This window comes from Bombina bombina, chromosome 1 (genome assembly GCF_027579735.1).
Source record: "Bombina bombina isolate aBomBom1 chromosome 1, aBomBom1.pri, whole genome shotgun sequence".
NCBI classification, from domain to species: Eukaryota; Metazoa; Chordata; class Amphibia; order Anura; family Bombinatoridae; genus Bombina; species Bombina bombina.
The window spans coordinates 425,587,104-425,731,282 of NC_069499.1; the positions used below are offsets into that span (position 1 = coordinate 425,587,104).

Here is a 144,179-nt window from a genome sequence, read left to right on the forward strand (position 1 = left end):
TGCTATTCATGTGCCTTCATTTTTTGGTTATAAATAAAAAAAAAAAAAAAAAAAAAGACTTCCTTGACCGGTATGTAGATTATTGTGTAATGTATATTATAGTATATATGATTAAGGGATGACTTATTTTGTGCTACAGGGAGGCATTACAAGAGATATATAAGATAAATTTATATCATATGACATGTTCTGATGAAACAATAGATGATCTAGCCTATATGATTGGGTTTAGAATATGCGACTGATACCTAATAGGTTATGTGTATTGGTATTTTGGGCTCGTCCTTGCGTTGCCAGAACAGACATAAGCTCAATAAGACTGGAATGTGTAAACATGTATCAAAAATGGTTCTTCTGCACAATTTATATAAATTATCAATGTTTATTTTGTAATGGTGCATCCCTAATTCAATCATTCACTGTTGATCTATACTAATGGTGATTTGTTTTTGAATATGTAAGTCCCTAGTTATATGTTAGAATAAGTTTAAATTATAATACATTCTATTATGTTCACATCATGAATTAATTTTATAAGAGTTATAGGGGTTAATAGAATTTCCCGAGCTGTAGTTAGAGCAGTAATTAATTAATAATGATTTTGTCATTTAAAACAGGCGTGGCTTTCTTAACCTTTGGGATTGAGTTGTATTCTTTTTAACTGTTGTGTTAGTTTTTATGAGTAAGGCTATGATTACGGATAATTGCGGAAATGCGTAAGCCATCTTGTGCTAAGCTTTATTATTTGTATGACAAGTTTTGCTGTGTTACTCCTGGATTTTTTACAAGCTTAAGTTTTATGGGACATTCTCTTTATTTTTCTTAATTATTTTTCAGAAGCCAAACTCCACCATTTGACTTATTTGGATCAGCCAATCTGGGCTTTAGTCAGCGGACAACCAGGCTAGCAACGGTCATAATGTAAGTGTAAAATGCATTTATTTGCAGTTGTTTTCAGGTAAAGAGAATTAAAGACAGATATCTAGCAGTCCAGTCTTGAGAAGTAAACTAGATACATGAAAAGGTGCAAAATAGAAAATGAAAATATATTGCAAATTAGTTTCATTATGCATAAACATTTTATATACAAATCTCTATCACCTAGATTATGAGTTTTGCGTTAGAGGCTATGCGGTGCTAACGAGCAGTTTATGATCACCGCTCACTTACAGACAGCACTGGTATTATGGGTTTTTACAACCCAGACAAGAAGTGAGCGTTGAGCAAAATTCTGCTCCTTACCGCACTCCAATACCAGCGCTGCTTACATTAGAGGTGAGCTGGTGTAACATGCTTGTGCACGATTTCCCCATAGGAATCAACAGGGAGAGCCGGCTGAAAAAAAAGTCTAACACCTGCCAAAAAGCAGCGTAAAGCTCAGTAACGCAGCCCCATTGATTCCTATGGGGAAATACATTTTATGTCTACACCTAACACCCTAACATGAACCCCGAGCCTAAACAACCCTAATCATACACTTATTAACCCCTAATCTGCCCCCCCGACATCGGCGCAACCTACATTATATTATTAACCCCTAATCTGCCGCTCCGGACACCGCCGCCACCTACATTATACTTATGAACCCCTAATCTGCTGCCCCCAACATCGCCGACACGTACATTATATTTATTAACCCCTAATCTGCCGCCCCCTATGTCACCGCCACCTATCTACATTTATTAACCCCTAATCTGCTGCCCCCAACGTCGCCGCCACTATATTAAAGTTATTAACCCTAAACCTAACACCCCCTAACTTAAATATAATTAAAAGAAATCGAAATAAAATTACTATCATCAACTAAATTATTCCAATTTAAAACTAAATATTTACCTGTAAAATAAACCCTAAGCTAGCTACAATATAACTAATAGTTACATTGTAGCTAGTTTAGGATTTATTTTTATTTTACAGGCAAGTTTGTATTTATTTTAACTAGGTAGAATAGTTACTAAATAGTTAATAACTATTTACTAACTACCTAGCTAAAATAAATACACATTTACCTGTAAAATAAAACCTAACCTAAGTTACAATTACACCTACCACTACACTATAATTAAATTAATTCCCTAAATTAAATACAATTAAATAAAATTATCTAAAGTACAAAAAAACAAACACTAAATTACAGAAAAATAATAAACAAATTACAAGATTTTTAAACTAATTACACCTAATCTAATCCCCCTAACAAAATAAAAAAGCCCTACCCTACACTAAATTACAAATAGCCCTTAAAAGGGCCTTTTGCAGGGCATTGCCCCAAAGTAATCAGCTCTCTTACCTTCAACATCATTACCTTCAACTGTTTTTTCCTTGATTACCCTTAAGAATATCATAGTGGCATGGCAGAAGTTTTGTTCTGAGATAGGACTCTCCCCTTATGTCTCTAAGTTTCTTCCTATTAGAGGTAATCCTAATTTCACACCAGGACTATCAAATCGGGTATTTAGACAATGGGCCACAAAAAGCCTAAAGTGGAACCAAATTTTAGGATCTGATTGTTGTCCAGTAATCTTTTGTGTCTTGGCCAATAAGTTTGGCCTCTTGAAACAAGATTTCTATGCGTATCTTCAATTAAGACATTTTACCTATGAATTAACACAAAAATTTGGCACAGATTGGTCCCTAGGTGAACTACACAGTAGAATCATTGGATATCAATCTGGTATATACTCTATCTCTCCCTTCTATTCCTTACTAAGTCAACGGTCCTCAGCTGAAAAAATGAATGATATAGTGGCAAAGTGGATTAAAAAATTTCCTGAGATTAACGACCAGACCATAATGGATACTTGGGTTTTGACAGTATGGAGAGAGTCACAGATCAAGATAAGTCTAAGGACTTATCTTATTCCAGATACCTTAGCTAGATGGTATAAATCAGATGTTCTTTGTTCTAGATGTAAGGCAACTCACGCTGATATTTTCCACTGTTTTTGGGAATGCCCAAACATCTTGCAGTTTTGGCATAAAGTGTTATATTGGATGTACTCAGTTTTATTGTTGGATTACTATATTAAACCAGTTGAGGTTTTTTTTCTTGCCAAATTTCAAGGTGCCCCTAAAAATTTTAAACTTATAAATAGAATCATATTAATTGGTCGTAATCTTATCCTAAAACTCTGGAAATCCCATGCTGCGCCTAAATTCTCAGAGCTTAAAAATGCTCTGATTACACAATGTACGATAGAACAGTACAATCTGTTGAACTCTTCGGATGAACAATTGGCTTTTTTTTAAAAAAATGGAAAGTGTTCATATTATCATTACAAGTATCAGTGCAAAGAGTATTAGTTAAATCCCCTTTTGTTCAATTAAATATCTATGCTGGACATTTTCCCAACTTTTAGTTGGAGGCTGGGAGCGAGTGAGAGAGTGGGACTATCCCACTATTCCCTTTTCTTCCCCCCCCTTTTTTTTGTTTGTTGGTGTTATATGTTTTCATGATTTTTTGATTTGTATAGTATAAAACACAATCAATGGAGACAGATGAGCTCTTGATAAGGCATTTAATCCGTTTTCTTTTTTAATGCTTCGGGTCCTGTGTGACGCCATATTTTGCCTTTGTGTATGCTATTCATGTGCCTTCATTTTTTGGTTATAAATAAAAAAAAATTTTTAAAAAAGACTTCCTTGACCGGTATGTAGATTATTGTGTAATGTTATACAATATGGTACTGTTTGCAACTAGCGTATATATGATTAAGGGATGACTTATTTTGAGGTACAGGGAGGCATTACAAGAGATATATAAGATAAATTTATATCATATGACATGTTCTGATGAAACAATAGATGATCTAGCCTATATGATTGGGTTTAGAATATGCGACTGATACCTAATAGGCAGGGCCGCCACTAGAAATTTTGGGGCCCCTGACTTAACCATTGATCAGGGCCCCCCACTCCTTTGACATGTGCAATTTTTGACCAAGTGACTAAAACGTATATGCACTATATTCTTAAGTGTCTATTTAAACTTGGAAATGTTGTAAAGGTAGTAACATACACTGAAACACACACACACACTCACACATAAGGATTCACATATAGACACTCTAGCAAACAAGCAAAGAAACTCAGACACAGACACCCAAACAGACACTTAGCACTTGTTTACATTGACCTGACAAGTAATGAGGTAAGCTACAGTTTTGTAAAAAAAGGAGATTTAGAAAACAAAATATGGAGTTCTGATTATCTTTTTGTAAAGGAAGATGCCAACTAAATGATGACAACAGCATGTAGTGGCTGAAAGGCAGGGCCCTGAACTGCCTAAACAATAATTGAAAGGTTAAATGGTAGATTGGTGACTTCCGGAAAGGTCTCATTAGTCTCAAAGTCTGTAGAAAGATGTGAATAATCAGTAGTAAGGTGAAAATGTCCTAAAAAGGAACAGACAATGGACACACACACACAAACTCAAACTTGCACATACACCCAAGGAAACACTGACAGAGACAGCCTCGGAAAACACACAAAGACATACACACACAGAGACACCCACAGAAAACACAGAAAGACATACATACACACCCTCACTGAGACATCCAGAGAAAACACACAAAGACATACTCACACACACCCTCACAGAGACACCCACAGAAAATACACACCCTCTCAGAGACATCCACAGAAAACACAGACATACATACATACACACACACACACACACCCTCAGAGACATCCACAGAAAACACAGACATACACACACACCCTCACAGAGGCATCCAGAGAAAATACACAAAGACAAACACACGCCCACCCTCACAGGGCCACCCATAGCAAAAGCTCAAAGACATATGCACACACCCTCACAGACATCCACAGAAAATGCACAAAGACATACACACCCACCCTCACAGAGATACCAACAGAAAAAAAATACATACACACTCATAGAGACACAAACCAAAGCACAAAGACTAACACAGACACCCACAGAAACACTCACAGGAGGAAACATTTATGCACCGTGCATCCTCTAAATCAACAGTGTGTGACATGCATGTTAAAAAAAATGCAGAAATTAAGAGATCACTTTTTAAAGAATCATATTTGTAAATGTGCAAACAAAAATAATTTGTGAATTCAAAATTATACATTAATGATCTGGGTAGATGGCTAGATGAAGAAAAGTACTTTTAAAAGGTTGACATATGTTTGTTTGATATTTTCCCCATTTTCCCTAACCAAGAACACCACTTCAAATATAGTGTACAAATGTTCCCATATGTCAGCTGTACTTGTGGATTTTGAAAATGCTGTACTCTATATGGTCTTGGTGGAACCATAAGCTGTGGTACTCATCTAGATCTGGTTAAATGCAGGATTTAAGCTTGCTGGTATGCATTTCAAAATTAAGTCAGCTGTAGAGTAAACTGAACAGTTTTAAGTTAACCTGTCTCATTTCCAACACTGAGCAATCTTAGTCTGAGAGTATAAAATGTTATGCAGATATAAAAATCTTAGATAAAATGCCTCCTTGTATCTGGAAAGTCCTTGCATAAAGGGGCAGTGAACTGGAATGTAATATATATCATTTGTGTATTGAGGAGGAAACATTTCTGCATGGTTTTAAATATAGAATTTCTACAGCATTGTGAAATAATCATAAATACACTGCTGCTAAAAAAATGTGTTTTTATGGACCCCTGGCCCCACCATACAACTACTACCAAACTGAAGTTACAATCTTAAATTGCACAAAGAAATAAAAAACATTTGCTAAGTAAGTCCTACCTCCTCTGCAAATGAAAGTGATCAGCCGCCTGACTCAGGCACACACTCTACAAACAAAGTGCCAAGTCTGTCTCACACTGTGCATAGTGGTTTAGTGCACACTCAGAAATCCTCTCAAATGCTAATACTTTACTCCTTGTAATAAAATTTCCCATGCTCAATTAGCACTCTGCTGTAGTACCCACTAGTGGCTGCCAAAATGAAAAAAATATATATATATTTTTTTTAGTTCTTGCCTCATGGGGCCCCCCTAGCCCATTGGGCCCCTGACAGGAGTCACCCCTGTCACCCCCTGATGGCGGCCCTGCTAATAGGTTATGTGTATTGGTATTTCGGGCTCGTCCTTGCATTGCCAGAACAGACATAAGCTCAATAAGACTGGAATGTGAACATGCACTGGTAAACATGTATCAAAAATGGTGCTTCTGCACAATTTATATAAATTATCAATGTTTATTTTGTAATGGTGCATCCCTAATTCAATCATTCACTGTTGATCTATACTAATGGTGATTTGTTTTTGAATATGTAAGTCCCTAGTTATATGTTAGAATAAGTTTAAATTATAATACATTCTATTATGTTCACATCATGAATTAATTTTATAAGAGTTATAGGGGTTAATAGATTTTCCCGAGCTGTAGTTAGAGCAGTAATTAATTAATAATGATTTTGTCATTTAAAACAGGCGTGGCTTTCTTAACCATTGGGATTGAGTTGTATGCTTTTTAACTGTTGTGTTAGTTTTTATGAGTAAGGCTATGATTACGGATAATTGCGGAAATGCGTAAGCCATCTTGTGCTAAGCTTCGTTATTGTATGACAAGTTTTGCTGTGTTACTCCTGGATTTTTTACAAGCTTAAGTTTTATGGGACATTCTCTTTATTTTTCTTAATTATTTTTCAGAAGCCAAACTCCACCATTTGACTTATTTGGATGAGCCAATCTGGGCTTTAGTCAGCGGACAACCAGGCTAGCAACGGTCATAATGTAAGTGTAAAATGCATTTATTTGCAGTTGTTTTCAGGTAAAGAGAATTAAAGACAGATATCTAGCAGTCCAGTCTTGAGAAGTAAACTAGATACATGAAAAGGTGCAAAATAGAAAATGAAAATATATTGCAAATTAGTTTCATTATGCATAAACATTTTATATACAAATCTCTATCACCTAGATTATGAGTTTTGCGTTAGAGGCTATGCGGTGCTAACGAGCAGTTTATGATCACCGCTCACTTACAGACAGCACTGGTATTATGGGTTTTTACAACCCAGACAAGAAGTGAGCGTTGAGCAAAATTCTGCTCCTTACCGCACTCCAATACCAGCGCTGCTTACATTAGAGGTGAGCTGGTGTAACATGCTTGTGCACGATTTCCCCATAGGAATCAACAGGGAGAGCCGGCTGAAAAAAAAGTCTAACACCTGCCAAAAAGCAGCGTAAAGCTCAGTAACGCAGCCCCATTGATTCCTATGGGGGAATACATTTTATGTCTACACCTAACACCCTAACATGAACCCCGAGCCTAAACACCCCTAATCTTACACTTATTAACCCCTAATCTGCTGCCCCGACATCGGCGCAAGCTACATTATGTTATTAACCCCTAATCTGCCGCTCCGGACACCGCCGCCACCTACATTATACTTATGAACCCCTAATCTGCTGCCCCCAACATCGCCGACACCTACATTATATTTATTAACCCCTAATCTGCCGCCCCCTATGTCGCTGCCACCTATCTACATTTATTAACCCCTAATCTGCTGCCCCCAACGTCGCCGCCACTATATTAAAGTTATTAACTCTAAACTTAACACCCCCTAACTTAAATATAATTAAAAGAAATCTAAATAAAATTACTATCAGCAACTAAATTATTCCAATTTAAAACTAAATATTTACCTGTAAAATAAACCCTAAGCTAGCTACAATATAACTAATAGTTACATTGTAGCTAGTTTAGGATTTATTTTTATTTTACAGGCAAGTTTGTATTTATTTTAACTAGGTAGAATAGTTACTAAATAGTTAATAACTATTTACTAACTACCTAGCTAAAATAAATACACATTTACCTGTAAAATAAAACCTAACCTAAGTTACAATTACACCTACCACTACACTATAATTAAATTAATTCCCTAAATTAAATACAATTAAATAAAATTATCTAAAGTACAAAACCCCCCACTAAATTACAGAAAAATAATAAACAAATTACAAGATTTTTAAACTAATTACACCTAATCTAATCCCCCTAACAAAATAAAAAAAGCCCTACCCTACACTAAATTACAAATAGCCCTTAAAAGGGCCTTTTGCGGGGCATTGACCCAAAGTAATCAGCTCTCTTACCTGTAAAAAAAAATTACAAATCCCCCCCCAACGTTAAAACCCACCACCCACACAACCAACCCTACTCTAAAACCCACCCAATACCCCCTTAAAAAAACCTAACACTAACCCCTTGAAGATTACCTTACCGGGAGAAATCTTCACCCAACCAGGCCGAAGTCCTCAACGAAGCCGGGAGAAGTCTTCAAGATAGGCGAAGTGGTCCTCCAGAGGGGCAGAAGTCTTCATCCAGACGGTATCTTCCATCTTCATCCATCCGGCGTGGGTCCATCTTCAAGACATCCGACGCGGAGCATCCTCTTCAATCGATGGCTTACACAGAATGAAGGTACCTTTAAGTGACGTCATCCAAGATGGCGTCCCTTCAATTCTGATTGGCTGATAGAATTCTATCAGCCAATCGGAATTAAGGTAGAAAAAATCGTATTGGCTGATGCAATCAGCCAATAGGATTGAAGTTAAATCCTATTGGCTGATTGCATCAGCCAATAGGATTATTTCTACCTTAAAGGGACAGGCAACACCAGAATGTTTGTTGTTTAAAAAGATAGATAATCCCTTTATTACCCATTCTCCAGGTGTGCAAAACCAACACTGTTATATTAATGCACTTTTTATTTCTGTGACTAACTTGTTTCTAAGCATCTTCTTACCGCCCCTAATCACATGACTTTTAGTTATTATCTATTGACTTGCATTTTAGCCAATTAGTGCAGTCTGCCACTAGCCACAAGCGTGATCACAATGCTATCTATATCGCCTACATGAGCTTGCTCTCCCCTGCTGTGAAAAGTAAATAAAATAGAGGCGGCCTTCAAGGGCTTAGAAATTATCATATGTGCTTTCCTAGGTTTGCTTTCAACTAGAATACCAAGAGAACAAAGCAAAATTGTTGATAAAAGTAAATTGGAAAGTTGTTTAAAATGACATGCCTTATTTGAAAAATGAAAGGTTTTTTTGGACTTGACTGTCCCTTTAATTCCGATTGGCTGATAGAATTCTATCAGCCAATCAGAATTGGAGGGACGCCATCTTGGATGACGTCACTTTAAGGTAGCTTCATTTTGGGTTAGCCGTCGATTGAAGAGGATGCTCCGCATCGGATGTCTTGAAGATGGACCCGCTCCGCGCCAGATGGATGAAGATAGAAGATGCCGGCTTGGATGAAGACTTCTCCTGGCTTCGTTGAGGACTTCAGCGCGGTTGGGTGAAGACTTCTCCCGGTAAGGTGATCTTCAAGGGGTTAGTGTTATGTTTTTTTTTAAGGGGGTATTGGGTGGGTTTTAGAGTAGGGTTGGTTGTGTGGGTGGTGGGTTTTAATGTAGGGGGGGATTTGTAATTTTTTTTACAAGTAAGAGAGCTGATTACTTGGGGCAATGCCCCGCAAAAGGCCCTTTTAAGGGCTATTTGTAATTGAGTGTAGGGTAGGGCTTTTTTTTTTTTTTGTACTTTAGATAATTTTATATAATTGTATTTAATTTAGGGAATTAATTTAATTATAGTGGTAGGTGTTATTGTAACTTAGGTTAGGTTTTATTTTACAGGTAACTTTGTATTTATTTTAGCTAGGTAGTTATTAAATAGTTATTAACTATTTAGTAACTATTCTACCTAGTTAAAATAAATACAAACTTGCCTGTAAAATAAAAATAAACCCTAAGTTAGCTACAATGTAACTATTAGTTATATTGTAGCTAGCTTAGGGTTTATTTTATAGGTAAGTATTTAGTTTTAAATAGGAATTATTTAGTTAATGATAGTAATTTTATTTAGATTTATTTAAATTATATTTAAGTTAGGGTTAGACTTAGATTTAGGGGTTAATAACTTTAGCATAGTGGTGGCGACGTTGGGGGCGGCAGATTAGGGGTTAATAAATGTAGGTAGGTGTCGGCAATGTTAGGGATGGCAGATTAGGGGTTAATAATATTTAACTAATGTTTGCGAGGCGGGAGTGCCGCGGTTTAGGGGTTAATATATTTATTATATTGGCGGCGATGTCCGGTTCAGCAGATTAGGGGTTAAAAAAATTATTTTAGTGTTTGCGATGTGTGGGGGGCCTCGGTTTAGGGGTTAGTAGCACATGGCAAACACAACAGGGAAAAAACCCTGACAGTACCCTTCCCGTCAACGACCCCTCCCCCGCAGGAGGACAAAAGGCTTATTTGGGAAACGGGCATAGAAGGCACTTAGGAGGGCGGGAGCATGAACATCTGAGTAGGGAACCCAAGAACGCTCTTCCGGACCGTAGCCTCTCCAGTGAACCAAATACTGTACACGGCCCCTGGACATACGAGAGTCAATAATGCTGCTGACCTCATACTCCTCATGGTTGTTAACAAAGATAGGACGGGGACGAGGCAACACAGTGGTAAACCGATTACAAACCAATGGTTTCAAGAGGGAGACATGAAAAACATTGGAGCTGCGCATAGTAGGAGGAAGGTCAAGAGCGTAGGCCACAGGATTAACCCGTCTGAGTATTCGAAAAGGACCAACATAACGGGGAGCCAATTTATTGGAAGGCACACGAAGGTTCAAGTTGCGGGAGGACAGCCAAACTCTCTCACCAACCTGGTAGGAAGGTGCGGGCAGATGCCTACGATCAGCCTGGAACTTTTGGCGCTGCATAGAACGATGAAGGCAATCTTGAATCTGCAACCACGTGGAACGGAGTTGCCGGAGATGCTCCTCCAAAGCCGGAATAACCTGAGACATGAATGAATCGGGCAACAAGGATGGTTGAAACCCATAATTCGCCATGAACAGGGATATCTTGGAGGGAGCATTAATAGCACTATTACGAGCAAACTCTGCCCAAGGTAACATTTCAGACCAATTATTGTGGTGATCTGAGACATAGCAACGGAGGAACTGTTCCAGAGCTTGATTAGACCGTTCCGCAGCCCCATTGGTTTGAGGGTGATATGCTGAGGAGAAGGAAAGCTGGATCCCCATTTGAGCACAAAAGGAACGCCAAAATCTGGAGACAAACTGGCTACCCCGGTCCGACACTATCTCCTTGGGTAACCCATGTAAACGGAAGACCTCTCGGGCAAAAATTGAAGCAAGCTCCTGAGCGGTAGGCAGCTTCATCAAGGGAATGCAATGTGACATTTTAGAAAAACGGTCAACCACCATAAGGATAACAGTATTGCCATTGGAAACAGGGAGCTCGACAATGAAGTCCATGGAAAGATGTGTCCAAGGACGCTCACCATTAGCAATAGGTTGAAGAAGACCCACAGGAAGACGTTGAGGAGTCTTATTCTGTGCACAAACTGAGCAGGAGGCAACATACGCAGCAACATCAGAACAAAGACCTGGCCACCAGAATTGTCGAGTGACAGACAAAATCAAAAAAGGATCTCCTCCCCCAAGGGAGAAGTCAATTTAGTACCTATGGTAGCCAAAATATGGTCAGGAAGTATAACAGGAGTAGGTACAGACTCCTCCTTGGATAGAGGCGAAAATTGTCGAGAGAGGGCATCAGCCCTAACATTCTTACTACCAGGCAGGTAGGAGACCGAGACAAAAATAGCGCCCATCTGGCCTGTTGGGGCGACAAACGTTTTGCTTCAGATAGGTAAGTTAAATTCTTGTGGTCAGTAAGAATGAGCACTGGCACGCTAGTATCCTCGAGAAGATGCCTCCATTCCTTAAGTGCCAAAATTATGGCCAGTAATTCCCTGTCGCCAATTTCATAATTGCACTCCGCTGGAGACAATTTCTTAGAGAAGAAACCACACGGATGCAAGGAACCGTCAGGCGTAGGACATTGAGACAAGAGGGCACCTACTCTAGTCTCAGACGCATCGACCTCAAGAACGAAAGGCAGGACAGGGTTAGGATGAGCCAGAACTGGAGCGGCAGCAAAGGCAGTCTTAAGACTATCAAAGGCCTTAATGGCAGTAGGTGACCAATGGAGTAGATCATTCTCTTTACGGGTCATGTCTGTGATAGGTTTGACCAAGGAAGAAAAGTTTTTAAATAAACTTTCTATAGTAATTGGCGAACCCCAAAAAACGTTGAATAGACCGAAGACCAACTGGGCGAGGCCACTGCAAAACTGCAGATAACTTGTCAGGATCCATGGAGAACCCTGCAACGGAGATAACATAACCTAGGAAGGTTACTTGAGTCTGATGGAACTCACATTTATCAAGTTTACAAAACAGGCCGTTCTCACGTAGTATCTGAAGAACCCGTGTAACATCAGAACGATGAGCCTCAAGTGTGGGTGAGTGTATGAGGATGTCGTCTAAGTACACCACAACACACTGTTGCAACATATCTCGTAGGACATCATTAATAAATTCCTGAAAAACAGCAGGAGCAATACATAGGCCAAATTGCATTACAAGATACTCATAATGCCCGCTCCTGGTGTTAAATGCTGTTTTCCATTCGTGGCCCTCCTTAATCCTAACAAGATTGTACGCTCCTCTCAAATCAAGTTTAGTAAAGACCGTAGCTCCCTTGAGGCGGTTAACCTCTTAAGGACATATGACGGAATTTTTCCGTCATAAAACAATTGAGCAAACAGAAAGCTGTGTCCTTAAAGGGTTAAAGAGTTCCGTAATAAGCGGAATAGGGTAAGCATTCTTAATGGTAAGACGATTAAGACCCCTATAATCGATACATGGTCTTAACTCGCCACCCTTTTTCTTCACAAAGAAGAAGCCAGCCCCTGCAGGAGAGCAGGATTTGCGGATGATCCCCCGCGACAGAGCATCGGCAACATACTCCTTCATAGCACAATTCTCTGCAAAAGACAGAGGGTACACTCGGCCCCGAGGAGGAATGGCTCTGGGTTGCTGCTCTATGGCACAATCGTAAGACCGGTGAGGAGGCAACGTACCGGCACGCACCTTGTCAAACACGTCTAGGAACTCTCGGTACTCCTCTGGCAATTGAGAAACCGAAGAAGTGCACAAGACTTTAATTGGTTTCTGAAGACAAGTGGAAGTACATTGCAGGGACCACGAAAAAAATTTGGACTTGCGCCAGTCGAGACTGGGATTGTTCTTTTGGAGCCAGGGATAACCCAGAACAACCGGAAAATGTGGAGAGTTTATCACCTGGAACTGGAGGGTTTCAAAATGGAAAGCCCCAACAGCCCTGGACAACGGAGCAGTTTCGTGAGTAACGAGTGCGGGCTGAAGGGGCCTGCCATCAATGGCCTCAATAGCAAGCGGAACGGACCGAGGCAAAACAGGAATGGAGTGCTTTGATACAAAAGCACTGTCAATGAAATAGCCCGCAGCACCGGAGTCAACAAGAGCCTGGGTGACTATGGAGGAGTCCGACCAGGAAAGGACAACCGTGACCAAAGGTTTCTCCTTAAGCGGTTCCGGGGACGAGGATAAACCACCCAAGGTCTGCCCCCGACAGGACCTTAGGTGTGAGCGTTTCCCCACCGTGTAGGACAAGACTTCAAAAGGTGGCCCTGTAACCCACAATAGAGGCAGAACCCCTCCCTCCTCCTAAAGGCCCTCTCCGCCACGGAGAGAAGCGTGAATCCCAGCTGCATCGGCTCAGCAGTAACTGGTGACTCGGGACCAGGAGGCATGGGAGGAGAGGGAGGCATGGGTGGGAACGAACACGTAGGAGACAGTGGAACAGGAGGCTTCCGCAAGCGCTCCTTGAAAGAGGGCCTCTCTCTGAGTCTGATGTCAATTATGATCAAAAAAGACACCAATGCCTCGAGATCCTGTGGTAAATCTCTGGCTGCAACTTTGTCTTTAATCGCATCAGAGAGCGATTAAAGGGCTTCATTGTTCCAACCTTCCTCTGCGGCAAGCGTACGGAACTCAATAGCATACTGAGCAACAGATCTTGTACCTTGCTGAATGGACATGAGTCGTTTAGCAGCAGAGGAGGAGCGAGCCGGAACATCAAATACCCTTCAAAAGGAGGCCACAAATTCAGGGTAATTTGAAATCACAGGTTTATTAGTCTCCCACAAGGGATTACCCCAGAGGCAAGAGCTGTGTCAGAGAGTAACGAGATGAAAAATCCCACCTTAGCTCTGTCAGAGGGAAACGCCTGAGGTAACATCTCAAAGTAAATGCCCACCTGGTTCAAAAACCCTCTGCACTGAATAGGATCGCCTCCATATCGCTGAGGTAGAGGTGCAGAACCGGACATGCTCCTGGTAGGCATAGGTGCAGCAGCGGAAACAGGAGCAGCCATAACTTGCGGGACACTTTGGTCCAAATGTGCAGTGCGAGTCAGCAGGGTTTTCAGGGCTAGTGCAAATTGATCCAAGTGGTGATCCTGTACATCCATCCTGGAAATGATGGCAGGTAAAGGTGGATTATTAGCAGCATCAGGATTCATGGCCTTTGCGTAATGTCAGGGTGCCAGGAATCAGACTGAGACGAGAAGTGCAAAAATAATCACACCTTTATTAATAGCAAAAAATAATAAAAAGTCCATAAGTCAAATAACAAGCCAGGAATCAAAGCCAGAGCTGGTAGTCAGACGAGCCGAGTCAGGAGCCAAAGCAAATAGTCAGACGAGCCGGAATCAGGAACAAGGAAAACAGCAGAGTCAGGAACAAGCCAGGGATCAGGAACCAGGAAGGACGTCAGGCAGCAAGGTAATACACAGGAACTCTCACAAACAGGTCTGAGACAACGCAAAGCATACTGAACAGAGGCCCTTTAAATAATAAGTGATGACATCACAATTCTGAGACTGCATCCTGTCTCACATGGATGATACACACTAGTCTGGCCATAAAAGGAAGTGCAGGAATTGAGCAGCATCCCCCACAATGCACCATAGTCAGGAAGAGAGGTGAGTAAAATGGCTGCCAGCAGCACATGACAAACACAACAGAGAAAAAAACGTGACAGTTGCGAATGCGCAAAAATACACTCTACACTACGCAATTAGCTGGGTTTCCCTGTTGAAGTCAATGTGCATGCGTGTCTCATGAACGCGCTTCTATACAGGGAGTAAATTCAATGAGAGATGCATGCGCAATGGGTAGGGGCGTAAATTTAAGATTTTCAGACGCCACTGGGGGACCAATAAAATTGGTATAGCAATATTCGTCATCACTGTTGCGGCTTGAAAGGTAAATAAATGTGATAAAGAGAGCTTTTAAAAAACTGATGAATTAAAGTGAAGGTCAAGTCTGGCTTACTCGCTAACAGGTTTAGACTGTGCATGTAAAATAAGGTTGATGTTCATTCATCAAAATCTTGACAAATAATCAGAACATTTTAATTTTCACCTTCTAAATCACCTGTTTTACTTCTATTGGCCGACCGAAATCTTGCCGCAATTGATTGACATTTTTTCAGGATGTGATAGCCAATCCCTTTTTTACCCCCGGGGCGTTCTGCCCATTTTTACTGACGTCATTACTAACTTCTGCGCATGCATGTAATCCCAGCAAGCGTCATCGACTTCATGCTTGTGCATGAGACGCGCATGCGTATTATGCTCTATGATTCTTTTAGATACATTGAGTCACTCACTCCTATCGATCAAACAGAAGGAAGGAAATTATACTGTCCGTTCTAATACTAATAACGGGTAAATGTTATGGCACGTAACAGAATTCTAATTATCACTTTTGCCAACATATGTTATATGAGACAATCTTTATTTTAACAAACTTATTGTTTTTACGATCAGATTATATACACCTAATGCAAATTTATTTACAGAACACTAGTTATGTATTAGACAATATTTTTTTACGTATGCGCGATTGCGGTTAACATACGCATGCGCATTTTCAATCGGCTGTTGTGCACGAGCTTGAAAGTGACGTAGTGAGCTTGTAGGACCGCTCGCTACATCACTAGTGCCGAAGAAGGAAGTGTGGCAGGGGAGGAGTCAATATATGAAACGGAGGTATAATATATATCTTTTTTATTACAAAATGAATAACTTTTTGGAAAAATAAGGTTAGCGACTTTAATATTTATATGATCATGTTTAAATGGGTGCAGTGCATTTTCTTCAAATTGACCTTCACTTTAAACTCAACATATTTTAAGATGTATTTTCCGGTGCGGCATAGAGGTTGTGGATACTTTACTTTCACTTTAAGGGGAAACCAATTTTAAAGTACCATGTAAATTAGATTTACGTGATCAAGAGATATGAAAATGAATGCACACTATGAAATATTTTTCAAAGAAAGTCTGTGACAACTCTTAAAAAATGAGTGGAATTTATAGGGCTTGAGTGAATGATTTGCCCAGATATTAGGGTTTGTTTGATAAATACGTTACTTGGAGGCATCCCTTATTATCACATACTCTTGAACTAGCAAAGAATATACAATTTTACCAGCTGAACACACACTAGCTATATTATTAACCCTCAAAACACATGTATATCCCTCTTTGCTTTTCTTGTCGCCCCTTATACTTTTGTAATAACGTGTAAATTCGCTTCGCTCATAAATCATACTTTTATATCTTTTCAATAAATGAGACTTGATTCGGTGTTTTTTGCACGACATAAACCTTCCTGAAAGACTCAGTACAAGCACCATTATAGAATGAATAAATCTGTGAAAACAAATCAATGTGAACCCTATTTCCATTTCCACAGTGAACATCGTATCCTAGCAACGGGACGTCTTGTCAATCACGATGAAACGCCTAGTAAATATGGTGAAGTAGCCAGTGGCCAGAAAGATTCACGTGATTAACCGGCAGTCCAATGTAATGGAAGAATCAAAATAGCAACGCTTTAATGGGGTGCGGTCAATGAAGCTGTCAACGTTCGACGTGACGTCATCAGGGAGGGCAAAGCTTTTGGAGGGCGAGGCACGCTGGGAAGCTTTGCAACCAATAGTGTGAGAGAGTTAACGGGAATTCAGTGGTGTTTGGTTCGCTATACTTCCGAGAATTTGAGTTCCCATTTAACAGGTTCAGTGGGTCCTGGGAGCCTCATCGCTCTGTTAAACACAGATATATTGTAGGCAGCCATCAACGTACAGTTTTCGCCTCCTGTTCCGTTAGAAGACGTTCAATTAACAGCTATCACCATGGCGTACCCCGGATACGGAGGAGTGAGTATAATGGGGGGCTTGCTGGGGTCTAGCAGAGGGCACGCAACACAAGCAATCTCACGCATTTGCTTCCTCGTGGGTTAGTGCGGTTTAGACTGGTACTATCCGGATTTGCTATTTGGAGCTAGGCTCTAGTGAAGCGTATTTTCCACACAAATATGAGAGGTTATATGCTCTGGGTATTTCATGGTGCGAGGCCTATAAGTAACTATGGTTATTTATATATAATAGGCTATTGTTGCAGGCAGATTTCAGCTCAGTAGTTCGTACAGCTAGTAACAAAAGTATGCTCGCTGAATGAGTAATACAGTGTTTCTGAATAAATATCTCAATAACCATTATTTGTCAGCTTTTTACAAACAAATTATTCCTTTTTAGTATTTAGCAAAACCCAAAAGTATCCAAAGCCAGTATAAATGATCTGGTTCAATCTCTGGCCCCATCATAATCTGAAGTAAATTCTAAACTGCTTACCTAAAAACAAGCCTGACTTATTTATATTTATATATATATATATATATATATATATATATATATATATGTATATATATATGTGTATATATATGTGTGTGTGTTTTACATGTTAAAAACAAACTATTTTATTTGCAAACTGCTTGCAAAAAAAAAAAAGTTTAAAATGTTCTGTTGTGTTTCAGGTAGGGCTGCCACCTCAGCCATGTTTTCCTGGATACTTATGAGTTACACATGCTGCAGGGTGTGCAGGGAGGAACATGTATTGTGTTTCTGGACAGCACTATTCATATTCCTCCCTGCACATCCTGCAGCATGTGTAATTTATAAGTTTCTGTATTTTAAAGGGACACTGTACCCAAATTTTTTCTTTCATGTTTCAGATAGAGCATGACATTTTAAGCAACTTTCTAATTTACTCCTATTATCAAATTTTCTTCATTCTCTTGGAATCTTTATTTGAAATGAAAGAATGTAAGTTTAGATGCCGGCCCATTTTTGGTGAACAACCTAGGTTGTCCTTGCTGATTGGTGGATAAATTCATCCACCAATCAAAAACTGCTGTCCATAGTCCTGAACCAAGAAAAGCTTAGATGCCTTCTTTTTTATATAAAGATAGCAAGAGAATGAAGAAAAAGTGGTAATATGAGTAAATTAGAAAGTTGCTTAAAATTGCATGCTCTATCTGAATCACAAAAGAAACATTTTTGGTTCAGTGTCCCTTTAAGGGAAGGGTGGCAATCCTAGTTTCAGGGCATACCATTTTAAAAATGTTTCCAATTTACTTCTATGATCAAATGCGTTTCATTCCCCTTATATTCTGTGTTGAAGAGATACGTAGGTAGGCATCTGGAGCACTACATGGCAGGAAACAGTGCTGTAATCTTGTGCTCTTGCAAAATTGCTGCCATATTGTGCTTCCGCAATGGTCCGGCTCCTACGTATATATCTACTTTTCAACTAAAGATACCAAGAGAGTGAATAAGTGATAATAGAGGTGCATTAAAAAGTTGTTTAAAATCGCATGCTTTATCTGAATCAAGAAACATTTTTGCCTTTCATATACCTTTTTTTTAAAGAACATTCTGAAGTTCTAAAATTGAACAATTGTTGAAATATTTAGTGATATTGAAACATTGTTCAGCAAAGAATCAAATGTGTGTATTCCTCCATAAGTATCAAAATGGTATTGTCCTAAATCCAGTGTCTGTTCCCCTTTCCAAAAATCAAACTTTATTATTTAACTTATCTAGAAAAGTCAATAAATGACAATGGAATACAGCAGCACTTGAAAGCTAAAGATTATTGTAAACATCGCTTTAGACCAGTGTTTTTCAACCAGTGTGCCGTGGCACACTAGTGTGCCGTGAGAGATCCTCAGGTGTGCCACGACAGACTGACAACAGTGTGACATATTTTTTAAACTTTGCTTGTTTTTTTATTCCCAGTGCAGGGGTAGTTTGTAGGAGGCATGGCATAACAGCACAATACATACAGTATGTGTGTGTGTGTGTGTGTGTATATATATATATATATATATATATATATATATATATATATATATATATATATATATCACGGCTCAAAATTTCAGGTTATAAGTTACTAGCCAGGCCAAAATATTACTCGCCACTTCTGATCTTACCCACTACCTGCCCACACCACGCTCACTACGCCACCCACTCTTTGCATATGTTTAGCCATCGTGAAACACCTTATTGTGCAGTCATTTTTCATATTTTTTATTTTATACCATAACAAATTAAATAATGCTACATACAGTAAAAAATTAACATAAATAAGTGTATAACAGTTAGCAACATCAACTTGATGGTTCTAGGTAAGACAGCAGCTTGATAGGCAGTTGTTAAAGGGAGAGAGTGGAGAAAGAGAGTGCTTACAGTCATGGAAGGTCATAGCAGACTTGTAGATTTTATTTTACTTATCATCTCTCCCTTCTCTCTCTCAACTATCTTTCTCCCCTACCTCCTCTCTTCAATCTCTCTTTTTACCCTCTCCCTTATCTCTCAGGCCATGGGGTTTATTTATCAAAGGTCCGTAAGACCTCGCTGAATGCGGAGAGCAATACGCTCTCCGTATTCAGCATTGCACCAGCAGCTCACAAGAGCTGCTGGTGCAACGCCGCCCCCCTGCAGACTCGTGGCCAATCAGCCGCCAGCAGGGTGTCAATCAACCCGATCGAGTACGAATTCCGGCGATTCCTGTCTGCCTTCTCAGAGCAGGCAGACAGGGTTATGGAGCAGCGGTCTTTGTGAATGCCAGAAACACGGGCCCACAAGCTCCGTTTGGAGCATGATAAATTGGCCCATATATCTTCTCTTTACACTCTTTGTTTCCTCTCTCTCATATCTTTTTACTTTTTCTTTTCTTCTCCACTGTCTTGTAAAGCTATTTTCTAATACACTTTTACTTTTCCTCTACACTCTCTCTCTTTCTGCCTCTGTTAACCCTCTCAGAAATAAGAGTCTAAGCACTAATGGTGTTCCTACAGCCCTAGTGGAATATTCTAGGATATATAATATTTTTAGCACATAGCCCAAAATGTGTGTTTGTCAATGCTGCAATAGGAGTGTACATTTTGATTCAAAATTCAGTCACTAATTTTCACTCGCCACCATTAAATTTCCACTCGCCAATGGCTAGTAAAGAGTGGAAATTTTGAGCCCTGTATATATATATATATATATATATATATATATATATATATATATATATATATATATATATATATATATATATATATATATTGTATTAGGCTACAATACAGTATGTATATTTTGGGATGGTGGTGTGCCACAGGATTTTTTAATGTAGAAAAGTGTGCCACGGCAAAAAAAAGGTTAAAAATCACTGCTTTAGACAATCGCCAGTTTTGTTTGTAGAAAGTACATGGCTGGCATCTCAATACTCTTCATGAATTGTAAATAAAATATGAAAAATAAAAAATATTAAACATGTAATCTTAGTGATGATAAACTCTCCCCTTTTTATAAAAACATATCTGGAATGTTAGTGATATTTTATATGGCGTTTAATTTATCAGTTGTGCTATAACTTAGTTTCTGTGTTTTTTAATATAGATATGAAATTCAAATACTGCACGCTCTGCATTCCACTTCAAAAGTCAATTTTTCTGTGTGCTAGCGGTCTGAATTGTTATCCAATCAGTGATTTAGCTTCTACAAAAGGGCAGTTTAGGCAAGAGTGCTGATTGGACAACAATTCAAACCTTTAGCTCACAGAAAATTGACTTTTGAAGTGGGTGGCAGAGCTCAGGGAATTTGAATTTCATATCTATATTAAGTTATAGCACATCTTCATTACAATTGATGAATTAAACTCCATCTAAAATATCAGACATTCCGGATCTGTTTTTAAAAAGGGTAGAGTTTACTATCACTTTAAGTTTGGAAACCCAGTTGTAGACTATTGTAGGCTTTCAACTTTGTGCCAATATTTTGGAAAGGCTCTTTCCTGGTTGGACATAAAATTGATCTGTGCTAGCGTTATATTCAAGCCCTGTTTTTAACCTCATCTAATACCTTGTTAGCATGGTTTGGAGTTGTTACGTTGATCCAAATCTATTCACCCAATGTTAGAGCCCTAACACACCAATACTCTTGTTGATTTAAAGCAAATCATTGTAAAAAATGTTTTAATATAGTAGAAAGTGTTCCCAAAAGAGAGGCTGAAGTAGTTCCAGAAGAGATGACCAACCATGCTTATAATTTTAGTAAGTGATGTCTAAAGGGCCATAATACCCAAATGTTTAAACACTTGAAAGTAATGCAGCATAGCTGTAAAAAGCGGACTAGAAAATATCACCTGAACATCTCTATATATAAAAAAGAAAGATATTTTACCTCAAAAGTTTCTCAGTAGCCACATCCCATTGTAAATGATTTCTAAGCTGCGAATCAGTATGTCTGTCCCGGGACAGCGGAAGGGGCAAGCTTACGCGCACTCATCTTATTTCCCTATTCAGTTTAAAGGAAGTTTGCTATGAAATCTCATGAGATCACAGTAAGTGTTCATGACCTCAGCACTGCTGATGCTGATTGGCTGCTGTTAATTTCTTCCATATATTTTTTTTTTTTTTTTTAACCTGCAGCTGAGTAACGTTTTACACAGAACTTACTCTGCTGAGCTGATGATATTGTGAGGTAAAATATCTTCATTTTTTTCCTATAGATGTTCAGGTGATATTTTTCTGTCAGCTTTTTACAGTTATACTGCATCAGTTTCAAGTGATTAGCAGGAGAGTATTATGTCCCTTTAAGTAGGTGTCCACATACTTTTGGCAATGAAGTGTATCATGTTGGTGAATACTCTGTGGCATGAAAAAGGGCACTGTTAGTAATACAAATCATTTGTGTGATACGAAACCTAAAACTATAGGTCTGAGCACACAAATATCTCTCTATACTGACTAAGAATTTTGTAGGCGGTGATGGATTTTAAAACATTGTTTAGCCCCTTAAGGACTATAGCACTTTTCCATTTTCTGACCGTTTGGGACCAAGGCTATTTTTACATTTTTGCAGTGTTTGTATTTAGCTGTAATTTTCCTCTTACTCATTTACTGTACCCACACATATTATATACTGTTTTTCTCGCCATTAAATGGACTTTCTAAAGATACCATTATTTTCATCATATCTTATAATTTATTATAAAGTATGAGGAAAAAACACACTTTTTCTAAATTTGACCCCCAAAATCTGTTACACATCTACAACCACCAAAAAACATCCATGCTAAATAGTTTCTAAATTTTGTACTGAGTTTAGAAATGCCCAATGTTTACATGTTCTTTGCTTTTTTTTGCAAGTTATAGGGCAATAAATACAAGTAACACTTTACTATTTCCAAACCATTTTTTTTTTTTTTCTCAAAATTAGTGATAGTTACATTGGGACACTGATATCTGTCAGGAATCCCTGAATATCCCTTGACGTGTGTGTATATATTTTTTTTTAGAAGACAACCCAAAATATTGATCTAGGCCCATTTTGGTATATTTCATGCCACCATTTCACCGCCAAATGCTATCAAATAAAAATAAAATAAAAAAAAGTTCTCTTTTTTCCCCGCAAACTTTAGGTTTCTCACTGAAATGATTTACAAACAGCTTGTGCAATTATGGCACAAATGGTTGTAAATGCTTCTCTGGGATCCCATTTGTTCAGAAATAGCAGACTTATATGGCTTTGGTGTTGCTTTTTGGTAATTAGAAGGCTGCTAAACGCCGCTGCGCACCACATGTGTATTATGCCAGCAGTGAAGGGGTTAATTAGGGAGCTTGTAGGGTTAATTTTAGCTGTAGTTTAGACCAGTGATTTTTAACCTTTTTTTTGCCGTGGCACACTTTTTTACATTAAATTAAAAAATCCTGTGGCACACCACCATCCCAAAATTTAAAAAAAAATCACACATTGTAGCCTAATACAGTGTGTGTGTGTGTATATATATATATATATATATATATATATATATGTGTATATATATGTGTGTGTGTATGTGTATGTGTATATATATATATATATATATATATATATATATATATATATATATATATATATATATATATATATATATATATATATATATATATATACACACACACACATACTGTATGTATTGTGCTGTTATGCCATGCCTCCTACAAACTACCCCTGCACTGGGAGTAAAAAAAACAAGCAAAGTTTAAAAAATATGTCACACTGTTGTCAGTCTGCCGTGGCACACCTGAGGATCTCTCACGGCACACTAGTGTGCCACGGCACACTGGTTGAAAAACACTGGTTTAGACAACCCAAAGTATTGATCTAGGCCCATTTTGGTATATCTCATGCCACCATTTCACCGCCAAATGCGATCAAATAATAAAAAAAAAGTTCTCTTTTTTTTCACAAACTTTTTCGCAAACTTTAGGTTTCTCACTGAAATTTATTTACAAACAGCTTGTGCAACTATGGCACAAATGGTTGTAAATGCTTCTCTGGGATCCCCTTTATTCAGAAATAGCAGATATATATGGCTTTGGCGTTGCTTTTTGGCAATTAGAAGGCCGCTAAATGCGCACCACACTTGTATTATACCCAGCAGTGAAGAGGTTAATTATGTTGCTTGTATTGAGCTTGCAGGGTTAATTTTAGCTTTAGTGTAGAGATAAGCCTCCCACCTGAAACATCCCACCCATCGATCCCTCCCCCACCCCACAATTGTCCCCACCATCTTAAGTACTGGCGAAGTCTGCCAGTACTAAAATAATTGGTTTTTTTTTTTTTTTTTTTTTATCTATTCTGCTGTGTGGGATCCTCCCACCACCACCCAAACAGCTCTCTAACCCTCCACCTCTACCCTACCTTTATAGTGTGCCATCTTGGGTACTGGCAGCTGTCTGACAGTAACCAGTTTGTCACTAATAATGTTTTAAAAAAAAAAATGTAGATGCCCCCCTCTATCCCACATTACCCATAGCTACAAACACATTGTCCCATAGTGTAGCTTCACACCCGCTCCCGCCCCCATGCACGCGTGTGTCCCCCCGTGCGCGCACCCCTGCACGTGATCCGGCCCCCCCTGCGTTGACTTCTGCGTGTTGATGGCCGCCCGCATCGGCTCCCACCCACCAGCGATCATGGCCATTGATGTCTAATGCAGAGAGGGCCACAGTGGCGCTCTCTGCATCGGATGGCTAAAAAATGTTATTGCAGGATGTCTCAATATCGAGGCATCACTGCAATAACATGAAAGCGGCTGAAAGCGATCAGGATCAAAGATAGACGTACCGGGTACGTCCTTGGTTGTTAAGGATTTTTTTTTTTTTTTTTGTAGGACGTACCTTGTACGTCATTGGTCCTTAAGGGATTAAAGGGACACTGAGCCCTATTTTTTTTTCTTCCGTGATTCAGGTAGAGCATGCAATTTTAAGCAACTTTCTAATTTACTCCTGTTACCAAATTTTATTCATTCTCTTGGTATCTTTATTTGAAAAGCAAGAATGTAAGTTTAGATGCCGGTCCATTTTTGGTGAACAGGCTGGGTTTTTCTTGCTGATTGGTGGATAAATTCAGCCACCAATAAACAAAAAGCTGTCCAGGGTCTGAAACAAAAATTGCCTAGCTCCTTAGCTTATATGCCTTTTTCAAATAAAATCTAAAAGGAACAGAATAGAGGGCGCCACATAGTGCAGATAAAAACAACTTTAAATGGCAAGCGATAAGATCAAAAGAATCCTACTCACACAGTGTAAAGCACAGATGTGCAATACCAGCAGTCCGGAACCACACATCGTCCGGTAGACCAGCGGAAGAAATCGCCAATGGGAGTCCTCGTCTCACCAGGGAGAGTCCAGAGATGCCCAAATTGGAGTGGTCAGAAGAAGCCAATGGAGCAGGAGTCAGCAAGGATCAACCAGCAGGTCCAGAGGCACAATGCAAGATGTTGAAAAAGTCCAAAGAATATTTCTCCAAGGACAAATATGAGTCAGCAGCAGATGGAGAGTTATAAAAGATTAAAAATTATAATAATAAAAACAGCAACGCGTTTCTCAGTGCTACACTCATCAGGCTATCTGATAGGCCTGATGAAAGTGTAGCACTGAGAAACGCGTTGCCGTTTTTATTATTATAATAAATTTTAATCTTTTATAACTCTCCATCTGCTGCTGACTCATATTTGTCCTTGGAGAAATATTCTTTGGACTTTTTCAACATCTTGCATTGTGCCTCTGGACCTGCTGGTTGATCCTTGCTGACTCCTGCTCCATTGGCTTCTTCTGACCACTCCAATTTGGGAATCTCTGGACTCTCCCTGGTGAGACGAGGACTCCCATTGGTGATATCTTCCGCTGGTCTACCGGACGACGTGTGGTTCCAGACTGCTGGTATTGCACATCTGTGCTTTACACTGTGTGAGTAGGATTCTTTTGATCTTATCGCTTGCCATTTAAAGTTGTTTTTATCTGCACTATGTGGCGCCCTCTATTCTGTTCCTTTTGCATTCTCTTTCCTGTGTTGTGGAAAGACACACCGGAGGAGCGGCCTACTTACCCTGGATGTACCCCACTTTACACCCTCTGGATTTGCATATAAAAGGACTCCCTTAACCAATTACTCATTGGACTATAAAGTCTGTATATTCTTGTATATTTTCATATATATCTGCCCTTTGGCCTCCACTTGCCTCTATTGCTGTTTCCTGTTGTAATTTTATATTCTCATACATTGTTATTATATTGTTGGTTCACTGAATCACCTAGTTATTCTAACATATTGCTCGTCACCCACATTTATTTTGTGGTAATTTTATTTACCTCTAGGCGCCTCTTATAAGTAACCTGGTGACGTCTACTATCACCAAGTGTACTAGTTGTTTTTCAAATAAAGATAGCAAGAGAACAAAGACAAATTGATAATAGGAGTAAATTAGAAAGTTGCTTAAAATTGCATGCTCTATCTGAATCACAAAAGAAAAGTTGGGTTCAGGCAGCCGACTGTTTGAGATTGCTATTTATAAATTTAATTGTTTGTTTTTCCAGTTTGGTGGCATTAATCCACAAATGCAGATGATGGGACAGACTATGGCACCAAATGTACATGGAGGCTTCTTTGGCCAACATCAATATCAACAGGCCGATCCAATGTGGGGGTATTTCTCTGCAGTGGCTGGTCAGGTAAGATTGGTTTATACAGTGGTATAGGGATGCACCGAAATTTCGGCCGCAGAAACGTTTTGTCCGAAAATGGCATTTTCAGTTCTGTTTTCTTCTGTTATGTGTGATCAGTCCACGGGTCATCATTACTTCTGGGATATAACTCCTCCCCAACAGGAAATGCAAGAGGATTCACCCAGCAGAGCTGCATATAGCTCCTCCCCTCTACGTCAGTCCCAGTCATTCTCTTGCACCCAACGACTAGATAGGATGTGTGAGAGGACTATGGTGATTATACTTAGTTTTTATGACTTCAATCAAAAGTTTGTTATTTTACAATAGCACCGGAGCGTGTTATTACTTCTCTGGCAGAGTTTGAGGAAGAATCTACCAGAGTTTTTTACTATGATTTTAACCGGAGTAGTTAAGATCATATTGCTGTTCTCGGCCATCTGAGGGAGGTAAAAGCTTCAGATCAGGGGACAGCGGGCAGATGAATCTGCATTGAGGTATGTAGCAGTTTTTATTTTCTGAATGGAATTGATGAGAAAATCCTGCCATACCGTTATAATGACATGTATGTATACACTTCAGTATTCTGGGGATGGTATTTCACCGGAACTACTCTGTTAAAAGTCACTAATCCTTTTAATAAGTATTTATCATGTTAAACGTTTTTGCTGGAATGTAGAATCGTTTACATTTCTGAGGTACTGAGTGAATAAATATTTGGGCATTATTTTCCACTTGGCAGTTGTTTGGTTTTAATTGTGACAGTTTCGTTTCTCTTCACTGCTGTGTGTGAGGGGGAGGGGCCGTTTTTGGCGCTCTTTGCTACGCATCAAAAAATTCCAGTCAGTTACTCTTATATTTCCTGCATGATCCGGTTCATCTCTGACAGATCTCAGGGGTCTTCAAACTTCTTTGGAGGGAGGTAGATTCTCTCAGCAGAGCTGTGAGAATTTTATATTGACTGTGAATAAAAACGTTGCTCTGTAATTTTTATGTCAAATTTAATTATTGTTATTTTTCTAATGGGAACAAACCTTTGCTAAAAGTTGTGTTGTTTTAAAGTTTGATGCTATAACTGTTTTTCAGTTCATTATTTCAACTGTCATTTAATCGTTTAGTACCTCTTTGAGGCACAGTACGTTTTTGCTAAAAAAGATTATAACCAAGTTGCAAGTTTATTGCTAGTGTGTTAAACATGTCTGACTCAGAGGAAGATATCTGTGTCATTTGTTCCAATGCCAAGGTGGAGCCCAATAGAAATTTATGTACTAACTGTATTGATGCTACTTTAAATAAAAGTCAATCTGTACAATTTGAACAAATTTCACCAAACAGCGAGGGGAGAGTTATGCCGACTAACTCGCCTCACGCGGCAGTACCTGCATCTCCCGCCCGGGAGGTGCGTGATATTATGGCGCCTAGTACATCTGGGCGGCCATTACAGATAACATTACAAGATATGGCTACTGTTATGACTGAAGTTTTGTCTAAATTACCAGAACTAAGAGGCAAGCGTGATCACTCTGGGGTGAGAACAGAGTGCGCTGACAATACTAGGGCCATGTCTGATACTGCGTCACAGCTTGCAGAGCATGAGGACGGAGAGCTTCATTCTGTAGGTGACGGTTCTGATCCAAACAGATTGGATTCAGATATTTCAAATTTTAAATTTAAATTGGAGAACCTCCGTGTATTACTAGGGGAGGTCTTAGCAGCTCTCAATGATTGTAACACCGTTGCAATACCAGAGAAACTGTGTAGGTTGGATAAATACTTTGCGGTACCGGCGAGTACTGACGTTTTTCCTATACCTAAGAGACTAACTGAAATTGTTACTAAGGAGTGGGATAGACCCGGTGTGCCGTTCTCACCCCCTCCAATATTTAGAAAGATGTTTCCAATAGACACCACCACTCGGGACTTATGGCAAACGGTCCCTAAGGTGGAGGGAGCAGTTTCTACTTTAGCTAAGCGTACCACTATCCCGGTGGAGGATAGCTGTGCTTTTTCAGATCCAATGGATAAAAAATTAGAGGGTTACCTTAAGAAAATGTTTGTTCAACAAGGTTTTATATTGCAACCCCTTGCATGTATCGCGCCGATTACGGCTGCGGCAGCATTTTGGATTGAGTCGCTGGAAGAGAACCTTAGTTCATCTACGCTAGACGACATTACGGACAGGCTTAGAGTCCTTAAACTAGCTAATTCATTCATTTCGGAGGCCGTAGTACATTTAACCAAACTTACGGCTAAGAACTCAGGATTCGCCATACAGGCACGTAGGGCGCTGTGGCTAAAATCCTGGTCAGCTGATGTTACTTCTAAGTCCAAATTACTTAATATACCTTTCAAGGGGCAGTCTTTATTTGGGCCCGGTTTGAAAGAAATTATCGCTGACATTACAGGAGGTAAGGGCCACGCCCTACCTCAAGACAAAGCCAAAGCTAAGGCTAGACAGTCTAATTTTCGTCCCTTTCGGAATTTCAAAACAGGAGCAGCATCAACCTCCACTGCACCAAAACAGGAGGGAGCTGTTGCTCGTTACAGGCAAGGCTGGAAGCCTAACCAGTCCTGGAACAAGAGCAAGCAGGCCAGGAAACCTGCTGCTGCCCCAAAGACAGCATGAACCGAGAGCCCCCGATCCGGGACCGGATCTAGTGGGGGGCAGACTTTCTCTCTTCGCCCAGGCCTGGGCAAGAGATGTTCAGGATCCCTGGGCGCTAGAGATCATATCTCAGGGATACCTTCTAGACTTCAAATTATCTCCCCCAAGAGGGAGATTTCATCTGTCAAGGTTGTCAACAAACCAGATAAAGAAAGAAGCGTTTCTACGCTGTGTACAAGATCTGTTATTAATGGGAGTGATCCATCCGGTTCCGCGGTCGGAACAAGGACAAGGGTTCTACTCAAACCTGTTTGTGGTTCCCAAAAAAGAGGGAACTTTCAGGCCAATCTTAGATTTAAAGATTCTAAACAAATTCCTAAGAGTTCCATCGTTCAAAATGGAAACTATTCGGACAATCTTACCCATGATCCAAAAGGGTCAGTACATGACCACAGTGGATTTAAAAGATGCTTACCTTCACATACCGATTCACAAAGATCATCACCGGTATCTAAGGTTTGCCTTCTTAGACAGGCACTACCAGTTTGTAGCTCTTCCATTCGGATTGGCTACGGCTCCAAGAATCTTCACAAAGGTTCTGGGTGCCCTTCTGGCGGTACTAAGACCGCGAGGGATTTCGGTAGCTCCGTACCTAGACGACATTCTAATACAAGCTTCAAGCTTTCAAACTGCCAAGTCTCATACAGAGTTAGTTCTGGCATTTCTAAGGTCGCATGGATGGAAAGTGAACGAAAAGAAGAGTTCTCTTTTTCCTCTCACAAGAGTTCCATTCTTGGGGACTCTTATAGATTCTGTAGAAATGAAGATTTACCTGACAGAAGACAGGTTAACAAAGCTTCAAAATGCATGCCGTGTCCTTCATTCCATTCAACACCCGTCAGTAGCTCAATGCATGGAGGTGATCGGCTTAATGGTAGCGGCAATGGACATAGTACCTTTTGCACGCCTACACCTCAGACCGCTGCAATTGTGCATGCTAAGTCAGTGGAATGGGGATTACTCAGATTTGTCCCCTACTCTGAATCTGAATCAAGAGACCAGAAATTCTCTTCTATGGTGGCTTTATCGGCCACACCTGTCCAGGGGGATGCCATTCAGCAGGCCAGACTGGACAATTGTAACAACAGACGCCAGCCTACTAGGTTGGGGCGCTGTCTGGAATTCTCTGAAGGCTCAGGGACTATGGAATCAGGAGGAGAGTCTCCTTCCAATAAACATCCTGGAATTGAGAGCAGTTCTCAATGCCCTTCTGGCTTGGCCCCAATTAACAACTCGGGGGTTCATCAGGTTTCAGTCGGACAACATCACGACTGTAGCTTACATCAACCATCAGGGAGGGACAAGAAGCTCCCTAGCAATGATGGAAGTATCAAAGATAATTCGCTGGGCAGAGTCTCACTCTTGCCACCTGTCAGCAATCCACATCCCGGGAGTGGAGAACTGGGAGGCGGATTTCTTGAGTCGCCAGACTTTTCATCCGGGGGAGTGGGAACTTCATCCGGAGGTCTTTGCCCAAATACTTCGACGTTGGGGCAAACCAGAGATAGATCTCATGGCGTCTCGCCAGAACGCCAAACTTCCTCTCTACGGGTCCAGATCCAGGGATCCGGGAGCGGTTCTGATAGATGCTTTGACAGCACCTTGGAACTTCGGGATGGCTTATGTGTTTCCACCCTTCCCGCTGCTTCCTCGATTGATTGCCAAAATCAAACAGGAGAGAGCATCAGTGATTCTAATAGCGCCTGCATGGCCACGCAGGACTTGGTATGCAGATCTAGTGGACATGTCATCCTGTCCGCCTTGGTCTCTACCTCTAAGACAGGACCTTCTGATACAGGGTCCATTCAAACATCAAAATCTAACTTCTCTGAAGCTGACTGCTTGGAAATTGAACGCTTGATTTTATCAAAACGTGGTTTTTCTGAGTCGGTTATTGATACCCTGATACAGGCTAGGAAGCCTGTTACCAGAAGGATTTACCATAAAATATGGCGTAAATACCTATACTGGTGCGAATCCAAAGGTTACTCCTGGAGTAAGGTTAGGATCGCTAGGATATTGTCCTTTCTACAAGAAGGTTTAGAAAAGGGTTTATCAGCTAGTTCATTAAAGGGACAGATTTCAGCTCTGTCCATCTTGTTACACAGGCGTCTCTCAGAAAATCCAGACGTCCAGGCCTTTTGTCAGGCTTTAGCTAGGATCAAGCCTGTGTTTAAAGCTGTTGCTCCGCCATGGAGTTTAAACTTAGTTCTTAACGTTTTACAGGGTGTTCCGTTTGAACCCCTTCATTCCATTGATATAAAATTGTTATCTTGGAAAGTTCTGTTTTTAATGGCTATTTCCTCGGCTCGAAGAGTCTCTGAGTTATCAGCCTTACATTGTGATTCTCCTTATCTGATTTTTCACTCAGACAAGGTAGTTCTGCGTACTAAACCTGGGTTCTTACCTAAGGTAGTCACTAACAGGAATATCAATCAAGAGATTGTTGTTCCATCCTTGTGTCCAAATCCTTCTTCAAGGAAGGAACGTCTTCTACACAATCTGGATGTAGTTCGTGCCCTCAAGTTCTACTTGCAGGCAACTAAAGATTTTCGCCAAACTTCTTCCCTGTTTGTCGTTTATTCTGGACAGAGGAGAGGTCAAAAAGCTTCTGCTACCTCTCTCTCTTTTTGGCTTCGTAGCATAATACGTTTAGCCTATGAGACTGCTGGACAGCAGCCTCCTGAAAGAATTACAGCTCACTCCACTAGAGCTGTGGCTTCCACTTGGGCCTTTAAGAATGAGGCCTCTGTTGAACAGATTTGCAAGGCTGCAACTTGGTCTTCGCTTCATACTTTTTCCAAATTTTACAAATTTGACACTTTTGCTTCTTCGGAGGCTATTTTTGGGAGAAAGGTTCTTCAGGCAGTGGTTCCTTCTGTATAATGAGCCTGCCTATCCCTCCCGTCATCCGTGTACTTTTGCTTTGGTATTGGTATCCCAGAAGTAATGATGACCCGTGGACTGATCACACATAACAGAAGAAAACATAATTTATGCTTACCTTATAAATTCCTTTCTTCTGTTGTGTGATCAGTCCACGGCCCGCCCTGTTTTAAGGCAGGTAAATATCTTTTAAATTATACTCCAGTCACCACTTCACCCTTGGTTACTCCTTTCTCGTTGATTCTTGGTCGAATGACTGGGACTGACGTAGAGGGGAGGAGCTATATGCAGCTCTGCTGGGTGAATCCTCTTGCATTTCCTGTTGGGGAGGAGTTATATCCCAGAAGTAATGATGACCCGTGGACTGATCACACAACAGAAGAAAGGAATTTATCAGGTAAGCATAAATTATGTTTTTTTTTGTCCGTTATTTTCGGTAAACGGATTGTGTAGCTTATTTAAACATGCTAGCCTAGAGCTGCTGTTTGAGTTTATTACTTGACTTACTGTTTTGCATATAATAATTTTCTAGGACTATACTTTATTTGGATAATTGGGGAAAAAAACAAAAAAAATGTTAAATCTGATTCTGTTACACAGAACTAAATACAGAATAATACAGTATATTGATATTTAATATGGTTTTAAGTACGGATGCAGAAACATTTTGGCCGCAAATGGCTTTTTTTTTAAAAAAAAAAATTTTTTTTTTTTCTTGGTAAAATTATTTTGTAGCATATTGTTTAAGATATATATATTTCTCCTGTTAAGTGTGGTCAGTCCACGGGTCATCATTACTTCTGGGATATTAACTCCTCCCCAACAGGAAGTGCAAGAGGATCACCCAGCAGAGCTGCTATATAGCTCCTCCCCTCTACGTCACACCCAGTCATTCTCTTGCACCCAACTAATAGATAGGATGTGTGAGAGGACTGTGGTGATTATACTTAGTTTTATACCTTCAATCAAAAGTTTGTTATTTTATAACAGCACCGGAGTGTGTTGTTCCTTCTCTGGTAGAATTTGAAGAAGAATCTACCTGAGTTTTTTGTATGATTTTAGCCGGCTTAGTTAAGATCATATTGCTGTTCTCGGCCATCTGAGGAGTGAGGTAAACTTCAGATCAGGGGACAGCGGGCAGGTTAACCTGCAAAGAGGTATGTAGCAGCATATTATTTTCTGACAATGGAATTGACTGAGAAAATTCTGCCATACCGTTATAATGTAAGCTCAGCCTTAAATGCAGTAGTAGCAACTGGTATCAGGCTGTCATGTATGTATATTTACACTTCAGTATTCTGGGGAATGGCACTTCACTGGGATAATACTGTATGCATAAGACTTTAGCCTAATTTGCAGTGACTAGCAACAGGCTTTCTAATGACATTTCATTTATTTGATGTTAAACGTTTTTGCTGGCATGTTAAATCGTTTAATTATCTGAGGTACTGGGTGAAAAATTGTTTTGGGCACTGTTTTTTTCCACTTGGCAGTCGTTTTATTTAATTTAAGACAGTTTACTGATCTCCCTCACTGTTGTGTGTGAGGGGGAGGGGCCTATTTTGGCGCTTTTGCTACGCATCAGAAAATTCAGTCAGAAGTCTCTTGTCTTCCCTGCATGATCCGGTTCGTCTCTACAGAGCTCAGGGGTCTTCAAAAGTTAATTTGAGGGAGGTAATCACTCACAGCAGAGCTGTGAGATTGTGACTGACTGTGATATAAAAAACGTTTTTTTTCTGTACATTTTTTCTGCTATTCAGGGTTAGTTATCCATTGCTAATGGGGGCAATCCTTTGCTAAAATTGTGTTTTTACCAGAAAGAATTTGATGTTATAGTTTCTCAAGTTTACTATTTCTCAACTGTCATAACTTTTTTTTTTTTCTGTGCTTCTTAAAGGCACAGTACGTTTTCTTTTTATTTGTAAATTGCTTTGAAAAGTATTTCCAAGTTGCTAGTTTAATTGCTAGTGTGTTAAACATGTCTGACTCAGAGGAATATCTCTGTGCTATATGTGCTAAAGCCAAAGTGGAGCCCAATAGAAATTTATGTACTAATTGCATTGATGCTACTTTAAATAAAAGTCAATCTGTACAAATTGAACATCATTCACCAAACAACGAGGGGAGAGTTATGCCGACTAACTCGCCTCACGTGTCAGTACCTGCATCTCCCGCTCGGGAGGTGCGTGATATTGTAGCGCCGAGTACATCAGGGCGGCCATTACAAATCACATTACAGGATATGGCTAATGTTATGACTGAAGTTTTGGCTAAATTACCAGAACTTAGAGGTAAGCGTGATCACTCTGGGGTGAGAACAGAGTGCGCTGTTGATAATAGGGCCATGTCTGATACTGCGTCACTGTATGCTGAACATGAGGACGGAGAGCTTCAATCTGCAGGTGACGGTTCTGATCCCAATAGAATGGATTCAGACATTTCTAATTTTAAGTTTAAACTCGAAAACCTCAGTGTACTGTTAGGGGAGGTATTAGCAGCTCTGAACGATTGTAACACCGTTGCAATCCCAGAGAAATTATGTAGGCTAGATAGATACTATGCGGTACCGGCGAGTACTGATGTATTTCCTATACCTAAGAGGCTTACAGAGATAATTACTAAGGAGTGGGATAGGCCCGGTGTACCCTTCCCCCCCCCTCCTGTGTTTAGAAAAATGTTTCCAATAGACGCCACCACACGGGACTTATGGCAGACGGTCCCTAAGGTGGAGGGAGCGGTTTCTACTCTGGCTAAGCGTACCACTATCCCGGTGGAGGATAGCTGTGCCTTTTCAGATCCAGTGGATAAAAAATTAGAGGGTTACCTTAAGAAAATGTTTGTTCAACAAGGTTTTATATTGCAACCCCTTGCATGTATTGCGTCTGTCTCGGCCGCGGCCGCTTTTTGGTCCAAGTCCCTGGAAGAGACTCTTGACTCAATAACTATAGATGAGATTTCAAACAAGCTTAAAACACTTAAGCTAGCTAATTCATTTGTTTCAGATGCCGTAGTACATTTAACAAAACTTACGGCTAAGAATTCCGGATTCGCCATTCAGGCACGCAGAGCACTGTGGCTAAAATCCTGGTCAGCTGACGTTACTTCTAAATCTAAATTACTTAACATACCTTTCAAAGGGCAGACCTTATTCGGGCCCGGTTTGAAAGAAATTATCGCTGACATTACAGGAGGTAAAGGCCATCCCCTGCCTCAAGACAGAGCCAAACCTAAGGCTAGACAGTCTAATTTTCGTTCCTTTCGTAATTTCAAGGCAGGAGCAGCATCAACTTCCTCTGCTCCAAAACAAGAAGGAGCTGTTGCTCGCTACAGACAAGGCTGGAGACCTAACCAGTCCTGGAACAAGGGCAAGCAGGCCAGAAAACCTACTGCTGCCCCTAAGACAGCATGAATCGAGGGCCCCCGATCCGGAAACGGATCTAGTGGGGGGCAGACTTTCTCTCTTCGCCCAGGCTTGGGCAAGAGATGTCCAGGATCCCTGGGCGTTAGAGATCATATCTCAGGGATATCTTCTGGACTTCAAATCCTCTCCCCCAAAAGGGAGATTTCATCTGTCAAGGTTGTCAACAAACCAAATAAAGAAAGAGGCGTTTCTACGCTGTGTACAAGATCTTTTACTAATGGGAGTGATCCATCCGGTTCCGCGGTCGGAACATGGACAGGCGTTTTATTCGAATCTGTTTGTGGTTCCCAAAAAAGAGGGAACCTTCAGGCCAATCTTAGATTTAAAGATCCTAAACAAATTCCTAAGAGTTCCATCGTTCAAAATGGAAACTATTCGGACAATCCTACCCATGATCCAAAAGGGTTAGTACATGACCACAGTGGATTTAAAGGATGCTTACCTTCACATACCGATTCACAAAGATCATTACCGGTATCTAAGGTTTGCCTTCCTAGACAGGCATTACCAGTTTGTAGCTCTTCCATTCGGATTGGCTACGGCTCCAAGAATCTTCACAAAGGTTCTGGGTGCTCTTCTGGCGGTACTAAGACCGCGAGGAATTTCGGTAGCTCCGTACCTAGACGACATTCTGATACAAGCTTTCAAACTGCCAAGTCTCATACAGAGTTAGTACTGGCATTTCTAAGGTCGCATGGATGGAAGCTGAACGAAAAGAAGAGTTCTCTCTTTCCACTCACAAGAGTTCCCTTCTTGGGGACTCTTATAGATTCTGTAGAAATGAAGATTTACCTGACAGAAGACAGGTTAACAAAGCTTCAAAATGCATGCCGTGTCCTTCATTCCATTCAACACCCGTCAGTAGCTCAATGCATGGAGGTGATCGGCTTAATGGTAGCGGCAATGGACATAGTAACCTTTGCACGCCTACATCTCAGACCGCTGCAATTGTGCATGCTAAGTCAGTGGAATGGGGATTACTCAGATTTGTCCCCTACTCTGGATCAAGAGACCAGAAATTCTCTTCTGTGGTGGCTTTCTCGGCCACATCTGTCCAGGGGGATGCCATTCAGCAGGCCGGATTGGACAATTGTCACAACAGACGCCAGCCTACTAGGTTGGGGCGCTGTCTGGAATTCTCTGAAGGCTCAGGGATCATGGACTCGGGAGGAGAGTCTCCTGCCTATAAACATTCTGGAATTGAGCAGTTCTCAATTCTCTTCTGGCTTGGCCCCAGTTAACAACTCGGGGGTTCATCAGGTTTCTGTCGGACAACATCACGACTGTAGCTTACATCAACCATCAAGGAGGGACAAGAAGCTCCCTAGCGATGATGGAAGTATCAAAGATAATTCGCTGGGCAGAGTTTCACTCTTGCCACCTGTCAGCAATCCACATCCCGGGAGTGGAGAACTGGGAGGCGGATTTCCTAAGTCGTCAGACTTTTCATCCGGGGGAGTGGGAACTTCATCCGGAGGTCTTTGCCCAAATACTTCGACGTTGGGGCAAACCAGAGATAGATCTCATGGCGTCTCGACAGAACGCCAAGCTTCCTTGTTACGGGTCCAGATCCAGGGATCCGGGAGCGGTCCTGATAGATGCTTTGACAGCACCTTGGACCTTCGGGATGGCTTATGTGTTTCCACCCTTCCCGATGCTTCCTCGATTGATTGCCAGAATCAAACAGGAGAGAGCTTCGGTGATTCTAATAGCGCCTGCGTGGCCACGCAGGACCTGGTATGCAGATGTAGTGGACATGTCATCCTGTCCTCCTTGGTCTCTGCCTCTGAGACAGGACCTTCTAATTCAGGGTCCCTTCAAACATCAAAACCTAATTTCTCTGAAGCTGACTGCATGGAAATTGAACGCTTGATTTTATCAAAGCGTGGATTTTCTGAATCAGTAATTGATACCTTAATACAGGCTAGGAAGCCTGTTACTAGAAAAATTTACCATAAAATATGGCGTAAATACTTATATTGGTGCGAATCCAAAAGTTACTCATGGAGTAAGGTTAGGATTCCTAGGATATTGTCTTTTCTACAAGAAGGTTTAGAAAAGGGTCTATCCGCTAGTTCCTTAAAGGGACAGATTTCAGCTCTGTCCATTCTTTTACACAAACGTCTGTCAGAAGTTCCGGACGTTCAAGCTTTTTGTCAGGCTTTGGCTAGGATCAAGCCTGTGTTTAAAACTGTTGCTCCACCATGGAGTTTGAACTTAGTTCTTAATGTTTTACAGGGTGTTCCGTTTGAACCCCTTCATTCCATTGATATCAAGCTGTTATCTTGGAAAGTTCTGTTTTTAATGGCTATTTCCTCGGCTCGAAGAGTCTCTGAGTTATCTGCCTTACATTGTGATTCTCCTTATCTGATTTTTCATTCAGACAAGGTAGTTCTGCGTACTAATCCTGGGTTCTTACCTAAGGTGGTCACTAACAGGAATATCAATCAAGAGATTGTTGTTCCATCCTTGTGTCCTAATCCTTCTTCAAAGAAGGAACGTCTTCTACACAATCTAGATGTAGTCCGTGCCCTGAAATTTTATCTTCAGGCAACTAAGGATTTTCGACAAACGTCTTCCCTGTTTGTCGTTTATTCTGGTCAGAGGAGAGGTCAAAAAGCTTCGGCTACCTCTCTCTCTTTTTGGCTTCGTAGCATAATACGTTTAGCTTATGAGACTGCTGGACAGCAGCCTCCTGAAAGAATTACAGCTCATTCTGCTAGAGCTGTGGCTTCCACTTGGGCCTTTAAAAATGAGGCCTCTGTTGAACAGATTTGCAAGGCTGCAACTTGGTCTTCTCTTCATACTTTTTACAAATTTTACATATTTGACACTTTTGCTTCTTCGGAGGCTGTTTTTGGGAGAAAGGTTCTTCAGGCAGTGGTTCCTTCCGTATAAAGAGCCTGCCTGTCCCTCCCGTCATCCGTGTACTTTAGCTTTGGTATTGGTATCCCAGAAGTAATGATGACCCGTGGACTGACCACACTTAACAGGAGAAAACAAAATTTATGCTTACCTGATAAATTCCTTTCTCCTGTAGTGTGGTCAGTCCACGGCCCGCCCTGTTTTTATGGCAGGTCTAAATTTTTAAATTATACTCCAGTCACCACTGCACCCTTTGGCTTCTCCTTTCTCGTTGGTTCTCGGTCGAATGACTGGGTGTGACGTAGAGGGGAGGAGCTATATTGCAGCTCTGCTGGGTGATCCTCTTGCACTTCCTGTTGGGGAGGAGTTAATATCCCAGAAGTAATGATGACCCGTGGACTGACCACACTACAGGAGAGAGGAATTTATCAGGTAAGCATAAATTTTGTTATTTTTGTCCCATTTTAGTTTTACTTTCAATAAGTGGTTTTTTTTTTTTTTTTTTTTTTTTAAATTGTCTAAGTTTTTCAATTCAGATTCATTCATTAAAGGAACAGTAAACCTTAAAATTAATGTTATATAATTCTGCACATAGTGCAGAATTATATAACATTATTTAGGTGCTATAGCTATAAATGCATTTTTTACCTTTTTAATTTGTTAAAAATATGGCGCTTTTACAGACACGCTCTCTGCTGAGCGGGTCTGTTATATTTAGTCAGAGCATCGGGCCAGCTGTATAGTCACAGCCCGGCCCGACCGCGCCATAGCACTAAGTGCAGCTCGCTCCTGTGACAGGAGCGAGCTGCACTTAGTCTTATGGCGCGGTCGGGCCGGGCTGTGACTATACAGCTGGCCCGATGCTCTGACTAAATATAACAGACCCGCTCAGCAGAGAGCGTGTCTGTAAAAGCGCCATATTTTTAACAAATTAAAAAGGTAAAAAATGCATTTATAGCTATAGCACCTAAATAATGTTATATAATTCTGCACTATGTGCAGAATTATATAAAATTATTTTTAAGGTTTACTGTCCCTTTAAATACTCTAATTGTATACTAAAAATTAAATATTTTAAAATAATTAAAAAAATATATATTTCTTCTGTTATGTGTGATCAGTCCACGGGTCATCATTACTTCTGGGATATTATCTGCTCCCCTACAGGAAGTGCAAGAGGATTCACCCAGCAGAGTTGCTATATAGCTCCTCCCCTCTACGTCACCCCCAGTCATTCTCTTGCACCCAAAGACTAGATAGGAGGTGTGAGAGGACTATGGTGATTATACTTAGTTTTTAGAACTTCAATCAAAAGTTTGTTATTTTACAATAGCACCGGAGCGTGTTATTACCTCTCTGGCAGAGTTTGAAGAAGAATCTACCAGAGTTTTTCTTATGATTTTAACCGGAGTAGTTAAGATCATATTGCTGTTTCTCGGCCATCTGAGGGAGGTAAAAACTTCAGATCAGGGGACAGCGGGCAGTTGAATCTGCATTGAGGTATGTAGCAGTTTTTATTTTCTGAATGGAATTGATGAAAAGATCCTGCCATACCGTTATAATGAACATGTATGTATACTCTACACTTTAGTATTCTGGGGATGGTATTTCACCGGAATTACTCTGTAAAAGTACATTAAACCTTTTAATAGGTATTTTTCATGTTAAACGTTTTTGCTGGAATGTAGAATCGTTTGCATTAATGAGGTACTGAGTGAATAAATATTTGGGCATTATTTTTCCACTTGGCAGTTTGCTTGTTTTAATTATGACAGTTTCGTTTCTCTCTCACTGCTGTGTGTGAGAGGGAGGGGCCGTTTTTGGCGCTCTTTGCTACGCATCAAAAATTTCCAGTCAGTTACTCTTGTATTTTCTGCATGATCCGGTTCATCTCTAACAGAACTCAGAGGTCTTCAAACTTCTTTGAAGGGAGGTAGATTCTCTCAGCAGAGCTGTGAGACTTATATAGTGACTGTGATTTAATAACGTTGCTCTGTAATTTTTATGTTTAAAATTTAATTAGTGTTATTTTACTAATGGGAACAAACCTTTGCTAAAAAGTTGTGTTGTTTTTAAAGTGTGATGCTATAACTGTTTTTCAGTTCATTATTTCAACTGTCATTTAATCGTTTAGTGCTTCTTGAGGCACAGTACGTTTTTGTTAAATAAGATTGTAACCGAGTTGCATGTTTATTGCTAGTGTGTTAAACATGTCTGATTCAGAGGAAGATACCTGTGTCATTTGTTCCAATGCCAAGGTGGAGCCCAATAGAAATTTATGTACTAACTGTATTGATGCTACTTTAAATAAAAGCCAATCTGTACAAATTGAACAAATTTCACCAAACAGCGAGGGGAGAGTTATGCCGACTAACTCGCCTCACGTGTCAGTACCTGCATCTCCCGCCCGGGAGGTGCGTGATATTATGGCGCCTAGTACATCTGGGCAGCCATTACAGATAACATTACAAGATATGGCTACTGTTATGACTGAAGTTTTGGCTAAATTACCAGAACTAAGAGGCAAGCGTGATCACTCTGGGGTGAGAACAGAGTGCGCTGATAATTCTAGGGCCATGTCTGATACTGCGTCACAGCTTGCAGAGCATGAGGACGGAGAGCTTCATTCTGTAGGTGACGGTTCTGATCCAAGCAGATTGGATTCAGATATTTCAAATTTTAAATTTAAATTGGAAAACCTCCGTGTATTACTAGGGGAGGTCTTAGCGGCTCTTAACGATTGTAACACTGTTGCAATACCAGAGAAAATGTGTAGGTTGGATAAATACTTTGCGGTACCGGCGAGTACTGACGTTTTTCCTATACCTAAGAGATTAACTGAAATTGTTACTAAGGAGTGGGATAGACCCGGTGTGCCGTTCTCACCCCCTCCAATATTTAGAAAGATGTTTCCAATAGACGCCACCACACGGGACTTATGGCAAACGGTCCCTAAGGTGGAGGGAGCAGTTTCTACTTTAGCTAAGCGCACCACTATCCCGGTGGAGGATAGCTGTGCTTTTTCAGATCCTATGGATAAAAAATTAGAGGGTTACCTTAAGAAAATGTTTGTTCAACAAGGTTTTATATTGCAACCCCTTGCATGCATCGCGCCGATTACGGCTGCGGCAGCTTTTTGGATTGAGTCTCTGGAAGAGAACCTTAGTTCAGCTACGCTGGACGACATTACGGACAGGCTTAGAGTCCTTAAACTAGCTAATTCATTCATTTCGGAGGCCGTAGTACATTTAACCAAACTTACGGCTAAGAATTCAGGATTCGCCATTCAGGCACGTAGGGCGCTGTGGCTAAAATCCTGGTCGGCTGATGTAACTTCTAAGTCCAAATTACTTAATATACCTTTCAAGGGGCAAACTTTATTTGGGCCCGGTTTGAAAGAAATTATTGCTGACATTACAGGGGGTAAGGGCCACGCTCTACCTCAAGACAAAGCCAAAGCTAAGGCTAGACAGTCTATTTTTCGTCCCTTTCGGAATTTCAAAACAGGAACAGCATCAACTTCCACTGCACCAAAACAGGAAGGAGCTGTTGCTCGTTACAGACAAGGCTGGAAACCTAACCAGTCCTGGAATAAGGGCAAGCAGGCCAGGAAACCTGCTGCTGCCCCTAAGACAGCATGAACCGAGGGCCCCCGATCCGGGACCGGATCTAGTGGGGGGCAGACTCTCTCTCTTCGCCCAGGCTTGGGCAAGAGATGTCCAGGATCCCTGGGCGCTAGAGATCATATCTCAGGGATACCTTCTAGACTTCAAATTCTCTCCCCCAAGAGGGAGATTTCATCTGTCAAGGTTGTCAACAAACCAAATAAAGAAAGACGCGTTTCTACGCTGTGTACAAGATCTATTATTAATGGGAGTGATCCATCCGGTTCCGCGGTCGGAACAAGGACAAGGGTTTTACTCAAACCTGTTTGTGGTTCCCAAAAAAGAGGGAACTTTCAGGCCAATCTTGGATTTAAAGATTCTAAACAAATTCCTAAGAGTTCCATCGTTCAAAATGGAAACTATTCGGACAATCTTACCCATGATCCAAAAGGGTCAGTACATGACCACAGTGGATTTAAAGGATGCTTACCTTCACATACCGATTCACAAAGATCATTACCGGTATCTAAGGTTTGCCTTCTTAAACAGGCATTACCAGTTTGTAGCCCTTCCATTCGGATTGGCTACGGCTCCAAGAATCTTCACAAAGGTTCTGGGTGCCCTTCTGGCGGTACTAAGACCGCGAGGAATTTCGGTAGCTCCGTACCTAGACGACATTCTGATACAAGCTTCAAGCTTTCAAACTGCCAAGTCTCATACAGAGTTAGTTCTGGCATTTCTAAGGTCGCATGGATGGAAAGTGAACGAAAAGAAGAGTTCTCTCTTTCCTCTCACAAGAGTTCCATTCTTGGGGACTCTTATAGATTCTGTAGAAATGAAGATTTATCTGACAGAAGACAGATTAACAAAGCTTCTAAATGCATGCCGTGTCCTTCATTCCATTCAACTCCCGTCAGTAGCTCAATGCATGGAGGTGATCGGCTTAATGGTAGCAGCAATGGACATAGTACCCTTTGCACGCCTACATCTCAGACCGCTGCAATTGTGCATGCTGAGTCAGTGGAATGGGGATTACTCAGATTTGTCCCCCACTCTGAATCTGGATCAAGAGACCAGAAACTCTCTTCTATGGTGGCTTTCTCGGCCACATCTGTCCAGGGGGATGCCATTCAGCAGGCCGGACTGGACAATTGTAACAACAGACGCCAGCCTACTAGGTTGGGGCGCTGTCTGGAATTCTCTGAAGGCTCAGGGACAATGGAGTCAGGAGGAAAGTCTCCTGCCAATAAACATTCTGGAATTGAGAGCAGTTCTCAATGCCCTTCTAGCTTGGCCCCAGTTAAAAACTCGGGGGTTCATCAGGTTTCAGTCGGACAACATCACGACTGTAGCTTACATCAACCATCAGGGAGGGACAAGAAGCTCCCTAGCAATGATGGAAGTATCAAAGATATTTCGCTGGGCAGAGTCTCACTCTTGCCACCTGTCAGCAATCCACATCCCGGGAGTGGAGAACTGGGAGGCGGATTTCTTGAGTCGCCAGACGTTTCATCCGGGGGAGTGGGAACTTCATCCGGAGGTCTTTGCCCAAATACTTCGACGTTGGGGCAAACCAGATATAGATCTCATGGCGTCTCGCCAGAACGCCAAACTTCCTCGCTACGGATCCAGATCCAGGGATCCGGGAGCGGTTCTGATAGATGCTTTGACAGCACCTTGGAACTTCAGGATGGCTTATGTGTTTCCACCCTTCCCGCTGCTTCCTCGATTGATTGCCAAAATCAAACAGGAGAGAGCATCAGTGATTCTAATAGCACCTGCATGGCCACGCAGGACTTGGTATGCAGATCTAGTGGACATGTCATCCTGTCCGCCTTGGTCTCTACCTCTAAGACAGGACCTTCTGATACAGGGTCCATTCAAACATCAAAATCTAACTTCTCTGAAGCTGACTGCTTGGAAATTGAACGCTTGATTTTATCAAAACGTGGTTTTTCTGAGTCGGTTATTGGTACCCTGATACAGGCTAGGAAGCCTGTTACCAGAAAGATTTACCATAAAATATGGCGTAAATACCTATACTGGTGTGAATCCAAAGATTACTCCTGGAGTAAGGTTAGGATTCCTAGGATATTGTCCTTTCTACAAGAAGGTTTAGAAAAGGGTTTATCGGCTAGCTCATTTAAGGGACAGATCTCAGCTCTGTCCATCTTGTTACACAAGCGTCTGTCAGAAAATCCAGACGTCCAGGCATTTTGTCAGGCTTTAGCTAGGATCAAGCCTGTGTTTAAAACTGTTGCTCCGCCATGGAGTTTAAACTTAGTTCTTAACGTTTTACAGGGTGTTCCGTTCGAACCCCTTCATTCCATTGATATAAAATTGTTATCTTGGAAAGTTCTATTTTTAATGGCTATTTCCTCGGCTCGAAGAGTCTCTGAATTATCAGCCTTACATTGTGATTCTCCTTATCTGATCTTTCACTCAGACAAGGTAGTTCTGCGTACTAAACCTGGGTTCTTACCTAAGGTAGTCACTAACAGGAATATCAATCAAGAGATTGTTGTTCCATCCTTGTGTCCAAATCCTTCTTCAAAGAAGGAACGTCTTCTACACAATCTGGATGTAGTTCGTGCCCTCAAGTTCTACTTGCAGGCAACTAAGGATTTTCGACAAACGTCTTCCCTGTTTGTCGTGTACTCTGGTCAGAGGAGAGGTCATAAGGCTTCGGCTACCTCTCTCTCCTTCTGGCTTCGTAGCATAATTCGTTTAGCCTATGAGGCTGCTGGACAGCAGCCTCCTGAAAGAATTACAGCTCATTCTACTAGAGCTGTGGCTTCCACTTGGGCCTTTAAGAATGAGGCCTCTGTTGAACAGATTTGCAAGGCTGCAACTTGGTCTTCGCTTCATACTTTTTCCAAATTTTACAAATTTGACACTTTTGCTTCTTCGGAGGCTATTTTTGGGAGAAAGGTTCTTCAGGCAGTGGTTCCTTCTGTATAATGAGCCTGCCTATCCCTCCCGTCATCCGTGTACTTTTGCTTTGGTATTGGTATCCCAGAAGTAATGATGACCCGTGGACTGATCACACATAACAGAAGAAAACATAATTTATGCTTACCTGATAAATTCCTTTCTTCTGTTGTGTGATCAGTCCACGGCCCGCCCTGTTTTTTTAAGGCAGGTAAATATTTTTTAAATTATAATCCAGTCACCACTACACCCTTGGCTTCTCCTTTCTCGTTGGTCTTTGGTCGAATGACTGGAGGTGACGTAGAGGGGAGGAGCTATATAGCAACTCTGCTGGGTGAATCCTCTTGCACTTCCTGTAGGGGAGCAGATAATATCCCAGAAGTAATGATGACCCGTGGACTGATCACACAACAGAAGAAAGGAATTTATCAGGTAAGCATAAATTATGTTTTTCGGCCAAGGGCATCCTGAATTTTCGGGTTCTGTCCAGAATTTCCATTTTTGTGAATCACTACAGTGGTATTTATATAGTATTAAAGGGGACTAGGCCTTTTATTAAAAAGCAGGCTAATTTAAGTATTGACTGTACACATGTCACAATAGGACAACTATTGTTAAACAATTATATTGTAAGTTGAAAAAGGCACCACAAAAAAAAGCACTTATAATATAGGGAATCTTAAACTAGAGAAATAGTATGTGTCGTATTTGTAATTAGACTCTCAAAGTATCTTGGAAGTGTTGCATAAGAAACAATTTTTCATACATTTTATACTCTGCAAGCTGACATAACAAGTCATTGGAAACATATTATTCATTACCAGCACTTGGCTATTTTTCCAAAATCTTTGCGTATTGATCACAGAATAATTTCATTGCCATAGTACAATACCTAAATAAACCATTCATTCAAACTGAAATATAAAGCAACAACAAGGAAAAACCCATTTAAAAAAGGGAAATGTTGGTAACAATATTAAAGGGACATGAAACCCAAATTTTTTCTTTCATGATTTAGACAGAGCATACAATTATAAACAACTTTCTTATTTACTTCTATTATCTATTTTGCTTCATTCTCTTGATATTCTTTGCTGAAAAGCATATCTAGATATGCTTGGTAGCTGCACATAGATGCCTACTCTGATTGGTTCACCGTGTGCATCGCTATTTCTTCATTAAAGAATATCTAAAGAATGAAGCAAATTAGGTAATAGAAGTAAATTGGAATGTTGTTTAAAAATATATATTCTCTACCTTAATCATGAAAGAAAATGTTTGGGTATAGTGTCCCTTTAAGCATTCTATGAAGTCCAGAAAAATATTGCGGTGTAATTATTGATAATGCAGTCATATTAATACATGTGTAGCTACATAGTAGAGAACCGACTAAATATTAATTAGGTATGTCTTTTATAAAGGATGCATTTCACAATAGATCTTACCCTAGATAGTACCTGTGCAAGAAAGATTTATCAACAAGTTCAGCAGATCGAGCACCCAGTAAGAGTAGACATCCCTTGTATGATGGTTACGTCAATAAGACACACTCCTAAATTGTGATGCTGCCGCAATCGCACAGCTCCTGGTTAATGATACATCCTAGTCTCGGGGCACAGTGCAAAAACACGACCTTAATAGCAACAAAGTTCCACACAGATTCAAACTTTGCTACATAGTAAAGACTCCATATATCCGTACATTGGTAGTCATAGTTGTCCGTTATCCATCCCGGTTTCAGGGCATACAGTGTACAGATCTCCATGGTTGCAAAAAATCGAGCAACATACGTTTCACCAGTAAACATTTGGGTCTCTTCCGGCTCAATGTGTCCATGTTTGCAACCACAGAGGAATATGCAGCTGAATACCTCCTATTTTTATTTTTTTTTATTTTCCTAATATGGGATTGTGTTGGATTTTTATAATTTGCATTTGATGTGTTTTATAACTTGCTTTATCAATGTTGCACAATTGCTAGCTTTATATGTGGCTCCTCATTAAACTCTAAGGATGCAGGATTACCAAAGAAGGCGCGTTTGACACCGAGCCTGGATATATGGAGTCCTAGATGTGAAGTATGTTTGAAATGTTACATGATTTTGCTGCTACAATATTGCCATTTATTTATTTGCTAGATGATACAACATTGTATGTTTTACGTATCAACTTTTCTATGCTATAATGGAGTGCTCAGTCGATATCTGGTGGGCGTGTCTATACAATGTATGTCCTTATACCGGATGTATAATGGACACCTATGACTACCAATGCACGGATATATGGAGTCTCTGCTAGATGGCAAAGTTGGAATCTGCGTGGAACTTTGTTGCTACAATTGTTGTGGATGGCGTGTTTTTATTCTGTGTCCTGAGACCGGGATGTATCATCAACCCGGAAGCTGTGTGATTGCGGCGTTACCATAGAGGGGTGTGTCTTATTGACATAACCAACTTACATGGGATGTCTACTCTTGCTGAGTACTCAATCTGCTTAACTTGTTGCTAAATCTTTCTCGGCGCAGGTACTATCTAAGGTAAGTAGAAAAGAGAATATACAATACAGAGACAGAGCAATGTAAAAAAAAAAAAAACAATATGAATAGGAAAGTATTTTCTTATTACTTCTCTTGAATGTGTGTGTGTATATATATATATATATATATATATATATATATATATATATATATATATATATATATATATATATATATATATATATATATATATATATATATATACACACACACATATATACACACACTCTTGGAGCATAAAAATACAAACCACAAAATAGTTAAAATAAAATTTGCTGCCTGTGATGTGATTAAATAGTAGCCACTAGCCAGTTATTAGGTCTTATGACACACAACATTGTCATGTTTTCTTGGACAGTCATTCAGTGGTATGATTAACAAATGAAGCAGTGTTAAGCCACACACATAGCAGAGGGGACTGCAGTTTTAGCCTTTTTGGGAGCCGTGGGGTTAACTGTATCTGCTATGTATTTAAGCGGTTTCTCAGAGAGCAGGAGATTGTGTGGAGGTTCCATAATGTTTACATACCCTAAGTTTCAGACTGCAGACGTCCCTAGGGGGAAATATAAGTAAGTGGCTTTCTCTGTTCTTCATTCCTGCATGGGCTCTGCTTTTAGATTTCTAGATTGATTTCTAGATTGATCGGCTGCTTCTCAGAACAGAAAATGAAAGTAAAAGAGCCATTTTACAAATGTGTGCTAAAAGCAACCACTAGATGGAGCTGGTTTGCAAGAAATCACAAATAAATTAATGCATTACAGCCACTTCTAAAGGAATTTTTAAAGGTTTTAAAATTGCGGCGATTAATCGCAGATTTAAATCGCATATGCGATTAATCGTGCAGCCCTAAAATATACACACACACGTGAAACTCGAAAAATTTGAATATCGTGCAAAAGTTAATTTTTCACTAATGCAACTTAAAAGGTGAAACTAATATATGACTCATTACATGCAAAGCAAGATAGTTCAAACCGTGATTTGTCATAAGTGTGATTATGGCTTACAGCTCATGAAAACCCCAAATCCACAATCTCAGAAAATTAGAATATTGTGAAAAGGTGCAATATTCTAGGCTCCAAGTGTCCCTCTCTAATCGGCTAATTAAGCCATAACACCTGCAAAGGGTTCCTGAGCCTTTAAATGGTCTCTCAGTCTGGTTCAGTAGGAATCACAATCATGGGAAAGACCTGACAGTTGTGCAGAAAAGTCATTGACACCCTCCATAAGGAGGGAAAGCCTCAAAACGTAATTGCAAAAGAAGTTGGATGTTCCCAAAGTGCTGTATCAAAGCACATTAATAGAAAGTTATGTGGAAGGGAAAAGTGTGGAAGAAAAAGGTGCACAAGCAGCAGGGATGACCGCAGCCTGGAGAGGATTGTCAGGAAAAGGCCATTCAAAATTGTTGGGGACTTTCACAAGAGCGACCACAAACAACGTCAGAAGCATCTTACCTGGGCTAAAGAAAAACAGACCTGGTCTGTTGCTCAGTGGTCCAAAGTCCTCTTTTCTGATGAGAGCAAATTTTGCATCTCATTTGGAAACCATGGACCCAGAGTATGGAGGAACAATGGAGAGGCACACACTGCAATATGCTTGAAGTCCAGTGTGAAGTTTCCACAGTCTGTGTTGGTTTGGGGAGCCATGTCATCTGCTAGTGTTGGTCTACTGTGCTTCATTAAGTCCAGGGTCAACACAGCCATCTCCCATGAGATTTTGGAGCACTTCATGCTTCCTTCCGCAGACTAGCTCTATGGGGATGCTGACTTCATTTTCCAGCAGGACTTGGCACTTGCCCACACTGCCAAAAGCACCAAAACCTGGTTCAATGACTGGGATTACTGTGCTTGATTGGCCAGCAAACTCGCCTGACCTGAACCCCATAGAGAATCTATGGGGCATTGCCAAGAGAAAGATGAGACATGAGACCAAACAATACAGAAGAGCTGAAGGCCGCTATTGAACAATCCTGGTCTTCCATAATACCTCGGCAGTGCTACAGCTGATAGCTTCCATGCCATGCCGCAATGAGGCAGTAATTGCTGCAAAAGGGGCCCAAACCAAGCACTGAGTACATACAGTATGCATGCTTATAATTTTCAGAGGTCCGATATTGTTCTATGTACAATCCTTGTTTTATTGATTGCATGTAATATTCAAATTTTCTGAGCTTGTGGATTTGGGGTTTTCATGAGCTGTAAGCCATAATCGTCACAATTATGACAAATCACGGCTTGAACTATCTTGCTTTGCATGTAATGAGTCTAAACTGGGAGTACTGAAGAAATTGTGTAGTGTCTAGCTTTGCAGAAGTGACTTAAATTGAATTTTATATTGGTGTGCAGGTTAAAAGGGATTTATAACATTGTTATGTTTTGGGAAGCAATTTAATAAGTACATTTTCAAGCAGTTTATTTTTCCCAGTTTACTTTTTTTTTTTTTTTTTTTTTTTAATTTTTTTATTTAGGTAAATGATCATGAGAATAACAATAACAGGCAGATGAATAACATCAGTACATAGTATAACAATTTCAATGTATCAAATTTTACAGAGTAGATACATCCTGAGGGGAGTATACCGAGTAGTATACTGTAGTCCATTGTCCATGAGTCTCCAAAACTCCCCCCACCTATCCAGGTGGGAGTATTGCAGACCGATCTCATGAGACAATCTCAGTTCCGTTTGTCTGGATGGATCAGCAGTTTACCTATATTACATAGAACCATGAAAGAGCTGTTCTTACCAACATCATTATCTAACCATTGCTTTAAATATAGGGTGCTAGCCTGACCTTTTAAGGTCTGTGCTGAGTTATAGAAACAAGAGAGAAAAGGAGATAAAAAGAAGCAGGAGTGAGAGAAAGGAAGAAGAGGGGAAAAAAAGAGGGGGGGAGGAAGGACGGTTTCATATTAGGGAGAGGATAGGAATTTGGATAAGTAGGGTTACTCATATAATCGTAGGGTATTACAGTGTGGAAGCGCTATGGGGACATAGTGGGATCCGCAGCTGAAAGTTATTCTGGACCATATGCCCAGATCATAATCTGGAGGTCCCCAGTTAACCTTTTAATGTTTAAAATTTTAATAAGCATGTTCAGTTTATACCAGATTTGTGTCGAAATTGTGTTGATTTTTCAAAACTTTAAATGTACAGAATATATGCCCCTGTTATCATTTATCAGCCTGAAAGGCGGTCTATCGGCATTGGCCTTGAAAGAACTATATCGGTCTATCCCTGATTATCATAAATTGCACCAATAGTTTTCTGGACTATATAGAATGTTTGTTTAATATTGTTACCAACATATATCCCTTATTAGAATGGGGTTTTCTTGATGTTGCTTTCTATTTCAGATTGAATAATTAGTTTATTTAGGTATTGTACTATGTCAATGAAATTATTCTCGAAGGCTTTCTTGATTAATTAGTTTATATGTGCGGAGGAGTATGTATGTCAGAACAAACTAAACTATACATCTTCATATCGGGTGATAATAGCTTATTTAAATTTCTTAATGTGCATAAATCCTTTTTCTTTCATGTAATTGGCAAGAGTCCATGAGCTAGTGACGTATGGGATATACAATCCTACCAGGAGGGGCAAAGTTTCCCAAACCTCAATTGCCTATAAATACACCCCTCACCACACCCACAATTCAGTTTTACAAACTTTGCCTCCTATGGAGGTGGTGAAGTAAGTTTGTGCTAAGATTTCTACGTTGACATGTGCTTTTCAGCATTGTTGAAGCCCGATTCCTCTCAGAGTACAGAGAATGTCAGAGGGATGTGAAGGGAGTATCACCTTTTGAATGCAATGATTTCCCTATCGGGGGTCTATTTCATAGGTTCTCTGTTATCGGTCGTAGAAATTCATCTCCTACCTCCCTTTTCAGATCGACGATATACTCTCATATACCATTACCTCTGATGACTGTTTCAGTACTGGTTTGGCTATCTGCTTTATGTGGATGGGTGTCTTTTTGTTGGTAAGTATGTTTTTCTTCTGTTATGTGTGATCAGTCCACGGGTCATCATTACTTCTGGGATATAACTCCTCCCCAACAGGAAATGCAAGAGGATTCACCCAGCAGAGCTGCATATAGCTCCTCCCCTCTACGTCAGTCCCAGTCATTCTCTTGCACCCAACGACTAGATAGGATGTGTGAGAGGACTATGGTGATTATACTTAGTTTTTATGACTTCAATCAAAAGTTTGTTATTTTACAATAGCACCGGAGCGTGTTATTACTTCTCTGGCAGAGTTTGAGGAAGAATCTGCCAGAGTTTTTTACTATGATTTTAACCGGAGTCGTTAAGATCATATTGCTGTTCTCGGCCATCTGAGGGAGGTAAAAGCTTCAGATCAGGGGACAGCGGGCAGATGAATCTGCATTGAGGTATGTAGCAGTTTTTATTTTCTGAATGGAATTGATGAGAAAATCCTGCCATACCGTTATAATGACATGTATGTATACACTTCAGTATTCTGGGGATGGTATTTCACCGGAACTACTCTGTTAAAAGTCACTAATCCTTTTAATAAGTATTATCATGTTAAACGTTTTTGCTGGAATGTAGAATCGTTTGCATTGCTGAGGTACTGAGTGAATAAATATTTGGGCATTATTTTCCACTTGGCAGTTGTTTGCTTTTAATTGTGACAGTTTCGTTTCTCTTCACTGCTGTGTGTGAGAGGGAGGGGCCGTTTTTGGCGCTCTTTGCTACGCATCAAAAATTTCCAGTCAGCTACTATTATATTTCCTGCATGATCCGGTTCATCTCTGACAGATCTCAGGGGTCTTCAAACTTCTTTGGAGGGAGGTAGATTCTCTCAGCAGAGTTGTGAGAATTTTATATTGACTGTGGATAAAAAACGTTGCTCTGTAATTTTATGTCAAATTATTGTTATTTTACTAATGGGAACAAACCTTTGCTAAAAGTTGTGTTGTTTCAAAGTTTGATGCTATAACTGTTTTTCAGTTCATTATTTCAACTGTCATTTAATCGTTTAGTACCTCTTTGAGGCACAGTACGTTTTTGCTAAAAAAGATTATAACCAAGTTGCAAGTTTATTGCTAGTGTGTTAAACATGTCTGACTCAGAGGAAGATATCTGTGTCATTTGTTCCAATGCCAAGGTGGAGCCCAATAGAAATTTATGTACTAACTGTATTGATGCTACTTTAAATAAAAGTCAATCTGTACAATGTGAACAAATTTCACCAAACAGCGAGGGGAGAGTTATGCCGACTAACTCGCCTCACGCGGCAGTACCTGCATCTCCCGCCCGGGAGGTGCGTGATATTATGGCGCCTAGTACATCTGGGCGGCCATTACAAATAACATTACAAGATATGGCTACTGTTATGACTGAAGTTTTGTCTAAATTACCAGAACTAAGAGGCAAGCGTGATCACTCTGGGGTGAGAACAGAGTGCGCTGACAATACTAGGGCCATGTCTGATACTGCGTCACAGCTTGCAGAGCATGAGGACGGAGAGCTTCATTCTGTGGGTGACGGTTCTGATCCAAACAGATTGGATTCAGATATTTCAAATTTTAAATTTAAATTGGAGAACCTCCGTGTATTATTAGGGGAGGTCTTAGCAGCTCTCAATGATTGTAACACCGTTGCAATACCAGAGAAACTGTGTAGGTTGGATAAATACTTTGCGGTACCGGCGAGTACTGACGTTTTTCCTATACCTAAGAGACTAACTGAAATTGTTACTAAGGAGTGGGATAGACCCGGTGTGCCGTTCTCACCCCCTCCAATATTTAGAAAGATGTTTCCAATAGACGCCACCACTCGGGACTTATGGCAAACGGTCCCTAAGGTGGAGGGAGCAGTTTCTACTTTAGCTAAGCGTACCACTATCCCGGTGGAGGATAGCTGTGCTTTTTCAGATCCAATGGATAAAAAATTAGAGGGTTACCTTAAGAAAATGTTTGTTCAACAAGGTTTTATATTGCAACCCCTTGCATGTATCGCGCCGATTACGGCTGCGGCAGCATTTTGGATTGAGTCTCTGGAAGAGAACCTTAGTTCATCTACGCTAGACGACATTACGGACAGGCTTAGAGTCCTTAAACTAGCTAATTCATTCATTTCGGAGGCCGTAGTACATTTAACCAAACTCACGGCTAAGAACTCAGGATTCGCCATACAGGCACGTAGGGCGCTGTGGCTAAAATCCTGGTCAGCTGATGTTACTTCTAAGTCCAAATTACTTAATATACCTTTCAAGGGGCAGTCTTTATTTGGGCCCGGTTTGAAAGAAATTATCGCTGACATTACAGGAGGTAAGGGCCACGCCCTACCTCAAGACAAAGCCAAAGCTAAGGCTAGACAGTCTAATTTTCGTCCCTTTCGGAATTTCAAAACAGGAGCAGCATCAACCTCCACTGCACCAAAACAGGAAGGAGCTGTTGCTCGTTACAGGCAAGGCTGGAAGCCTAACCAGTCCTGGAACAAGAGCAAGCAGGCCAGGAAACCTGCTGCTGCCCCAAAGACAGCATGAACCGAATGCCCCCGATCCGGGACCGGATCTAGTGGGGGGCAGACTTTCTCTCTTCGCCCAGGCCTGGGCAAGAGATGTTCAGGATCCCTGGGCACTAGAGATCATATCTCAGGGATACCTTCTAGACTTCAAATTATCTCCCCCAAGAGGGAGATTTCATCTGTCAAGGTTATCAACAAACCAGATAAAGAAAGAAGCGTTTCTACGCTGTGTACAAGATCTGTTATTAATGGGAGTGATCCATCCGGTTCCGCGGTCGGAACAAGGACAAGGGTTCTACTCAAACCTGTTTGTGGTTCCCAAAAAAGAGGGAACTTTCAGGCCAATCTTAGATTTAAAGATTCTAAACAAATTCCTAAGAGTTCCATCGTTCAAAATGGAAACTATTCGGACAATCTTACCCATGATCCAAAAGGGTCAGTACATGACCACAGTGGATTTAAAAGATGCTTACCTTCACATACCGATCCACAAAGATCATCACCGGTATCTAAGGTTTGCCTTCTTAGACAGGCACTACCAGTTTGTAGCTCTTCCATTCGGATTGGCTACGGCTCCAAGAATCTTCACAAAGGTTCTGGGTGCCCTTCTGGCGGTACTAAGACCGCGAGGGATTTCGGTAGCTCCGTACCTAGACGACATTCTAATACAAGCTTCAAGCTTTCAAACTGCCAAGTCTCATACAGAGCTAGTTCTGGCATTTCTAAGGTCGCATGGATGGAAAGTGAACGAAAAGAAGAGTTCTCTTTTTCCTCTCACAAGAGTCCCATTCTTAGGGACTCTTATAGATTCTGTAGAAATGAAGATTTACCTGACAGAAGACAGGTTAACAAAGCTTCAAAATGCATGCCGTGTCCTTCATTCCATTCAACACCCGTCAGTAGCTCAATGCATGGAGGTGATCGGCTTAATGGTAGCGGCAATGGACATAGTACCTTTTGCACGCCTACACCTCAGACCGCTGCAATTGTGCATGCTAAGTCAGTGGAATGGGGATTACTCAGATTTGTCCCCTACTCTGAATCTGAATCAAGAGACCAGAAATTCTCTTCTATGGTGGCTTTATCGGCCACACCTGTCCAGGGGGATGCCATTCAGCAGGCCAGACTGGACAATTGTAACAACAGACGCCAGCCTACTAGGTTGGGGCGCTGTCTGGAATTCTCTGAAGGCTCAGGGACTATGGAATCAGGAGGAGAGTCTCCTTCCAATAAACATTCTGGAATTGAGAGCAGTTCTCAATGCCCTTCTGGCTTGGCCCCAATTAACAACTCGGGGGTTCATCAGGTTTCAGTCGGACAACATCACGACTGTAGCTTACATCAACCATCAAGGAGGGACAAGAAGCTCCCTAGCAATGATGGAAGTATCAAAGATAATTCGCTGGGCAGAGTCTCACTCTTGCCACCTGTCAGCAATCCACATCCCGGGAGTGGAGAACTGGGAGGCGGATTTCTTGAGTCGCCAGACTTTTCATCCGGGGGAGTGGGAACTTCATCCGGAGGTCTTTGCCCAAATACTTCGAAGTTGGGGCAAACCAGAGATAGATCTCATGGCGTCTCGCCAGAACGCCAAACTTCCTCGCTACGGGTCCAGATCCAGGGATCCGGGAGCGGTTCTGATAGATGCTTTGACAGCACCTTGGAACTTCGGGATGGCCTATGTGTTTCCACCCTTCCCGCTGCTTCCTCGATTGATTGCCAAAATCAAACAGGAGAGAGCATCAGTGATTCTAATAGCGCCTGCATGGCCACGCAGGACTTGGTATGCAGATCTAGTGGACATGTCATCCTGTCCGCCTTGGTCTCTACCTCTAAGACAGGACCTTCTGATACAGGGTCCGTTCAAACATCAAAATCTAACTTCTCTGAAGCTGACTGCTTGGAAATTGAACGCTTGATTTTATCAAAACGTGGTTTTTCTGAGTCGGTTATTGATTCCCTGATACAGGCTAGGAAGCCTGTTACCAGAAGGATTTACCATAAAATATGGCGTAAATACCTATACTGGTGCGAATCCAAAGGTTACTCTTGGAGTAAGGTTAGGATCGCTAGGATATTGTCTTTTCTACAAGAAGGTTTAGAAAAGGGTTTATCAGCTAGTTCATTAAAGGGACAGATTTCAGCTCTGTCCATCTTGTTACACAGGCGTCTGTCAGAAAATCCAGACGTCCAGGCTTTTTGTCAGGCTTTAGCTAGGATCAAACCTGTGTTTAAAGCTGTTGCTCCGCCATGGAGTTTAAATTTAGTTCTTAACGTTTTACAGGGTGTTCCGTTTGAACCCCTTCATTCCATTGATATAAAATTGTTATCTTGGAAAGTTCTGTTTTTAATGGCTATTTCCTCGGCTCGAAGAGTCTCTGAGTTATCAGCCTTACATTGTGATTCTCCTTATCTGATTTTTCACTCAGACAAGGTAGTTCTGCGTACTAAACCTGGGTTCTTACCTAAGGTAGTCACTAACAGGAACATCAATCAAGAGATCGTTGTTCCATCCTTGTGCCCAAATCCTTCTTCAAAGAAGGAACGTCTTCTACACAATCTGGATGTAGTTCGTGCCCTCAAGTTCTACTTGCAGGCAACTAAAGATTTTCGCCAAACTTCTTCCCTGTTTGTCGTTTATTCTGGACTGAGGAGAGGTCAAAAAGCTTCTGCTACCTCTCTCTCCTTTTGGCTTCGTAGCATAATACGTTTAGCCTATGAGACTGCTGGACAGCAGCCTCCTGAAAGAATTACAGCTCACTCCACTAGAGCTGTGGCTTCCACTTGGGCCTTTAAGAATGAGGCCTCTGTTGAACAGATTTGCAAGGCTGCAACTTGGTCTTCGCTTCATACTTTTTCCAAATTTTACAAATTTGACACTTTTGCTTCTTCGGAGGCTATTTTTGGGAGAAAGGTTCTTCAGGCAGTGGTTCCTTCTGTATAATGAGCCTGCCTATCCCTCCCGTCATCCGTGTACTTTTGCTTTGGTATTGGTATCCCAGAAGTAATGATGACCCGTGGACTGATCACACATAACAGAAGAAAACATAATTTATGCTTACCTGATAAATTCCTTTCTTCTGTTGTGTGATCAGTCCACGGCCCGCCCTGTTTTAAGGCAGGTAAATATCTTTTAAATTATACTCCAGTCACCACTTCACCCTTGGTTACTCCTTTCTCGTTGATTCTTGGTCGAATGACTGGGACTGACGTAGAGGGGAGGAGCTATATGCAGCTCTGCTGGGTGAATCCTCTTGCATTTCCTGTTGGGGAGGAGTTATATCCCAGAAGTAATGATGACCCGTGGACTGATCACACAACAGAAGAAAGGAATTTATCAGGTAAGCATAAATTATGTTTTTATTACTTAAGACACCCCAGCTATGGTCTGCACTTTATGCATTTATATAAAGTTCTAAATATATGTATTGTACTTATATTTGCCATGAGTCAGGTTCATGTATTTCCTTGTGCAGACTGTCAGTTTCATATTTGTGGAAAATTAACATTTTGAGAAATATTTTTCTTACCTGGGGTTTAGTCTTTTTTTCAAAATTGACTACATTTTTCTTGCACTTGCAGTATTAGGCCCGCGGGTGCGCCAAATGCTAGACTTTATTGTGTCATTCTTGGCGCAAGAATTTTTTGGCGCGAAAGTACATCCGTTGGTGCAAGTTCGTCATTTCCAGCAACGTAGTTGATGCCGAGTTCCTTACACAGGGTTGCGTCGTTAGTGACGCGAGTGTGTCATTTAAGGATGTTGTTGGCGCCAAAAAAAATTTCAGTTACGTTGTGCGTCATACTTGGCGCCAAATTTTTTCATTAATTTAATACCCTATTGCTATTTGCCTCCTTGCCTTTTTCTATGTCAGAGGGCTATGCTATTTGCATTTTTTTTCCCATTTCTGAAACTGTCATATAAGGAAATTGACAAATTTTGCTTAATATGTTATGTTTTATTTTGCAAGATGTCTCAATCTGATCCTGCCTCAGAAGTATCTGTTGGAACTTTGCTGCCTGATGTCGGTTATACTAAAGCTAAGTGCATTATATTTCCGAATGTCATTTGTATTGGTTATCATGATAAACTTTTCCATGCAGATATTGTGTCCATCAGTAAATAGTACATTGCCTGTTGTTTCTTCAACTTTTAATGTACATGTTATACCTGTGAAATTTAAAGAATTTATTACTGATTCTATTCAGAAGGCTTTGTCTGCTATTTCTGCCTTCTAATTAATATAGGGTCTTTTAAAACTTCTCATAAGGTTCATGAAATTTTTTATGACCGACAACATAATGAATTATCCTCCTTCCTTAGATATTGACACTAACAAATCTACTTATTTATTTAAAATAAAGTATTTTCGCTCTTTATTAAAGAAGTGTTAACTATTTTGGATATCGTGGAAACTAGTCCTCTTGATATTAGAACTAGTACATTTTGTTTTTTAAACCTCCTGTGGTTACTCCAGAAGTTTTTTTTCCTGTTCCTGATGCTATTTCTGATATGATTTCTAAGGAATGGAATAAGCCGGGTACTTTTATTCCTCCTTCTTCAAGGTTTAAAAATTGTATCTTTTTACCAGCAATTTCTATAGTTTTGGGAAAAGATCCTCAAAGTTGATGGGGCTATTTCTACTCTTGCTGAACGTACCTTTTATTCCTATAGAAGATAGTACTTAAAGTGAAAGTAAATTTTGATGCTAAAGTGCCCGGTTTTTAAAACTTTGATTAAAAACAGGGGCACTTTAATTCATCAAAATTTTCATTTCACTCCTGTTGTAAAAATAAACTTACTTTTTAATCTTCACAGCAGCTCCAGCTTCCTCCACCTTTTCAAAGCCTCTTCCTGGGTCTAAAATGAGGTATCTGGCTTCCTCCAATCACAGCAGTGAATCAGACACTGAATCCCCCGGGGGGGAATCTGTGATTGGAGGATGACCTATCAATCATTTCTGACATCAGAAATGGCTTGTGAGACCGGAGGAAGCAGCAGCTGCTGTGAAGTTTAAAAGGTAAGTTTTTTTTTTTTTTGTCACAACAGGAGTGAAATGTAAATTTTGATGAATTAAAGTGCCCCTGTTTTTAATCAAAGTTTTAAAAACCGGGCACTTAAACATCAAAATTTACATTCACTTTAGTTCCTTTAGATAGGAAACTTGAATCTTATCTAAGGAAGCTTATTTATATTCAGGTCGTCTCAGGCCTGCAATTTCTTTGGCTGATGTTGCAGCGGCATCAACTTTTTTGTTGGGAAATTAGCGCAACAAGAATTGGATTCTGATTTATCTAGCATTGTTCGCTTACTGCAACATACTATTCAGTTCTGATGCCATTTTTTGATATCAAAGATTGATGTTAGAGCTATGTCTTTAGCTATAAGAATTTTGAAGCTTAAATCTTGGAATGCTGATATGACTTGTTAAGTCTAGATTGCTATCTTTCTTTACAAGGTAATAAGAGACCTAAGGGTAAATATAGAGCTTCTAATTGTTTTTGTTCTTTTTGTCAAATAAGGAAAAAAAACCTTCTCCTTCCCTATGGAATCTGTTTCCAATTGGAATAAATCCAACCCATTTAAGAAACCAAAAGCCAGCCCCGAAGTCCGCATGAAGATGCGACTTTCTTTCCAGCTGGTAGGGTTAAGGTTTTTTCAAGGATGTTTGAAACCATTGATTTTGGACAGAATTTATCCAGAGTATTGTCTCAGGGGTATCGAATAGGATTCTGAGTAAATCCTCCTGTGAGAAGATTTTTTTTTTTTTTTTCTTCCCCTTCTCTCACGCATCCCAGCATATCCATTTGAAGCTCAGGCTTTACTGAAGTGTGTTTCAGACCTGGAATTCAGGGATAGTCATGCCAGTTCCTTTTCAGGAACAAGGTCTGTGGTTTTATTCAAATCTATTCATTGTCCCAAAGAAGGAAATTTCATTCAGACCAATTCTGGTTCTGAAAATTTTTAATCATTATGTATGAGTACCAACTTTCAAATGGTGACTTTAAGGACTGTTCTGCCTTTTTATTCAGCAAAGACATTTTAGGTCCACTATGAATTTGCAGAACGTATACCTTCATATTCCGATTCATTCAGATCATTATCAGTTCCTGAGATTCTCTTTTCTAGACAAGCATTACCAATTTGTTGCTCTTCCATTTGGACTAGCAACCGCTCAAAGAATCTTTTTAAAGATTCTAGATGCCCTGCTTTATGGAAACAGAGAGCAGGGTATTGCGGTATTTCCTTATTTGGACGATATCTTGGTACTAGCTCAGTCTTTACGTTCTGCAGAATCTCACATGAATCAACTAGTGTTGTTTCTTCGGAAACAGGGTTGGAGGATCAATTTGCCAAAGAGTTTCTTGATTCCTCAGACAAGGGTCACCTTTTTTAGGTTTCCAGATAGATTCAGTGTCCATGACTCTGTCTTTAACAGAGTCGTTTGAAGTGGTTGCAGCCTGTCTGCACCTTCAGTCTGTCATTCCCTTCAGGGGTTATGTGCATGGAAAATTTAGGTCTCATGGCTGCAGCATCAGACGTGATTCCCTTTGCTCGTTTTCACGAGTCCTCTCCAGCTTTGTTTGCTGAATCCATGGTGCAGGGATTATACAAAGATATCACAATTAATATCCTTAAATCCCAATGTTTGACACACTCTGACGTGGTGTTTAAATCACCAGCGTTAAGTTCAAGGGGCTTCTTATTCGGCTAACCTGGACTATGATCACTACAGATGCAAGTCTTTCAGGTTAGGGCGCTATTTGGGGATCTCTGATAGCACAAGGAGTTTGGAAATCTCAAGAGGCGAGATTACCAATCAATATTTTAGAACTCCGTGCAATTTTCAGAGCTCTTCAGTTTTGGCCTCTGTTGAAGAGAGAACCGTTCATTTTATTTTCAATCAGACAATATCACAAACAGTGGCATTTGTCAATCAGCAGGGTGGGACTCACAGTCCACAAGCTATGAAAGAATTATCTTGGATTCTTGCTTGGGCGGAATCCAGCTCCTGTCTATACCTGGGATATGCACCGCAGAATTTAGACATTGGGAGGCGGATTATCTCAGCCGTCAGACTTTACATCCGGGGGGGTGGTCCCTCCATCCAGATGTGTCTTCTCAGATTGTTCAGATATGGGGTCTTCTAGAGAGAGATCTGATGGCCTATCATCTAAACAAGAGACTTCCCAGATGCCTGTCCGGGTCCAGGGATTTTCAAGCGGAAGCAGTGGGTGTGCTGACACTACTTTGGTGTTATCAACCTGCTTATATTTTCCTGCCTCTAGTTCTTCTTCCAAGAGTGATTTCCAAAATCAACATGGAACTATCGTTTGTGTTGCTGGTGGCTCCAGCATGGCCTCACAGGTTTTGGTATGCGGGTCTTGTTCGGATGTCCAGCTGCCAACTTTGGCCACTTCCGTTAAGGCTGGACCTACTGTTTTAATGTCTGTTTTTTCCATCAGGTTCTCAAATCATTAAATTTGAAGGTATGGAAATTGATCGCTTAGTACTAAGTCATAGAGGTTTCTCTGACTCGGTGATAAATACTATGTTACAGGCTTGTAAATTTGTTTCTAGAAAGATTTATTATCGAGTTTTGACTTACATTTCATGGTGTTCTTCTCATAAATTCTCTTGGCATTCTTTTAGGGTTGCAAGAATTTTACAGTTTCTTCAGGATGGTTTGGATAAGGGTTTGTCTGCAAGTTCTTTGAAGGGGCAAATCTCTGCTCTTTCTGTTTTATTCACAGAAAGATTGCTAAACTTCCTGATATTCACTGTTTTGTTCAGGCTTTAGTTTGTATTAAGCCTGTCATTAAATCAATCTCTCCTCCTTGGAGTCTCAATTTTGGTTTTGAGGGCTTTACAGGCTCCTCCATTTTGAGCCTATGCATTCTTTGGACATTTATCTACTTTCTTGGAAAGTTTTTGTTTCTTTTGGCCATCTCTTCTGCTAGAAGAGTTTCTGAGCTATCTCCTTTTCTGATTTTTCATCAGGATAAGGCGGATTTACGGACATCATTTTAATTTTTTTTCTAAGGTTGTGAATTCTAACAACATTAGAAGAGAAATTGTTGTCCCTTCCTTGTGTCCTAATCCTAAGAATTCTTTGGAAAGATCCTTACATTCTTTGGATGTGGTGAGAGCTTTGAAATATTATTATATTGAAGCTACTAAGATTTCGGGAGGACTTCTAGTCTATTTGTTATCTTTTCTGGTTCTAGGAAAGGTCAGAAGGCTTCTGCCATTTCCTTGGCTTCTTGGTTAAAGCTTTTGATTCTTCAGGCTTATTTGAGTCGGGTCAGGCCCTGCCTCAGAGAATTTCAGCTCATACTACTAGATCGGTCTCCGCTTCGTGGGCTTTTAAGAATGAAGCTTCACTTGATCAAATTTGCAAAGCGACAACTTGGTCTTCTTTTCATACATTTACTAAATTCTACCGTTTTGATGTATTTGCTTCTTCAGAAGCAGTTTTTGGTAGAAAAGTTCTTGAGGCAGCTGTTTCAGTTTGATTCTTCTGCTTTTTTTGATTTAAGTTTTTCTTGTCATTTTAAAGAATAAACTTATTTTGGGTTGTGGATTATTTTTTCAGCGGAAAATGACTTTTTTTTTTTTTTTTTTATCCCTCCCTCTCTAGTGACTCTTGCATGGAGTTCCACATCTTGGGTATTGATATCCCATACGTCACTAGCTCATGGACTCTTGCCAATTACATGAAAGAAAACATAATTTATGTAAGAACTTACCTGATTCATTTCTTTCATATTGGCAAGAGTCCATGAGGCCCACCCTTTTTATGGTGGTTATGATTTTTTTTTTTATAAAGCACAATTATTTCCAAATTCCTTTGTTGATGCTTTTTACTCCTTCCTTAATCACCCCACTACTTGGCTATTCGTTAAACTGAATTGTGGGTGTGGTGAGGGGTGCATTTATAGGCATTTGAGATTTGGGAAACTTTGCCCCACCTGGTAGGATTGTATATCCCATACGTCACTAGCTCATAGACTCTTGCCAATATGAAAGAAATTAATTTATCAGGTAAATTCTTACATAAATTTTTTTCTGTGTCCTGTTTTTCATGAATAATTGTGTTGAGTATTTCTACTGTGAGCAGATTACCTGTTCAGTTTGAGGGTTTTTAGTAAACTAACATGATCATGTATAAAGGTATTATAAATAAGAGGATTTATATAATTATTTTTCTGTAGGATGGTGAAATAGATGCTGAAGAACTACAGAGATGTTTAACACAATCTGGAGTCCATGGTACCTATACTCGTAAGTCTACAATAACATCTCATCTCCTCTCATATTTTTATAGCCTACTCCTAGTGTTTTTTTTTTTTTTTCTAGTTATATATTTTAGTAAATTCCTATCTATCCTTTTGAAAACTAAATTGATGACCTATTTAAAATCATATGAAAGGGATATTTTTACAATTTATTTTGTCTCTGCTTAAAGTTTTAACAGTCATATCAAGATTTTTGGGAAGGCCGCTTTACCTAGTTTCTCTAACCAGTTTTGGCTGCAAGGCTTTTTCTGGAATGCATGGTAACCCTCTTTGGGAGCCTGCCTATCACAATTAATGTATAATCTAGTGTTATTAAATGACATGTAAAGTGATCATTTAGTAGAAATTAGAAGCTGCAAAAAATGACATTACAGCACCATATCTAAGAAACCTACCTACCATCTTTGCTGTTATCTACTATGTCATGACTATAAGAACTGTTGATCCACATCCGCAATCGGTAAGATGGTAGGAGTGATTGTACAGGGCTGAAGGTAAATGCTTTTCCTTGAGAGGATAAATGTGTAAAACACACTGGGAAATATTAAAGTTCAGCTACTGCTTCCTTTCTTGGGCAGAACTAGCTAGTTCCAGGAACTTTTTTTTTTTTTTTGGCATAAAAAATGTAATGTGCATTCATTCACAAGCTTGCTAAAGTAATTTTGTATTTCAATTGACTTATGTCTACAGCTGATCTATTTAAAATAAGATATGTAGCATAGATTTTATATTTTTGTTTTTCATTTTAGCTTTCAGCTTGGAAACGTGTCGAATTATGATAGCCATGTTGGATGTATCCTTTCTGAAAGAATGAGTTGACAATCTTCACTTTCTAACCCAATAACTTCATTGCAAAGATCCACTTTGAAACACAGGGATTAAGGGGCAATTTTAGTTCTGTTTGAAAATCACTACATTGCTTTAAATTTGGAAAGTCTTGTGAACTTGGCTATCAAAAACATTTTAAGTGCTTAATTGTTCCTGTTGTGTGTGTGTGTGCGTGTGCGCGCACGTGTACATTGCTAAAACTAGTGAATTGCTTTTGTGCCTACCTATGTATGCTTTTCAACAATGAATAGCAAGAGTACAAAGCAAATTAGATACAGAAGTAAATTAGAAAATGAATCGCCTGTTCTTTCTGAATCATGAGTTTACTTTTGACTTTGCTATCCCTTCAATGCCATTGCTCCCCTGCAAATCTATGTATACAGAATCAACCCATACTAAGGGCTCCATGTACAAAGCAGCGAAAGCTCCTCTGGAGCCTTTGCGGGGCAGGTTCGCATATGCGAGCCTGCTTCCCTCAATGTAAGAAGCAGCGGTCATTAGACCGCTGCTTCCTACACCCTACGCCACCTCTTAGGTGGCGAAGCAAAATCACTGAGAGCACGCTCGCTCTCGGTGATTGACGGCCCCTTCAGTCGTGTGATTGGTCGCGCGATTGAAGGGGCGGGCATTACACACTCCGATGAGTGTGTAATGATACATACGGGCAAGCGGATCAATAGATCCGCTGCCCGTGTGTAGCGAAGGCGGGTGGACAGCTTCGCGAGTTAAGAAGCTGTCCGCCCGCCATTTAGTACATGGCGCCCTAAGTTTCAAGAAGCTCACTGAATAGAACATTGTTTGGAGTGGAATGGATCTGCACAAGGACCTAAGTGTAAGGAGGGAGGGGCAACCATTAATTAAATAAATGGTATTGTTTTAGTTAAATATAACTATATAAATTTTTATGAAAAAGGGTTATTTTTCTTTAGTTAAATTGCACAGTTGATAAAGAATTATTAACCTATTGAACTGGAGATAGTTCACCTCCCATTAATTTAATTAAATAAATTCAATCTATGCATATCTGAAATATAACCACATCAGTAATGGTCTAACACAACTGGACAAATCAGAAAAGATCTTATTCTAGAAATTAAAACCATGATTTAAATCTGGCTTACTGATTAGTGATTTAAATTGTGATTTAAATCAAATTTAGCCTGGTATTAACTATTACAACTTCCTATTTTACTTTCCTTTATGCTATAAATAATACATTTTATGGTATAAAAAATGGGGAACAAAAGGTTAATAATAAAGTTTAATACATCAGGTAAGGCACAGCACTCACAGCCCAGCAATCAGGTGACTCTGCACAAGCCCCTTAGTCCATTCAGAAAATATAAATAAAGCAACAGCACCTTAGTAATGCTTCAAAGTTATCCTTTTATTTGTGAGACATCACAGCTTCTAATAACTATTATTTGAAGCTGTGATGTCTCACAAATAAAGGATAACTTTGAAGCATTATTAAGGTGCTGCTGCTTTATTTATATTTTCTAATAATAAAGTTTGACATTTTGGGAAGGATTATATGAATAAGAGATGTGACAAGGGTGTGTGAAAGTGTCAAGTGTGAATGTGCACTGTTCTCCACAGGAAAAAAAAATTCCAACCAGGTGTCATTCTTAAAGTAGTCATGTGGGGGGCATAAATTTTTAGATACAAAGTACCGAAAATGGTAAAATAAATAACTAAGGGGTTTTTAAAGAGATTATGTAGTGTTTTTAACTTACTAAATTTGAGGTATAAATACACTATTGAAATGTATATTGTGCTATAATCATATTTGATAATATTATATTATATAATTAAGTAAAATGTTCTGTAATTCATTATCATATGAAAGCTTTGCATCCCTTTGTTCACAATCTTTCACTTGTTATTGGTAAACTACAAATTCTGATATAGTCATTGTGATTTTCCAGTAATCGCAACCTCAAATTTCGTATGCCATTAATATCCTTGTAAACCAACAAAAAACACAGCGCTGAAAAGGCAACCTGGAATCTAACAGAGTGAAATAAATATAATGCTAAATATATGGGAAGAAGCACAAATGGATACTAGTTAATATCACTATAAACCTGAAAGAGTATATTGGAAACAAATTTTGAAGAGCTATAGAAAACCAAAAAATGTGTAGAAAATGTCCATATATTAGAATAGGACAAACTGAGTCATAGTCACCAGTTTGGTATAATACTTAAAGGGCCACTGTAAGTAAATATTTTCTATGCCTGTTACTAACTAACTACCCCAAATACGCTTTTTATCAATAGCATTTCATTAACATATCTCTACCGTATATCAGAAATCTTGTCTGCAAATATTAATTGTTTTCCAAACCCACTCAGTGGGTATCCTTTGCTCTGTACCAATCCGTTTACAATACCTAGGTTTCAAAATGGCGCTTTAAACACAAAGTTATTGGTTTAAGTATTTTGAACATGCAGTGCTGAAAATAGTGGGCAGGATAACGTGACATCATCGGCGAATAAAAGATATAACTTTTAGAACGTTATGAAACTTCGTTTTGGAGAAAATATAGGTCAGTAGGTTTTAATTAATGTTTATTAACTTTAATATGTTAGTTGTTTAGCTTAAAAATTATAACCGAAAGTAATCCTTTAAAGGAGAGCTCCAATTCAGAGAGAACAATATCCACAAGGAACTTGATAGTAGATATGTCTGATCAATTCCAGTTATATCCAATAAACTCTTCCCTGGGTGCTGCTTGAATTAAGAAACAAGTTGTCGCGGTTTTATCAAAAGGAGCAAACTCTGGGGGGGGGGACACAAGCGCAACAAAGATTCAAGGAAGTAACACAAAATGTATTGAAACAGAATGTGCTATATTGCACTTACAAGATTGCAGATTAAAACGGGCACATCATGGGTATCCTGGCAGAGAACAGCTTCACTGACTGCTCTGGATCCACTGCGAGTTCCGTCTTTCAAAGGTTCAATCTTTGCAGGTTTAAACGGCTGATTGCTCCAAAGACCGGTGACACATGCAAATCCTTTTGAAATCTTTAGCTTTAAACTCTAACTCTACGCGTTTCATCTGCCTTCTGAGCAGACTTTGTCAAGAGATTTCCAAACAGAACATACTATATGTTAAGGACACTAGTATACAAAGCACTCCGTTGTGTAAACGCTATCAACAAGCTAGATTTACTATCTCAGCGGGCAGTTTCTTTGTACATGACTGGTAACACTTGTGATTAGCAACTAAAGACATTGTAACAAGATTGTTGTAACAGTGGCTAAATCACAGAATTACAAAAACAATTTACCTTTACAAGCCTGGTTGTCAAACAGGGGTGGCAATCGCTGAGTGGTATTGATCAGTGATAACATTACCAATCATATCTAGTAGCAACTAAAGTCATTGTAACCAATTACTACTTGTTGTAACAGTTGCAAAATCACAGAATTGCTAATACAATTTATCCTTGTAAGCCTGGTTGTAAATAAGGGATTGCAATCGTAGAGTGTTAACACTATATTTGCACAGCCATTTTTCAAGTATTGTTAAAGTATCAAATTATGATCAGAAAAACAGGCCTGGCATATATTTACTATAGAGCTAACTCCATAGCTAATATTTTATCCAAAATGCCAGGTTTTCAAAGAGAGCGCGATTGCTCAGTTTTAAACACTGTAGAGCAGGAGGGCGCTGATGATAATTTATCTGTCATACCCTCACACCAGTCTGAAGTGGCAGTGAGGGAGGGTTTGTCAGATGGAGAAATTTCTGATACAGGAAGAATTTCTCAGCAGGCAGAACCTGATGTTGTGACATTTAAATTAGAGCATCTCCGCGCATTACTTAAGGAGGTGCTATCTACTCTGGATGATTGTGACAATCTGGTCATCCCAGAAAAATTGTGCAAGGTGGACAAGTTCCTAGAGGTCCCGGTGCACCCTGATGCCTTTCCAATACCTAAAAGGGTGGCGGACATAGTGAATGAGTGGGAGAAGCCAGGCATACCTTTTGTCCCTCCTCCTATATTTAAGAAATTGTTCCCCATGGTCGACCCCAGGAAGGACACATGGCAAACAGTCCCTAAGGTCGAGGGGGCGGTTTCTACACTAGCCAAACGCACGACCATTCCCATTGAGGACAATTGTGCTTTCCAAGATCCTATGGATAAAAAATTGGAGGGTAAAGATTTTTGTACAGCAAGGATACCTCCTTCAACCTATTTCGTGAATTATTCTGTCACTACGGCGGCGTGGTTCTGGTTCGAGGAACTGGAAAAGTCGCTCAGTAGGGAGACTCAATATGAGGAGGTCATGGACAGAATTCACGCACTTAAGTTGGCTAATTCCTTTATTTTAGACGCCGCTTTGCAGTTAGCGAGATTAGCGGCGAAAAATTCAGGGTTTGCAATTGTAGAGCACTCTGGCTAAAGTCTTGGTCGGCGGATGTATCTTCCAAGACAAAATTGCTTAATATCCCTTTCAAGGGTAAGACCCTTTTTATGCCAGAATTGAAAGAGATTATTTCAGACATCACTGGGGGAAAGGGCCATGCCCTCCCACAAGATAGGCCTTTCAAGGCTAAGAATAAGTCCAATTTTCGTTCCTTTCGCAATTTCAGGAACGGCTTCCAACTCTGCAGCCTCTAGACAAGAGGGTAACGCTTCCCAGACTAAACCAGCTTGGAAACCAATGCAAGGCTGGAACAAGGGTAAACAGGCCAAGAAGCCTGCTGCTGCTACCAAAACAGCATGAAGGGGTAGCCCCCGATCCGGGACCGGATCTAGTAAGGGGCAGTCTTTCTCTCACTCTCTCTCACTCACTCACACTCTCTCTCTCTCTCTCACTCTCTCACTCTCACTCTCTCTCTTATCCCTGGGCACTAGAAATAGTCTCTCAGGGTTATCTTCTAGAATTCAAGGAACTACCCCCAAGGGGAAGGTTCCACATCTCTCACTTATCTTCAAACCAAATAAAGAGACAGGCATTCTTACGTTGTGTAGAAGACCTGTTAAAGATGGGAGTGATACACCCAGTTCCAACTGTGGAACAAGGTCAGGGGTTTTACTCAAATCTGTTGGTAGTTCCCAAAAAAGAGGGAACTTTCAGACCAATTTTGGATTAAAAAATTCTTAACAAATTTCTCAGAGTTCCATCGTTCAAAATGGAAACCATTCAAACAATTTTACCTACAATCCAGGGTCAATATTTGACTACCGTGGATTTAAAGGATGCGTATCTACATATTCCTATCCACAAAGATCATCAGTTCCTAAGGTTCGCCTTTCTGGACAAACATTATCAGTTCGTGGCTCTCCCTTTCGGACTAGCCACTGCTCCCAGAATTTTCACAAAGGTACTCGGGTCCCTTCTAGCGGTTCTAAGACCAAGGGGCATTGCAGTGGCACCTTATCTGGACGACATTCTAATTCAAGCGTCGTCTCTTTCCAAGGCAAAGGCTCATGCAGACATTGTTCTAGCCTTTCTCAGATCTCACGGGTGGAAGGTGAATGTAGAAAAGAGTTCCCTGTCTCCGTCGACAAGAGTTCCCTTTTTGGGAACAATATTAGATTCTTTAGAAATGAAGATCTTCTTGACAGAAGTCAGAAAGTCCAAAGCTTTTAAATGCTTGTCAAGTTCTTCTCTCTATTCTGCAGCCTTCCATAGCTCAGTGCATGGAAGTAGTAGGGTTGATGGTTGCAGCAATGGACATAGTTCCTTTTGCTCGAATTCATCTAAGACCATTACAACTGTGCATGCTCAAGCAGTGGAATGGGGACTATACAGACTTGTCTCCAAAGATTCAAGTAGACCAGATGACCAGAGACTCACTCCGTTGGTGGTTGTCCCAGGATCACCTGTCTCAGGGAATGAGTTTCCGCAGACCAAAGTGGGTCATTGTCACGACCGACGCCAGTCTATTAGGCTGGGGCGCGGTCTGGGATTCCCTGAAAGCTCAGGGTTTATGGTCTCGGGAAGAGTCTCTTCTCCCGATCAACATCCTGGAACTGAGAGCGTTATTCAATACTCTCCGGGCTTGGCCTCAACTAGCGAAGGCCGGATACATAAGATTCCAGTCAGACAACATGACTGTAGCTTACATCAACCATCAGGGGGGAACAAGGAGTTCCTTGGCGATGAGAGAGGTATCCAAAATCATCAAATGGGCGGAGGATCACTCCTGCCACCTATCTGCAATCCACATCCCAGGAGTAGACAACTGGGAGGCGGATTATCTGAGTCGTCAGACTTTCCATCCGGGAGAGTGGGAACTCCACCCGGAGGTGTTTGCCCAGTTGACTCAATTATGGGGCATTCCAGACATGGATCTGATGGCGTCCCGTCAGAACTTCAAGGTTCCTTGCTACGGGTCCAGATCCAGGGATCCCAAGGCGACTCTAGTGGATGCATTAGTGGCGCCTTGGTTGTTCAACCTAGCTTATGCGTTTCCACCGTTCCCTCTCCTTCCCAGGCTTGTAGCCAGGATCAAACAGGAGAAGGCCTCGGTGATTCTGATAGCTCCTGCGTGGCCGCGCAGGACTTGGTATGCAGACCTGGTGAATATGTCATCGGCTCCACCATGGAAGCTACCTTTGAGACAGGATCTTCTAGTACAAGGTCCATTCGAACATCCAAATCTAATTTCTCTGCAGCTAACTGCTTGGAAATTGAACGTTTGATTTTATCCAAGCGTGGGTTTTCAGATTCAGTGATAGATACTCTGGTCCAAGCCAGAAAACCTGTGACTAGAAAGATTTACCATAAAATATGGAAAAGATATATCTGCTGGTGTGAATCCAAGGGATTCTCCTGGAGTAAGATTAAAATTCCTAAGATCCTCTCCAAAAAGGTTTGGATAAGGGATTGTCGGCGAGTTCTCTAAAAGGACAGATTTCTGCTTTATCTGTCTTGTTACACAAACGACTGGCAGCTGTGCCAGATGTACAAGCTTTGGTCAGAATCAAGCCTGTTTACAGACCCTTGACTCCTCCTTGGAGTCTAAATTTAGTTCTTTCAGTTCTTCAGGGGGTTCCGTTTGAACCCTTACATTCCATAGATATCAAGTTGCTATCTTGGAAAGTTCTGTTTTTGGTTGCTATTTCTTCTGCTAGAAGAGTTTCTGAATTATCTGCTTTGCAGTGTGATCCACCCTATCTGGTGTTCCATTCAGATAAGGTTGTTTTGCATACCAAGCCTGGTTTTCTTCCAAAAGTTGTTTCCAACAAGAATATTAACCAGGAAATAGTTGTTCCTTCTCTGTGTCCGAATCCAGTTTCAAAGAAGGAACGTTTGTTACACAATGTAGATGTAGTCCGTGCTTTAAAGTACTATTTAGAAGCAACAAAGGATTTTAGACAAACCTCATCCTTGTTTGTCGTTTACTCTGGTAAGAGGAGAGGACAAAAAGCTACTGCTACCTCTTTCTTTCTGGCTGAAAAGCATTATCCGATTGGCTTATGAGACTGCCGGACGGCAGCCTCCTGAACGAATCACAGCTCACTCCACTAGGGCTGTGGCTTCCACATGGGCCTTCAAGAACGAGGCTTCTGTTGATCAGATATGTAAGGCAGCGACTTGGTCTTCTCTGCACACTTTTGCCAAATTTTACAAATTTGATACTTTTGCTTCTTCAGAGGCTGTTTTTGGGAGAAAGGTTTTGCAAGCCGTAGTGCCTTCTGTTTAGGTAACCTGATTTGCTCCCTCCCTTCATCCGTGTCCTAAAGCTTTGGTATTGGTTCCCACAAGTAATGGATGACACCGTGGACCGGACACACCAGTGTTGGAGAAAACAAAATTTATGCTTACCTGATAAATTACTTTCTCCAACGGTGTGTCCGGTCCACGGCCCGCCCTGGTTTTTTAATCAGGTTTGAAAGATTTCTTTCTCTATATACTAGTCACCACGGCACCCTATAGTTTCTCCTTTTTTCTCCTAACCGTCGGTCGAATGACTGGGGGGCGGAGCCTGAGGGGCTATATGGACAGCTTTTGCTGTGCTCTTTGCCATTTCCTGTTGGGGAAGAGAATATTCCCACAAGTAATGGATGACGCAGTGGACCGGACACACCGTTGGAGAAAGTAATTTATCAGGTAAGCATAAATTCTGTTTTCTTGGTCCTACATGTGAGTGTTAATTCATGCTATAACTATTATAAAATGGGGAGTTGTTATGCTACATGCTAGTTTTGTGCTCTAGAATCTCTTGTTAAGCGTATTATTTGTGTATATAATAAGAGCAATAGATAACACCTGTGTCTTGTAGCTCCTTTACTGGGGGCACCCATGATTTTTATTTTTTCATATATTTATCAATGTGTGTATTTTGAAGAAGAAAAAAATATAAATTGGAATGTTGTTTACATGGATGCATTTCAGTTTAATAGAATCATTTTTTTAATATGTATGCATTAGCAAAAATGCTTCTAATAAAAACTTATAGCTGTTTTTAAGTATGCACCAGCATTTTTAAACACAGTACTTGCTCACATAGCCTATTGTGCTTGTGCCATCTGGTAATGACAAAATTTAATTGCCGACATGATACGTGTCCACTAGTGCTCTGAGCAGCTGCAGAGAAAATTTTTAACATAAACAGATAACTTAAGCTAGAAGAATTTTTGCCAATACGTGTATATTAAAGTTTCTATACGAAGATGTAATTCATCTATGTGCCTTGTGCATTTACATTTTGAGCAGAATGTCCATTTAAGTTTGACTTTTTCTTTGCTCTTTTGAGAGAGAGATTATATCTATCCTAATTAGGTGGCAGCACTTTTTCCTGCCATGTAGTGCTCCAATCTAGTGCATTGAAAGCATAGGCCACTCCTTGCTGTTTAGTCAATGAAATTTAAAATAGGTTCACACAAAGTGCAGGGTGTCGGAGATGGGAACTGTTGTATGCTCTTCAGCTGAGAGCCATAGTCATAGCCTCTTGCTAATTTATAACTTTGTTGAAAAACTGCTGCCATATAGTGCTTCAGACACGTGCACACTCCTGAGCTTACCTCCCTGCTTTTTTCAACAAAGAATATCAATGTAGAAAATTTGATATTGCAAGTAAAAACAATTTTTTTATGCTGCACATAAATTTAAAGGGACAGTTTACACCAGAATGTTTTAAAAGATAGATAATCCCTTTATTACCCATTCCCCCAGTTTTGCATAACCAACAGTTATATTAATATACTTTTAACCTCTGTGATTATCTTGTATTTAAGCCTCTGCAAACTGCCCCCTTATTTCAGTTCTCTTGGCAGACTTGCAGTTTAGCGAATCAGTGCCTGCTCCCAGATACAGTTTACACCAGAATGTTGTTTTAAAAGATAATCCCTTTATTACCCATTCCCCCAGTTTTGCATAACCAACAGTTATATTAATATACTTTTAACCTCTGTGATTATCTTGTATTTAAGCCTCTGCAAACTGCCCCCTTATTTCAGTTCTCTTGACAGACTTGCAGTTTAGCGAATCAGTGCCTGCTCCCAGATAATTTCACAAGCACAGTGTTATCTATATGAAACACATGAACTAATGCCCTCTAGTGGTGAAAAACTGTTAAAATGCATTCTGAAAAGAGGTGGTCTTCAAGGTCTTAGTTGAAAGCTTAACCTAGGAGGTTCATATGCTAATTTCTAAGAATACCAATAGAACAAAGCAAAATTGGTGATAAAAGTAAATTGGAAAATTGTTTAAAATAACATGTCCTATCTGAATCATGAAAGTTTATTTTGGCCTAGACTGTCCCTTTAACATCTTTGGCTCTGGAAGCCCACCTCAAGGAGCATGTTAAATTGCAGTGTCTTGGTAAATACCCCTTTTGGAGAGGCTTAATATTCTTAGCAAAATACAGTAGTACATACATTCCAATATAGAGCATTTTTGCATTAGAATGTGTAACATTTCCATTTTGAATTGATTAAATGGACATTATACACTTTTTTCTTTGCATAAATGTTTTGCAGATCTATTTAATATAGCCCATAAAGTAGTTTTTTTATGTATAGTTTTGCTTATTTTTAACTAGCATTGCTCTGATTTTCAGACTCCTAACCAAGCCCCAAAGTTTTGAGAATACCATCAGCTACCTTCTCCAGCTTGCTCCTGTTTGTGTAAAGGGTCTTTTCATATGCAAAAGAAGGGGGGGGGGAGTGTCTTATTTCCCAGTTGCAGTGGGCTTTCCAGTTACCTTTTCAACAGAGCTAAACTGAGAGCTTCTTAGTAAGTTTTAAAGTTTTATACTGGATTTTTATATCTGTATCTGCATCTTATTCTTTATAGTAGTGTCTTTTACATGCAGTTATATGAAAATGAGTGTATACTGTCCCTTTAAATCTGTATATGTTTCGGAATGTGAAAGGTTGGGTAATGGTATTCTATCTAAGATTTTGTGCATTTATATTAAAGGGACACTGAACCCACATTTTTTCTTTCGTGATTCGGATAGAACATGCATTTTTAAGCAACTTTCTAATTTTACTCCTATTATCTAATTTCCTTCATTCTCTTTGTATCATTATTTGAAAAGCAAGATTGTAAGTTTAGATGCCAGACCATTTTTGGTGAACAACCTGGGTTGTTCTTGCTGATTGGTAGATAAATTAACCCACCAATAAACCAGTGCTGTCCAGAATACTAAACCAAAAATTGGTTGACTCCTTAGCTTAGATGCCTTCTTTTTCAAAGAAAATTTGATAATAGGAGTAAATTAGGAAATCGCATGCTCTATCTGAATCACGAAAGAGTACATTTAAGTTCAGTGTCCCTTTAAGATAAAGCTAAAGTCTGGTGCAAAAGTGATCGGAAACCTTCTCAATAACTTAATTTCTACAATACAACATTCATAAGTGTCAGGATTGGGAAGAGTATGTTCACTGTCATAATTGGCTTATAATCATATAATTCTTACCCTATCTGCCCGCCTGAAGTGCACACAATATAAAAAATTGGGTTTGTTAAACTGCCTTAACTTTAAGACAAGATTGATCATACTGGCAAAATGGGATTCAATGAATTCAAAGAACTATGGGGTGCTTTGAGTGCTTGGAAACAGAATTTTTGTACCTTTGATCACGACAGAAGCGGAACTGTGGAACCACATGAAATGAGCCAAGCCATAATGGCAATGGGTAAGAATAATTTTGTGCTTAAAGGAATAATAAAGTCATATTTATTTTTTTCTCTTTTTCATCTAAAATAGAGCATATTAAAAGTATTACAGTGTAATTGGAAAAATGGATGTTGCTGTACTGGAAAGAGTTGAAATATCACTTTCATGTGCATGATTTCTCCCCCCCCCCCCCCCCCCACACACACACAAGTAGTCACCAAGTTATTTTTAACCTTAAAGGGACATTAAACACTTTGAGATGGTAATAAAAAATGATACATTTATATATAAATAAAAAAAATTGGCAATATACTTTGACTTTATTTTGCCACATTTTCCTGCAATCCCATGCTGAAATTGTGAGTTTTTCAGTTCCTGTTAGAAATGGAAGTGCAGAACACGGTTATATTCCACACAGCCATTGGCTGCACACTCTAGTGACCTATTTATAACTGTTCCTAATTGGCCACAGCAGAGAAAGTAACCTAAGTTACAACATGTAACATCCCGTTGTTTTACAGAATCTAAAACTTTACACTTATTTTGTCACCTATTTAAACAACTAATGAAACTTTAAAAAAAATAGATCTACATGTTCTCAGACTAATCTTTTCTATCAATGCTTCATTCTATCTACATTTATTTAGTGTTTAATGTCCCTTTTAATGGGTTGAAATTTAGCAATATGAATTGGGAATTATGTTTGTATATAGTGATAAAGCACCAAGAGATATAGATATATATAAAAAAAATTTTTTGGGGGGGTTGTGGTGACTTTTAAATAAGACAGAAAGGGTGCTTCCTTGTGTAGATGTATCAACAACATTCTCCAACATATACACCCTACAGAATGGTACTCAAAATGGTGTTAGCATTCATGTGTGCTATATCCGTATTTCAGCTCGCTGTTAAACGGCTCTCTCACAGATACTAGATCCTGCTGCTTCACATTGTGAGTTGTACCTCCACATCGAGGTCTGTTGTAAGTGGCCAAAACATCAGGCATAGTAAACAATACAACTGGAGGCTAAATTTAATGTGCTAAACACCAATCGGGTGAATATCTGCTACTATCATCCAATCAAAGGATATGTATTTTGATATCATCACTCACGATAACCCCTCCCAATCCATGAAGCAACTAATAATGTCAGAGTCCAACATGTCAACAACAATGATAAAAAGCCTCCTTGATCACCTTATTTCTCCAACATAGGTGTGTCCGGTCCACGGCGTCATCCTTACTTGTGGGATATTCTCTTCCCCAACAGGAAATGGCAAAGAGCCCAGCAAAGCTGGTCACATGATCCCTCCTAGGCTCCGCCTACCCCAGTCATTCTCTTTGCCGTTGTACAGGCAACATCTCCACGGAGATGGCTTAGAGTTTTTTAGTGTTTAACTGTAGTTTTTCATTATTCAATCAAGAGTTTGTTATTTTCAAATAGTGCTGGTACGTACTATTTACTCAGAAACAGAAAAGAGATGAAGAATTCTGTTTGTATGAGGAAAATGATTTTAGCAACCGTAACTAAAATCCATGGCTGTTCCACACAGGACTGTTGAGAGCATTAACTTCAGTTGGGGGAACAGTTTGCAGTCCTTGCTGCTTGAGGTATGACACATTCTAACAAGACGATGTAATGCTGGAAGCTGTCATTTTCCCTATGGGATCCGGTAAGCCATGTTTATTACGATTGTAAATAAGGGCTTCACAAGGGCTTATTTAGACTGTAGACATTTTTTGGGCTAAATCGATTGATATTAACACTTATTTAGCCTTGAGGAATCATTTATTCTGGGTATTTTGATATAATAATATCGGCAGGCACTGTTTTAGACACCTTATTCTTTAGGGGCTTTCCCAAAGCATAGGCAGAGTCTCATTTTCGCGCCGGTGTTGCGCACTTGTTTTTGAGAGGCATGGCATGCAGTCGCATGTGAGAGGAGCTCTGATACTTATAAAAGACTTCTGAAGGCATCATTTGGTATCGTATTCCCCTTGGGTTTGGTTGGGTCTCAGCAAAGCAGATACCAGGGACTGTAAAGGGGTTAAAGCTTAAAACGGCTCCGGTTCCGTTATTTTAAGGGTTAAAGCTTCCAAATTTGGTGTGCAATATTTTCAAGGCTTTAAGACACTGTGGTGAAAGTTTGGTGAATTTTGAACAATTCCTTCATGTTTTTTCGCAATTGCAGTAATAAAGTGTGTTCAGTTTAAAATTTAAAGTGACAGTAACGGTTTTATTTCAAAACGTTTTTTGTACTTTCTTATCAAGTTTATGCCTGTTTAACAGGTCTGAACTACCAGATAGACTGTGTTCTGAATGTGGGGAAGCCAGAATTCCTATTCATTTAAATAAATGTGATTTATGTGATAATGACAATGATGCCCAAGATGATTCCTCAAGTGAGGGGAGTAAGCATGGTACTGCATCATTCCCTCCTTCGTCTACACGAGTCTTGCCCACTCAGGAGGCCCCTAGTACATCTAGCGCGCCAATTCTCCTTACTATGCAACAATTAACGGCTGTAATGGATAATTCTGTCAAAAACATTTTAGCCAAAATGAACCCTTGTCAGCGTAAGCGTGGATGCTCTGTTTTAGTTACTGAAGAGCATGACGACGCTGATAATATCTCTGAAGGGCCCCTAACCCAATCTGAGGGGGCCAGGGAGGTTTTGTCTGAGGGAGAAATTACTGATTCAGGGAATATTTCTCAGCAGGCTGAATCTGATGTGATTACTTTTAAATTTAAATTGGAACATCTCCGCATTTTGCTTAAGGAGGTATTATCCACTCTGGATGATTGTGAAAATTTGGTCATCCCAGAGAAACTATGTAAAATGGACAAGTTCCTAGAGGTGCCGGGGCTCCCAGAAGCTTTTCCTATACCCAAGCGGGTGGCGGACATTGTTAATAAAGAATGGGAAAGGCCCGGTATTCCTTTCGTCCCTCCCCCCATATTTAAAAAATTGTTTCCTATGGTCGACCCCAGAAAGGACTTATGGCAGTCAGTCCCCAAGGTCGAGGGAGCGGTTTCTACTTTAAACAAACGCACCACTATTCCCATAGAGGATAGTTGTGCTTTCAAAGATCCTATGGATAAAAAATTAGAAGGTTTGCTTAAAAAGATGTTTGTTCAGCAGGGTTACCTTCTACAACCCATTTCATGCATTGTCCCTGTCACTACAGCCGCATATTTCTGGTTTGATGAACTGATTAAGGTGCTCGATAGTGACTCGCCTCCTTATGAGGAGATTATGGACAGAGTCAATGCTCTCAAATTGGCTAATTCTTTCACTCTAGACGCCTCTTTGCAATTGGCTAAGTTAGCGGCTAAGAATTCTGGGTTTGCTATTGTGGCGCGCAGAGCGCTTTGGTTGAAATCTTGGTCGGCTGATGCGTCTTCCAAGAACAAGCTACTAAACATTCCTTTCAAGGGGAAAACGCTGTTTGGTCCTGACTTGAAAGAGATTATCTCTGATATCACTGGGGGTAAGGGCCATGCCCTTCCTCAGGATCGGCCTTTCAAGGCAAAAAATAGACCTAATTTTCGTCCCTTTCGTAAAAACGGACCAGCCCAAGGTGCTACGTCCTCTAAGCAAGAAGGTAATACTTCTCAGGCCAAGCCAGCTTGGAGACCAATGCAAGGCTGGAACAAGGGAAAGCAGGCAAAGAAACCTGCCACTGCTACCAAGACAGCATGAAATATCGGCCCCCGATCCGGGACCGGATCTGGTGGGGGGCAGACTCTCTCTCTTCGCTCAGGCTTGGGCAAGAGATGTTCTGGATCCTTGGGCGCTAGAAATAGTCTCCCAGGGTTATCTTCTGGAATTCAAGGGACTTCCCCCAAGGGGAAGGTTCCACAGGTCTCAGTTGTCTTCAGACCACATAAAAAGACAAGCGTTCTTACTTTGTGTAGAAGACCTGTTAAAAATGGGAGTGATTCATCCTGTTCCATTGAGAGAACAAGGGATGGGGTTCTACTCCAATCTGTTTATAGTTCCCAAAAAAGAGGGAACGTTCAGACCAATCCTAGATCTCAAGATCTTAAACAAATTTCTCAAGGTCCCATCTTTCAAGATGGAAACCATTCGAACTATCCTTCCTTCCATCCAGGAAGGTCAATTCATGACCACGGTGGATTTAAAGGATGCGTATCTACATATTCCTATCCACAAGGAACATCATCGGTTCCTAAGGTTTGCATTCCTGGACAAACATTACCAGTTCGTGGCGCTTCCTTTCGGATTAGCCACTGCTCCAAGGATTTTCACAAAGGTACTAGGGTCCCTTCTAGCTGTGCTAAGACCAAGGGGCATTGCAGTAGTACCTTACCTGGACGACATTCTGATTCAAGCGTCGTCCCTCCCTCGAGCAAAGGCTCACACGGACATCGTCCTGGCCTTTCTCAGATCGCACGGCTGGAAAGTGAACGTGGAAAAGAGTTCTCTATCCCCGTCAACAAGGGTTCCCTTCTTGGGAACAATTATAGACTCCTCAGAAATGAGGATTTTTCTAACAGAGGCCAGAAAGACAAAGCTCCTGGACTCTTGTCGAATACTTCATTCCGTTCCTCTTCCTTCCGTAGCTCAGTGCATGGAAGTGATCGGGTTGATGGTAGCGGCAATGGACATAGTTCCTTTTGCGCGCATTCATCTAAGACCGTTACAACTGTGCATGCTCAGTCAGTGGAATGGGGACTATACAGACTTGTCTCCAAAGATACAAGTAAATCAGAGGACCAGAGACTCACTCCGTTGGTGGCTGTCCCTGGACAACCTGTCACGAGGGATGACATTCCACAGACCAGAGTGGGTCATTGTCACGACCGACGCCAGTCTGATGGGCTGGGGCGCGGTCTGGGGATCCCTGAAAGCTCAGGGTCTTTGGTCTCGGGAAGAATCTCTTCTACCGATAAATATTCTGGAACTGAGAGCGATATTCAATGCTCTCAAGGCTTGGCCTCAGCTAGCGAGGACCAAGTTCATACGGTTTCAATCAGACAACATGACGACTGTTGCGTACATCAACCATCAGGGGGGAACAAGGAGTTCCCTAGCGATGGAAGAAGTGACCAAGATCATTCTATGGGCGGAGTCTCACTCCTGCCACCTGTCTGCTATCCACATCCCGGGAGTGGAAAATTGGGAAGCGGATTTTCTGAGTCGTCAGACATTGCATCCGGGGGAGTGGGAACTCCATCCGGAAATCTTTGCCCAAGTCACTCAACTTTGGGGCATTCCAGACATGGATCTGATGGCCTCTCGTCAGAACTTCAAAGTTCCTTGCTACGGGTCCAGATCCAGGGATCCCAAGGCGGCTCTAGTGGATGCACTAGTAGCACCTTGGACCTTCAAACTAGCTTATGTGTTCCCGCCGTTTCCTCTCATCCCCAGGCTGGTAGCCAGGATCAATCAGGAGAGGGCGTCGGTGATTTTGATAGCTCCTGCGTGGCCACGCAGGACTTGGTTGCAGATCTGGTGAATATGTCATCGGCTCCACCTTGGAAGCTACCTTTGAGACGAGACCTTCTTGTTCAGGGTCCGTTCGAACATCCGAATCTGGTTTCACTCCAGCTGACTGCTTGGAGATTGAACGCTTGATTTTATCGAAGCGAGGTTTCTCAGATTCTGTTATCGATACTCTTGTTCAGGCCAGAAAGCCTGTAACTAGAAAGATTTACCACAAAATTTGGAAAAAATATATCTGTTGGTGTGAATCTAAAGGATTCCCTTGGGACAAGGTTAAGATTCCTAGGATTCTATCCTTCCTTCAAGAAGGATTGGAAAAAGGATTATCGGCAAGTTCCCTGAAGGGACAGATTTCTGCCTTGTCGGTGTTACTTCACAAAAAACTGGCAGCTGTGCCAGATGTTCAAGCCTTTGTTCAGGCTCTGGTTAGAATCAAGCCTGTTTACAAACCTTTGACTCCTCCTTGGAGTCTCAATTTAGTTCTTTCAGTTCTTCAGGGGGTTCCGTTTGAACCCTTACATTCCGTTGATATTAAGTTATTATCTTGGAAAGTTTTGTTTTTAGTTGCAATTTCTTCTGCTCGAAGAGTTTCAGAATTATCTGCTCTGCAGTGTTCTCCTCCTTATCTGGTGTTCCATGCAGATAAGGTGGTTTTACGTACTAAACCTGGTTTTCTTCCAAAAGTTGTTTCTAACAAAAACATTAACCAGGAGATTATCGTACCTTCTCTGTGTCCGAAACCAGTTTCAAAGAAGGAACGCTTGTTGCACAATTTGGATGTTGTTCGCGCTCTAAAATTCTATTTAGATGCTACAAAGGATTTTAGACAAACATCTTCCCTGTTTGTTGTTTATTCAGGTAAAAGGAGAGGTCAAAAAGCAACTTCTACCTCTCTCTCTTTTTGGATTAAAAGCATCATCAGATTGGCTTACGAGACTGCCGGACGGCAGCCTCCCGAAAGAATCACGGCTCATTCCACTAGGGCTGTGGCTTCCACATGGGCCTTCAAGAACGAGGCTTCTGTTGATCAGATATGTAGGGCAGCGACTTGGTCTTCACTGCACACTTTTACCAAATTTTACAAGTTTGATACTTTTGCTTCTTCTGAGGCTATTTTTGGGAGAAAGGTTTTGCAAGCCGTGGTGCCTTCCATTTAGGTGACCTGATTTGCTCCCTCCCTTCATCCGTGTCCTAAAGCTTTGGTATTGGTTCCCACAAGTAAGGATGACGCCGTGGACCGGACACACCTATGTTGGAGAAAACAGAATTTATGTTTACCTGATAAATTTCTTTCTCCAACGGTGTGTCCGGTCCACGGCCCGCCCTGGTTTTTTAATCAGGTCTGATAATTTATTTTCTTTAACTACAGTCACCACGGTACCATATGGTTTCTCCTATGCTATTATTCCTCCTTAACGTCGGTCGAATGACTGGGGTAGGCGGAGCCTAGGAGGGATCATGTGACCAGCTTTGCTGGGCTCTTTGCCATTTCCTGTTGGGGAAGAGAATATCCCACAAGTAAGGATGACGCCGTGGACCGGACACACCGTTGGAGAAAGAAATTTATCAGGTAAACATAAATTCTGTTTTTAAAACACAAATTCTGAATTTGTGTATCAAACGGCATTTAGAGCCAAAAACATGTTTCATGTGAGCAAAAATAACATTTTTTTTTTTGTTTTGTTTTAGATGGGTTTAAAAAAAATTAAGTTATTTTAGCCGCATACAACAGTCTGGAGTTGTTAACCTCGATGTGGAGGCACAAGTCACACGGAAGCGGTAGGGCTGGTATCTGGGAGAGAGCTGTTTTTAACAGTGAGCTGAAACTCTGATCTTTTAGCACGCCTGAAATAGCACATGTGAGTGCCAACACCTTTGTGCGTACCACTCTGTAGCGTGTATGGTGTGGAGGTCATTGTTAATACATCTGCACGAGGCGACGCCCTTTCTGTCTTATTTCTTTAGTGATCCCCTTGACGTGAAGATCATTAAAGGAGCTGCTGCCTAATCTTTCTACCAACGAATGAATGTTTTTTGGGAGAGTTTGTAATTTGTGCTTGATGGACTTTCTGCGTATTTATCCACATTAAATGGTATATAGATCTATGATTGTAGATGATACTTTTTGGTACTACAGTGTTGCACTACATAATTTGTAGATCATTCTTTGGCGCCCTCTAGTTATTTCACCTACTTTATGTAATTTTTGTATGTTTTTAAAAATCGTTAATTCACTTCCCCCCTTTTTTTTTTTTTTTTTTTTTTTTTTCCCCGCATACCCCTTACTCTTCCCGTGGGCTTTAGTTCACGTATCGCAAAGGTGGCTCTCGCTCTCGTAAGCATGTTATTTAGAAAAAATGGGATCCTATGGGGATATTAGTCTCTGCAAATTTTTATTTTTTCCTACTCATCAATGAAGTTGAAATAAGGTATCACAGTCGATAGGTTTTTTTTTCTATTAGTGTATTTAGGGTATTGCAGCAAGAAGTGTGCCTTATCTTCTATTACTCCCTGGTCACATTGTTGGCACATTCTGTTTTCTTATTTTCTACTTTTTTTCCACATCATGACAGTTTTCTTTCACTTTTTTTTGCTTATACTTCTTATCTGCTGGTGTGATTGTCAGAATTGTGGGAGATTTTTTTTTTCTTTTTCTTGCTTTGACATGACAAGTTGTTAAACCGCTTCACGCCATTGGGACGTTCCATGCCATCTTAATGGCGCTGGGCTTTAACGCCATTGGCTCCCGGCATGAAAGGGTTTATTGCACAGGGCCTATTTACAAGATTAGCCAACATCAAACTATAGTGGTAGAACTGGGGGTTGCTGTTTAGTAGAGTTGTGCATTCGTTTAGTTTCAATCCAACAAATATCTAAATTTTAATGCTTAAAGAAATAAAATAAAAAAGTAAAATATTGAATGCCGACTTTTTTCGTGTGTGTGTATATATATATATATATATATGTGTATGTGTGTGTATATGTATGTGTGTGTGTGTGTGTGTGTGTGTGTATATATATATATATATATATATATATATATATATATATATATATATATATATATATATATATATATATAAAATGTATATGTATGTATATGTATATATTATTATTATTATTATTATTATTATTATTATTTTTATGGCCACCTGACTCCTCCTCCTTCTCTGACGTCTCTCAAAAGCTTGCACTAGTACAGGATCCTTTTGTCCCTGTGCGCTCCTTTCATTCAGTTCAGTGAGACACTGGCACCCCCCTCACTATCTCCCCTCACTTCCTTTCAACAGAACGTTCTGTCTGCACAAACACACCCACACGCTTACGAGCAGCAGGAGCTGTCTTTCACTGTAATCACTGTGCAGAGTAAAAGTCGTTCTGCATCTAATCCTTACACATTACCTTACATAAGCCGTATAAGCCAATAACACAAGGCTCTCTACTCCCCACACTCACAGCCAGAGTGAAGGCTGCTTTGCACCACACTTTATGCTACCAACAAATAACGGCACATCCTATAAAATAGCCGTTGAGACCCATACACTGTGGGCGGTATTTACCCACCCTTATACAGCGTTGTCGGCTTCAAAGGGAGACATCAAGCTCAAAGGTTGAATCTGTGATAAAAACACATGCAGATGACTCCGAAATAAAGAAGTGTTTTATCACATATTCAACCTTTGAGCTTGATGTCTCCCTTTGAAGCTGACATCTGCCAGGGCCTATGGACTTAGGAGGAAATGCTCCTTCCCGGTCGGATTTTGGATCTTCGGGCAATATACAATGCTCTGAAGGCTTGGCCTCTGCTGGGTTCGTCCCAGTTTATCAGATTCCAATCGGACAATATATTCTCGGTGGATTACATCAACCATCAGGGGGAACGAGAAGCTCCCTAGCTATGAGGGAAGTATCTTGGATTCTGAAATGGACGGAGACCCACATTTGTTCTCTGTCAGCGATGCACATTCCGTGTGTGGACAACTGGGAAGCAGACAATACTTTATTCTGGGGATTGGTCTCTCCATCCCGAGTGTTTGCAGAGATTTGCAAGAGGAAGATCTTATGACGTTTTATTACCAAGTTACCCAAATATGGGTTGTGGTACAGGGATCCTCAGGCGGAGCTAACTGATGCATTAGCTGTGCCTTAAGAGGTTCAATCTAATTTATCGTTTACGGCTGTTACCACTACTTCCTAGTGTAGTGGCTCAAATCAAGCAGGCGTCGGTGATATTAATTGCTCCGTCTTGGTGCCGGAGGATATGGTTCGCGGAATAGTGGGGATGTTATCTCCTCCGTGGAAGTTAACTTGTCGCAGAGATCTGCTGACCAAGGTCTCTTTGTTTATCTATGTCTAGAACTCTGACGCTGACTGCGTGGAGATTAAACGCTTAGTCCTAGCCAAGAGAGTGTTTTCTGAGTGTTATTTTTACTCTCATTCAAGCTCGTAGCTTGTTGCATCTATCATAAGGTGTGGAGGACCTACTTATTCTGTTCTCCAGGATGAACTGGAGAAGGGTTTTTCTGCAAGTCCCCTGAGGGGACAGATTTCTGTGTTTACTGCACAAGAGTTTCACTGAGCTTCCAGATGTGCAGTCAGTACTTAAGGCTCTAAGATCAGACCTGTGTTTAGATCTATTGCTCCTCCTTGGAGTTAAATCTTGTTCTTTAGGTTTTGCATGGGCTCCGTTTGGAGCCTATGCATTAAGTAGACATTTGAATGGTCTTGGAAGGTTCCTTTTCTACGGGCTATTGCTTCTACGTGCAGAGTATCTGTGATTACTGCCTTGCAATGCGTCCCTCCTTATCTGGCTTTCCATGCTGAAAAGGCTGTTCTACGAACCAAGTTAGGTTTTCTTCCTAAGGTTGTGTCAATTCACAACATCAATCAATAGATTGTGGTTCCTTTCAACGTTATTTTGGATTTGGTTTGTTCCTTGTAGTCCTATCTTCAGGCCACGTAGGAATTTAGACAAACTTCTTTCTCTGTTTGTTCTCTTTCCCTCCCATTAAGATGGAAAACATAAATTATGCTTACATGATTTCATTTCCATCTGTGGGAAGAGAGTCCACTGCTCCCGCCCATTTCTCTGGGGGGTGGACCTAAATTTAATATTCTTCTGGCACCATTTATTCCTTGATATTCTCCTAATGTTCCTTGTTCCCTTGGCAGAATGACTGGGGGATGGGGAAGGTATTTAAGCCTTTGGCTGTGGTGTCTTTGCCTCCTCCTGGTGGCAAGGTTCTTAATTCCCACAATTAATGAATGACGCAGTGAACTTGACTCGCACAGATGGAAATAAAATTGTCAGGTAAGCATAATTTGGTTTTTTTTATAATTCCCCTCTGCCCTTTCCTCTCTCCTTGCGCTTTTTTTTTTTTTTTTTTTTTTTTAACTGTTTGCTCTCTGTCTGAATTAGAGGACCAGTAAACACAGTATATTTGCATAATCAACAAATGCAAGATAAGACAATACAATAGCATTTACTCTGAATTTAAAATGAGTAGTAGATTTTTTTTTCTAACATTTCAAAGTTATGTATATTTCCACTCCCCCTGTACCATGTGATAGCAATCAGCCAATCACAAATGCGTAAACGTATAGTCTGTGAATTCTTGCACATGCTCGGAAGAAACTGGTGACTTAAAAAGTGTAAATATAAGACTGTGCACATTTTTTTTTTTTTTTTTTTTTTTTTTTTTAAATGGAAGTAAATTGCAAAGTTTTACATGCTGTATCTGAATCATGAAAATTTAATTTGACCTGAGTGTCACTTAAAGACACATTTTGGGTTTCATGTCCCATTAAGATCACTACACCTGTAACTATGCTTGTGTATTTTATTATTATTATTTTTTATTTTTTCTGTTCCCCTTTTAGGCTACAGACTAAACCCTCAGACAGTGAATACTGTTTTGAAACGTTACAGCAAGAATGGCAGAATCTATTTTGATGATTATGTTGCATGCTGTGTGAAACTGCGAGCATTAACAGGTATTTTAAAACATTAATTGTGCAGTTCTGTTTTCAGCTTGCCATTTAAAGGGACAGTATACTATAAATTATTTTTCCCTTAATGTGTTTCCAAATACTTTTTTTTACCAGCTGCTGAGTATAAAATGTAGGAGATTTGCATTTTTAAAGTTTGTGTATATGAATTAGCTGGTTTTGTGATTTGAAGCCACAACCTAATAAAAGGGGTTGAGCTTGTAGGTATAATCAGATCTCATTACTGTTTCACATTGTGTACATATACTTGCTTATTTGTCTTATCTGTCCATAAACAAATCACCAGTACTTGGAGAGAACAATGGGAAATGTAATACACTCCAGCAGGTAAAGTGGATTATTGGGAACAAATTGAAGGGGAGACATTTTTTGAATAAACTGTCCCTTTTAAGTATAAATCAAAATTTACTCTGGTTCACAACGGTTTTAATAAAAATGTATATTTTAAGGTGTGTGTGTGTAGCAAGTTATTAGTGTTTGTGGTTTTTTTTTAAGTAATGGTATGTTCTATCTTAATGACACATTTTGGGGTTTAAAGTCCCTTTCAAGCCATGGTGATCACAAACCCAATTCAATTGACTAAACAAAATAACTTTTTAAAGCTTTCTGGAACTGACTGGCACCAGAAATGAGAACTAAATAAAAATGTCTTGATTTTATTCTAAACTAACCTATGTAGTAGAGGAAGATTATGTATGCACGTACACACAGTTTACTGTATTTACATGGTGTAAATCATAGATATCATAAACAAAAACCAGAATGCTCTGATATCCTCTAGGAGGCGCTAAGTACAATATACATTTACAATAAACTATTAGATCTTATCTATATTAAGGGGTATATCAGTGAAAAAGTAATATATACGATAAATGGTATAGACAAAATCGTAATAATACAGTGAATAGTTACAATGTCCCAAAAATCCCACAACGTGTGGAGTGAACCCCTAGACCAAGGAGTTACTTGTTATACTTAATGTCCAGGTTTCCAGCAGAAGAAAAGTCCCACAGATGAAGGTGAGGAGTAACAGCGGTTAATAGGCAGCTCTCTGCTTTCTTTTGGAACGAAGTTAATCTGTGAAGGAGATACAAATGGAAAGAGGCGCCAATGGTGCAGATCAATGATGCATCTAAAGGAGATCAGAGCAGGATGAATGCACAGGGTACATATATCACTTGTAGAAGAGGCAATCAATCATTCCCATAGAGACAGGCTGGATTTCTGCAGCAGTCTAGCTAGCTGATAGATACCTAGTAGGCAGCTTCAAAATGCAGGATACTGGCAAACGATAAAAACACACTAGCCAAATAAGTGTGTACACAGGAGACCAGGATAAGGGATTCGTGCCCTATAGGTAGCGTAGCTCCAAGAGATACTGAACACTGAGAGGTTATTTAAAAACAGTTTTATTAAAAACTTGTTTAAAAAACACAACTCTTATTCGTGCCAGTAAAAACTTGAGCAAATGGAGAAACAATGCAACGCGTTTCTCAGTAAGAACGGTTTCATCAGGCATGTTTAACACATTTTTCTGTCCTTAAATAGGACTACGCTACCAACCGGTCTATCACCCCCCTCGTGACACATTTATTAACCAATGGGAACCCTTCGTTTTGACACTCCCACCTTGCGGTGTTAAAGGTTGTTGATAACAACCAAATACCATATTGTCCCGAGTATAGGCCGCACTTTTTTCCCCTAATGCAAGTCTTTAAATTAGGGGTGCGGCCTATACTCGGGATGTTGCCCAAAACAGTATACAAATACCGGCATACTGTAAGTAGGTTAGGCGGAAGCACAGTGTTTGTTGCAGGGAGGGAAGCGGAAGCACAGTGTTTGTTGCAGGGAGGGTTTCCTGGAGACTCCACTGGCCGCCGCCGACATGCTAAGACACCGCCAACTTAAAGCTGCACTCAGGAGCAGCGAGTTTAACATGGAGAGCGCAGCCGGACAGAGACACAGAGCCAGCACACCACTGCTGCCCAGGATGTCAGGAGCACAGGATGGGAGTGGAAGGGTTTAAGATTGCGCGTTATCTGTGACACAGCGTCTGAGATAACAGGTGCCACCTTATGTGTGTGGTGAGGAGAGAGTTATAATTGATGAAGGGTGCTAAGAGGTACCGGTAGTTACAGTAATAGAGTAGTGGGCACTGTGTGAGGGAAGGAAGCTGAGTGGATTAAGAGGAGGCAGTCTGAGGGTTATGAGGGGGCTGTGTGTGTGAGGGGCAGGGTAAGGAGACTTATCTGTCAGGGAGTGAGGCTAAGAGTTAAAAAATGTAATTTCTTTAAAATGGTACCAAACTTTAAGGGTGCGGCTTATAATCAGGAGCGGCCTATACTCGGGACAATACGGGTATTTGGATATACATATAGTTGTTTATACTGCTCGAATAAGGTACTCGGTGTGCATAAAAAGGTAAAGCATGTTAACAGTATTTAGACAATAAGTCTATAGTTGTTTATAACAAAACATTAATGTAATCGGGTAGTACAAAAAGCTTTTCCCTAACTGGTAGATGCCATTATCAATCAAATTCGTCAAACAGCGTAACTACACGAATCCTTTGATTAAAATAAGATAACTAATAGGCCTTCTTATTTTAATCAAAGGATTCGTGTAGTTACGCTGGTTGACGAATTTGATTGATAATGGCATCTACCAGTTAGGGAAAAGCTTTTTTTACTACCCGATTACATTAATGTTTTGTTATAAACAACTATAGACTTATTGTCTAAATACTGTTAACATGCTTTACCTTTTTATGCACACAGAGTACCTTATTCGAGCAGTATAAACAACTATATGTATATCCAAATATTTGGTTGTTAATAACAACCTTTAACACAGCAAGGTGGGAGTGTCAAAACGAAGGGTTCCCATTGGTTAATAGATGTGTAACGAGGGGGGAGGGGGGGTGATAGACCGGTTGGTAGCGTAGTCCTATTTAAGGACAGAAAAATGTGTTAAACATGCCTGATGAAACAGTTCTTACTGAGAAACGCGTTGCATTGTTTCTCCATTTGCTCAAGTTTTTACTGGCACGAATACGAGTTGTGTTTTTTAAACAAGTTTTTAATAAAACTATCTGTTTTTAAATAACCTCTCAGTGTTCAGTATCTCTTGGAGCTACGCTACCTATAGGGCACGAATCCCTTATCCTGGTCTCCTGTGTACACACTCATTTGGCTAGTGTGTTTTTATCGTTTGCCAGTATCCTGCATTTTGAAGCTGCCTACTAGGTATCAGCTAGCTGGACTGCTGCAGAAATCCAGCCTGTCTCTATGGGCATGATTGATTGCCTCTTCTACAAGTGAGTACCTTTGCATTCATCCTGCTTTGATCTCCTTTAGATGCATCATTGATCTGCACCATTGGCGCCTCTTTCCATTTGTATCTCCTTCACAGGTTACTGTATTTACATAGCTTCTATTCTGTGCAAGCGTGTGCAGGGCATGATCTCTATTACTATAATGTTAATACAAATGTATTCATAACTAAATGACTAACCTGTTTCTTTGAAGGCAAATGTAGCAGTCAACTGCTTTTGATCCAGATTAATAACTTACTTTTTTTTTTTCTTACTTAGATGTTTTTAGAAGAAGAGATAGCATGCAGCAAGGAGTTGTGAGTTTTTTATATGATGATGTAAGTATATATCAAGTGTTACCCCCAAAAATAGAATGCAATACCATGTAGATTTGTTTTTAAAGTTTAGCTTTTCATTTCCTGTTTAATTATTGACAACATAAGTGTAACGTTTTAATGCCTATAAACAATGGGAGCTGCCATGTTGCTCTATTTGGTTACCTTCTCTTCTGTGGCCAATTAGACTTTTTAGAGTTTTAAATAGGTGACTAGAGTGCGCATCCAATGGCTGTGTGGAATTAGTGTTCTGCACTTCCATTTCTAACAGGAACTGAAAAGCTCACAAGTTCAGAATGGAATTACAGAAAAATGGGACAAAATAAATAATGAAAGTATATTGCAGAGTTAATCTTTTATTTATATATATAAAAAAATGTTTTATATTACCATCTCAAAGGGGTTTTTTTTTTTTTTTTTTTTTAAACTATATTGTTAGAATTACTCCTTAGTTTCTCTTGTAAGGTGTATCCAGTCCACGGATTCATCCATTACTTGTGGGATATTCTCCTTCCCAACAGGAAGCTGCAAGAGGACACCCACAGCAGAGCTGTCTATATAGCTCCTCCCCTAACTGCCACTACCAGTCATTCTCTTGCAGCTCTCGACAAGAAAGGAAGTATCAAGAGATATGTGGTGACTTAGTGTAGTTTATCTTCAATCAAAAGTTTATTTTTAAATGGTACCGGCGTTGTACTGTTTTTGCCTCAGGCAGAAATTAGAAGAAGAGTTCTGCCTGAGGTTTTTGATGATCTTAGCAGATTGTAACTAAGGTCCACTGCTGTTCTCACACATAACTGAAGAGTCGTTTTAAGGGCAGGTAGGAGCCACAGTAGAGCTGTGGCAGTTTGCTTGTGACTGTTTTTCTGATTAGTTTTTGAGCCTGAGGGGTTAATCATCTATTTGCAAGTGAGTGCAATGCTATTTTAGCCTATTATACACACTGTAAAAATTTCGTTGTTTACTGCTTTTTTTTCACTGTTTTGCAGTTTATGTGATTGTTGTTTTTTTTCTCTTAAAGGCACAGTACCGTTTTTTTTTATATTCTGCTTTTTCACATTTATTAAAGTGTTTTCCAGGTTGTCAAAACTTCTAAATTCCTGCCGTGTTCTTTATTCTACTTCTCGCCCTTCAGTGGCTCAGTGTATGGAAGTAATCGGCTTAAAGGACCAGTCAACACATTAGATTTGCATAATCAACAAATGCAAGATAACAAGACAATGCAATAGCACTTAGTCTGAACTTCAAATGAGTAGTAGATTTTTTTTTTTTTTATAACAAATTTCAAAGTTATGTCTATTTCCACTCCCCTTGTACCATGTTATAGCAATCAGCGAATCACAAATGCATATATGTATATTCTGTGAATTCTTGCACATGCTCAGTAGGATCTGGTGACTCAAAAATTGTAAATATAAAAGACTGTGCACATTTTTTTTTAATGGAAGTAAATTGGAAAGTTGTTTAAAATTACATGCTGTATCTGAATCATGAAAATGTAATTTAACCTGAGTGTCCCTTTAGTGGTAGCGGCAATGGACATAGTGCCGTTTGCCCGCCTACATCTCAGACCGCTGCAACTTTGCATGCTCAGTCAGTGGAATGGGGATTACACAGATTTGTCCCCTCTACTAAATCTGGATCAAGAGACCAGGGATTCTCTTCTCTGGTGGCTATCTCTGGTCCATCTGTCCAAGGGTATGACCTTTCGCAGGCCAGATTGGACAATAGTAACGTCAGATGACAGCCTTCTGGGGTGCAGTCTGGAACTCCCTGAAGGCTCAGGGCTCGTGGACTCAGGAGGAGGCACTCCTTCCGATAAACATTCTGGAACTAAGAGCGATATTCAATGCTCTTCAGGCTTGGCCTCAGCTTGCTGCGGTCAGGTTCTTCAGATTTCAGTCGGACAATATCACGACTGTATCCTACATCAACCATCAAGGCGGAACAAGGAGTTCCCTAGCAATGTTGGAGGTTTCAAAAATAATTCTATGGGCAGAGGTTCACTCTTGCCATCTATCAGCTATCCATATCCCAGGAATAGAGAACTGGGAGGCGGATTTTCTAAATCGGCAGACTTTTCATCCAGGGGAGTGGGAACTCCATCCGGAGGTATTTGCACAGTTGATTCAACTTTGGGGCAAACCAGAACTGGATCTCATGGCGTCTCGCCAGAACGCCAAGCTTCCTTGTTACGGATCCAGGTCCAGGGATCCCAAGGCAGCGCTGATAGATGCTCTAGCAGCACCTTGGTCCTTCAACCTGGCTTATGTGTTTCCTCTGCTCCCTCGTCTGATTGTCAAGATCAAGCAGGAGAGAGCTTCGGTGATTTTGATAGCACCTGCGTGGCCACGCAGGACTTGGTATGCAGATCTGGTTGTCATGTCATCCCTTCCACCATGGACTCTGCCGCTGAGGCAGGACCTTCTACTTCAGGGTCCTTTCAACCATCCAAATCTAATTTCTCTGCGTCTGACTGCTTGGAGATTGAACGCTTGATTTTATCAAAGCGTGATTTCTCTGAGTCAGTCATTGATACCTTAATTCAGGCTCGAAAGCCGGTCACCAGGAAAATCTATCATAAGATATGGTGTAGATATCTTCATTGGTGTGAATCCAAAGGTTACTCATGGAGTAAGGTCAGAATTCCTAGGATATTATCTTTTCTCCAAGAAGGATTGGAGAAGGGATTGTCAGCTAGTTCCTTAAAGGGACAGACTTCTGCTCTGTCTATTCTTTTGCACAAGCGTCTGGCTGATACTCCAGATGTGCAGGCATTTTGTCAGGCTTTAGTTAGGAGTAGAGAACTGGGAGGCGGAGTTTCTAAGTCGGCAGACTTTTCATCCGGGGGAGTGGGCGCTCCATCCGGAGGTATTTGCCCAGCTGATTAAACTATGGGGCAAACCAGAACTGGATCTGATGGCATCTTGTCAGAACGCCAAGCTTCCTTGTTACGGGTCCAGGTCAAGGGATCCCCAGGCAGCGCTGATAGATGCTCTATCAGTGCCCTGGTCCTTCAGCCTGGCTTATGTGTTCCCAACATTTCCTCTCCTCCCTCGTCTGATTGCCAAGATCAAGCAGGAGAGAGCTTCAGTGATTTTGATAGCACCTGAGTGGCCACACAAGACTTGGTATGCAGATCTGGTGGACATGTCATCCTCGCCACCATGGACTCTGCCGCTGAGGCAGGACCTTCTACTCCAAGGTCCATTCAAACATCCAAATTTAATTTCTCTGCGGCTGACTGCTTGGAGATTTAACGCTTGATTTTATCAAAACGTGGTTTCTCAGAGTCGGTTATTGATACCTTAATTCAGGCTTGAAAGCCTGTCACCAGGAAAATCTATCATAAGATATGGTGTAAATATCTTCATTGGTGTGAATCCAAGGGTTACTCATGGAGTAAAGTCAGGATTCCTAGGATATTATCCTTTCTCCAAGAAGGATTGGAGAAGGGATTGTCAGCTAGTTCCTTAAAGGGACAGATTTCTGCTCTGTCTATTTTGCACAAGCGTCTGGCTGATACTCCAGATGTGCAGGCATTTTGTCAGGCTTTAGTTAGAATCAAGCCTGTGTTTAAACCTGTTGCTCCGCCATGGAGTTTAAATTTAGTTAAGGTTCTGCAAGGGGTTCCGTTTGAACCTTTGCATTCCATAGATATTAAACTTTTATCTTGGAATGTTCTGTTTTTAGTAGCTATCTCCTCGGCTCGAAGAGTTTCGGAGTTATCTGCTTTACAATGTGATTCCCCTCATCTCATTTTCCATGCAGATAAGGTAGTGTTATGTACCAAACCTGGTTTTCTTCCTAAGGTGGTATCTAATAAAAATATCAATCAGTAAATTGTTGTTCCTTCACTATGTCCTAATCCTTCAAAGAAGGAACGTCTATTACACAATCTTGATGTGGTTTGTGCTTTAAAATTTTATTTACAAGCTACAAAGGATTTTCGTCAAACATCTGCTTTGTTTGTGATCTACTCTGGACAGAGGAGAGGCCAAAAGGCTTCGGCAACTTCTTTCTTTTTGGCTACGAAGTATAATCCGCTTAGCTTATGAGACTGCTGGCCAGCAGCCTCCTGAAAGAATTACAGCTCATTCCACTAGAGCGGTAGCTTCCACATGGGCTTTTAAGAATGAGGCTTCTGTTGAACAGATTTGTAAGGCGGCGACTTGGTCTTCGCTTCATACTTCTTCTAAATTCTACAAATTTGATACTTTTGCTTCTTCGGAGGCTATTTTTGGGAGAAAGGTCTTACAGGCAGTGGTGCCTTCCGTTTAAGCACCTGCCTTGTTCCTCCCTTCATCCGTGTCCTATAGCTTTGGTATTGGTATCCCACAAGTAATGGATGAATCCATGGACTGGATACACCTTACAAGAGAAAACAAAATTTATGCTTACCTGATAAATTTATTTCTCTTGTGGTGTATCCAGTCCACGGCCCGCCCTGTCATTTTAAGGCAGGTGTTTATTTTTAAACTACATTTACCACTGCACCCTATAGTTTCTCCTTTCTCTTGCTTGTCTTCGGTCGAATGACTGGGAGTGGGTTAGGGGAGGAGCTATATAGACAGCTCTGCTGTGGGTGTCCTCTTGCAGCTTCCTGTTGGGAAGGAGAATATCCCACAAGTAATGGATGAATCCGTGGACTGGATACACCACGAGAAATAAATTTATCAGGTAAGCATAAATTTTGTTTTGTATGTTTGTCATTAGTATCAAAGGTATTTCCTTCTTAAATGGAAAGAGTCCACAGCTGCATTTATTACTTTTGGGAAATTAGAACTTGGCTACCAGGAGGAGGCAAAGACACCCCAGCCAAAGGCTTAAATACTCCTCCCACTCCCCTCATCCCCCAGTCATTCTTTGCCTTTCGTCCCAGGAGGTTGACAGACGTTTCAGAATTAAAAAAAAAAAGTTTTGTCTCTTATGAAGGGTAGTGCTCATCAGCATAGGACAGGAGTTTTAAGTAGTCCTGTTAGTCTCTCAGTGAGGGCTTGGATGAAAAGTTAGTCTGGAGATGCAGGAAGTATCTTTCTGCAAAACCATCCCGACTCATTAACAGCTCCTCAAGCAATCAGTGTTGTCTAACTTCACTCCTCTGCCTGCTTTCTTCTCTCAAGTCCATGGCGGATGCGATACTACTATCAGTCACACTTGAAGGGCTGTGTTCCTGTTCCACGGCGTTGATTCCAGTAAGATTGTTTTATTTTACTTTTTTCAATGTACTGTAACGTGAATGTTTTCCTGTGAGGCTATACTCCTTGCGGGTTTAACTTATAACATAAGTCTCTGTTAGTATCTTGGAATCGAGGTTTAATACCTCCTGAGGGGGGGTTATTGGACAGGTGGGTTTATAATCATGTTTGTTGTGTGATTCAACCTGCTTATGTGTGAGGTTTAGGGCTCGTGGTTTGGAACTTTGAGGCCTTTGTAAGTGACGCGGCCTTTTGGCAGAGTGCGCTTTTTGGACTGTACGGTTCACCTTGTGTCCGGGCATGCATACGTTCTGTTCCCATTTCCGCATTCCGAACATGTGGCAACTGAGATATTCTAGTCCGCGGGGGTCTGGTCATAGGAGGTTGCGAGTGCCCCAGCCATTGGTGGTGTCCGGTGCAGTTTTTTTTTATTTTTTGTAGTCCATATTGCTATATCCTCTTTGCAGCTATGGGGGATTCTGATACTGAGACTGTGCTTATTTCAGATTCAGTTATGGAGGATTCTGATACTGACATGATTATAATATCTGATTCAGTTTCTGTGTCCATTGACAAATCCGGTTTCGCCTGGTTGACTTCTGTCAACCATTTTTGTTCCATATGAGAGCACCCGGTTCCTCGGGCTTGGGGAATCGGGGATCTGCTGAGCCATCCGTCTATAGGGGTCCTGTCTCCCAGGAAGCGAGTTCCCTACCGAATCTTCCTCCTACACATGCGGGTAACCCAGTTTATGGTTCCTTCACGCGGGGTGGCGTGTTTCACCCGGAGCTTTCAGATAATGTTGGCGATTTGCTCGTCTGCAGAGTCGAGACGTTTCTTTGAGAATGTGCTTGTGCCCTATTTCTGGTATTCTGCCTTGGGGTGGGCCTCCGCAGTATCCTGAGGGTTCTGTTCCAGAGTGTTGTGCCTTTTGGTACCGGATTGCACGCCTTTGCGTATTGCTCAGACATCTGAGTCGCTGGATGACCCTATCGTTCAGATACGGGAATTTTCAGTCTGATAGTTCGAATGTTACGACTCGTTAGACATGTGGGGATGAGCTAATCTCCTATTGTCCTTATTTTGAGTTCTTTCCCTGTTTTTGAGAGATGGGGCTCCGTTTGGGTGGTCCTACGGTTAGGCCTGTGTCCTTTTTTGGGCGTTAACCTTAGGGTTGCCTTGATTTTATTTGTATCGGATGGGACGTCCCCTTTTTTTTTTTTTTTATTTTTTTTTTTTTTCCTCCGGGAACTTTCTGGGATCAATACTCCATACTTCCTCGGAAGTTGTTTTGGACATGTTAGTCCTGTGTTAAAACTGCCTGTTTTTCTTTCTTCCCCTTTGAGGGAGGATTTATGCAGCCTGCAGGCTGGTCTTGTTGGGTTCGTTGGGTCTGGCGACTGTTCAGGCACATGGCGCTGTTCTGCTTGCTGGTTTGGTAGAAGGGCAGGGTGCTCGGTTATCGTTTATTACATGTTAACTAAGCATTCGAGAGGACCTGAAGGTCCGTGAGGAAGGTAGGATGTTCTGTCCCGTTAATCTTCGGTCATAGAGGACCGATCAGGGGAGTTTCCGCTGCGTCACTCTGACATCTGATCTCATAAGAACTTAGTTTCCTCCACCATGCGGTGGAGGGCGGGAGTGCTGAGCGGGTTCTGAGGGTATACTCTCCTTCTCGGGAGACCTTGGAGGCTTGTGTTCCCCTTTTTTAGGGGCCTGAGTGTAGGTCCGGCAGGTTAGGTTGCCTGGGACTGTTTTTGTGCAGTCCGTTTTCTTGTGGACTGCTGTTTATTCTTCCTTGCAAGCTCCTTTTGTGTCATCCTGTTGTGGACTCTGTGTTCTTGAACTTGAGGTTATTGCCTGGGTCTATTACACGCTTTCATGGAATACTTTGGTATTCTATGGGTGGGCCCTTCTTCAGTTGCGTCCATGCTTGCAGGATGTTGGGGAGATGGTTTTTCTATCTCAGTGTCCGGATTATCCCGGTTTTTGCTTCATATTGGCGTGGCCTTCTCTGTTTGGGTCCTTTTTAGGTCTCAGTGAGCTGGGCCCAGAAACCCTTGAGGTATTCTTTTCATATTCAGGGAACCTTTTTTGGTTTCCTCGAGTTTTCCTTTCCTTGTCCCCTTGGGGCTTTTGACTGTTTCACCTTCATCTGAGGGTTGATTGGTGGGGGGACCGTCTGTTGGGTGACGGTGTCTCTTGGAGGACTGTTGGCTAAGTCAAGTCCGTTCGCGGTCTCTTGTTTGGCTCTGGGCTAACTGCGAGTCAGTGTCAACTGGGCTTTTTCTTTCAAATTTTTCTTGGCTTCAACGAAGCGGGATTTTTTATTAGGTTGTGGTTCAGGCCTGGTGCCCTTAGTTTGGGCCGCCAGTTGTACCCTTCCGTCTTGGCATTCGGTGTCCTTTTTAGCTTGGGTATTGATTTCCCAAAAGTAATGAATGCAGCTGTGGACTCCTAAGAAGAAAAACAAATTATGCTTACCTGATAATTTCCTTTACTTCTGATGGAAAGAGTCCACAGCTCCCCACACATAATTTTATGTGGGGCGTCCTTATATTCTTCTGGCACCTTTTTCACCCTGATATTTCTTCTACTGACTGGCGGATGAGAGGAGTGGGGGGAGTATTTAAGCCTTTGGCTGGGGTGTCTTTGCCTACTCCTGGTGGCAAGGTTCTTATTTCCCAAAAGTAATGAATGCAGCTGTGCATTAGAAGAAAAGGAAATTATCAGGTAAGCATAATTTGTTTTTAGTGTTTACATCCCTTTTTTTTTTTTTTCTTGTCTCTCTTTATGGTGGGGGGTAATTAGATTTTTCCACACTTTAGGTGCTAATTTATTGTTTTTGTGTTAAGTTTTTGCAGTGCACAATGTCTGTTTAGAGCATTTGACTACAATCAAATCAAGAAGAATGGCATTGAAATATATTCGAAGTCTTCTATTAGGAAGGAACTAAGTGACCCTGCTGTGAATTATACAATTACTTGTTTTTGTTTGTTAAAGCATTAGTCTGTATATATATATATATATATATATATACTTTGACTTAAGTGCACAGGTTACACATTTACTGGTTCTTATGATTAAATATTTACCCTAATCCACCTTAAGGACATATCCATAAATAAAGCACATGTGCTCCATGACTTTCCCCCAGAGTACCATAAACATGTTTTATCATAATTAATTCAGGAGTGAAATAATCTCCATAGTCAACTTGAAGATGACAAGTCTGTCCTTTTTAACATTTCGTAATTTCTATGCAGGTGCCTAATTTTTCTATATCATTTTTATTGATCTTCTAATGTAGTACATATTGTGTTTGCAGTTGGAGCTTAACAATGTAAAATTATATTAATAACCTGCCAATGATCATATATGCTTATTTAGCTTTCATTAGCCATGAAAATGCAGAATGTAATTACTAGTCTTTTTTTATTAATGCAATATTTTTTTCCCCTCTGGATATGAATTTTGTGAAAATGTTATTTTTTGCCCTTGCATATGTGCCATATATAATTTTTTGTTTTTGTTTTTTGTTTTGTGTTTTTTCTTTTTTTCATACTGATTTATTTGGAACTTTTATGCACATAAATGAAGTTTTGGTAGTACTTTATTTTTGCAAATTTATAAATGTGAACCTGTTGCTATTTTATATACATTTAGATACCTGTATTGACCAATGCTTACAACTGCAGTGTGTAACAACAATTCTATTGTGAGAACATTAAAACATTTTTCTTTTAATTTTTATTATCATCTAGTTAAGCACTTGCATTTATATTAGCCAGTTTTGTCACTTTCATATTTTTCAGTGTGCTTATTTACTATATGTAGTAGACTTTTTTTTACATGAACATTTTGTGCTAAGTAATGTAACGTATAGCTTAAATTATTTAAACCATTGTTAATGACTCCTTTCTATAGCAAATAAAGATATAAATGCAACCATTGAAGAAACGATTCCACCATTAAAATGTGGGAAAGTTGTACTGGTGTTTTTTTTTTTTTTTTTTTTTTTTGGGGGGGGGGGGGGGGGGGGGTTTCATGTTAATTAAAAAATTAAAATGTAAGCCAGTTCCAACACCTTCGCTAGTGGTAAATTCTGAGAAAAACACTTGCCCAATGTACCAGAATTGTTTTAGCATATTTGCTATCGTTCCATTTAAACATAGACTTTTCCTTCTTAATACAGGGAGAGTCCACAGCTGCATTGATTACTTTTTGGGAATACAGAGCCTGGCCACCAGGAGGAGGCAAAGACACCCCAGCCAAAGGCTTAAATACCTCCCCCACTTCCCTCATCCCCCAGTCATTCTTTGCCTTTCGTAACAGGAGGTTGGCAGAGAAGTGTCAGAAGATTACAGAGTAGTTCCTTAGGAAGGGTATCTGCCCTTCGAGATGGGACTGGAGTTTTAAGTAGTTTTGTCAGCCTCTCAGTGAGAGCATTGATGAAAGTTAGTCTGGAGATGCAGGGAGAGTCTTTCTGCGAAACCATCCAGACTCATATTAACAGCTCCTTAAGCGTTGACAAGTTTTGCTGCCTGCTTTCTTCTCTCAAGTCTATGTCAGAAGCGCTGCTACAATCTGTGAAACTTGAAGGACCGTGTTGCTTTTCCACGGCATAGATTCCGGTAGATCGTTACATTTTTTACACACATGTTAACGATAGAAGACAGGGTCACAGTGGGACTTTGTCTTTATGGAATCAAGGGTTAATATCTCCTGAGGGGGATTATTGAACAGTGTGGTCTTTTAATCATATTTGTTATGTGATTTTTGACTGCTTATGTGTAGACATTTTGGGGCTCATGGGCTGATACTGAACGTATAGGTTATTTTTCGTTTTGAAAGCTGGCGCGCTTTTCCCTAGCAGGGGCAGTCCTGCATGATGTGACTGGGAGTGGTCGCGTTTTTTTGTATTTCCGATTCCTGACAGAGTATCTGCGGAGAGGAGCCGATTTTATCTACCTCTCTCTGGGTCATAGGAGGTGGTGAGTACCCAGCCATTAGGGGTATAAGGTGCCAGTTGTGTTTTTCAATAATTTAATTTAGACGTGTTATAGAGGATTCTGATGTTTTAGAGGGGGATCCCTCTGATACAGAATTTGGTACCTGCGTATATTGTGAGGAGGCCTGGGTAATCCAGCCCTCTTTTCCTGTATGCCGCTATAGGGTCTTCTCATCAACCAATGTTGAGATGTTAGAGACCACTGAGCCATCCGCCTCTGAGGATTCTTTGTCCCGTGAGGTGTGTTCCCTAGAATCTTCTGTTCCTACACATGCAGTTTTCCTGCATACCGCTGCTCCTTTGCCGGAAGGAGACTTTTTTTCTTTCCCCACCAGAGGTTACTGCGTGGTTCCGCATGGCCATCTCTATGGCTTTAGCAGCTTTGCCTCTTCCAGCTACGTGCAAGAGAAGGGTTAATTCATGCACTCTTGCCTAAGGACCGTTTTGTTTGAGGACGATTGTATCTGATCAGTTTTCTGGGGAAGCGGTGCTCTCTGAGGCTTCAGAGGTAGAACCTCCAGGATCGGAGTCTCCTGATTTGATTCCTCCGAACGAGGAGGATTGAGATTTAGAATGGCACGCCTGCTTTACTTCTGAGAGGTTTTGGCGATGTTAGAGGTTCCCAGTACTGATCAGTCAGTTGAATCTCAGTCCTCTGAATTAATCTGATAGCAGATTTGACTAGACAAGTGGAGAGGGATGGATCGTCTATGTAAATTATATATTTTTTTCTTTTTGTATTAGAATCCCAGTTCCGAGCTCTGAGGAGTTTGTGTTGTATGACAGGCTGGACCTGTTCTATTTTTTTTTTTTTTTTTTTTTTTTTTTATATACACTCCTTTGGCTGTCTCTTTTGTGCGCTTGCCTATTTTATTTTCTGTTCTGTTTAGGATAGTTTTTGGTTTTAGAGCTCGGTTGTTGTAGAAAACTCTTAAGGAAGATGTTTCGCCACTGGGATTTTGGTACTAGTGATTTTGATTGTCGCGATTGTTGGAGACTTCCAGTGGAAGTATCTAGATCTCTGTTCAGGTTGATGATTCCCTCAATATTTTCGAGACAATAGTTAAGCCTCAAAGCTTATTTTCCTTATTTTTGATTATTCTCAGTTTTCCTAGCACTGCTGGAACTTAAGAATTTTCCGTTTCACCCTTGAGTTTTATGACAGATATGTCATATCCTAGATGACAGGCATTACCTGTCTGGGTACTAGTTAATCCTGTTCTTTCCTTCTACACGAGAGGAGTTATTCTCGCTTTTCCAGTCCAGACAGAGCAGGCCCATTTATCCTAGATGACAGGCTGGACCTGGTTTAGGTTCTACCTTGGATTAGCGTCTGATACTGGATCATATGTATCCAGAGGTCCTAGAGGCCGGCGCTAGGCTTTACTTTCAGCCTTGCTGGGCAGTTTTTCCTCTCCTTAATTTTGTCATTCGGCAGAGGGGGAACAGCTGACTTTTGGAGTCATTTTTCCGGTACCTTTTCGCAGGGTGAGAAGATTTTCACACACTGTTGGTGCTTGGCCCAATAAAGGGTTTTCTCGTCCTACTTGGGTTCGATGTCCCTTAAGCAGAGCATATTAGATTCCCTTTTGAGGGAGAATATATGGTGTTCTCTACCTTTTTGTTCAGGAAGGATATCTTTCCTGTCTCATCCTTTTAAGCAAATCTAGGACTTGGGGACCGTATCTTTCAGTGTACCTCATTGCTGATCCTAGGTTTTTTCTTGGGATCTGGGATTTATTGTGCAGTATCCTACTTCCAGAGTTTACAGTAGTTTCCGAGTCTTGTTGATTCTGTTTTTCTAACCATCGTCTGCTAGGTGATTTTAGGGGATTTTTCTGGTCTTTTCAATCCTCAGAGTTGGATTTAGATCTGAGTTTCTCGTGAAGGTTCCAAATGGATCCTTGGATGCTGTTTAATCTTTCAGGAAGACTTTTCCTTAAGACCTTTCAAAGTTAGAGTTCTTCATCGGTTTATGCCCTGCAGTTTTCCTTCAGGCCTTCATTGGTGCTGTGGGAGGGTGATGTGTTTAGCCCAGACAGACGTCGGCATGGCATTGTTGTTGAATCTGTCTTAACAGACTTTCTTGGACTTCCGGTTGGGGGCATTGATCTCCAATGTTCCGTCCAGATCTCCCTGTCCTAAGGAATTTTTCTTTTTGCAGGTGTGTTCTGAAAGGTGTTGGTCCTTTCCTTCAGTAGCTGGTCTCATCTATCCTAGGGTGGTGGACCCCCCATGTTTTTTTCAGGAGGAGCTAGTTCATCCTGACTCTTTGATTGCCAGGGGTTTTCCTTTGATCTACTCCAGGTTGTCCGTGAAAAGGCTTTTCCTAGCTAGTTCATGAAGGGGTGGCCAGCTGTAATAACCTGATGGTTTGCTTAGCTGCCTATAAGGCGGAAGGTTTCAGGTTGCAATCAGCTGTAGTTCCTTGCCCTACCATGTGGGCTTGCAAGCAAATTTTTAGATACTTTGTTGTTCTCCTGTCCCACAGGTTCATTGAACTTTCAGGTGTTCAGTTCCTGTTGCTAAGGTGCTGACTGCTGTCAGGCAGTTGAGTTAGGTCTACTGCTCCCTCTTGGAGTTTAGATTTATTTTTAGGGGGTTGCATTGGGGTATCCTTTTGTACCTGTGCAGGGGGTGGTCTTTGAAATTTCTCCTCATTGATCTATTATGTCTGTACAATATTATCTACGTGACCGTCTCTATTGCAATATGGGGGTTCCCTTTTTAAGGAGGCTCTCCGAGTTTGTTAGGTGCTTCTCCCTAAAATTGTTACTTTTATTGTCATATTGGGATGGGTTTTTCCTTTTTACTGGGAATCTTGCCTTGATGTTCTTTTCAGACTACATGGAATAGACCAGTGTTTCTCTTGTAAGATGTATTGAGTCCACGGATTCATCCTTACTTTTGGGATATTCTCCTCCCCTACAGGAAGTGGCAGAGAGAGCACCCACAGCAGAGCTGCCTATATAGCTCCCCCCTTAGCTCCACCCCCCAGTCATTCTCTCAAAGAGGAGTGTGGTGACAAAAAGTTAGGTTTTTATTTTCTCAAGCAAAAGTTTGTTTTTCTTAAATGGTACCGGTGTGTACTATTTACTCTCTGGCAGGAAAGGGATGAAGATTTCTGCAAGGAGGATGATGATCTTAGCATTTTGTAACTAAGATCCACTGCTGTTCTCACAAGGGCTGAAGAGTACAGGAAAACTTCAGTTGGGGGAACAGTTTGCATGCTATGCTGCATATGAGATATGTTCAGTCTATTTTTCTAGACAGAATGTTATTTCTAGAAAAGGCTGGCAATATCCCCATGAGGGAAGGGTAAACTGTATTCAGACACTTGGATAGGCATTTCAGCTTGCATGAAGGGCTCATTTGTTACTGGTGACACGGTTTGGTAAAAACGTTTTTGTTTATTCAGTGAATGATGCAATTATGTTTTTTTGAAGGGACTAAAGGGGTCATTGTGGCTTGTTTTTGAGTTTTCTAACCCACATGGTTAATTTAGAGACAATCCAGTGTTTGTTAGGCCTCAAAACATTGAGTGAGGTGGGAGGGGCCTATTTTTGTGCCTCAGTTGTGCAGTTTCTTTTCCTCTGAGACTTCTAACTGCTTCTCCAGAGGTTCCTGCCGTGTTTGAGGGCTGTAAAGTTTTTTTCCCCCACAAATTGTTCTGAAGGGCAGGTAGGAGCCACAGCAGAACTGTGGCAAAGTGCTGAAAGTCTTTTTTTACTGGTTTTTATGTTTTTTCAATCCTTTTTTGCCATTAAGGGGTTAATTGTTTATTTGCATAGCTGTGCAAAGTTACTAAGGCTATATACTACTGTAAAAATTTCGTTATGTTTACTGCTTTTTTACACGGTTTTGCAGAATTTGTGCAGCTTTTTTTCTCTTAAAGGCACAGTACCGTTTTATTTCTAAGTGTTATTTACTTTGATTACAGTGTTTTCCAAGCTTGCTTGTTACATTACTAGCCTGTTTAACATGTCTGACACCAAGGAAAATCCTTGTTCAATATGTTTGGAAGCCATTGTGGTACCCCCTCTTAGAATGTGTCCCAATTGTACGGATATGTCCATAAACTATAAAGAACATATATTAGCACTTAAAAATAGAGCAATAGATGATTCACAGTCAGAAGTAAATGAGGGTTTAGCATCTAGCTCTCCCCAAGTGTCACAACCAGTAACGCCCGCACAAGTGACGCCAAGTACCTCTAGTGCGTCTAATTCATTTATTTTACAAGACATGGCCACAGTTATGAATACAACCCTCACAGAGGTTTTATCCTGACTGCCCGCTTTTCAAGGAAAGCGGGACAGCTCTGGGTTAAGCAAAAATGCTGAGCAGTCTGACGCTTTAGTAGCCGTATCTGATATACCCTCACAATGCTGAGGTAGGAATGAGCGATTTGTTATCTGAGGGAGAAATTTCTGATCCAGGAAAGAAGCTTCCTCGGACAGATTCTGATATGATGGCCTTTAAGCTTGAACACCTCCGCTTATTGCTCAGGGGGGTATTAGCGGCTCTAGGTGATTGTGACCCTATAGTGGTCCCAGAAAAATTGTGTAAGATGGATAAATACTTAGAGGTTCCTGTTTACACTGATGTGTTTTTCCGGTCCCTAAGAGGATTGTGAATTTTATTGCTAAGGAGTTGGATAGACCAGGTATTCCGTTCATTCCCCCTCCTGTTTTTACTTGGCGTCACTTGTGCGGGCGTTACTGGTTGTGACACTTGGGGAGAGCTAGATGCTAAACCCTCATTTACTTCTGACTGTGAATCATCTATTGCTCTATTTTTAAGTGCTAATATATGTTCTTTATAGTTTATGGACATATCCGTACAATTGGGACATATTCTAAGAGGGGGTACCACAATGGCTTCCAAACATATTGAACAAGGATTTTCCTTGGTGTCAGACATGCTAAACAGGCTAGTAATGTAACAAGCACGCTTGGAAAACACTGTAATCAAAGTAAATAACACTTAGAAATAAAATGGTACTGTGCCTTTAAGAGAAAAAAAGCTGCACAAATTCTGCAAAACAGTGTAAAAAAAGCAGTAAACATAACGAAATTTTTACAGTAGTATCTTTTATCCTTAGTAACTTTGCACAGCTATGCAAATAAACAATTATCCCCTTAATGGGAAAACCGGATTGAAAAAACATAAAAACCAGTAAAAAAGACTTTCAGCACTTTGCCACAGTTCTGCTGTAGCTCCTTCCTGCCCTTCAGAACAATTTTGGGGGGAAACTTTTTACAGCCCTCAAACACGGCAGGAACCTCTGGAGAAGCAGTTAGAAGTCTCAGAGGAAAAGAAACTGCACAACTGAGGCATGACAATAGGCCCCTCCCACCTCACTCAGTGTTTTGAGGCCTAACAGACAAACACTGGATTGTCTTTAAATTAACCATGTGGGTTAGAAAACTCAAACAAGCCACAATGACCCCTTTAGTCCCCATTGTGAGGGTTCCTTTTAAAAAAAAATAAAAAATGTAATCCCTCCCCCATATAGCTTAGGTTTCATCCTTCAGCATTATGGGCCATAGTGTAGGACTCCATCCTCCCCTCACATTTTTGAGTGATAAGTAACCACATGTATGTAAGGAGAAAGAGAGAGCACTGTTTAGTGAAATGTCTTTCCTTAGTAATTAGACTGGGCATAAACCTCTAACTACAGACAAAGGTAATTTAACAGATAAAACAATACCCACATCTATCAAATATTGGCACAAATGTATTTATTGTTACATCAGGTATAACAATTGACACACTACCTCGAGATCCTGAAAGTATTGATTAACAGTTAAAAGCTTACACAATTTATACACGTATCAAACCAATCAGCTTGTTCTATTCCATAAATGCAAAAGCTTAAATCCTTTATCTTAATGTCCTAATAAGATTTTCACTAATTTGCATGATGTATAGAAAAAAAAAAAAACTTTGCTCATGGTTAGTTGAATGGCATGACATATTTTTAAAATAAACTTTCTAAGGTGGTGATAGTCCACATAAATCTTTGTGGGAATTCATCTCCTGGCCCACAGAAGAAGCTAAAGACACCCTACAGCAAAGTTTTAAAGGGACAGTCTACTTGAACTTCCTTTTTTATATTTTTTAAAAAGGAAAGATAATTCCTTTATTACCCATTCACCAGTTTTGCATAATCAACACTTATGTTAATACAGTTTTTACCTCTGACTACCTTGTATGTAAGCATCTGCAGACTGCAACCTTGTTTCAGTTCTTTTGACAGACTTGCATTTAAGCCAATCAGTACAGACTCCTAAATCACTCCCCAGGATTGAGCACCATGTGATCTATATGACACAAATGAACTAACACTGTCTTACTGAAAAACTGTCACAATGAGGAGGTGAGCGCTCTTCATTCTGATAGGGAATTAGACTCTGCAGGAGCCCTTATATGGTACTAGGAGGACCATGTGTGGCTGGAGGTGAATGTATGCAGAGCACTAACCACTTTCTTTTTGGTGCAATCTCTGACTTTATTTGTGAGCGGATACTACAGTATTTTCCACATCTTGTAGTACTGTTATTTATTGCCATGAAATAGTATTTCTTTACTTTTGAAAAGATACAGTAGCCTATATCTTATAGAAACGTAGAATTTGACGGTAGATAAGAACCAAAAAGGCCCATCAAGTCTACCCATCTTGTACTACTGTTATACATTGCAGTTCATTGATACATAGGAGAGGATGCTACTGTGTTTTTCTGTTTTGTTTTTTATATTGTTAGCGATAATCGTACAATTGTATAACTCTGAGAGGATATACCATAGCTTTGAGCTACTGTTATATATGCTGTACTGATGTGGTTCAGTACTCACTACAGCTAGCATATTTAAAATTGTGTTTTCTTACTCTTTCTTCAGGAATACTATGTAACAGATTAGAATTGTCTCTGCTGGATTAGACACATTAGAGGGTAGATCCACAGACTTTGTTCTTCCTACAGATGCAAGCTTTGCATAATGGTTATTGTCTGTCATTCTGTTCAACTTTGCAGTTTCAATTTTCTATGGTTATTTTGCCTCACCAGTGCATACTACTCATGTGGCACCAAGGATTTTGCCTTAGTTTTTATAAATAATTTAAAGTCCACTATTCTGTGATTGTGGTCATGTCACCTTCATGAAAATGTAATCATGTTTTCTTGAAGTTCTAAGTGAGGTTCCTACTTTCTGCAGCTTTTAACACAGTTCAGATATCTGATTTGGTTATTATTCTTCAACTTCTGAGGGTGTATTTTCTTCATTTAGTAAGAGTTAAAATTCCTTTCTTAAAGGGACAGTCAACACCAGAATGTTTGTTGTTTTAAAAGATAGATAATCCTTTTATTACCCATTCCCCAGCTTTGCATAACCAACACTGTTATATTAATATAAGTTTTACCTCTGTGATTAACTTGTATCTAAGCATCTTCTGACAGCCCCCTCCCTGATCACATGACATTTTATTTATTATCTATTGACTTTCATTTTAGCCAATTAGCGCAGTGTCTGCCACAATCCAGGGGTGTGATTACAATGTTATCTATATGGTTTACATGAACTAGCTCTCCCCTGCTGTGAAAAGCAAATAAAAAAGCATGTGATAAGTGGTGGCCTTCAAGGGCTTAGAAATTAGCATATGAACCTTCCTAAATTTAGCTTTTAACTAAGAACACCAAGAGAACAAAGCAAAGTTGGTGATAAAAGTTTTGAAACATGAATGTTATTTTTGGACTTGACTGTCCCTGATGGGGTCGCTCTGCCGATGACAAGTAGTGTGAACTCTACGCATTTTGGCCTGGGTGGCCTTTATCAAGATGCTCACTAAGCTGGAATGGCCTTTATATATTACTTTAGTCGTTAGTCATTGGCTATTTAATTGTCATTTTCGATTTATTAAAAAACTGCCTTGTCTGTAGGTGGAAAGGTGATTGACATTTTTCTAAGCTAATTGAATTTGGTCTAGTTTAACACAGAATCTGCATACAATGTGTCAAATAAAAGTGCAATACAATAGTTTAACATTGAATAATGGAATATCATACAGTTATTTGGCAGGCAGCATTAAATAATGAAACGCTGTATAATAAACCATGAACATTACATTACTTTTTCAAAATATTCATGTTTGTGTCTCTTTTTGTTCAGCAGAGCTGTCTATATAGCTCCTCCCTTAGCTCCACCCCCAGTCATTCTCTTTGCCTACTCTAAGTACTAGGAAGGGTAAAGTGAAAGAGGTGATAAAATGTTAGTTTTTATTTTCTTCAAGCAAGAATTTTCTATTTTAAATGGTACCGGTGTGTACTATTTACTCTCAGGCAGCAGATGGATGAAGACTTCTGCCTGGAGTCTGATGATCTTAGCATTTGTCACTAAGATCCAAAGCAGTTCCCACAGAATGGCTGAGGAGTACAAGAAACTTCAGTGTGAGGAACGTTTTCATGCTATATAGCAGTGAGGTATGTTTAGTCAATTTTTCTGGAGAGACTGTGGTATTTCAGAATGGCTGACAGTATCCCCATGAGGGTAAGGGTAAGCAGTAATCCTAAAAGAAGACGGGTATTACTAAGCTTGCATATAAAGGGCTCATAAAAAATGGTTGACACTGAGTTTGTATGTTTGTGGGCAAACGTTTATTGGTAGTAACGTTTTTGAGGCTTATTGGAGCGTACACTTGGCTTCTTTTTTGGGTTGAAGAACCCACATGGCTAGTTTCAGACCGCTCTGGTGTGGTTCATTTGGGCTGCAAAACATCGAGTGAGATGGGCGGAGCCTATTTTCACGCCTCAGTTGCGCACTTATATTTACAGAGCAAGCTCCAACTCCGGTGGGCCCTTGTGGAAGTGTTGGGCCAAATCGAAGCTTTAAGCCCATTTTTCCAATCCCTGAGGGCAGGTAGGTGCCACAGCAGGGCTGTGGCGAGGTGCAGGGGGTGTTTTTTTCCGGATTAGGCCTTACGGTTAAGTGTTCCTTTCCTTGTGGGGCAAACTTAGCAGCATATTTTGAGTATTCATGCAAAAAATTGAAACGATTTGACTATTTTTAAGCTGTTTTGTAGAACGTGTATGCTTTTTTTCTCTTAAAGGCGCAGTACCGTTTTTTAAGATTGTTATTTTTTCACTAAAGTTTTTTCAAGCCTGTTTGTGTCATTACTAGCCTGTTTAACATGTCTGACATTGAGGAAAGCCAATGTTCAATGTGTTTAGAAGCCATTGTGGAACCCCCACTTAAAATGTGTCCCTCATGCACTGAAAGGGCAATTAATTGCAAAGAACATATTTTAGCTAATAAAAGTATGTTGTTGGATGATTCTCAATCAGTAGGGAATCAGGTTATGCCATCTAATTCTCCCCAAGTGTCACAACCATTAACGCCCGCACAAGCGACGCCAAGTACTTCTAGTGCGTCTAATTCTTTCACCCTGCAAGATATGGCCACAGTTATGAATACTACCCTCACAGAGGTTTTATCTAAGCTGCCTGGGTTGCAGGGGAAGCGCAGTAGGTCCAGTGTGAGAGTAAATGCTGAGCCCTCTGATGCTTTATTAGCCATCTCAGATGTACCCTCACAATGTTCTGAGTTGGGGTTGAGGGATTTGTTGTCTGAGGGAGAGATTTCTGATTCAGGAAAGATGTTCCCTCAGACAGATTCAGATATGACGGCTTTTAAATTTAAGCTAGAGCTCCTCCGCCTGTTGCTCAGGGAGGTTTTAGCGACTCTGGATGATTGTGACCGTATTGTAGTTCCACCAGAGAAATTGTGTAAAATGGATAGATATCTAGAGGTTCCTACTTACACTAATGTTTTTCCGGTCCCTAAGAGAATTTCGGACATTGTTACAAAGGAGTGGGATAGACCAGGTATTCCCTTTCCTTTCATGTAATTAGCAAGAGTCCATGAGCTAGTGACGTATGGGATATACATTCCTACCAGGAGGGGCAAAGTTTCCCAAACCTCAAAATGCCTATAAATACACCCCTCACCACACCCACAATTCAGTTTTACAAACTTTGCCTCCCATGGTTCTCTGTTATCGGTCGTAGAGATTCATCTCTTACCTCCCTTTTCAGATTGACGATATACTCTTATATACCATTACCTCTACTGATTCTCGTTTCAGTACTGGTTTGGCTATCTACTATATGTAGATGAGTGTCTTAGGGTAAGTAAATCTTATTTTTTATGACACTCTAAGCTATGGTTGGGCACTTTATATGTAAAGTTCTAAATATATGTCTTTAAACTTATATTTGCCATCATTCAGGATAATCAGTATTCCTTATTTCAGACAGTCAGTTTCATTATTTGGGATAATGCATATGAAATATTTTTTTCTTACCTTAAAAGAATTTTTTCAATTTACTTTTTTTCCCTGTGGGCTGTTAGGCTAGCGGGGGCTGAAAATGCTTCAATTTATTGCGTCATTCTTGGCGCAGACTTTTTTGGCGCAAAATTTTTGTCATTTCCGGCGCCCTAATTGACGCCGGAAGTTTGTGCATAATTGCGTCATTTTTGACGTTCAGACGTTTTTTTGCGCCAAAATTGTGGGCGTTTTTTTTTTTTTCGACGTCACAGGATGTGGCGTCATATTTGGCGCCAAAAAATATAGGCGTTGTACTTGGCGCCAATAATGTGGGCGTCATTCTTGGCGTCAAAAAATGTGGGCGTCATTCTTGTCTCCACCTTTTTTTCACATTATTTCAGTCTCATTTTTCATTGCTTCTGGTTGCTAGAGGCTTGTTCATTTGGCATTTTTCCCATTCCTGAAACTGTCATTTAAGGAATTTGATAATTTTGCTTTATATGTTGTTTTTTCTATTACATATTGCAAGATGTCTCAACATGACCCTGGATCAGAATCTACTTCTGGAAAGACGCTGCCTGATGCTGGTTCTACCAAAGTTCAGTGCATCTGTTGTAAACTTTTGGAAACTGTTCCTCCGGCTGTTGTTTGTGATAACTGTCATGATAAACTCTCTAATGCAGATTGTATTTCCATTAGTAATAATCCATTACCTGTTGTTGTTCCTTCAACATCTAATGTTCAGGATGTCCCTGTTAATGTAAAAGAATTTGTTTCTAAATCTATTAGGAAGACTCTGTCTGTTATTCCTCCTTCCAGTAAGCGTAAAAGGTCCTTTAAAACATCATATTTCAGATTAATTTTTAAGTGACCGTCGTCATTCTGACTTATCTGTTTCTGATGAGGATCTATCGGGTTCAGAAGATTCTGCCTCAGATATTGACACTGATAAATCTTCATATTTATTTAAGATGGAGTTTATTCGTTCTTTACTTAAAGAAGTGTGAATTGCATTAGATATGGAGAAGTCTAGTCCTCTTGATACTAAATCTACTAAGCGTTTAAATTCGGTTTTTAAACCTCATGTAGTTATTCCTGAAGTTTTTCCAGTTCCTGATGCTATTTCAGAAGTAATTTCTAGGGAATGGAATAGTTTGGGTACTTCATTTACTTCTTCTCAAAGGTTTAGGAAATTGTACCCTGTGCCATCTGATAGGTTAGAATTTTGGGATAAAATTCCTAAAGTTGATGGGGCTATTTCTACTCTTGCTAAACGTACTACTATTCCTACGGCGGATAGTACTTCTTTTAAGGATCCTTTAGACAGGAAACTTGAATCCTTTCTAAGGAAGGCTTATTTATGTTCTGGTAATCTTCTTAGACCTGCTATTTCTTTGGCTGATGTTGCTGCAGCTTCAACTTTCTGGTTGGAGGCTTTAGCGCAACAAGTGTCAGACCATAATGCTTATAGCATTGTTAAACTTCTTCAACATGCTAATAACTTTATTTGTGATGCCATTTTTGATATCATTAGAATTGATGTCAGATATATGTCTTTAGCTATCTTAGCTAGAAGAGCTCTATGGCTTAAATCTTGGAATGCAGATATGACTTCTAAGTCAACTTTGCTTTCTCTTTCTTTCCAAAGTAAAGTTGCCAACCTTGGACACTTTCGTTAAGACTAGACCTTCTATCTCAAGGCCCATTTTTCCATCAGGATCTCAAATCATTAAATTTGAAGGTATGGAAATTGAACACTTGATTCTTAGTCATAGAGGTTTCTCTGACTCAGTAATTAATACTATGTTACAGGCTCGTAAATCTGTGTCTAGGAAGATTTATTATCGAGTCTGGAAGACTTACATTTCTTGGTGTTCTTCTCATAAATTCTCTTGACATTTTTTTAGAATTCCTAGAATTTTACAGTTTCTTCAGGATGGCTTAGATAAGGGTTTGTCTGCAAGTTCTTTGAAAGGACAAATCTCTGCTCTTTCTATTCTTTTTCACAGAAAGATTGCTAATCTTCCTGATATTCATTGCTTTGTACAGGCTTTGGTTCGTATCAAGCCTGGCATTAAGTCAATCTCTCCTCCTTGGAGTCTTAATTTGGTTCTGAGGGCTTTACAGGCTCCTCCGTTTGAACCTATGCATTCTCTGGATATTAAATTACTTTCTTGGAAAGTTTTGTTCCTTTTGGCCATCTCTTCTGCTAGAAGAGTTTCTGAGTTATCTGCTCTTTCTTGTGAATCTCCTTTTCTGATTTTTCATCAGGATAAGGCGGTGTTGCAGACTTAGTTTAAATTTTTACCTAAGGTTGTGAATTCTAACAACATTAGTAGAGAAATTGTTGTCCCTTCATTGTGTCCTAATCCTAAGAATTCAAAGGAGAGATCTTTACATTCTTTGGATGTAGTAAGAGCTTTGAAATATTATGTTGAAGCTACTAAAGATTTTAGAAAGACTTCTAGTCTATTTGTTACCTTTTCTGGTTCCAGGAAAGGTCAGAAGGCTTCTGCCATTTCTTTGGCGTCTTGGTTAAAGTCTTTGATTCATCATGCTTATATAGAGTCGGGTAAGTCCCCGCCTAAAAGGATTACGGCTCATTCTACTAGGTCAGTTTCTACTTCCTGGGCTTTTAGGAATGAAGCTTCTGTTGATCAGATTTGCAAAGCAGCAACTTGGTCCTCTTTGCATACTTTTACTAAATTCTACCATTTTGATGTTTTCTCTTCTTCTGAAGCAGTTTTTGGTAGAAAAGTACTTCAGGCAGCTGTTTCAGTTTGATTCTTATGCTTATGATTTCAGTTTTTTTCATTATTCTGATTAAAACTTTTGATTTGGGTTGTGGATTATTTTTTCAGCGGAATTGGCTGTCTTTATTTTATCCCTCCCTCTCTAGTGACTCTTGCGTGGAAGTTCCACATCTTGGGTATCTGCTATCCCATACGTCACTAGCTCATGGACTCTTGCTAATTACATGAAAGAAAACATAATTTATGTAAGAACTTACCTGATAAATTCATTTCTTTCATATTAGCAAGAGTCCATGAGACCCACCCTTTTTGTGGTGGTTATGATTTTTTTTGTATAAAGCACAATTATTCCAATTCCTTATTTTTGATGCTTTCGCTCCTTTCTTATCACCCCACTTCTTGGCTATTCGTTAAACTGAATTGTGGGTGTGGTGAGGGGTGTATTTATAGGCATTTTGAGGTTTGGGAAACTTTGCCCCTCCTGGTAGGAATGTATATCCCATACGTCACTAGCTCATGGACCCTTGCTAATATGAAAGAAATGAATTTATCAGGTAAGTTCTTACATAAATTATGTTTTCTCCCCCTCCTACCTTTAACAAAATGTTTCCCATATCAGACACCATTAGGGATTCGTGGCAGACGGTCCCTAAGGTTGAGGGAGCTATTTCTACCCTGGCTAAGCGTACAACTATACCTATTGAGGACAGCTGTGCTTTCAAAGATCCTATGGATAAAAAATTAGAGGGTCTTCTAAAGAAAAGATTTATTCATCAGGGTTTTCTTCTGCAACCTATAGCGTGCATTGCTCCTGTAACTACTGCAGCTGCGTTTTGGTTCAAGGCTCTAGAGGGGGCTCTTCAGGTTGAGACCCCATTAGATGATATTCTGGATAGAATTAGGGCTCTTAAGCTAGCTAATTCGTTCATTACAGATGCCACTTTTCAACTGGCTAAATTAGCGGAAAAGAATTCAGGTTTTGCCATTCTAGCGCGTAGAGCGTTATGGCTTAAGTCCTGGTCTGCTGACGTTTCATCAAAATCTAAGCTTTTAGCCATCCCTTTCAAGGGTAAGACCCTATTCGGGCCTGAACTGAAAGAGATCATTGCAGACATCACTGGAGGAAAAGGTCATGCCCTTCCTCAGGATAAGACAAATAAGATGAGGACCAAACAAAATAATTTTCGTTCCATTCAAAACTTCAAAGGTGGTCCCTCTACCTCTTCCCCTGCCACAAAGCAGGAGGGGAATTTTGCTCAATCCAAGTCAGTCTGGAGACCTAACCACACTTGGAACAAGGGTAAGCAGGCCAAGAAGCCTGCTGCTGCCATAAAGACAACATGAAGGGGCAGCCCCCGATCCGGGACCGGATCTAGTAGGGGGCAGACTTTCTCTCTTTGCTCAGGCTTGGGCAAGAGACGTTCAGGACTCCTGGGCTTTAGAAATCGTGACCTAGGGATATCGTCTAGATTTCAAAGATTCTCCTCCAAGGGGGAGATTCCATCTTTCTCGATTGTCTGTAAACCAGACAAAAAGAGAGGCGTTCTTACGCTGTGTAGAAGACCTATATACCATGGGAGTAATATGCCCAGTTCCAAAATCAGAACAGGGGCAGGGGTTTTACTCCAATCTGTTTGTGGTTCCCAAAAAAAGAGGGAACCTTCAGACCAATTTTAGATCTCAAGATCCTAAACAAATTCCTCAGAGTCCCATCCTTCAAGATGGAGACCATTCTGACTATTTTACTAATGATCCAGGAGGGTCAATATATGACCACCGTGGATTTAAAGGATGCGTATCTGCACATCCCTATCCACAAAGATCATCACCAGTTCATCAGGTTCGCCTTTCTAGACATGCATTACCAGTTTGTGGCTCTTCCCTTCGGGAAGAGCTCCCAGAATTTTCACAAAGGTGCTAGGGTCCCTTCTGGCAGTTCTAAGGCCGCGGGGCATAGCAGTGGCGCCTTATCTAGACGATATCTTAATTCAGGCGTCAACTTACCAACTAGCCAAATCTCACACGGACATCGTGTTGGCTTTTCTAAGATCTCACGGGTGGAAGGTGAACGTAAAAAAGAGTTCACTTATTCCCCTCACAAGAGTTCCATTCCTGGGAACTCTGATAGATTCGGTAGACATGAAAAATTTTCTGACGGAGGTCAGGAAATCAAAGATTTAACCACCTGCCGAGCTCTTCATTCCATTCCTCGGCCATCCGTGGCTCAGTGTATGGAGGTAATCGGACTAATGGTAGCGGCAATGGACATAGTTCCGTTTGCTCGCTTGCATCTCAGACCACTGCAACTATGCATGCTCAATCAGTGGAATGGGGATTATGCAAATTTATCTCCTCAGATAAATCTGGATCAGGAGACCAGAGACTCTCTTCTTTGGTGGTTGTCACAGGATCATCTGTCCCAGGGAATGTGTTTCCGCAGGCGAACATGGGTCATAGTGACGACGGACGCCAGCTTATTGGGCTGGGGTGCAGACTGGAATTCCCTGAAAGCACAGGGTATGTGGACTCAGGAGGAGGCTCTCCTGATAAATATTCTAGAACTGAGAGCGATATTCAATGCGCTTCAGGCGTGGCCTCAGCTGGCTTTGGCCAGATTCATAAGATTCCAGTCGGACAATATCACGACTGTAGCATATATCAATCATCATGGGGAACAAAGAGTTCTCTAGCGATGATAGAGGTTTCCAACATCATTCGATGGGCAGAGGCTCACTCTTGCCATCTATCAGCAATCTATATCCCAGGAGTGGAGAACTGGGAAGCGGATTTTCTAAGTCGTCAGACTTTTCATCCGGGGGAGTGGGAACTTCATCCGGAGGTGTATGCACAATTGATTCATTAATGGGGCACATCAGAATTGCATCTGATGGCATCTCGTCAGAATGCCAAACTTCCTTGTTATGGGTCCAGATCAAGGGATCCTCAAGCAGTACTGATAGATGCTCTAGCAGTACCTTGGTCGTTCAACCTGGCTTATGTGTTTCCACCATTTCCTCTCCTTCCTCGTCTGATCGCCAGAATCAAACAGGAGAGAGTTTCGGTGATTTTGATAGCACCTGCGTGGCCACGCAGGACTTGGTATGCAGATCTGGTGGACATGTCATCTCTACCACCGTGGACTCTGCCACTGAGACAGGACCTTCTCGTTCAAGGTCCGTTTCAGCATCCAAATCTAGTTTCTCTGTGGCTGACTGCCTGGAGATTGAATGCTTGATTCTATCCAAGCGGGGATTCTCTGAGTCGGTCATAGATACCTTGATTCAGGCTCGAAAGCCTGTCACTAGGAAAATTTATCATAAGATATGGCGTAAATATCTTTATTGGTGCGAATCCAAAGGCTACACATGGAGTAAGATCAGGATTCCTAGGATTTTGTCCTTTCTCCAAGAAGGATTGGAGAAGGGGTTATCAGCTAGTTCCTTAAAGGGACAGATATCTGCTTTGTCAATTTTACTGCACAAGCGTCTGGCAGATTTTCCAGACGTTCAGTCGTTCTGTCAGGCTTTAGTTAGAATCAAGCCTGTGTTTAAACCTGTTGCTCCGCCATGGAGTTTGAATTTAGTTCTTAAAGTTCTTCAAGGGGTTCCGTTTGAACCTATACATTCCATAGATATTAAGCTTCTATCTTGGAAAGTTCTGTTTTTAGTTGCTATCTCTTCGGCTCAAAGAGTTTCTGAACTATCTGCATTGCAATGCGACTCGCCTTATCTTGTTTTCCATTCTAATAAGGTGGTTTTGCGTACTAAACCTGGATTCCTTCCTAAGGTTGTTACTAATAACAATATTAATCAGGAAATTGTTGTTCCTTCCCTGTGTCCTAATCCTTCCTCTAAGAAGGAGCGTTTGTTGCACAGCTTGGACGTGGTTCGTGCTTTAAAGTTTTACTTGCAAGCGACCAAAGATTTCTGTCAAACATCTTCTCTGTTTGTTGTCTATTCTGGAAAGCGTAGAGGTCAAAAAGCTATGGCTACCTCTCTTTCTTTTTGGCTGAAAAGCATCATCCGTTTGGCATACGAGACTGCTGGACAGCAGCCTCCTTAAAGAATTACAGCTCACTCTACTAGAGCGGTGGCTTCCACATGGGCTTTTAAAAATGATGCTTCTGTTGAACAGATTTGTAAGGCTGCGACTTGGTCTTCGCTTCATACCTTTTACAAATTTTATACTTTTGCTTCTTCGGTGGCTATTTTTGGGAGAAAAGTTCTTCAAGCAGTGGTGCCTTCTGTTTAGGCATCTGTCTTGTCCCTCCCGTTCATCCGTGTCCTATAGCTTTGGTATTGTATCCCACAAGTAAAGGATGAATCCGTGGACTCGTCGTACCTTATAGAAGAAAAATAAATTTATGCTTACCTGATAAATTAATTTCTTCTATGGTACGACGAGTCCACGGCCCGCCCTGTCATTTTAAGACATTATATTTTTTTTTATTCAAAACTTCAGTCACCTCTGCTCCTTTTAGTTTCTCCTTTTTCTTCCTGTACCTTTGGTCGAATGAGTGGGGGGTGGAGCTAAGGGAGGAGCTATATAGACAGCTCTGCTGTGGTGCTCTTTGCCACTTCCTGTTAGCAGGAGGATAATATCCCACAAGTAAAGGATGAATCCGTGGACTCGTCGTACCATAGAAGAAATTAATTTATCAGGTAAGCATAAATTTATTTTTTTGTTGCTATCTCTTCTGCTTGAAGAGTCTCAGAACTCTCAGCTCTGCAGTGTGATTTCCCTTACCTTATTTTTCATGCCAATAAGGCGGTTCTTCGTACTAAGTTAGGTTTCCTTCCTAAGGTTGTTTCTAATAGAAATATCAATCAGGAATTAAATTGTTCCCTCTCTGTGTCCTAATCCTTCTTCTTCCAAAGAACGTTTGTTACACAATTTGGATGTTGTACGTGCTCTTAAATTCTACTTACAGGCGACTTAAGGATTTTGGCCAAACATAATGGTCAGAAAGCTGCTGCTACTACTCTTTCTTTTTGGTTATGAAGTATAATTCGTTTGGCTTATGAGACTGCTGGACAGCAGCCTCCTGACCTAAACTACCTATTGCCCCTAAAGGGGCATTTGTATGGGTATTGCCCTTAAAAGGGTATTCAGCTCTTTTACTGCCCTTAGAAGGGCAATCAGCTATATTCCAGGCCATCAAATCCCTAATCTTAAAAATAAAAATAAAATAAAAAAAAATCCTAACACTAAGCCCCAAATAGCTACTCAACGTTCCTGAAGTCCGGCGGAGATCTTCTACCAGGCGGCTCCATCATCTTCTATCTTCAACTGGAGTGAAGGCAGTGTGGAGTGGAGGTGCGCAGCTGTAGATCCTCAGCGGCGGTCCTCACCGGTGGCGCGGAGCAGAGATGCGGAGCAGTCTTCCCCGACGCGTGGATCCTCAGCAGAGGTCCTCAACTGTGGCAGTGGCATGAAGGCTCCTCTTCATCCGATATCCGTTGTGCACTAAAAATTGAATGCAAGATACCGCAATCAATTTGGGGTTCCTTGCATTCCTATTGGCTGAAATTTTGAAATCAGCCACTAGGATTAGAGCTACTGAAATCCTATTGGCGGTTCAAATCAGCCAATAAGATTTCAGTAGCTCTCATCCTATTGGCTGATTTCAAAATTTCAGCCAATAGGAATGCAAGGTACCCCATATTTATATAAATATGGGGTACCTTGCATTCAATCTTCAGTGTGCGTCGGAAGATCGCATGAAGAGGAGCCTCCACTCCACTGAGGACCGCCGCTGAGGATCCACGCATCGGGGAAGCCAGCTCCGCACCACCTTTGCTCCGGATGAAGATAGAAGATGATGGAGCCGCCTGGAAGAAGACCTTCTCCCCAGACTTCAGGAACGGTGAGTACCTATTTGGGGCTTAATGTTAGGAATTTTTTTATTTTTAAGATTAGGGATTTAATGGGCTGGAAAAGAGCTGAATGCCCTTTTAAGGGCAATGCCCATACAAATGCCCCTTTAGGGGCAAGGGGTACTTTAGGTTTTTTTTAGTGTTAGTTTTTTTTTTGGGGGGGGGGGGGGGTTGGTGGGTGCAGGGTTTTACTGTTAGGGGGAATTTAGTAATTTTTAAATGTAAAAGAGCTGTTTAACTTAGGGCAATGCCCTACAAAAGGCCCTTTTAATGGCTATTGGTACTTTAGTTTAGGGGTGATTTTATTTTGGGGGCACTTTTTTTATTTTCATAGGGATTAGGTTTAATTTTTTTTATTTTTGATAGTTTTGTTTATTTTTTTCTGTAATAGTTTAGAGTTTTTTATTTTTTGTAATTTTAGATTATTTTTTTGTAATTTATTGTTAGTTTTTTTTTTTAAGTGTAACTTAGTATTGCGGTTAATTTACGGAGTGTTAGGTTAGGAGGCTTAGTAATTAAATTAGTTATTTGTGTTGTGGGGGTTTGGCGGTTTAGGAGTTAATAGCTTAATTAGGTTTATTGCGATGTGGGGGTCTGGCGGTTTAGGGATTAATAGGTTAATTTGGTTTATTGCAATGTTGGGGGTTGGCAGTTTAGGGGTTAATTAGGTTTATTGCGATGTTGGGGTTGTCTGTTTAGGGGTTAATAGGTTATTTTAGGTTTATTGTGATTTGAGGGGTTGGCGGTTAAGGGGTTAATATTTGAATTGTTATTTGCGGATTAGGGGTTAATGACTTTATTATTTTGTGATGTGGGGGTTTGCGGTTTAGGTGTTTGTTAATACTTTGTGCGGGAGGTTAGTTTTTTTTTGCTATACTTTATGTGGGCGGTTACGTGTTTTTTTTTTTTATTTCTTGCAGGCGGTTACGCATTTTTTTTAAAGCTTCGGGTGGATTCTTTTGGCTGCCTCACGCAGCCAACATTCCTTTGATGATGCGTGCACAACTGGCGACACCGACGGACGCATTACAAACGCGATTATAGAATATATAGTATAGCACGGAACTACATTAAGCACTTCATTGCTTGTGCACCATTGGCTTAGCACACCCTTATCTTATCGCTCAAGCGATAGCCAAAATTAATTTTACTGTGCTCCCCCAAAGACGTCTTCTATGTGTGGGATTTAGTGCACCTCCACTATCTGACAAGTCCTACTGTTGGAAAGGTAATTGCCTAACATTTCCAACGGGGTCTTGGGGATCTGGAAAAAAAGTTAAAAAGTAAAAAATAAATATATTTAAAAAAAAAAAAAAAAAAGCTCAAATCCAGCTTAGCACCTAGGTGGGAAATGGCATAGCAGCCAAAGGGTTAAACACATCACTTGCTCAAAGAGCCTAAGGTGCTTGTACCATGATATAATAATGACTCAATTTGTTAATTGCTGACATGATACAAGCCCCACTAGAGCTCTGAGCACCTCCAGTATTTAAAATGCTGATGCACTGAGAATATCTAGCTAAGCGTCACATGCACGTGCAGAGAAAAATGTTAGCACTAAAACCGTGATAACGTTTACTAGAAACATTTTTCCCAATACATGTATATTGCAAATATGTTTCTATTCAAAGATGTTAGTCTTCTATGTTCATTCAAATTTGGACTGGAATTTTGACAACCATGTTTTCTGTGCAAAACTGGGGAATGGGTAATAAAGGGACATAACAGTGATGGGGGCCAAGCAGGATTTACTGCACGGCTATTGGCTAAGAAGTGAAAATGTCACCTCTTAGCCAAATTTTTTTTAGCCGTGGGCTGCTGTAGGAGCTAAGAGCAGCATTCGATTGAATCAAATAAAGGAGCTTTCTACATGAAGCCTTATACTTCATGAATGAAAGTGCCCTTTATTTGTTTCAATAGTAAATCCTAGCGTTTGTAAAACGCTAGGATTTACTTTCACTTTAAGTATGGCTAAATAATATACTGTAGGTAGGTAGGTAGGTAGGAGAACCATAATAAATAATAATAACTTATATCTGCAGTCATATTTTGAAAAAGCTATAAAAAGTAGTTTAATGAAAGTCTACCTTATGGAAAAGCATGTGTTCTGTTATACTACTGGACCATTAGTATTTATACAAACCAACATCATCCATGAAGACATAAATTAACTCATGTTGCAAAATTAAATCACACATTACATCTCATTTAAGTTCTGTTTTGTTTTTATTTTTTTAAAACCTTTTTTTATTACAAGCATAAGAAGGCATTCTGCAATATGTGAAGAAAAAAAAAAATCATTTTTGGTCTTTTTAGAAACTAAATTTTTATTGTTGTATCAAGGCATATACATTTTTATCTAAGTTCTAAATAAGTTTGCAAATAATTTTACAGTGAAGTATACATTTTTATATTTACATTTAATATTTGTAAAACGTCTCAAAATGTATATTTGCAAGCAGTATAGAAAATGTTTTTCCTCCTAACATTGGAATCTTAATAGCGTGTACATTCACTAAAATGTCCTACTTACAATATTTACATACAATAACAATATATACTTGTAAAATCAAGTGCATGCTATAGATACCCTAACAAGGTCTAGCCCTGTTTTGGGTATGTTTATTACCTTAGAAAAAAAATACAATAAATCAAAATGCATTATAGATTCTTGTAGTCATGCTAATATTACAAAGATGATTATGTTTTTGCAAAATGTGTGTTTGTAATTAAATGCAAAATGATGTTTGACATTTTTTGTATATGTTAAAAAAAATTCAGTTGACATTACTTTTGTTGAATATGGGAAAAGGTGTGCAAAACATTAAAGGGATACTGGACCCAAAAAAAATTCTTCATGATTTATAATTAAGTAAGTAATTTTAAGCAATTTTCAAATGTACTCCTATTATCATTTTTTCTTTGTTCTCTTGGTATCTTTATTTGAAAAAGCAGGAATGGAAGCTTACGAGCCGGCCCATTTTTGGTTCAGCACCTGGGTAGCGCTTGCTGATTGGTGAGTACATTTAGCCACCGATCAGCAAACGCTACACAGGTGCTGTACCAAAGAAGGGCTGGCTCATAAGCTTACATTCCTGCTTTTTTCATATAAAGATATTAAGGGAACAAAGAAAAATTGATAATAGGAGTAAATTAGAAAGTTGCCAAAAATTGCATGCTCTATCTGAAACATGAAAGAAAGAAAAAATGTGGGTTCAGTATCCCTTTAACAAATGAATATATACAAAGGAATATATAAGATATTATTTGCACCTTTATTTAAAATAATGACCATACTAAATTATGTACTTATGCAACGTTGCCATGGAACTAATAGGGGAATTCCCTCCACAACAAAGTCTTTATTTTTATATTTGCTGGTGGCAACCATATTGTAGCTATGTTGAATGGCAGAGACATTGATATCTCATCCTAAGAAGATTACAACAGAATGTCTGTCAGTTACATAAAATCTCCAATTCATCAGTCATCGTCAGTTTAAAATGCACAGCTCTGCATTGTCTGGGAAAAACAGCTACTTCACATTCCTTTTCCAAGACATTCATTCATGCTTTTCAATAGATTTGTTAATTACCTCCCCAACCTCAACATTCCCTGTGTTTCTCTGTGGAGCTGAGTCACCAAACAAATTGAGAAATGAGAGAGTTTAGTGAATGGGGAAAAAAGTTATAGGAATTGGTGAGAATGGAGAAGCCAATAATAAATCTACTTCTCTTACTCACATTCCGCCTTTGCACATTTACAGACTTTTACTTTCCTTTAGAGCCTAGTAATAAACATCCTACATTCTCATGGTATCATACGGTATGCTGTACTTTTGGTATACTGACACCATGATGCATGTAACAATGTTTGTGAATCACTTATTTAAATAATAGCATACTGTTTACCTAGAAGAGATGTCAAAAAAATATGACAGAACAACCTAGAACTACTTATACAGAGATTGTATTGCTCACTTTGAGAATCATATATGCACAGTTTTGTTTATTTGTATATCTGATCAATATTGTTCTCTAAATATTAGTCTACTTATTGAGTTACTTTGGACTAGATAAAAGATAAGGACTGTATTTGTTGGCAATCAACACTTTATTATTTCCAATTGTAAAGGTCTGCAGACTATTAATGTGGAACAGTTAAAACAAAGTTTTAAAGGAAGGGGCTCAGGCCCTAAAACATTACCATGATGCCATTACTGTCAAGGGTGACACTCTTCTGAGTTCTTGTCGCCTTTGAAGAGAGAGAGACAAAGAGAGCTAGAGACTGAAAACACTTCACATGCTGTCCCCAAAGGCAATGAGCACTAATAGCCTCCAGAAAGAGCCAAATGCCACAAGCAGCCATCTTCAGTTCTTACGCATTTGGCAGCTAACATAACTGCCAAATGCACATCCTTAAAGGGACAGGCTGCAACAGAATTTTTATTGTTTAAAAAGATAGATAATCCCTTTATTACCCATTTCCCAATTTTGCATAACCAACACAGTAATATTAATATACTTTCTACCTCTTTAATTACCTTGTATCTAAGCCTCTGCAGACTGCCCCCTTATTTAAGTTCTTTTAACAGACTTGCATTTTAGCCAATCAGTGCCCTTTCATAATAACTCCACATGCGTGAGCACAATGTTATCTATATAGCCAACATAAACTAACACCCTCTAGCTGTGAAAAACTTTTAAATGCATTCAGAAAAGAGGTGGCCTTCAAGGGCTTAGAAATTAGCATATGAGCCTACCTAGGTTTAGCTTTTAACAAAGAATACCAAGAGAACAAAGCAAATTTGATGATAAAAGTTAATTGGAAAGTTGTTTAAAATTGCATTCCCTATCTGAATCATTAAAGTTTAATTTTGTCTAGACTGTCCCTTTAAGAAGTGAGTTGAGTATAAAGCAGGAAGAGTATATAAATAATGTTTTCTAAGAAGTTCACATCAAGGGAAATTCTTATTAAATGTAAAGTAAAAACCTATTGGAATGCTGTTTTGCAATGAATTCTCCATTTCACATACTTCTCAGTATTGAAAATAATTGCTAAACCTGTATTTTTAGTTACAGTAATGTTTTCTATTGCAACAATAATTTGCATTTCTATAATATAACAACTTACAATCTAGGTCTTATTATTACATAATGTATTGGTACTAAATTAAAAGATTATAATTGTATATGTTTTAAAGCAACTGGATTACATGCATATAAACATTGTACATTTTACTGTAGTTTAATGTCACCATGATGAATGTAATTATCTTTGTTTTAGGTAAGAACATACTGTTAACCTGGAAGAGATGGCAAAAAGATGGCAAAATATTCTTTCAACCTAGCTCTACCGATACAGATTATTTATAGGAGATATTATCTATAGGAATCAAATATGCAACATTTTACTTTTATATTCTATCAATATTGGTCTCTGAATATTAGTCTACATATTCTGAAAAAACATAACATGATGAAGCTTATATTGATTACATTTCACCAAATAAAAAGATAAATATAACAAGGGCAGTATTCACTTGTAATCAACACATTATCATTACCAATAATAAAGGTCTGTAGCACAGACAATACAGGATATTTCAGTCAGGTTATGGAAGCAAGGCCAAAAATTGTGTTTACAGGAAAATCTTAAAGGGAAGAGTAAGAAGAAGCCGTTCAAAGTGATAATGTCAGAAAGGATAAATGATAACCAATTCTGTGCAAGAATGCAATCAACGCAAAGCACAGTTATAAAAAGCGTTGATAGGCAACGGACTAGGAGAGATGTGTAACAGTAAGGAAGATGAATTGAAGGGTACTAGATCTGCAGAGGGTATTGTCAGTATAAAGGGAATAATGGATAAACTGTGACTAATTTGACTTAGAAGTCCTTCCATTCTGTTCAGTGACATTATTTCCTAGCTTATTCTATGAGCTGTTTCACTAGAGCTCATTAATCTCCTCATTATTTATTTAATCAGCTGCATATAATAATATTGAAAGTGGTAAAGCTGAAGAGGCTCGTGGTGAGAATTGATTGGTTGATGAAGTCAAATTTAATCTTACATGTTTAATATAGAGGATGCACCTTTAAGAAACTTTTCTATAAACTTTTATTATCCAATTTACTTTGTTCTCTTGGTATCCTTTAAACACACAACAATATGCAAACATTAGTGCAATAATAAAATGCTCTATTACAGTATTTTGCACTTTTTTATGTCCCTTTAAGAAGATGCTTTTATAAAAGTTTGTAGGTAGTATAATGTTTTTTTTTTTATATGTTTAAATTACATTTGCAATATAAACATTTTCTGTCTTTTATTAAATCCTCCATAAACAAACTCCTTTACTCAACTAATTGACATTGCAGAAATTTTATTCATCTAATGATGTGACTTAATTTTGTCTCTGAGTTTATTTCCCCACAGATATTATGCTTATTGAGTTTTGAAACTTTTGGGAAGCTGTTAAAACGACTGAAAAATAATTAACCTTAATATCCTTATGTACTGTGCAGAGGTTTTTAATGATTGTTTAGCTCTTTAGATTATACAACACTTTTAGGTAATTTAACACTACATGCATTAAGTTAAGAGTATCTTCTATGAAGAAAAGATGTTTATTACAGTAAGTAAACCAACAATCCATATTGAACAATGATTTTATCTACATCTTTGTCTACCTATCTTATATTATGTTGTTAGTATAAATATTTAAAATATCTGTGCTTTGAGGCATATCTTAAATTGATGGTAAATTTGAGCGTTTAAAAAACGCTAGGATTTTCCATCACTAAAAATAAAGTGGACTTTCATTAATCACTTAGTAAAAAAAGGGTGCATAACTCACAGCTGTGCTAGCATACAGAACACTGTCAGATGACTAGCAGGGCTATTGATTTAGAGGGGGAAACGTCAACTCATTGAGAGAAGAGCGCTGTGCCATGGGGGCCAGAGGCAATGAGTTTAGAGAGGAGCCACGGTACAGAAAGGGTGAGTTTAACACCCTTTTTTGCTAACTCATTACTGAAAGTCCACTTTATTTATAGTGATGGTAAATCCTAGCATTTTTCAAACACTTGGATTTACCATCACTTTGGATTAAACATCACTAAGTAATTGTTAAAACATCAGATCATCATGGAAACTTGCTCTCCATAATAATATTAAAAAATTTGCTTAACAAAGTGTATTTTTACATTTTGGTAATAACCGAGTTCAGTCATTTTCAATTTTGATATTAATTTATTCAGTTCTTGTTGTCTCCACATCGCCAGCCAATCTGAGACCACAGTGCAATTATTATAAAGTTCAACACTCTTCTAAGTTCTTATTGCCCTGGGAGAAAGAGACTCTGTGTGTGCTGTCACCCAAAGCAATGAGCACGGAGTGAACTAAGAGTGTAAAACAGGAAGAAAATATAAACTTATTTTCTAAGATGCTCACACCAAGGGAAATACTATTGAAATGTTTTGCAATAAAATTTTAATTTTCCATTTCCCCATTTCTGAGTTTCAAAAAGGGTTGACAAACCTGTACTTTAAGTTACCGTAATGTTACTCAGATTTTAACTAATTATAATCTATTTTTTCAGTATTAATGAAAAAAAAAAACATGTTTTTTTTTTCGTTTTGGTGTATATTTATGGAGATCTTGTGATAGAATGTTAACATATACATAACACAAAAATGTGAAGAAGAATGTTAAGTATGTATTCAAGACCCATTCATATAAACTACAACCATCATTTATATATAAGTATTATAATACAATCCCTGCTTATTTCATTACTGGGTTAGTTTTATGGAGAGTCAATATTATGTGAACAAATAGTGATTATAGACCTCAAAATTTGAGGTTCAATAAAGCTGGTAGAACAGAGCTCTTCTAAGAAATTAGCTGTCTGTGTGTTGAACAGTCACATTCAGCAGAATGTCTTTTGAAGATTCAGTGTACTGAGGCAAGCACACAAGAAGAGTTCATTGTATGCAAAGATATTGCTGGTCTCTCTCTCTCTCTTTTGCCCATTTTTGCCCTTATTGGGAGGCTGATTTCTGCTACTGCCTCTTTTTTACCATGCTTTTCTACAATCAGCAATATTGTACTGAAAATTTCAATATAGGCAGTATGACTTGAAACACATTAAAGGGAAGAAAAAAATTACAGTACAATGTCCCTTTAACCCTAGACTGCCTTATACTTTGTAAATCTGCCTGGCAGTCATTGGGTTAATGAAGCGTTGGTTGTTTTTTAATCTGAATTCACACAAATATATTTGATGATGGGTTAGGTTTAGGTAAATACTTTGACCATTTAGCCATTCATTTAGCACTCTGACAGTACATTTCCTAGAATGTAATCTATATGCCCCAAACTTGGGTCTGGATTCCACCAATCTGTCAATAATGTAACGTGAAAATATGGTATGGAGGTTCTGGAGATATTTTACTTGTTTTCTAAACTAATCAATAATAACTATCATTTGAATTAAAATATAATTAAAAAAACAAAACAATAAAATAGTAAAATCTGGTTAAACACACAGAAAAAAAAGAAAAGAAAAAGAAAAGGGGCATAGTAGGATTTTTATGTGGATTTTTCCAAAGATTTTTTCAGACCTTAATGGAAGCAAAAAACAAGTGACCAAAGCCAAAAAAAAAAAAAAAAATCATCATCACAGATGATAACTGCCTAAAATATTTCTGCAACCAAACCATGGAATGTCACTTGAAAAAAAGCAAAAATAAAATTGCTTTTTTAACAGGTGTAAGATGTACAAAATGAAAAAGCCAAAATCATGTGGAAAGCTGCTGGAAAAGTATTTTCTTACTTATTGGAATCTGGTTGTCAGTTCCCTTGCAAGGTTTATGGGTGTTATCATACCACAGAATCTTAAAAAAACTTGTGAAAAAATGGGTCTTTATAATGTTTTCAAATGGATTTGAATGGGTTCAAATTTAAAAAATCCCCAAATGTCATGAAATGCACTTTGCATGCGAATCTATACTAATGCAGTATTCACCAGTCTCAATATTAAAATGGGGTTCTGACTGTTCATAAAGAATTTTATCATTCATTTTGTAACACTGGAACCTATAGGGACAACATTTTCTTTTAAATTTACCCTGGTTTCTGTGAATCACCAAAATCCTTGAAACATTAGTCAGAGAAATACAATGCAACAATCTGTATGAAATTGTGAGTAGAATTTTTTTCAATGCAAGCTTGGATATCAAGAGTTTTCCAAATGTGTTTTGTTTGTGTTGTTTTTAAATATCTTTTATGTCTCTGTTTTTCTAAAAGAAAACCGAGGCTACCCATACCCTACCAAGTAATGTCTAATTCCCACCCAGCCCACCACCCAATCTCTTAGCCATGACCAGATTTTCTCCATTCATGGATCATCCATGTCCCTAATTTCCACTTTTAGTAGATGAAGTATTTTATTACATAATAGTGAAGATTCCATATACAATGCAGCAAAAACCACCCTAGACCCCTCTTTCTTACACATAGAGGCCAATTTATCATAGTGCGAGCGGACATAATACGATCTAGCATATCATGTTCTTGTGAACTGCTTGTACAATGCCGTCCCCTGCAGATTTACGGCCAATTGGCCGCTAGCAGGGGGTGTCAATGAACCTGATCGTATTCGATCGGGTTGATTTTTGTCCGCGGCCTCAGAGCAGGTGGACCAGTTAAGGAGCAACGGTCTTTAGACCGCTGCTTCATAACTGCTGTTTACGGCAAGCTCCACCTGAAGCTTGATAATTTGGCCCCATAGTATCAGGTTGTTATATTTAGATTTTGGGAAGTATGTTGTCGTTACTTATAGTAGATGCACTATTATGACCAGTGTTCTCTAAGGACAGTTTTGTGTGCAGCCCAGCAGTGAATCAGTTAATAAGAGAACCATGCCTTGCAATCTGCATTATGCAGTGTTTGCTAATTGCAGGGTGTGGTTACCTAATTAACTGTTTGACTGCTGGGCCGCGCACAAAACTGGCCTTAGAGGGAACACTGATTATGACTATGTAATCGATGCACCTGAGTACAGGAGTTTTTCCTGCCTTTGTGCTGTGCTTTTTTATAGACTTACAAAAATATGCTCTAAGCTTTTATAGGAAATCATATACAAAGTCTAAATATGAACATATATTTCAATTATTTCAAATCTAAGAATAAATATAAAAGATTTTTTTTGGAGTAAAAAAATTGTATGTTTCAAATTTAGGAGAGCAACATCAAAAACATAATACACAAACTATCACATGCAATTGCAACGATAAAAAGTGTATTGGCTCTTTATGATATATGCCTTTGTTATTTCTAATTCATCCAATTCTAAGAGAAAAGTGACATGCACATTCAGTACATGCTAATATTTAATGCAATTTAATTAGAGGCCTTTTAAATAGAGATTTTATGTAAATAATTATATGGTCCATTGTAAAGACTGTGTTCCTGAATATTATGTGTATTTCATCAGTGAGCTATACATTGTAAATAAACACACACACATGTTCGATACATTCATACATATATACATATCATTTCAGGAATTGTAATTCCAACTTTTTAATAAAAGTTCTTGTCCGGAAAAAGAAATAAAACCTATTTCATATGTTTTTTTATCAGCTATGGAAAACACAAATATATAAAAACCATATGTAGTAATAGTACGTAAAGAAAACGATGCAGCTTAGATTACAGGTGCAGCACAAAATGATTATTAATTATTAATTAGTATTAGCGCTATTGTGTTTTAGCATCACTCAAGCACAATCAATAGTGGTTCAAATTTTGCGCTCTATTCCAAAGAGCACACAATCTGGTATTACAAGTGGAAGGGTAAATATTTTATTCAAAACATGATAACATGGCTGAGACATTTTTTAGTTCCTCCTATACTTTTGATGAGTAGCAGAAAGTAACTTCTATATATTGCACAGTGCAGGGGCACTAAATCCCTAACATAATATAATTCCATGGGGACACACAGTACAATTATGGTTAATAATCCTTGATTGACAATATAGATATATGGCTCCATATAATGTATTTCAACTTTTTTACCACCTTTGTTAGCTCTCTCAATTAGCCCCCATATATTAAGTTCTAGAACTGCCACTGACCCATCCACTTGTAATACCAGATTGTGCTATTCTTTGCGCAAAGTCAAGCGCAAGATATTGTACCCTGCATTATCGATTGTCCTCCACTCTAAAAATATGCTAAATCAGGTCATGTGAGACTAGATGGTTCAGTTTTATTTTTCAAAAGTGTTATTTTACACAATGACTGATACATATTTGGAATGTTCTTACAAATACAGTAATAAAAAATAAGAAATATGCAGTTTGCCCTGAGGATTAATAACTCAAATATTTTAGGTTAATTGTATATAAGACTAGATAAACAAATAGTTCTTATCTTGTACCACTCTTACATTTCTATGTTTTATACTGTAACCTCTATACGCAGTTAGGTCCAGCATGGAACATCCTACCTTACATGGCGTCCTGCAGTCTCCCATTTTTGTGCAATGAAAAATCGCCCGGGGGCATCCCTAGCAGCATAAACAGTCCCCCATGAGCTGATCCTGGCCTTAAAATCACGTGATCGCATTGACGATTCAATTTTGCCAGCAAGTTATCTAAGCGCTTGCACCACGGCATGATGGGGTTTAAAGCAGATTGTGAAATACATTAAAGTAATTTATATATGTATAGTATATATGAGCAATTAAGTAATGAATGTTAATAAATGCTTTAAAAGCCTTTAAAATCTTCACTTTGTTAGCACAATGTGTAAGGTTTGGCAAATCAGGGATAAAGTGAAACCCCTGGTACTTATATGCTCACCTTATCTAGCTTGATTGGGGCCAGTTAGGGCTAGCTTTAAAGGGATACTGAACACAAATTTTTTCTTTTGTGATTCAGATAGAGCATGCAATTTTAAGCAACTTTCTAATTTACTCCTATTATAAAATGTTCTTCATTCTCTTGATATCTTTATTTGAAATGCAAGAATGTAAGTTTAGATGCCGGCCCATTTTCGGTGAATAACCTGGGTTATTCTTGCTGATTGGTGGTTAAATTCATTCACCAATTAAAAAGTGCTGTTGAGAGTCCTGAACCAAAAAAGAAACTTAGATGCCTTCTTTTTCAAATAAAGATAGCAAGTGAAGGAAGAAAAATTGATAATAGGAGTAAATTAGAAAGTTGCTTAAAATTGCACACTTTATCTGAATCACAAAAGAAAGAATTTGGGTTCAGTGTTCCTTTAAATGAGTTTGTGGGTTGCTTTATGCAGTTACTTCAAACTTTTCTAGGGAACATAGTACAAGCACAATTTACACAAATAGTTTACAGAAATATAAAATATTTTATGCATTATACTTTTATTTTTGTTTATCAAATAATTAATTTATAGAGAATTCAGTTTTGAATGTAATGTGCCTTTAAAGGGGCAGTGTGCTGTAAAATATGTTTCCCCTTGATGTGATATAAATTACTTGTTAAACATGCTGCAGAGTATCAAATATATGGGAAATTGTTCCTTCATTGTTTATACTTGTATTTGCATTAGCTGGTTTTGCTCATTAAAACCATTACATATTGTTTTACAGACATGACCATTTAAATGGACTGACCCTGAAGACAGATCAGACCTGCTCATGTTATCTCTCTCTGTATACACAAAACCTAATAGTTTCATAGTAAAAAGCTAATAATGGCACATAATACAAAATAAAAGTAAAGAAGTGGTTTGCAAACAATTTAATATACTCCAGTAGGAGTACATGGATCATTGGTACCACATTCAACACTAGGGTCTAGATTACAAGTATATCGCTAAATTATCTCGCTCCCATAAACGAGCAAACTTGCCCATTTGTGGGAGCGTGATAATTAACCAGCCACTACAAGCTCGAATTTTCTAAAACGGCCCCAAAATAGAGGGCATTATAGTTTTTTATTTTAAAAAAGTACCTTTTTTTTAAGAACAAACAAACTGCACTTGGCAGTTTTGGGGCTTTGAAGTTGGTGGGAGTGGGGTGTTTTTATATACATATATATTTAAAAATGCTGCCCATTCCTGGGTTACTTACCCCCTTCGCTGCGCAAGGTTTTGATGCCGTCTGCGATGGCACAGAACAAGGCTCCCATAGGAGCCTATAGAAGCTCGCTCTTGTGAGTGCAATTCTTCCTCGCAATGCGCAAGCTCGCATTCGCATTACGATTTACTTGTAATGTCAGAGAACATTAATATGCGCTAGTATTACAAAATGGAGTGCTAATATCACTTGCACGCAAGCGATACCTAGCACTCCACTTGTAATCTAGCCCTAAATACATTTTAAAAGCATAGTATTTAGGTTATTCCGCGCCTCCCTCTAGTCATGGGTGCCGCTATGTTGAAATTTGTCTTTCACTACATTCCAGCACTGATCTGCTTGCACATGTGAAGCAACTCTTCTTCAGATACCTGCAGTGTATCCTAAGTTCCATAATGGTAGCACTTATGATTAGAGGGAGGTGCAGGGAATGTATTTAGATTCCCTTTAAAGTGGAGAACATTTTACTGTACAATATCTCTTTAAGTAACTCATTAAGTATTCAGGTGGTATCTGACTTACGTAGCAATTAGATTTTGTTCATTTTCTTGTAGTGAGAGTGATTTCAATATTCATAGTAACAGAAATATTTGGTAAAAGAAAATTTGACTTATTCAGTAAATGATTAGTTATTTGGTAATTGGTCTAAACTCATTAATGAGGATACCAAGCAAATATTGCTATAGTAAGCAATATAACAAAAACAAAAATAATGAATGATAAAGAAACTAAATACATAGAGCCTACATAAATAATTATAAATGCATGTACAGTAAAAAAATTTCACCTTATCGATAAATAAACTGATGTCCTCTTCCATATGATTACTGGAGTTCATTACAAAAGCACATGTATGGAACTTACTTCTGTATCCCATTATAACTGATAGGCATACAAACTGCACAGGCATTGGCATAGATCTGTTTATTCGTGAATACTGACAAAAAGTATTTCCCCCTCTAAAAACTATATACCGTATATATATATATATATATATATATATATATATATTTGTTTCTTATGTAGACTCTATTCATGGAATAAAGAGTCTGATTTGATATTCCCCAGATTGGTAAATGAGAGCAGCATGTAGTAAAATAGTTAACTGTAACATTACTACAATTTGTTCTTTATAAAAAATCAAAAAAAAAATCAATTACTAGTTTAGTTTCAAATGTCTTCATTGCTTTAAAGGGACACTGAACCCCAATTTTTTCTTTCGTGATTCAGATAGAGCATGCAATTTTAAACAACTTTCCAATTTACTCCTATTATCAATTTTTCTTCTTTATCTTATTTGAAAAAGAAGGCATCTAAGTTTTTATTTTTTTGGTTCAGACCCATGGAAAGCACTTTTTTTATTGGTAGGTGAATTTACCCACCAATCAGCAAGAACAACACAGTGTGTTTACCAAAAATGGGCCGGCATCTAAACTTACATTCTTGCATTTCAAATAAAGATACCAAGAGAATGAAAATAATTTGATAATAGGAGTAAATTAGAAAGTTGCTTAAAATTGCATAATCTATCTGAATCATGATAGAAAAAAATTGGGTTCGGTGTCCCTTTAATAATACGTTGCATTTTTAGTTTTGCAATTTCTTTTTAACATTGAGAGGTGATTTCTATTAAATTTGATCAAATGTCAATCAAAAACCAGAACCTCGTTTTAAATAATTGGAACCTTAATTTACTTGAAAAAATTATTCTCTACGTTTTGCAATTTACATCTGCCTTTAAGCAAAGCAGAAGATATCAACAACATTATTAGATATGGTGGCCCTGAAGGCTCCTTGCATTTTGAAAAAGTACAATCAGGCTGATACATTTACAGAGTCAAATTTCAGAAAAGAATAAATAATTGTTAAAAAAAAATAATGTATGAACTGTGCACAGTTGTAATGACATGTAGAGTCTGCTACGTTTAGGATTTTCTTTGCTGTACTTTGTAGCATAATTCAGCACTGCAGTCTTAGCTATATACACAACAGTACATTATTGGTTATAAAAGAAAAACATAATAATTTGTCCCTACGTCACTTGGAGAAACAATGATTACTTTGGCATGCACAGATCATACATAACCCCATATGTAAACAGATTAGCAGCTTTCTTTTGGTGTATTATACAGTATAGAAATGTGTATATTTTCAGTGGATTTACAAAAATAAATAAAAGCACAAAAACATATTTTTTAAACAATACGTTTACATAAATTAGATACTAAAATTCAAACAATACTGTCTGACCTTTGCACACATTATAAGATGTAAGAATAATTTCAGATTACACTGTAACACTTCATTCTATCAGTCTGATCCACTCTAGAACCAAAATCAATATAATATAACAGCTTAAACTGGTATTCAGGCTCGGTTTACAGATGAATACTCAGATGGGACATTTCATATAGCAGTATGTGCAGAAAAAGACAAATATAAAAATGAAAGATTAATATAATAACATGCTTGTTCTGCAGTTTATTATAGCACAGTTTGGTAATGTTCACGGGACAGTAAAGACAAAATTAAACAATCGTGACTCATATAGAGCATGTCATTATAGAGAGTAGGAGGTTTGTACCGATTATTTTAAATTGGATTAAATAAAGTTTTTTTTGGTTTTACCAGCCCTCTCCTTTTGGTGCCTCTTGTTGTGCGACTGTACACTTGTACTTGTACTAGCATGTAATTATAATCAACTTTCCAATTTACTTCTATTATCAAATGTGCTATCTTTTGTTGAAGAGTAAACCTAGGTAGGCTAAAAGGACCTCAGGAGTGTGCATGTTTTGTAGCAATGTTTTACATAGTTGCAAACACTGCTACCATGCTAAAGACATGAAGACATGTGAAGACTCCTGATATCTCATGAGCCCATCTAAGATTACTCTTCAACAAAGTATATCAAGAAAACAGAAGAAAACGGAAAAGTTGTTTAAAATTGCATGCTCTAGCTGAAATGTGAATGTTTAATTTTTATTTTACTGTCCATTTAAAGGGACACTTTACTCAAAATTTAAATTTTCTATATAGACAGAGCAAATTTGTTTTCTGTTACACAGCAATAAATATATTACTCATAATACCCTATTTATGTTAGGATCATATCATTTCACTTTATCATTAAGAAGTTATGTGCAGTTATACATAAACCACATGCACATCTCCTTAAGTGGACACTGTATGACCACTCCACAGAGTGACACTGTATCACAGCTTCACAAATCGGCACCATATCACAGCTCCACTGATGGAATAAGATCTATACATTATTTTTTAATGCTTTGTTTTTATGATAAAGGTTTACCAGAAATCAGCTTATTAAATATAAGTAACTTATTTCTGAGAAAATGTCCCTGTAATCATTATATGCATGCATTGTTGTATATGAGAGAGAGAGAGAGGGAGAGGGGGGGAGACAGAGAGTGGGAGTGAGAGAATGGTCATGATAGGAAACACAATAATAAGAGTATGCAATAAGAGTACTCAAAATAATTTTAGATCATTCTTCGTGCGATATAAATAGATTTATATCATGTGCATGACTGGATGAAAATCTAAAAAAAAAATAAGGTGCCCTAGAATGCAGGCAGCTTTATTTTTCAAATGTCTCAAATTTATCAAAATATACAGTACTTTTGCATATTAAATATCCTTTTCGCCCTGAGTCAAGTAAAGAGGATATAAATACAAAGAGGAAAACAGCCATTAAAAGCACTTACATATTATTTGAAAGTATAATTTAAAATAAACCCTTTGAGGATTATTTGCCAGGAAGACCAGGATCAGATTCATGCCTTTGTAGGCCCAATATTCCCAAACTGTTTATGGAAGAATCTGGCAAGGATGAATGTCTAATTGGGTTGATATACAATGTACAATGCCCGGGATGAATTTCAGTTGGAGGATCTTCTCTTTGCTCCAACAATGATGTTAAGTTGTCTTCAGAAGCAGTGTTTAACTGACTTTCACTTGAAAGTGATTCTTTGGATTTCAGTATTGATTTCTTAAGGTCCAAGAATTCAGGTCTCTGTAAATTATAACATGTAGAATTACATTAAAAACATTTAAATCAGAGTGTGAATTATGCAACTGAGTATAATATTTTCTAATATAAACCATCCATCCTAATGCAAGTCCACTTGTTGGTCCTAAATATTTTTTTTGTACTTTATTTGAACGTTTGGTCTATATAATTCTAATTTTTCTCTATTATATATATAAATAGCTATAAAGTTGCATAATAATAGGTTGAAAAAATACTTGTCTGTTAAGCTTTTCAGGGATTCTTTTTTTCTATTGTTAATCTAAAAGAAGGAAAAATCAAGGGGGGGGGAATCATTCTAAAGGGACATGAAACACCACATCATGATTCAATTTTAAACAACTTTCCAGTTTATTTTTATTATTTCATTTTCTTAATTATCTTGTTGAGAAGCATTCCTAGGTAGACTCAGGAGCAGCAATGCATTACTGGGAGCTAGTTGCTGATTGGTTGCTACACATATATGCGTCTCGTTGTTCAGCCAGCTCCAGTAGAGCATTGCTGCTCATTTAACAAAGGAAACCAAGAGAATGCAGAAAATTTGATAATAGAAGTACATTGTATGTTCTATATGAGTCATGAATTTGCATCCCTTTAAATATGCAGATATAATTTTCTTCATTTTCCTGTTTATTATAGATTATACCATTTTCTAGTCATGTTCATAATAAAGAAAAAGTAACACTTAAGCTTACAATTGTGCCAAACAAATGTAATGCAATCAGCTTAAAAGTACTTTATTTAGGACAATTTAAGTCTCCTAACTTTAGTTGATGTGTATTTCATTTGAGTTATCCACGTTTGATGAGTTCATAAAATTGCTATATAAAGTCTCTGGCTTTGATTACTTTTATATAAAAAGAGAGTTATCTCCCTTACATAACTGCTTGTGTCAGCTGTGCATAACAAATATGTAACTGTGAGCTTTTAAATAGTCTTTTTATGGGTAGATAATTAATACATGGTGAGCATATACAATATATATAATTGAACCTCTCTATCTATTTATTGCCTGTCTATCCGTCTATCCATCCGTTTGTCTGTCTCTCTATCCACATATTAGATATCAGAAATTAAGCATTACAAAAGATCTGCAATGGGTTGATCACAATCTTGAACTTGTTTTCTGCAGACTAAAATATAATTTGACGTGTTTTTCCAGAGATCACAATAAGAAAATGCTTCCGCTGATACCCCTCAGAAAACAACTTAAAATCATCATCTACTCCATTCATTTCTTAATACCGTAATTATAAAAATGTACACAAAGACAAACAAACATATTGTGGAGTTCATTGATAATGTCACAGGTTGAAGGGTCTGTGTATCTGTTTGGTGATGTTGCTTCCTAAATTAATCCAATATGGCAGGAGTAATATCAGGGTGTTTTACCCATGTGCAAAACTGTTGGGATTTTTATCAAATCCTCTTAGCAGTGAAATTTGATAAGTGAAAATGGCCCTATGAATAGGTTGTTAAAGGGACAGTCTAGTCAAAATTAAACTTTCATGATTCAGATAGGGAATGCAATTTTAAACAACTTTCAAATTCACTTTTATTGTCAAATTTGCTTTTTTCTCTTGGTATTCTTAGTTGAAAGCTAAACCTAGGTAGGCTCATATGCTAATTTCTAAGACCTTGAAGGCCGCCCCTTCAATGCATTTGGCAGTTTTCACAGCTAGAGGGTGTTAGTTCATGTGTGCCATACAGATAACATTGTGACCACACACATTGGGGTCTGACGGCCCATGTTTCTGGCGGGTCTTCAGACTCGCCAGAAACACAAGTTATGTTAGGCGGACAGGAATCGCCGAATTCAACCTGATCGAGTACGATCGGGTTGATTGACACCCCCTGCTGGCGGCCCATTGGCCGCGAGTCTACAGGGGGCGGCGTTGCACCAGCAGCTCTTGTGAGCTGCTGGTGCAGTGCTAAATATGAAGAGCGTATTGCTCTCTGCATTCAGCGATGTCTTGCGGACCTGATCCTCACTGTCGGATCAGGTCCGCAAGACATTTGATAAATAGGCCCCATGGAGTTACAAATAAGAGGGCACTGATTGGCTAAATGGAAGTCTGTCAAAATAACTGAAATAAGAAGGCAGTCTGCAAAGGCTTAGATACAAGGTAATCACAGAGGTAAAAAGTATATTAATATAACCATGTTTTCTGTGCAAAACAGAGGAATGGGTAATACATGGATTACCTATCTTTTCAAACAATAACAATTCTGGAGTAGACTGTCCCTTTAAGTATCAAGAATTTGGATTGTGATCAGCCAACTAGGACTGAAACGTTACATATAGGGTCAAGTACTTCAGATAAACAAAAGGAGGAACTGATTCCGATCATATCAACATGCAAAATAGCTTATCAGCAGTTGTTAATATGCAAATAACTATCAAATGATAGACTGTGAACAACTGCTTAATGTTTTAAAAGCTTTCAAAACTGTACAAAATTGTATATTATCCTGAGGAGTAGACCATGAAAAGCCTTTATTGCATATTTATCTGATCTCCTTTGCTGAGACCAGCAAAGGCAAAAATAAATGAACTCCTGCACTGATCAAGCACTCCCTATGTAGAATGAAGCCAAGTCAGGGGTCTGAATACTACAAGATGCACTCCATACTCTCTTTTAAATTACAGCAAAAGTCGTCAAAAGAAAAAAGTACATTGCAAAGTTTTTTTTTTTTTTTTTTATCTACAAAAAGTTTTATGGGGAATTAAAATGCCAGTCATAGAGACTGTAATAGTAAATGTACTTAATAATGTTTATAATGTAATTTAAATATTTTCATGGTTATTTTTTACAGTAAAGTACTACAAACTAACGGCTAGATTACTAGTTGTGCGTTAAGGTAAAAAAGTAGCGTTAAGAGGTCCTAACGCTGCTTTTTTATGCCCGCTGGTATTACGAGTCTTGAAGGTTTCGGGTCACTGCACACTTCTTTGGCCTTACCGCAAAACGACTTACTTAAACTTCGTAAAGTCTTTTTTCTATGGGACTTCCATAGTGCCGGTATTACGAGTCTGTCCTGGGAGGCCAAAAAGTGAGTGGTACATCCTACCCCATCAAGAGTCCTAACGCATTTAAAAGTCAGTAGTTAAGAGTTTTATGGTACAACGCCGTAACATAAAACTCATAACTAAAGTGCTAAAAAGTACACTAACACCCATAAACTACCTATTAACCCCTAAACCGAGGCCCTCCCGCATAACAAACACTATAATAACATTTTTAACCCCTAGTCTGCCGCTCCGGACACCGCCACCACCTACATTATACTTATGAACCCCTAATCTGCCGCCCTCAACATCGCTGCCACTATACTAAATGTATTAACCCCTAAACCCAAGTCGAACCCTAACCCTAACACCCCTTAACTTAAATATAATTAAAATAAATCTAAATAAAATTACTATAATTAACTACATTATTCCTATTTAAAACTAAATAATTACCTATAAAATAAACCCTAAGCTAGCTACAATATAACTAATAGTGAAATTGTAGCTAGCTTAGGGTTTATTTTTATTTTACAGGCAAGTTTGTATTTATTTTAACTAGGTACTGATTGAATCAGCCAATAGGATTTTTTCTACTTTAATTCCGATTGGCTGATAGAATTCTATCAGACAATCGGAATCTAAGGGACGCCATCGTGGATGACGTCACTTAAAGGTACCTTCATTCGTCTTTAGTTGTCGGTTGAAGAGGATGCTCTGCGTCGGATATCTTGAAGATGGAGCCGCTCCGCGTTGGATGGATACAGATAGAAGATGCCATCTGGATGAAGACTTCTGCCCGTCTGGAGGACCACTTTGCCTAGCTTGGATGAAGACTTCTCCCGGATTCCTTGAGGATGGATGTCGGATCTTCAGAACAGTAAGTCGATCTTCAGGGGCTTAGTGTTAGGTTTTTTAAGGGTGTATTGGGTGGGTTTTACTTTTAGGTTAGGGATTTTGGGCCTGCAAAAGCGCTAACTGCCCTTTTAAGGGCAATGCCCATCCAAAGGTTTTTTAGATAGTATTTTATTTGGGGGATTGGTTGTGTGGGTGCTGGGTTTTACTGTTGGGGAGGTTGTTTGTATTTTTTTTACAGGTAAAAGAGCTGATTACTTTGGGGTAATGCCCCGCAAAAGGCCCTTTTAAGGGCTATTGGTAGTTTAGTTTAGGCTCAGGGTTTTTTTTATTTTGGGGGGCTTTTTTTATTTTGGTAGGGATATTAGATTAGGTGTAATTAGTTTAAATATCTGTAATTTGTTTATTATTATCTGTAATTTAGTGTTTTTTTTTTACTTTAGCTAATTTAATTTAATTGTATTTAATTTAGTTAATTTATTTAATTATAGTGTAGTGTAGTAGGTGTTATTGTAACTTAGGTTAGGTTTTTTTTTACAGGTACTTTTGTATTTATTTTAGCTAGGTAGTTATTAAATAGTTAATAACTGTTTAATAACTATTGTACCAAGTTAAAATAAATACAAACTTGCCTGTAAAATAAAAATAAAGCCTAAGCTAGATACAATGTAACTATTAGTAATATTGTAGTTAGCTTAGGGTTTATTTTATAGGTAAGTATTTAGTTTTAAATAGGAATAATGTAGTTAATAATAGTAATTTTATTTAGATTTTTTAAAATTATATTTAAGTTAGGGGGTGTTAGGGTTAGACTTAGGTTTAGGGGTTAATACATTTAGTATAGTGGCGGCGACGTTGGGGGCGGCAGATTAGGAGTTAATAAATGTAGGTAGGTTGCGGCGATGTTAGGGACGGCAGATTAGGGGTTAATAATATTTAACTAATGTTTGCGAGGCGGCGGTTTAGGGGTTAATATGTTTTTTATAATGGCGGCGACATTGGGGGTGGCAGATTAGGGGTTTATAAGTGTAGGTAGGTGGGGGCGACATTGGGGACGGCAGATTAGGGGTTAATAAATATAATGTAGGTGGCAGCGATGTTGGGGGCAGCAGATTAGGGGTTCATAAGTATAATGTAGGTGGTGGCGGTGTCCGGAGCAGCAGATTAGGTGTTAATAAATATAATGCAGGTGTCGGTGATGTCAGGGGTAGCATATTAGGGTTAATAAGTGTAAAATTAGGGGTGTTTAGACTTGGGGTTCATGTTAGGGTGTTAGGTGTAGACATAACTTTTATTTCCCCATAGGAATCAATGGGGCTGCAGTGTTAGACTTTTTCTCAGCCGGCTCTCCCCGTTGATCCCTATGGGGAAATCGTGCATGAGCACATACGACCAGCTCACCGCTGACTTAAGCAGCGCTGGTAATGGAGCGCTGGTATTTTTATTGGAGAAAATTTTGCTCAACGCTCACTTCTTGTCTTTTAACAACGGGTTTGTAAAAACTCGTAATACCAGCGCTGTAGGTAAGTGAGCGGTGAGTGAAAACTGCTTTTTAGCACCGCACAGCCTCTAACGCAAAACTCGTAATCTAGTCGTAAGAATTAATATTGGCTGAATCCTTAAATAATTCTGCCGAAAGAATGAAGTCCATAAATCTGACCTGGTTTCAGTTTACGGACAACTGTAAGAAGTTCTCTACTCAGTCATCAATATCAGTATATATCATATATTATATATTTTTTTTCCTAACCGTGGAAATAGATTGCTACACATTGCACAAAAAATAACCATCTCTGTTTTGTATTCCCTAAACATGACAATAAAAAGGAAAAAATCATTCAGTAAAATGTTATCTTAGAATCTCAGAAAACGAAGACAACACAATAAAATTCTCATAGTAGAATGGGGCTTGCTTGAGGCTTTGCCTGAGGCTGCATAGGCCATTGAAGAATGTCATTTAGAATGCCTTTGGCTTGGCCTTTAGCTCACTGAGCAAGCAGTTCTTCTTGCAGAGAAAACGCTAAGAATAATTTCATTAAAAGCTGTAAAAATACAAATAATAATGAACTTCTGTGCCTGGTGACAATAGTATATAGCTATAACACAGTGTGACAGCAATGTCATTTGTAATGGCATGGAAGAAATTACATAAATTATATTATTGATGACTAACTCAAATAAACACTGCACATATGTAACATGATTTAATGAGACCACTTGTTACACTGAGATGCTGTGCAACATGCTGTATATGTAAAGAGCAGTTTAATGTTTAAATAACTGCACTTTTTAGGCAAAAACAAATAAATAAAATGAGATATAAATTATAATGAAAATAAACTTACTCCCCTCCCCAGCCCCCCAGCTCATATAGTTTTAAAGCCCAATCAATGGTGAAGTTAAAGGGACACAATAAAATTTAAATGTGAACTAATATAGCAGTAATATTTGTGCACTTCCTACTAACACTAATTTATTTATAGGTGATAGAAGCTGGAGGTTCCGGTTGGTACGCCAGCAGATCTGACGTACTCACGCAACGTGTGACTGAGAACGCTGACTGGGAGGTTAGTGTCATCGTGGAAAACCTTCCCAATAAGCAAGCAAAGGGGCTGAAGTGAAGCCCGAAGAAGAGACAACTGCTGCCGCTCCCACACGCTGCCTGTTCAGATGCCACAGGGGAAACAAAAGGGGGGGGGGGGGAAAGTACTCTGGTTAAGCCTCATCTTTTTGAAATCCTCTTATAACTAAAGAGAATAAGGGCCCAGTCTTGAGAAGACTACCATTTGGAGTAAAATACCAAAAGCTTTGTATTTTCCTGGTGGAAAGGGGGAAGTGAAGGGAACAAAGAAGGAAAAAAAGAAACAAAAACAGGTGGACACTGTTAAAAGAGGACAAGGATGGTGATGTAACTTTTAAAACATGTTCCTGTTAATCTAGCTATCTGGGAGAGCCTCAGCTTGTGTGCAAGCTACCTCCAAATTATAGCAGAACATTTTTTTCAGCAAAAAGGCCTAATCAATATAAAGTGTCATGCTTGCAGGACTTTTGAAACTGAGATTCTGTATATTCCCCTGACCATAGTTTGCTTTTTGTACTGGTTTGGGAAAGTGTGATAAAAGTGTACTCTTCTACTAAGTATTGTTATTTCTGAAAGGTTATGTTTGACAAAAAGTACTGAATACGGTATACAAATACAGTTGGTTAAAGCGATACTAACCCCACTTTTTATCTTTCATGATTCAAATAGAGCATGCAATTTTAAGCAACTTTCTAATTTACTCCTATTATCAATTTTTCTTTGTTCTCATGTTATCTTGATTTGAAAAAGCAGTAATAAAAGGTTAGGAGCTGGCCCATTTTTAGTTCAGCATCTTGGTAGAGCTTGCTGATTGGTTTGCTACATTTAGCCACAAATCAGCAAATGCTACCCAGGTGCTGAACAAAAAAACATAATTTATGTAAGAACTTACCTGATAAATTAATTTCTTTCATATTAGCAAGAGTCCATGGGGCCTAGTTATCAAGCCGTCAACCTCAAATACGCTGGAATTTCGCAGCGGATTTGTGGCGAGGCTGATTCGCCTTAGTTATCAAAGGCTCGAGACCGGCAAAAGTAGAATTTTGTGACGTAAGCATCGATCCGCCAGACTCAGTCCGACACAGATCGATTCTTACGTCACTCCAGATGTTCCGCAAACAAGTGCGGCACATTCTCACTACTTTTGCTAGTTATCAAAAAACTAGCAGGTACGTTCGGCACTTTTACGGCCCAGCGTACCTGGTTTTCAAACCGCCCCTGGAGGCGGCGGATCCCATAGGAATCAATGGGAGTCTGACCATAGCGAAAGTACAAGTTCGCTGCTGACAGACATCCCATTCATTCCTATGGGAGC

General features: G+C 39.5%; 2 protein-coding genes across 2 annotated transcripts in view; one reads left to right on the top strand and one right to left on the bottom strand.

Moving 5' to 3' along the window:
• Nucleotides 1–16,892: 16,892 nt before the first annotated feature.
• GCA (grancalcin) lies at nucleotides 16,893–99,266 on the top strand. The gene is made up of 8 exons (XM_053698380.1): nucleotides 16,893–17,156; nucleotides 26,195–26,329; nucleotides 62,943–63,012; nucleotides 63,776–63,819; nucleotides 74,821–74,968; nucleotides 86,302–86,415; nucleotides 90,023–90,081; nucleotides 98,132–99,266. The coding sequence occupies exons 1-8, from the start codon at nucleotides 17,133–17,135 to the stop codon at nucleotides 98,156–98,158; spliced, it is 621 nt and encodes a 206-aa protein (XP_053554355.1). The 5' UTR covers nucleotides 16,893–17,132; the 3' UTR covers nucleotides 98,159–99,266.
• A 36,686-nt stretch (nucleotides 99,267–135,952) lies between these two features.
• Nucleotides 135,953–144,179, bottom strand: part of KCNH7 (potassium voltage-gated channel subfamily H member 7) — a 1,107,705-nt gene continuing 1,099,478 nt past the window's right edge. Inside the window, exon 16 of the mRNA XM_053698381.1 lies at nucleotides 135,953–136,403. Coding sequence (XP_053554356.1) covers nucleotides 136,137–136,403 — 267 coding nt within the window. The 3' untranslated portion in view covers nucleotides 135,953–136,136. The remainder of the gene's footprint in view (nucleotides 136,404–144,179) is intronic.

Excerpts from the sequence above, each read along its gene's own strand:
- GCA (XM_053698380.1), top strand. The coding sequence starts at position 17,133 with ATGGCGTACCCCGGATACGGAGGA. Across the intron at positions 17,157-26,194 it reads CGTACCCCGGATACGGAGGA|TTTGGTGGCATTAATCCACA; the intron begins GTGAGTATAATG and ends TTGTTTTTCCAG. Across the intron at positions 90,082-98,131 it reads TGAGTTTTTTATATGATGAT|TTTTTGCAGTGCACAATGTC; the intron begins GTAAGTATATAT and ends TTTTGTGTTAAG.